General features: G+C 43.4%; 1 protein-coding gene across 3 annotated transcripts; it reads right to left on the minus strand.

Annotated features, from left to right (window-relative positions):
* Positions 1-53,608: 53,608 nt before the first annotated feature.
* DYNC2I1 (dynein 2 intermediate chain 1) lies at positions 53,609-119,195 on the minus strand. Of its 3 annotated transcripts, none has more exons than XM_074985050.1 (25): positions 118,975-119,195; positions 103,432-103,485; positions 101,622-102,069; positions 99,455-99,522; positions 98,581-98,913; positions 96,707-96,771; positions 92,924-92,984; positions 89,080-89,145; positions 85,430-85,474; positions 83,804-84,011; positions 81,158-81,260; positions 78,981-79,026; positions 78,152-78,263; positions 77,759-77,853; positions 77,320-77,449; positions 75,942-76,114; positions 75,278-75,440; positions 65,519-65,632; positions 63,766-63,827; positions 62,433-62,484; positions 59,631-59,691; positions 59,163-59,262; positions 58,780-58,911; positions 55,928-56,151; positions 53,609-54,835 (listed from the first exon to the last, which is right to left on the minus strand). In XM_074985050.1, the coding sequence occupies exons 1-25, from the start codon at positions 118,987-118,989 to the stop codon at positions 54,664-54,666; spliced, it is 3,102 nt and encodes a 1,033-aa protein (XP_074841151.1). In that variant the 5' UTR covers positions 118,990-119,195; the 3' UTR covers positions 53,609-54,663. The 3 variants fall into 3 exon arrangements, with proteins under 3 accessions (XP_074841151.1, XP_074841150.1, XP_074841152.1); XM_074985049.1 differs by having other exon boundaries at positions 53,610-54,835; positions 78,897-79,026; XM_074985051.1 differs by lacking the exons at positions 92,924-92,984; positions 96,707-96,771; positions 98,581-98,913; ... (2 more) ...; positions 103,432-103,485; positions 118,975-119,195 and adding an exon at positions 91,356-91,414 and having other exon boundaries at positions 53,614-54,835; positions 78,897-79,026.
* Positions 119,196-121,896: the final 2,701 nt, after the last annotated feature.

The raw sequence follows: 121,896 nt of genomic DNA on the forward strand, positions 1-121,896 counted from the left end.
CCATTTCAGCAAGATACTTAAATATGTGTCTAACTTTAACCATATGAATAGCCCCTTTTAGCTCATTATGACTTCTCACGTGTTTAAAGCTTGTGCTTAAGTATCTTGCTGTACTGGGACATGTAATATTACTCCCACATTTTTGCCATGGGAACACTTATGGGTCTACACCTATGAGTGGTGTTAGCTTTATTGATTTTGGATCCCATTCAGGGCCCAACATACACCAATAGCAGTGTAGTAATAGCTTTTATATAGCAGTGGGACATTTTCTGAAATGGACTAGAGCAGAGCAGTATGCCCAGTTACTAACGGATACTGTCAATTAACTGCTTGCAGAAGAAAGACTGAAGCTAAGTGTAAGAGATTTTTGGAGGCATGGTCACAAAAAATGGAGGATAGGCCCTAATTCAGCACAGCATTTAAACACATGCTGGACTTTGTGTTTACATCCATTCCTATTCATCAAGCTTGATTTCATTGGTACTTCAATGGATCGTAACCATGCGGTAAAATCAATCTCCCTCTTTAAGTGCTTTGCTCAGTCAGGGTCTTAAGAAGTAAGTCTCCTTGTGGAGGGTCAGAAGGCTGAAGAGAAATACTGCTTTCTTCCCCCACTGCCAGTGGAATTTGCATGAAAACATGCTTATGACATCCATTGAAAAGGCAGGTGAAACTGTTACCAGAAGTGCAGCATGGCCAATAGACACTGCAGGCCCCAGGACAAGCTTGGAGGGGGCCCTGGATCCACCCCTCTGGAAGGGGTGGGTCCAAGAGCACAAGGGCAAGGCCAAATTTATTAGGTGATGAGCTTTCCTGAGGCAGACCCGCTTCTTCAGATCTGAAAATCCTGATAAATTCTCTTTGTTTCAGTTAACAGAAAGATAGATAGGAAAAAAAGTGAAATAAAAACCGTCTATCTTTCTGTTAACTAAGACGAAGATAATTTATCATGTATTGGAATTTTTCAGATCTGGCGAAGTGGTTCTGTCCCACGAAAAGCTCATCAACTAATAAATGATATTGTTAGTCTTTCAAGTGCTACATGATTGCTTTTTTGTTTTGTGAAGATACAGACTAACATGGTTACCTCTCTCTTGTCCATGAAGGGCATGGAGGACTAACTAAATGCCATGAACTGCTCAGACAGTCAATATGGTGACTGGGCATCAGCAAGGACATAAAAACTAATGTATCTGCTTGTGAACATTGCAGAACTAACAGAGCAACACATGCACAAAACCTTTAATAATACATTTACCTTAAAAGAGACTGGCTGCAGATTCTTGTTAATTCAGAAGGCACCATTAACTGATATTAGTAGAATATTTTTCCAGGTGTATAGGAATAATATACTTGAAGGACACAGTGGCTGTGTCTACACGTGCACGCTACTTCGAAGTAGCGGCACTAACTTCGAAATAGCACCCGTCGCGGCTACACGCGTCGGGCGCTATTTCGAAGTTAACTTCGACGTTAGGCGGCGAGACGTCGAAGTCGCTAACCTCATGAGGGGATCGGAATAGCGCCCTACTTCGACGTTCAACGTCGAAGTAGGGACCGTGTAGACGATCCGCGTCCCGCAACGTCGAAATTGTGGGGTCCTCCATGGCAGCCATCAGCTGGGGGGTTGAGAGACGGTGTCTCTCCAGCCCGTGCGGGGCTCTGTGGTCACCGTGTGCAGCAGCCTTTAGCCCAGGGCTTCTGGCTGCTGCTGCTGCAGCGGGGGATTCATGCTGCAGGCACAGGGTCTGCAACTCGTTGTCGGCTCTGTGGATCTTGTGCTGTTTAGTGCAAGTGTGTCTGGGAGGGGCCCTTTAAGGGAGCGGCTTGCTGTTGAGTCCGCCCTGTGACCCTGTCTGCAGCTGTGCCTGGCACCCTTATTTCGATGTGTGCTACTGTGGCGTGTAGACGTTCCCTCGCAGCGCCTATTTCGATGTGGTGCTGCGCAACGTCGATGTTGAACATCGACGTTGCCAGCCCTGGAGGACGTGTAGATGTTATTCATCGAAATAGCCTATTTCGATGTCGCCACATCAAAATAGGCTACTTCGATGTAGGCTTCACGTGTAGACGTAGCCAGTATGTCACAGTGTTATCAAGAAAGTGAAGTACAGTTTTTGCATATGTCATTATTTCAAAATAATTAGTGACAGACAATGGACTACAGTTCATTGCAGACGAATTTAAGCAATTGCAAATGAAATATGATTTTGGTATCACTAGCCGCCTGCACTACCCACAACTGAAGGAATGTGCTGAGACAGTTGTACAGACACCCAAGAAAATCCTTCATCAGGAGGATCCAGTCCTTACTCTTCTGAGCTACAAATCAACACCAAAAGCTGTTTTGGATATAGTCCAGAACTACTCCTGATGGGAAAAAAAATCAGAACTACTGGTCCAAATTTGGAAAATTATCTGCAAAATGGCCAGATAGGAAGAGGGTAGCCAAACTGGATAAAAATAGCTTAACCCAGTTTTATAACTCAGAATTGCCATGTCTATGACCTGGAAACCATCTTTGTATCAAATTGGATGGAGGAAGATTAGAGAATCCAGCTGTCATTAAAAAAAATAATTCATTGCCCAGATGCATCTGATGAAGCGGGTCTTTGCCCATGAAAGCTGATGCTCCAATATATCTGTTAGTCTATAAGGTGCCACAGGATTTCTCCTTGTTTGTGCAGGTGCAGACTAACATGGCTATCCCTGCAATAATTGCCCAGGTCATAAATTATTGACACAAACAGAGGAGAGTTCAGCAAAAACCACAGATATCTTCAGTTTGTTCCTGACGGTAATTACAAAACGAGCACCGTTCAGAGATGTTTAACAGGCTGACTCATATTGAACTTTGAAAGATAACATAAATTTTGTAAATAGTAAAAATGTCAAACTTAGAGAAGTGGAATGAAATGCTCATACACGTTGAACCTCTCTAGTCTGGCGCTCTTGTGACCTGACTGGTGGTGAATAAGAGAAATTGCTGAATCGTGGGCAGTGAATATTGTCTAGTTCATTACCAACACTTCCATCGCTTACCGGGCTCTTAGAAGACATTTAAGGGTAAATTGGAGCTAAACAGCAGCACAGAACACTGAGAGCCAGGACTGGGTCGGGCTGTAAACAAATGTTATGGGATCATGGGAAACTAGGCCACAGCCATGTAAGTAGCAGCCATGGCAAGCTCAGTATAATCATGCTGGACTACAGATGTTGCAGGATGAGAGAGTGTGCCAGATTAGAGAGGTTCAACAAGCCAGTCGGTGGTGCCATGTGCGATTTACCTTATCTTGCCAATAAAAGCTAATATTTCATTCATCTTGTCTCTCTAATACCCCGGGACCAATAAGGCTAAAACACTGCTGCCTTCGAAAGTGCAGTATGCAAACAGTGTGTTACAATGTCTTGAATCATAGAATCATAGAATCGTAGAACACTGGGACTGGAAGGGACCTCGAGAGGCCATCGAGTCCAGCCCCCTTCCTGAATGGCAGGACCAAGTACTACCTAAACCATCCCTGATAGACATCTATCTAACCTGTCCTTAAATATCTCCAGCGATGGAGATTCCACAACCTCCCTTGGCAATTTATTCCACTGTTTGACCGCCCTGACAGTTAGGAACTTTTTCCTAATGTCCAACCTAAACCTCCCTTGCTGCAGTTTAAGTCCATTGCCTCTTGTTCTATCCTCAGAGGCCAAGAAGAACAAATTTTCTCCTTCCTCCCTATGACTCCCTTTTAGGTACCTGAAAACTGCCATCATGTCGCCCCTCAATCTTCTCTTTTCCAAACTAAACAAGCCCAATTCTTTCAACCTTTTTTCATAGGTCACATTCTCTAGACCTTTAATCATTCTTGTCAGTCTTTTCTGGACCCTCTCTAGTTTCTCCACATCTTTTTTTAACTGTGGTGCCCAGAACTGGACTCAATACTCCAGCTGAGGCCTAACCAGCGCAGAGTAGAGTGGAAGAATGACTTCACATGTCTTGTTCACAACATACGTGTTAATGCATCCCAGAATCATGTTTGCTTTTTTTGCAACAGCATCACACTGTTGACTCATATTTAGCTGGTGGTCCACTATAATCGCTAGATCCCTTTCTGCTGTTTTGCATCCATCCTCAAATATACAGGTAAAGTAAGTTTTTTTGTTAGTATATTTTCCTAATACCTGTATCAGATTAAATGTGTTGAATCAATAATTAGGTCTGACTGATATTCATCTACCCTCAATAACTATCCATTTATTTGCTAACTATATCAAGCCCTTAGTTTGTTGCAAGGATCAAGGGTCTTTTCAGTGACCAAGCCTCTGTAATATCTAACAGAAGGATCAGGAAGACATTCTCTATTTTGAGTAACTAATAAAACAGAAGTTTTGTCGTAGGATAAACACTTGTTCCTTATAACAGATCAGCGGCTTGTTATGGTTAGAGAATAAGAAGTCAGTTATACACTCTGTAACAAAGTATGATGAGGATTATGGTCATGACTGTACATCTCACACATTTAATGATACTGAACTCACTATTACATTTGCCATATCAGAAAGTTAGTTTAACACATGAACTTCTCTCTTGCTTCTAATCCTTAGCATTTTAGGAACATAATATTCATCACAAATTTAGGTTCCACAGGCATACTGAGAAACATTGCTTCAGCCTAGGCACACTACCTCAATACTCTCTCTTCCCCTGGCTACTGGCTGAGTTTAAAAAGGGTCTTCTGATGATCTTGTACATAAGCAACACAGTTGTGACTTCTAGAAAGCACTGTCTGATACAAGGTTGTTGATATTATAAGTTACAGCAATTTAAGGATTCAGAGAGAATCTCTCAGTGACATTAAATCCTTATTTGGGACTCATGAAGTAAAGACAGCCCATTGCTCCTAACAGGGGAAAAGGCAGGTGCATCCTGGAGGTGAATGCCTGTCTGCAGAAATGCTGTCACCAGCAGGGCTTTGGCTTCTTTGACCATGGGATACTATTTCAAGAAGAGGGACTGCTAGGTGCAGATGGACATGGACTGGCTAACCTAGCAAGGAGGGCTTTAAACTAGGTTCAATGGAGGAAAGTGTCCAAAGCCCACAGGTAAGTGAAAACCATGGAGAACTGAGAGATAAGTTAGAAATGGGGTGCACATGGGCTATAAAGGAGGGACAAGGAAGAACAGGAGGGAAAAATCAAATCAATATCTAAGTTGTCTGTATGCAAAATGCAAGAAGTACAGGGAGTAAGCAGGAAGAACGTGAAATGCTAGTAAATAAACACAAGTAGAGACAGTTCGTATCACAGAGACGTGGTGGGATAATACACAATTGGAATGTTGGTATAGAAGGGTACAGTTTGGTCAGGAAGGATAGGCAGAAAAAAAAAGAGAGGAGGTGCTGCCTTACATATTAAAAATGTGCATACGTTGACTGAGACTGAGATGGACACAAGAAACAGACTTGTTGAGAGTAAGGTTAAATAGGGTAAAAAGCAGGGGTGGTGTCATGGTAGGGTTAGACCACCTAACCAGAAAGAAAAAGTGGCTGAGGCTTTTTTTCAAAAGCTAATGAAACCATCCAAAGCACTGAACTTGGTGGTAATGGGGAACTTGAACTATCCTGAAGTGTTGGGAAAACAACATAGCAAGGCACAGATTTTCCTGCAAGTTCTTGAAGTGAACTGGAAACAATTATTTATTTCAGGAGGTGGAGAACACTACCCAGAGAGAAGCTGTTTTAGATTCGATTTTAACAAATAAAGAGATACTGGTTGAGAATTGGAAAATGGGAGGTGGCTTGGGTGAAACCATCAGGGGCTCATTCATCTGCACATCTACTACCATCATGTGTCAGCAATGCCCCTCTGCTGTAAACATTGGCCAAACTGGACAGTCTCTACGTAAAAGAACAAATGGGGACAAAAACAGATATCAGGAACTGTAACATACAAAAACCTATAGGTGAACACTTCAATCTCTCTGGGCACTAACTAAAAGATTTAAAAGCAGCCATCCTGCAATGAAAAAACTTCAAAACCAGACTTCAAAGAGGACCTGCTGATCTACAAGTCGCTTGCAAATCTGACACCATCAATTTAGGATTGAACAAAAACTGGGAATGGCTGGTAAACTACAAAAACAGTTTCTTCTCTCTTGGTGCTCACACCTCCACCTCAGCTGCTGGAAGTGGGCCACATCCCCCCTGACTGAATTGAGCTCATTAACTCTGTCATTCCTCTTGATTGGTGCCCCCTTCTTTTTATGTGCCTGTATATTTATACCTGACAATGGAATTTCCATTCCATGAATCTAATGAAGTGGGTCTTTGCCCACAAAAGCTCATGCTCCAATAAATCTGTTAGACTATAAGGTGCCACAAGACTTCTCGTTTTTTTCTTGAGTGAAAGTGATCATTAAATGATAGAAGTCATGAGTCCAAGGACTGGTAGAAGGAAGAACATCAAAATAAAGATAATGGATTTCAGGAAGGCAGATTTAGTAAACTCAGAGAGCTGGCAGGAAAGAACCACTGGAAAGCAAGGCAAGAAGAAAAAACAGCTGGCAATTTTTCAAAGGGACATTACTAAGGGTGCAAAAGCAAACCATTCCTCTGCATAGAAAAGATAGGAATTGTGGCAAAAGACCATCTTGGCTTAACACAGAGATCCTGAATGATCTAAAAATCAAAAAGGAATTGTATAAGAAGTGGAAACTAGGTCAAAGTACAAAGGAGGAATATAAACAAATACAAAAATGTAGGGAAAAATTGGAAAGGTGAAAGCACAAAACGAGATCAGTCTAGCTTGAGACATAAAGGGAAATAAGAAAACATTCTAAAAGTATATTAGAAGCCAAAGGAAGGAAGAGGAAAAAACAATAGCAGAAAACATGGAAATGGAGAGGTACTTAATGATTTATTTCAGTTTCCATCAAGCAGGTTGATGGAGATTGGATGCCTAACATAATGAATACTAGTGGAAATGGGATAGAGGTCAAGAAATTGAAATAGGGAAAGAAAAAGTTAAAAATTCTTAGAAAAAGTTAGATGTCTTCAAGTCACCAGGGCCTAATGAACTGAATCCTAGACTATTGAAGGAGCTAAGAGAGGAGACATCCAAGCCACTAGCTATCATCTTTGAAAACTCATGGAAGTCAGGAGAAATTCCAGAAGACTGGAAAATGGCACATACAGTGCCCATCTATAAAAAAGGGAAAAAAAGTAATAGTCAGCATGGATTTGTCAAGAACAAATCATGTCAAACCAACATGACAGTTTTCTTTGATAGGATAACAAGCCTTGTGGATAAAGCGGAAGCAGTGGACATGGTATACCTAGACTTTAATAAATGATCAGTAAGTTAGTATCACATGACATTATCAGTAAACTGGGGAAAGGAAACCCACATGGGGCTACTATCAGGCGAGCACATAATTGATTGGGTAACTGTTCACAGAGAGTAATTATTTATGGTTCACAGTCATGATGGAAGGGAAAAGAAAGTGGGGTTCCACCAGGGTCAGTTTGGGGGCCAGTTCTGTTCAATATGTTCATCAATGGTTTAGATAATGGCATACAGAGTATGCGTATCAAGTTTGCAGATGATAACACCAAGCTGGGAGGGGCTGCGAGTGTTTTGGAGGATAGGGTCAGAATTTCAAATGATCTGCACAAACTGGAGAAATGGGCTGAGGAAAATAGGATGAAGTTCAATAAAGACAAATGCGAAGTACTCCACTTCGGGAGGCACAATCAGTTTCACACATACAAAATGGGAAGTGACTTGCTAGGAAGAAATACTGCAGAGAGGGATCTAGGGGTCATAATGGACCACAAGCTGAGTATGAGTCCAAAAAAAAGCAAACGTGATTCTGGGATGCATTAACAGAACTGTTGCCAGCAACACATGAGAAGTAACTCTTCTGCTCTACTCTGCACTTATTAGGCCTCAATTGGAGTACTGCGTCCAGTTTTGGGCATCACATTTTAGGAAAGATGTGGAGAAATATCCTGCTTTTTAAACTCCCAGTTCATTTCTTAATGTCTAATAAACTAGTGAACTAATTAACTGAATTGGTTGAATAAACTGAAATGAAGAAAATATTTTCTCTGTCCCTGCAAAAGAGGATACTGCTATCAAAAATACTTCAGTAATCTGTGGTTACAGGTGAATAGTCTAAGAAGGGTCACTGTGTTAGTCTGTAGCTTAACAAGAAACAAGCTGTTCTGTGGCACCATAGAGACTAACAAATTTGTTAGGTCATGTGCTTTCATGGTAAAACCCTCTTTCTCTGTATTTCCACTCCACCCATTTGAGGAAGTGGATTTTACCCACAAAAGCTCATGACCCAATAAATTTGTTAGTCTCTAAGGTGAGACAAGACTGCTTGTTATCTGGTTATAGGTGTTTGATTCATGACTTCCACCAGTTCAGTGGTCTAACTTTCTTTAAAACTTGGCAGCAAACATGTACTACTTATTTTTTGTATTTTAAATATTTTAATATATAATACATTTTGGCATTAACATACATTATCAATTTCAAATTTAATTTAAAATGCTTTTTTAAACTGTTTTTAAACACAAAAATCCAATTTAAATTTAAAAAATCCATTTTTTAAAACATGAATATTTATCCACCCTTTGAGAGGCAGGTTACAAAATGGCATAGAAAGTTTATAATAGATTAGAATTTGAATTACACTTCCACAAAAAGGGTGAATCAGCTGAAGAGCTTTATGTCCTCAAGATTCCCTGTTATTTTATACCTAGAATGTCAGACACATAGATGTACTGATGCCACTGAATTAAAATCTGCAATTAAATGATAATGAGCTAAAAGTTTACCCAGCTCCTTCAATTATCTCAAAGAACTAAACTGAACTTCTGAAAGTTAGGGGCCTGGCTGAATAAGGCAGTAATTGAACAGAAGCCCTCTTGACTTTAACGTGTTATCATCTAGGTTGCGGAACAGTAGCAGTTCTGATAGGATAGTTTTATATTAACTTGGTATCAACTTTACAGAAATCACATGATCTCTATAAAAAGAACAAAGGAGAAACCAAAAAAAGTGGAACTATTTTTCTTGGTGGTCACTCAATAACAAATAGGACCTCTTCATGTAACCCTCCTATCTGTGAGTCCGTTGATGTGAGCCTGATTCTGAAGCCACCCGTCTCATCACAGAAAGGGCAGATTTTAGTAGCTGTTATTTTAGAGTTAATTTATTCACTTTTATTTTAAATAAAATCCTGTTGCACCATCAGGACCTCTCTTTCAGGTCCAGCAGTCTGGTAGGTGTTAGGCCACAGCAGCTCTCTAACTCCTCTTAGCCTGCTGAGCCCTGCTCTTCTGCAGTGCTTGCTCTACCTGAGAGCTGGTCCTGCACGTTCCCCATCTGGATCCTAACTGACCTTACTCTGCTGGAGCAGCTCCTTATATATAAGGTTGGTCCAGAAAGCTGCCCTATGATTGGATTCCCCCAGGAGCTCTTAACTTATTGGCTGGGGGAGCTGCACACGCTCCCTCTAACCAGCCTTAGCTCTTCTTTTGCGGTAGTGGGCACTTGCCCCACTTCAGGCTGTAAGATGGGCTCAAGACTGCCAGTAGAATTGCCAGATTCCTGGGCAAGTGAGGGGGTGAGAGTGGAAACCCAGCTGTGTGGTCACAGAAGGGGCAGGGCCTCAGGCAGAAGGGTTGGGGATGAACGCTAACCTCCCTCAGCCAGCCTTTCAGCACTGCCTGGCCCATGCCACCTATGGCTGTGCCAGGGATTTAAAGGGTCCTGGGCTCCAGCCACTGCCACTCTAGCAAAGGTACTTTGTGTAACAGAAGACGTGTTTATCCTTATGTCCTAATCAAACTTCATCTCAGTTCTTCCACCCAAATCTCCCTGCTCTTCTAATTAGATGCTTATTGGATTGATTTTTCATTCCCTGTCTGAAGCAATTAGCATATTTCACTCAGAGATGGCAGCATGTAAGTGGCTGTAAAAAAATCTGTGGATATTGGTCAGTTTAATGTATTTGGAAAGTGGTCTGGACTCTTCAGGATTAAAGACACATCACATAGAAGGCCAAATCCTCACTGTCTTTTGTTGGGGGGGGGTTGTTTTTTGTTGTTGTAGCCATTTGGGATTCAGGATACCAGAGAGATAAGGTGGGTGAGATAATATATTTATTGGACCAACTTCTGCTGCAGCGAGACAAATTTTGGAGTTTACACACTGCTCTTCTTCAGTTCCAGTTTCTTCTAGCAACAGAAGTCAGTCCAGTAAAAGGTATTACCTCAACCACCTTGATCCCACACTTGAACCACAATGATCCCACACTTTCACAGGCCTTGGGAGGCAGGCCTATCATTGCTCACAGACAACCCGCCAACCTAAAACAAATCCTAACAAGCAACTATACACCGCACCACAGTCACTCTATCTCAGGGACCCATCCATGCAACAAACCTCGTTGCCAGCTCTGCCCACATATACACACCAGCAACATCATTACAGGACCTAACCGGATCAGCCACACCATCGTGGGTTCATTCAGCTGCACATCTACCAATGTAATTTATGCCATCATGTGCCAGCAATGCCCGTCTGCCATATACATCGGACAAACTGGACAGTCTCTACGTAAAAGAATAAATGCACACAAATCAGACATCAGAAATGGCAATATACAAAAACCCATAGGAGAGCACTTCAATCTCCCATGACACACAGTAGCAGATTTAAAAGTAGCTATCCTGCAGCAAAGAAATTTCAAGACCAGACTCCAAAGAGAAATTGCTGAGCTACAATTCATCTGCAAATTCAATACCCTCAGCTCAGGATTAAACAAAGACTGTGAATGGCTGGCTAAATACAAAAGCAGCTTCCCCTCTCTTGGAGTTCACACCTCCAGATCTACTGATGACAATACAACTCAGCCTTCCTGACTGAGCTAACCTCGTTATCCCCAGCCTTGCTCTGGCCTATTTATACCTGGCCTTGCAGATTTCCAGGACCAGCATCTGAAGAAGTGAGTTAACTCACGAAAGCTCATGCTCTAAACTTTTCTGTTAGTCTGTAAGGTGCCACAGGACCCTTCGTTGCTGCTACTCAACCACCTTGTCTCTCTTGTGCCATTTTGGCATTTCTGCTTCCAATCCCAACCATAACCAGCACATGCAAAGGAGAAAAATATTTAAATTAACTTTTAAAAAGCTAACCAAACTTTCTTGATTTGGTTTGAGTTCTGAGCATAGATCAACACAGGTATTCATGTTAGCTGAACTGTTGTGCTCTAAGAACCAAATCATGTTGCCCTTGACATTAGTGGCATAACCTGCACTGCCATTAATGGAACCAAGATTTGTCTGTTGTAAACAGTCTTTGTTGTTTTGACATACTTTACTGATTCATGGGAAAGAAAGAGGATTGTGTTGTGCAACACACTACGAAGAAGTGAATATACTCCCTGGAGAGAAGAGGTCAGAACCCAGAAGTCTAGGCCTACATACATTCTTCACAGCTGTATTTTTAAAAGATAGGTATTTGTGGAACTAATAAAACAAGCCAGGCCTGCAGATTTATACTATGGATGTGAGTTTACTTAATTGTTCCACAAAACTTGTAACAAGGCTCTGGTAGAGACAACAGATTCCTTGCAAGCAACATTTGTCAAAAGGAAGGAGTCTTTCAAACCAAACGGTGCAAACAAAATCATGAAGCAGACATCCAGGCATCCCAAGCTACTGCCTTGCACCCTTCAGACCCATCTTTTACACAGCTGTAAATATGTCCTTTAGTGCAGGGATATGGTTGGAAAAAGTCAATGCTTAACATCATTATCATTATTCAGCTGCAATACACAGTAGCCTGGCCACAGTCCACTCGTCTCTTCTGGGAATTACACCTCGTAAGGACTGAAAACACAGCAGTCTTCCAAGTTACACCTGGCAATGCTCGCCAAAGCTCATTTATTTTTAGAAAGGGCCATGAATAATAAAGGTACATATTGTACCTCACTGTTAAGAAAACAAAACTGAAATAGTTCAAGTGGAATTATTCTTCCTGCACATTTTCAAAACTTTAATACTCATCTCAAAAGGTAGGCCCCAGCACTACCAATATTCTACATTATTGGTGAAAGGTGCCCTATTTCCCCTTAGTTATTTACCAGAAAAGCCTGTGTCTTGTGAATTACAAAAGAGACCGTGGGATGGTAGATTTTGCCAATACGAATGGCTCATGGGCAAATCAATTACCTACAGTTTAGCACGCTAGTGCTCATTTAAAACAATGGGGTACTGATTTTTATTACCAGTGTATCAGAACTACTTGCATGGTGCCCTACCTGGGGATTAATCATTGTCTTCAAAACTCAAACTACACCTCAAGCCACCACTCCTCTCCGTTGATCATCAAGCTTGAGGGGAAAAGGGAATCATGTTACTTGTAGAAATGGTAGGTAAGGGAGAACTACCACAACTCAGCTGCCATAAATGGTATCCATGAACAAACATTAGAATATTGTATCTTAGCTCTACTTACTCGAGCACTGATATAACCCTTTGCCTTACCACAATGCCTTATAAATGCTCATTAAATTACCTCTTTTCCACACTCCTGTGAAATAGGTAAGTTTTCTAAGGGGGTAGCCATATTGGTCTGCACCTTCACAGAAAGTCCTGTAGCTCTTTAAAGGCTAATAATTTTATTATTAGGTAATGAGCTTTCATGGGTAAGACCCACTTCATCAGATTTTCAGATTGGAGTAGTCAATAGAATGTGGGGTTAATATAGCCAGGCAGGGGAAAGGAAGGAGGGGAGAAAAGGGGGATCACCTGTCATGAATAGGACCCGTGGAAGAAAAAAATTAAGTGGGACTCCTGTGAATATCAGAGGTGAGGAAATTGCCCTTGTAACGCATAAGATACTTGATATCTCTATTATGCCTGAGCTTTTTGTGTCAAACTTGTAACTGAATTCCAATTCAGATGTCTCCCTCTGTAATCTCATGGTAAAATCTTTTTGTGGAAGAATGGCTACTTCCAAATCTTTTATTGAATATCCAGGCAAGTTAAAGTGTTCCCCTTTCCCTAGTGCGTGCATGCGTGTGTGTGGCTGGCCTGGGGCTCCTCTTCCCTGTGTGTGTGTGTGTGTGTGTGTGTTGTGCACCCATGAGTGACTAGGCTCCTCTCTCCCCCCTGAGTGTGTGTGCATATGTGGCTGGGCACCCTTCTTCCCTGTATGTGTATGTTTGTGGCTGGGCTCCACCCTGCCCTTTGGGAGGTGGGGTGTGGTGTTGGGTGGGGGCTCCCTCTTCCCACTGTGTGTGTGTATGTGTACAGGTTTGTGGCTGGGCTTTCCCTTCCCTTTAAGGTGTGTGTGCATGGCCAGGACTCCCCACTTCCCTCCATTTATGAGGCCTCCATTCCCAAGCATTTGAAAAAGACAATAAATATTAATTTGTAAGTACTGGCAAAAAAGTTTCCCCTCTCCTGCAACTCAAAATCAATTTGAATAATATTGTTACAATCACGGTAAAATAATTTAACCATATAAACATGTTCCATTAGCTCAGGAATTTAGATGTGGCTGGTTCAGCTCATTTAAATGCTTTCCATTATTCCAGTTATTCAAGCCACTGACATAATTTCGTGAAATAAAAGGTTTTCGGTTTTAGCTTATTAGGTAGGCAAGTGTGATCATAGAACAGCTGTCAGCATGAAAAATGAAGTATGAACACTGACCAGCTGTGTTTGACTAGCGCAAACACATAAACCACACATTGGAAATGCAGATGCTATCTATCATCATCATCAACAACAACAACAACCATAGGCTCAATGACCATTAGTGTCTGATGCCCCCCTCACTATTTCCTTCCATCTTTCCCTGTCCAGTGCAGAGTGACTTAGTTTCTGTAGACTAGCTCCACACAAATCTACTATATCATCTATTTATTCTCCATGGGATCTGCCTCTCCTATTCAAACCATCCATTACGCCAAACCAGGGTCTTGATTTTTCATTCATCACTCATTCTGCAAACATGCCTGAATAGCTGTAATGTGTGTTGTACTACCTTCTGCAGAAGGTTCTCTTTTGGCTGTATCTTCCTATATAATTCCTCATTGGTGACCTTCTGCATCCATCCTATTCTCAGGATCTTACTATGACAACTCCTCTTGAAAGCCAATATCCTTCTCTTTGAATCTTTCGTTATCACCCATGTCTCACATCCATACAACATGCTGCTGAATACGCACGTTTGCAAGACACTCAGCTTCATTCCTAAGCTAATCACTTTGCTTTTCCAGATCTTATCCATTGCCTTCAAACTTGCTCTTGCTTTCACTCTTCTGGTTGCTATCTCCTTACAGACTAGATCATACATTATATTGCTCCCCAAATACATGAACATCTCTGCATTCTTTAGTTCAATCCCATCTACACTGATCTTCCTTACTATTTCCTTATCTCCAAATACCATTGGTTTTGTTTTATCAATATCAGGGCATGAAAGATTTACTTGTGTTTCCTGCTTCCTGCCACCCTGCTTGATGTTTAGGGCTCTTGTTCTAGGAGGCTTCATGAAAGTGGAGCACTCTCCTGAACTATTTCTCAGCATGCTTTTTCCATTCCACAACCTCACCCACACTAGAAGAATGACAATATTGCTGACATGGGCACTGAGCATGATTCAGCTGTGAGTGCAACAATGACAAAGCAAGTCCATCATCATTTCTAAAACCGGAGGTTAAAAACAGGTCAGACCAGTTTTCACCAGACCTAAGGACAGGAGTGGGGAGTATGTGCAGTGCAACAGGCCATGCCATATGAGCCAACCCTTCCTCATCTACATGGAGGGGAACAGAAGATTCCATTGGCTCCCTCTCCCCCATATCCTCAGCCATGCAAAGGGGACATATAAGACTTAGTGCAGAATAAGAGAGGGTTGAGAGTTAAGAGAGAGAAGTTGATGGTGAGGCAGCTTCCTAAATTATGAGATAACTACAAGCCAAGGTTGAACAAAAGATATCCCTTCTTCCTTTCCAAGCAGCAACCCAGACTCATGCAAAGAGCCAGAGAATCCAAATGATAATGTGACATTAGTGGCCATTCTGCTTGAAGCTCCAGTACAGAAAATATCCCTGAGCTCTAAAAAGCAGATCCCACCAGTGAAAGTTTGCTCATGTGGTGTTGTTACCCATCAGAATTCAGTATCTGTTAGCCGCTATTTTGTCCTTTTTTTTTCAATCTGGTGTTTTTGGGTTTTTTTTTTCATCTGGTGTTTAAATGGAAACAGTATATCCAGGAAAAAATTGAAAGCTGACAGAAAAGATAGGGTGGGTTACACAGCAGGAAAGTTAGTGTAAGAAAACCCATGTTTTTTAACTCTTTTCCTAGAAAAGAAAAGGAATAATTCCCACATGCTTCCACCCTAATCAGTCCTCAGGCAAATTCTTAAGAGAATGGATGAGTCCTGAACTCTGCCCTATAGGTCAACAGATTAATATTCTAATGGATAAGCTGGGAGAAGTGAATTCCAGAGCTGAGGGCCCTCTGTGACACTTTCATGTGCTGTGATTCCTTAACATACTTTGGGAAGAACCTACTTACACAAGTATTCCTTTGAACTTCTTGAGCAACCGTTCACCAAGCAGAGTATGGAATTCACAAATCTGTCTTGCATGTTTGTATAGCCCCCACCTCCTGCAAAGGGCTGGCTGGAGATTCAAGGTGATACTGCAAGACAAATAAAAACAATTAATAGAAATTGAGCTTGATATCAAACTAGGTGACTTCTTTTCATATGAGATCTCTGCTGTTTCTTAGCTCCTTTTCGGCTGCAAAACTGAGATAGCAGCTTTTCCTGTGGTAAGGAGCCTTCATCCTTACTCAAATCCAGAAGGTGCAAAGGAGTTCAAAAGAAAAGTGAAAAATTATTTAAGTGAAAATTAACTGAATATATTTTGAATCTCAAAACAAAAACAACATTCACGTTTGGTTTACATTTCAGGTTGGTTCTAAACCCTCCAAGAGCAGCATAATGTTTTTTTGACTAAACATCTCCTAAGTGTCAAAAGCCACATGTCTGTCTCTTGGGATTTGGAACAAAAATTTAGCAAAGAGATTTCTTGGAAAGGTTCGTTTCAAGCTCATAGAGGTAATATGTTTCAAATCATGAAAGTAGCTGGTTCCAGCAGCTGGTAGCTGAAAACAAAGTATCCAAAATGTTGGCAAAAGATGAGCAGCAAAATGTACATTAGGCTCCTGGCTAAGCAATCCCAGGGTTGGAACATCCCGTGTGTATTCCTGGAAGTGTAATAAAAAAAATATCCTCCCACTTCCCATGCCAATCTCTCTGTTTTCTCATTCAGGACATTACACATGCGTTGCCTCCAAGTGTTGAGTTTTTTATTATGACTGCTTAGTTTGGTATAAACAACTGTCATTTTGATTAACACAATTTTTCCTTATCTTCATTACTTTTCCAGCTACTGCCAAATATCAACTGAATGTATCAAGAGGATTATTATAACATGGCCTTCATCATGTCAGAGCTCTCAGTAAAAGCTTCTGCATCCAAGAGTTTCTAACTGAGCCATTAAAAAAAAAAGCCACCACCTCCTTTTCAATTGTTCAAAAGCTGTGCATAAAAAAGTCTCGGCTGAGGATTTATATTTTAACGAATTTTTTTTAAAAAAAACACACTATTTATTTTAATTCACAGTTTAAGGTAATATCTGTTTATCTTTGTTTGCTACTAGATGTAATCAAGGGTGTTCATTTGTCTGTCACAGGCCTTGAATTGGAAACCACTATGGAATTTGTTCCATAGATGGGGTTAGAGGGCCTGTGCAGTTGATCAGCATTATACAGACTACAACAGCGTGTTTGCGGAGGAGAACGCTGCCCAGAACTGAGAACCAGACTGATTAAAGAAAGTGACTGGGCATTAAGACTCCATTAATCTGCTGCTGGCTGCGTCTCTCATTTTGTGACCCACAACCCACTACAGCCACAATCCGTGGTTACCAACTTTCTAATTGCACAAACTCGAACACCCTTGTCACACCTCCTGCTCCACCATTTCTCTGAGGCCACCCATCTCCCCATTCTTTCACTGAGGCTCCAATTTTGCTCACTCTGTTCGCCCCAAACATCACTCTCCTCCACCCTCACTCACTTTCATGGGCCTGGGGCAGAGGGATGGGATGTTGAAGGAGATGATGCCTCCAGCTAGGCACACTTACCTTGGGCAGCTCTTAGAACTGACCAAGAGGTCCAGTTACTGGAGTCAAGGGCAGCCAGGTGATTCTGCACACTGCCCCTGCCTGCAGGGATGACCCCCTACAGCTCCCATTCGCCATGGTCCCCAACAAATGGGAGTTGTGGAGTCCACACATAGGGTGGGAGCAGTGCACAGAGTTCCCATGGCCATCCCTGTTCCTCGCAACTGGACATGCCAGCTGCATCTGGGAGCTATGCAGGATCTGGACAGGTCGGGAGCCTACCTTAGCTCCACTGTGTCACCAACTAAGGTTTCAATGGCCTATTAAAATCTCCTGGACTGGTTTCAGTGGCCACCAGGAGATGGAGGCCAACTCCAGTAGACTTCCAACCAATCGAAAAGGGTTGGCAGAAAACCCTTGCACAAACCACAGGAAGCCTCACCTCAAGGGGTGTGAAAGAGCGAGCCTCTTGGCACCTGATTGACTCCCTGCCCTATATAAACTCAAGGGGCATTCCAGAAACTGCCCAGGCAACAATGTAGTTCATTGAGGTAACTGCCATGATCACCCTGCATTCTCTGTCCCTGATCTCCTGGTGCTGTCCTCATTTCTTCGACCTTGACTCCCCCTCCCTTTCTGGAATGCCCATATGAGCCCTGATAACCAGTATTGAGCCTGGCCCTGAGCCATGACTTGTCTTTGTCTTTGCACTACAACCTGTGCCTTGGTCTGACTGCCTCTTGATCCTGATACTGACTACAATCCTGGCAGTTGTTCCTGCCTGCCATGATGCTGCCACTAGTCCAATCTACCTTTGCCCAGAGTCCTGCGAAATGCCAGCCCTTGGTTGAAGCTGCGCTGTAATAGCAGTGAGACCTAGAGTTTGGGAAGTGCACCCAAAATGATGCTTTTCTATTTACAGAAAAGAAATGGACTGGCAGAGAACTCAGTTGGGTGCGCAATGAGTCACTTAATCATCGAGGAATTCAGCCTGCAAATGACAATCTCATTGGAAGGTCTTACTGTCAATTGTTGTTTGCTTTTGCCTTCAAAACTGTCTGAGTTAACAATGAAAGGTTCCTCTTGGAAACATATATAACATATTGCTTTCCTGCCACTGCCACAGACAGTGGCTCCATGTAGGGAGAGAGCACTCTGAAAATGAATTCACAGAGCAGCCCAGCTTAATGTACTGCTAAGAACCGTGGGACATCCCTCCAGAAACTGCTCCTAGCACCTGACCTAATACACCACCGTTGTGGGAGCAATTTTGTGCCTCTGGCATGGGTAGTGCTTTGCCGTGGGGATGTGTGACCTGAGCTAGACCAGCCACAGCGCTTCTGAATGTCTCATTTACTCTGAAATTCATCTTTAAGAACCTAAATCCCATTTTACAAACTGTTCTTTGTCTTGCAGTGCTTTAGTGCACTTATTTTTAAACCAATGTATTAAAATTAACACTTGCCTGCCTTGCAGATTAATAGAGATAATTAGTGGTTGTAAATCCATTCTTCAGCCCCCCGAATGGTAAATGTTGTGTTGTCTAAAAGGACAGCTTAATACAACAAAAATAGGGTAAAAAGGAAGTAAAAGAGAAGACCATGGCTCCATGTCATAATACTCTGAATAACCCAGTTACTCTTATCCTGGCCACTTTATTACCATGTGAGTATGATTATTGTTACTTATAATAAACTGAATCTGAAGACACAAAGATTCTATTTATTTTACATGACCTTCCACCTCACTGTCAGTACCTTGCAGACATTAAATTGTCCTTACAACACTTGTGCTGATCCATTTTATTGATTTTATAAATGGAAAAGAATAAATTCCTCTGAACTCTTCTCCCTTGTGAAACTCAGCATTGGGCCACAAGCCAGAGGATTTGATCTGAGAGAAAGGAAATTTTCCACATTTCTCTGAAAAATTAAAATGACAAATGTACATGGTGAGTCCCATTTCAGATCCAGAGGATTAGAGGAGGATTAAGTGATGGAGAATGAAAGATGGAAGACACAAGTTCACAGAAAGGTATGAAAAGCAGACAAAGCCAGATCTAGTGCTAATAGAAAAACCACTGCTGCAAGTAAGGCACAGCCATTATGAAAAAGACCGGGGTTCTATTTAAAAAGGAGGGTAACCATACCGACACAGTGGCCCATCCTGTGCCTTTTAATGCCACATCCAGCTGTTGAGCAGCTGGAGGGACCATTGGTCTCTCTGGAGTTACCATTCTGAAGGACGTCACCTATGCTAGTCCCAAAGTCACTTCTGTTCCACATAAAATCTACTTTCCCCCTTACTTATAGATTATCTACCTCAGACACACAGACTCATGAAGGTGAGGTTGTAGTGACAGTTACTTATGTCAAAGGAAGGCATCCCATCATATCTAAAGGTTTCTTCATGAACACGTTTTCCTCTCATTTTAGGCCTCTCACATGTTGCATCCTGTATGTGGGCCTTGGCAGACTGAAAGACAGAATGCCTTATGTATGCAGGCAACCGAGGCTATGTGACTGAAACAGTCAGATATTACATAAGGAAACGTTGAATGCGACATTTTATTATTACTGTTGCACCTAAGACTCCTGATCATGCAGAATGATGTGCGTGTGCTGTAGAAGAACAGAACAAAAAAATGAGCCAAGTCCCAAAAAGCTTACCTTTATGTATAAGCAACAGACAAGAAGATGGGCATAGTCAGGTGAGGACTAGGAAACAATAATATTGGCCGGCAGAATAGGCAGCACTCTCGCAGCCTGTCCTTGGTTAAGTTTTGTGTAGCAATCAGAGTAAAGGAAAGGATTGAGGAGGGATTTGAAGGTGGGTAAGGAGGTTGCTTTCCAGACGGTTATGGAAAGGCACAAGTGAGAAATTTGGTATAGAAGAAAGCATAAAGCACTTGTTTGAAAATGTAACAAGCAGACAACAGAGACTGGCAATCAAAGGTGGGAGCAAATATCACAACCGCAACAAATAAGAGATGACAGGCAGGGTGAGAATAGACCTTGAAGAGATTTGAAGAGAAAACAAGACACTTGTGTGCTACAGTATTTCAGGGGGCACCAAGAAAGGATCCAAAGAGAGAGATAGTATGGTCAAATTGGTGGGAAAGGAAAATTTGTCCTTATGACAACATTTTGGAAACAAACACCAGACTTTTGGATTTCTCAAGGCTAGAAAGAAGGCTATTGTAGTCATCGACACATCAGATGATGAGAGCTTAGCCTGTGGGTTGGCTAGGGAAGGCATCTTAAAGGCATTATTCAGGAAGAATCAACAAAAGTTAGGGACAGAACTGATGTGAGGACCTCGAGAGAGTTCAGAGTTGAAGATGACATTCAGGTTATGAAACTGATTGGCGTGCAAAATTATAATGATGTTAGGAGTGATCATAAACAGAGGCATAAGGAGAACAGTTTAAGACAGGGAGGACTCAGAATTCTGTTTTAGCCCTTTGAGTTTGAATTGACATCCAGAAATCAAAAAGACATCTGAGGAGATTTTAATTTGGACAGAAAGGAGACAGGTCTGGAATAGTGAGGTAGATCAGAGTATGAATCTCGAAAACTTCACTATCCCATTGAAGTACAACATTTTGACAAGCTAATAGGTACCAGTACAAAGAGTGTTTTGGAATTAGATACACAATTTACACAATAAATATAGCTTCTTTAGCTACTGGTGCAAAAATGCTTGAACTAAGTGCAATATCCTCACGGCAGTGTCTACACTTGCATTCCTCTTTTGAAAGAGGCATGCAAATGAGGGAAATTGAAAATGCAAATAAGGTGCAGATTTACATGTAACCCTTCTGCCGGAAGGCGTCAGCAGCAACCAAGGCTGGGTTCAATATCTAGGGGTTCTTTTTCATCCATCTCACACAGAATTGGCTCAAGCCCCTACCCAGTAGCCTGGGAAATTCACACATTCTTGGGTACCTTGGTGATGCAATGCTTCCCCCACTCACAAGCACAGTGTCTGAGTGTAGAAAGGAAACTTTTAATGAAAGAGGCAGAAAAGCCACATGGCGCAAGCTTGGGAAAATACCACATCCAGGCCGTGTCTACACTAGCCCAAAACTTCAAATTGGCCATGCAAATGGCCATTTCGAAGTTTACTAATAAAGTGCTGAAATACATATTCAGTGCCTCATTAGCATGTGGGTGGCCGCGGCACTTCGAAATTGATGCGGCTCGCCGCCGCGCGGCTTGTCCAGACAGGGCTCCTTTTCGACAGGACCCCAGCTACTTCGAAATCCCGTTATTCCCATCTGCTCATAGGAATAGGGGACTTTGAAGTAGCCAGGGTCCTTTCGAAAAGGAGCCCCATCTGGACGAGCCGTGCGGTAGCAAGCCACATCAATTTCGAAGTGCTGCAGCCGCCCACATGCTAATGAGGCACTGAATATGTATTTCAGCACTTCATTAGTAAACTTCAAAATGGCCATTTGCATGGCCATTTCAAAGTTTTTGGCTAGCGTAGACACAGCCTCACTGAACCTGGGGCAATGGCACCTTTGTGCTGGTCCAGCATTCCACGTGCTCCCTGCTAGCTGCCCTACTGGGCAGTTCTACCTTTAAGTCTACCTATGAACAGTCAGGGGGAAAACTAGGTAGCCATATAATCTTACAGCCATATAGCCAAAGGGCTTCCAGTCAGCTGGTTCAACCCTTATACCTCCCCACTTTCACCTTCCTAATGCTTTGAGGAAGGGGAGCCCTCTGCAATCCATATCTTACACAGTAGTGATGACTGCACTGTATCCCCACAAAACTTCAAACGTTGTTGAGACTCCACAATTCTTACAGTGGGTGATAGCATAAACTGTGACTTTAAAACAACATGTTGTTTACAATAGACAACAAGTCATTGCTTTGCCTGCTCCCATCAGGCTTTGTTTACGAGGTATTACATATGCACACCTTTGTATTTTCATGCAAATGATTTCTGCAGGACACATTCCCCAACTCCTTCAGCAGTATTGAGCTCCTGCTGGCACATTCCTTACATACAGATCTGATGCCTCATTTGCATATTCTTCTTTTGAAAGAAGAGAAGCAGTGTAGATGCAGCTTTTTCAAAAGTAAATCCCATCCTTGAAGGAATCCATCTTCCCATTTTTTATGGGAAGAAGATGGGGTTTACTTTTGAAAGAGATGCATATACACTGCTTTTCTTCTTTTGAAAGAAGCTCTTTCAAAAGAAGAATATGCAAATAAGTCAGCAGTTATGTAAATCTGCACCACATTTGCATTTTTGATTTCCCTAATTTGCATGCCTCTTTCAAAAGAGGAATGCAAGTGTACACACATCAGCTGAGAGGAACAAGGGGATTTTGAAATGTGCAGGGTTCTTTTGAAAAGGACCCCAAGTGTAGTCGTGCTGAGCCATGCGTGATCAAAAGCAGCACTTTCGAAGCGCCGCGGCTGGCAGTATGTGAATGCTAATGTGGCGCTGAATATATTCTTTGATTTGGCTGTTAGCATGGTCATTTCGAAGTTTTGGCCAAGTGCGGCCACAGCCCACATGTACAAGCCTTTGAAAAAGTCTCTTTCTGCCACCTGTGATTGTTTGGGTCACAGCGATCCCTGGAGATTGTCACGTGATGAGCTGACTATACCACTGAGCCCAATTACCAGCCCTTTGGGGTGTCCCACCACATTGCCCCACACTGCCAGAACCTCTGTTTACACCCCACTCCAGCAAAGACAAAAAGTTGGGGGTCACAGCTCACGGCAGAAAGAGACACGCTACTGAGAGCAGCTCAGTTCTGGGAAGACTCAGTCACAGGGATTTGACACAGCACTCAGATGCGCTGCCCCAATGCGACCAGAACCCTGGATAAATCCATCTGTGGAGACACAGACGTTAGCAGCATTTTACACCTACTTTGCACTTATTTTCCACAGGTATAGTAATTACACAGGCTGCAGAGAAGCAGGCCTGTGCAATTACTTTAACCCTGCAGTTAATTATTTCACAGGCTTGCAGTTGGAAAGCAGTTACGAAACAGACTGTCTCTTTACCTAGGGTATATGTTGGGCATCTCTCCCCATGGTATCTAAGCACCAAACACAGTAATTAAGAGTTGCAGAGACGCACACAATATGTGCCTTCTAAGAATGCTGTACAACCAGCTGGAACTGGCGTTCAAAAATGGTTCTTATTCAAATTATATATGAACATTTCAAGGCAGATAAACATATAAATTGTGCTAAACTAACCATAGATTTCATGCATAAGTCACCAGTGCAGTATTTAGTATGTCTGGTGGGTGTATTTTCTGCAAATACAAAATACTCTTATGATGTCCATTTTTTATTTCAGATACCCTCAGTTATCCTAAATGTGTTTTGCATAAACACCTTCTCTCTCTGTCTCTCATGGGTTTTATCCTATGTTTAAAAAACCAAACCATATGTATAAACTTATTTGCATTACAATTGCAAATCCATGCACATTCAGTAAACAACCAGCACATCGGACGAACACAGTATTTTTTACTACATTAAAACGAACTAGCTACCAAGAATGTAAGTAGGCCACTGAGCATGCCCCAAGGTTTTAAAATGCATTATTTAAATTATGCATATTAGATGTACTTATTGGAGTTATACTACAAATAGCTTGCTGATAGCTCAAGTATAACTCCTTGAGCGAGCAGTAAGATATTTATAGCATATGAATGATGAAATATGAATAATAATTAGAGATGAAAAATTAAAGTGTAAAGATGTAATCTAAATTAGGAAATAAAAATACACAGCAATTAAGAGTCTCTTAAGGATGTGGGCTGCTTTGTAGGCTGCAGTATTTCCCCATGTAAACCTTCTGGAGGAGATATAAACCCAGCTTTTAGAGACAGCAATATAAACACAGAATTATGTTCTGTGCTTAGCTAATGTGTCCCACTGGCAAAGTGTTAGTTAACAATAATTTGCACACAAACCTAAGGAAGTAATTTAAAATTATCAGATAGATATCTTACCCCAGGAAAAAAACAATTGGAATAAATCTATTTAACACACTATTAATGAGCTTATGTAGTGCTCACTTCCTCCCATAAGAAAGCGATGGGATCATGCACAGAGGTGGGGGGCTAGCATACCTCAATTGTAATCATACATCAGAAATAGATTCTGTAACCCTGCGCAAATTGCATAGACCTTGATCCAAAGCCCACTGAAGTCACTAGAAAGATTCTCATTATGTTTATAATCAGGCTCTAAACTGTTCCTTCTCTTTCCTATCTATCAACTGGCAGTAATAACACTTTGTTCTTGCCTGCACTAGAGAACTTTTGCTAAAATGCTTCAGTGTTGTTACCAATATTTCAGCAGCTAATATGCAGGGTACAGAGTACACAGCATTCAGGTGTTCTTGCCGATGATGCTCTTTATTCCTGCTTTCAGCAAGATTTAAAACAAAGCCTAGCATGCCAAGAGCTCTTTTAGTCTAGAGCTCTGTCACGCCTAGTGACAGCCTAGAGCTCTGTTAGCGATAATGCTTAGAAAGAATAGATACAAGGGAAGCTGTTACAAAAAAAAAAAAAAAGACAGAAACAGCATGAAGGAAAAAGAAAGAAGTTGGGAGTGTGGTTTGCATTTGAATAGCCCACAGTACACTTTGTCCACGACTAGAGCTCCTGAGTGCTACTGTAGCAAAAGCAATCAACCACAGTAATCATAATAATTCCCCTACGAACTTGAGTAAATAACATTCAGGTTGTAAATCAAGCACTCAAAAGTAAAGAGATGCCAGACTGAAGGCAACATAGCCTCCTTCTGCATATGAGTTATGATCCACCAGGCAGAGGTGCTGACAGAATAGCAGTAGTAAGCTGTTGGCTTCTGTGTAGGGCAGGCTAGCAAGAGACGAGACACACACCTTGCCAGGAAATTTCACAGATGTTTACTAAAGCAGAGGAATGGTGAGACTCAGGAATCTTGGGCTACACTGCAGGCCCTGAAGAGGAGTGTGCTTTAGTGGGCACAGACTCTCCTGCCTATTACACCCCTGCTCAGCCCATTCATAGAATCAAGCATCATAGAATCCTATGACTGGAAGGGACCTAAGAAGATCATTGAGTCCAGCCCCTGCTTCAAGCAGCAGCGACCCAACTAATTCATCCCAGCCCGAACATTCTGCTGCTTGCCATCCAATCTGTCCTTGTCATAACTGTGTCCCTGCCTAAGCCTCGGCTCCTTCTCCCAGCCCCATTCTCTTTGTGCACCCTGTGCTAGCCCCTCCTTTTGGGGCTTATTATATCACCTGACTTCTTGTCCAATCTGTTTTTCCTCCCGCTTATCAGTTCCTCATTTCTGTCAACAATCTGCCTTGGCCCAAGGTCTTCACCGCCACCTGTTACCCAGCCAATCCCAGTTCCCCAACACTGCCCCACTCCTTGTCCAATCTATTTTTCCTCTGTCTTATCAGTCCCAGTCTTCTCACTCTCCAGACCTTTGTGCAATCTCCAGGTCAGGACTGATGAGAGTCTTCACCAGGCTCTGAGCCATCCTGAAGGGGTAACGCCACCAGTGGAAGGGGCAGGGTTGGCAGCTAGCCTCCCCAAGCCAACCCTTCTGCACCACTGTGGCAGCAGGGAGTGTGCCACCAGGGCTCTGGTGGTGATTTGAAAGGCCCAAGGCTCCGGCTCCTTCTGTGGCTGAGGTAGCGGCAGGCCATGGCTGGGAGCTCCAGACCCTTTTAAATCATCAGGTCCCAAGGCATTTACCCCTTTGCCCTGCCCTTCCATTGGCAACCCTGCTCAGCGTTCCCTTCCTCCACTTCTCTGACTCCCAGGCCCTCCTGTGGCCCTTACTGGCTTCTTGTCCTAGTTCCAGACTCCCCACAATGGAGCTCTCAAGCTTCTTGCTCACCAGTCCCAGTCTCCATGTACCCTTCTCCACAGCACTCAGCTCTCTTGCCCAGCCAGTACCAATCCCAACAGTCTCCCCACCTGCAAGTCTGTTTCACAGCTGCTGTCCTCTAGCCTTCATTAGAATCTCACCAGCCTCCTTTCTCTCCCTCTCCCCACCCCTTGACTCCCTCTGGCAGTTGTAGGCTCTACATTCAAATTGGACAACTTCCTCCTCCCACCTGGCTGGGTGCCAGCAGGGACACAAGTGAGCTCACAGGGGCAGGCTCCCTGTTTTCGGTTCTGCTGCCTGTTCCCCCTGGAGCAGTAGTTACAGGGGAAATGTTCCTGAGTCCCATGCCCTGTCCTGGAGCTTACTCAATTTTCCTGTGGGGTGGGCACATATACCGTCTGGTCAGCACTAGTTGCTATGGGAAGGTCAAGTGCCCTAAACACAGATGGACCCTTCACTATTAAACCCTAACAAGACCCTATTGAACATGTGTAAACAGAGATTTTTGAGCAGGCTCATAGTTTGACCAAATTTGGGTAGATTCTCAAATATGACAACAGAGCACTCCAGGCCACCCTTTCCCAGCTGTGAATCCCTTTTGTAAGACATTGGGGAGGGGGGGCGCTAGAGCATTTTACATAAAAGAGCAAAAACTTTTTTTAACACAGGCCAAATATTATATATTTCCCTAGCTGCATTCTCAAAACCAGATTAACTGCTGGCCTTTAATTTTTCAGATAAATTCAGAAAGAGGCACACATACAGCATGGGAAATTTCAGCTCAAACAGTTCAAGTTTTACAAAGTTATAAGGGACTGAAAATACAGTATTAAAGTGTGATGTTTCAGACAGTCTTAATAATAGCTGGTTATCAATCCTGACTATTACAATAGCTATGTTGGTGTATTAATATAAGAAAGATTCCCACATAGGAGCTGTAATAAACACAGTTACAATTTAATTCTATGTTTTACTTTTTTCTTTATTATAATAAATGCAACTGCTGAGGATGGTGTGACCATGTGTCAGAATATGCTGAGGCCACTTAGACCTATTTCAAGTTAATTTGGTTCTTTTCTTTGCTGCTTCTCTCATAGTGGTGTAGAAAAAAAAACCCAAGTCATTAAACTGACAGATGTATTATCTTTTTGTTCCTATTTCTCTTTTCTCAGAGAGGGCTGAAGAACCCTTGTCTGCTTCGTCCACCAAGCAATGAAGCCAAAGTTTTGGAGAGATTTATGTGCCTTTCACAATGCAGGGCCTATGAGAAGTAGCACTAATAATAATCTTCTTCCACTCCTACATCTTGGAACATAGACCATTGATGACTATTTGCCAGTATCATCATCCTGTGCAAACATATTCAGTTCTGACAAGATGTATGCTGTCTTTTTAGTGTCTGCTTCTAGGTCTCTACACCAGGGCTCCATCTACACCACAGCAATTTTTCAAAAGAAGTTCTTCTGGAAGATCTCTTCCGAAAGAACTTTTGAAAGAGTGCCTCCGTACCCAAAAAAGTGAATCAAGAGAGTGATCTGTCCTTTTGAAAGAGAGTGTCCACACAGTCCCCTCTCTTTCAAAAGAATGGGCCAGGGATCAAAAAATCAGGTGCCATGAAAACTGCTCTCTCAAAAAAAAAACAGCCTGCAGAGTGTCTATGCACATTTTCTTTCAAAAGAAGGTGCTCTTCCTGGAACAGGAGTGGAAGAGCGCTTTTGAAAGGAGCACCTCATTCCTTTGATTTAATTTAAAAAGAATACGTTTTGTGCGTAGATGCTCTGCTAGATATTTTGAAAGGGCTCCTTTTTTTCAAAAAGGATATTTTGAAAGAACTTGCTAGTGTAGACACAGCCCAGGTGTTTCTTGGATGCCCTGTTTTTCCTTTTTCTTTGTAGGTTCCAACTTAAGGTTCGCCTTGTGATGGTGGTGGTTGATTTTCTGATGAAAGTGGAAAATTGAATGACTCCTGGCATTTGCCAAGAAGGCAGATGAGCCCCTTCCTTCAGTAAAATTTAAGAGGATTAATGTCTTGGGATATGGTTGCCACTTGTTCCACAAAGCATGATACAATAATGTTATGCACCTGTATGCCATTATTCTGTGTCTCATCTGGACCAGTCCTGCTATACCCTTTCTCTTATATTATATTAGTATAGTATAATATATTTTTGCAGTAAAGTTAGGAACAGGGAAGAAGACTTCAGGTCCATGCTAGCGTAACAGAAGCCATCAGACATTAATTGCTTCCCAGGAGAATGCATAGTAAGTCACGTTCAGTTTGTGTGCGATGTGAGATACAGTGATATCTCTTTTACATACAGAAAGCTTAACAGTAATGTCCACATCATTCATTGAAGAAAAGCCCCTATTGACTGCATTTATGTATTGTTCTGCTGAACTATAGCAGATACTTACTGGTTTACTTGTTAGTATTACATGTGATCTATGTACTATGGCATATATACAATGCATATGGGGTTGTTTTGTATCAAAGCCTGAATTCAGGATTGGTTGAATTGCTCAGTGGTAAAACCATGACTATGTTATGTAGCTCCTTCTAAATTATTCATGATAAATCCACACCATATCAGGATGGATATAACAAGTATGTTGCAGAAAATTATATTGGGAATTTTTAGAAATTTTAACATAATTTTACTGGCATTTTTATTATCCTAGTTGTGTAGCTGGATGTCTTATTTATCATCAGCCCAGATGAACAGAGCTCAGGGAAAGCCATAAAAATATCTAAAAATGCCATAAAAGTGCTTTTCTCTATATAAAATGTACCATAATTTTAAAGTCTATTCTTCTCTGAGTTCTAGGACTAGAAGTGAGTGCTGGATCCCATTACTGGCTTCCATTCCCATGCTCTATAGCTCTCATTTCTCACCTTGCAGTGGCTAAAAGTTCCCTCATGATATAAATATGTATGCTAAGCCTCTCTCTGGTACAGGCCTGACTCTCCTTGGTAAAGATGAGCTGGGAAGAAAATTTCACATTGTGGAAGAAAGTTGTAATATTTCTGTGGCAGGCGCTTATTTACGTTAGTGTTGTTTGCGGGGAGTAGGTCTGCTGAAATAAGTCACAGGGACAAAGTTATTGGAAGGAAGGCAGCTATAGGTGAATGATAAATATGTATACCACCCTGTAAGCTGGGTGCTTGGGCAGCCACCCAGGAAAGAGCGAGGTGTTACCCATCTGATTAGCAGAGTGCCCACAGCTGCTCACAGCCAGCAGCTGTGTTTCTATAGGTGGTGCACATGCACACATGCCTTGGTGCACACAACAAAATTTATTCTGCTCAGAGATGGAAAAAAAAGCGGGACCACTGATATCACATTGTACATACATGGTGTATTTTTGTATTTCATCTATACATGTATGTATATAAATCTGTGGAGGGACCTTTGTAAATCTTCATTCCTCTTTCACCTTTAATTGGGTTTAATAGTATGTTTGAAGGTATGGTTTTCAGATACCCTATATTTGCTTTACTTCTGGTCTCCTCTTTCAAGTTGAATGATGTCATTGTTTTCGTTAACCTGCAGTGCTTTAGTTTCAAATATTATAGTGCTGTTTAATAAATTATATTTGTTCTGCGTGCTGTTTTTCTATGGTCGTTTTGTCAGGCTAAAACTCAGTTCAAGATAATAACTTTTAACTGTGAAAACATTAAACTTTCTGTCACTTTGAGAATCTAATTTCCACCTGATAAGATTCAAAATGCTAATGCTGTAGATAACATAAATGTAATTTATATATCTAAAAGCTTATTCATTATTACAGTACGATTAAGTGAGTATGAACTACCAACTCATATAAAAAGAAATACAATATGTTTCTTTCTAAACAATCGTACTGTTTCCACTGTACCACATAGAGTATGTCAACAGCAAAGCTTTACTATGTCTCTTATAAGAAGCTAAATCTCAAGAGACCCCTTTGGTTTCATCTCTAACAAGGAGTGCATTTGTGAGGCCATTAGAAATATTTTAACCGTTGTTTTTAATTGAAAACTTGAAAACACATAATTGGGAGCTGTTTGTGCTTAAATAGTCATTCCTAATTAAAAGAAAAACACACACACGGCTCGTTCTTTCAGCTGTTAGTGCCTACTGTAGAGTCAATGAGATCACTCTGATGATCTTTAGATGAAGGATCAGGACCAATGTTTCCAACAATAACAGAAAGAAATCTTGTGGGATAGATTTTTAATGCAAAGCCTTCACAAATTCATGGACCTGTTATGCATATGCACTGCACAAAACAGCAGGCCTCAAATTAACTACCTTTTGAAACAGAGAAGAGGTGGTAGCTATGTGAAAAAGCACCATATTCACAATGATCCATAGCCTGCTTTCCTTACCTAGAAAATATGTACATTGAGGCAGAGTGAAGAATCAGGGTTGGACAAAAATGAAAGACGTGAGTCTTGCTCATATCACATAGTGGTGAGGCTTTCATGTCATAGAATCACAGAATCCTAGGGATGGAAGGGACCTTAGGAGGTCATCTAATCCAGCTCCCTGCCTAAAGCAGAATCAACCCTAGGTAAATCATCCCAGCCAGGACTTTGTCAGACCAGGCTTGAAAACCACTGGGGATGGAGATTCCGCCACCTCTCTGGGTAAAGCATTCCAGTGCTTTACCACCCTCCTTGTGAAATAGTTTTTTCCTAATATCCAACCTACCCTCTCCCGCTGTAACTTCAGGCCACTGTTTCTTGTTCTGCCATCCATCACTACTGACAACAGCTTCTCTCCATCCTCTTTAGAGACCCTCTTCAGGAAGCTTAAGGCTGCTATCAAATCGCCTTTACCCCCCACTCTTCTGCAAACTAAATAGCACCAAGTCCCTCAGCCTCTCCTCATAGGTCATGTGCTCCAGCCTCACCATAATTTTTGTTACCCTCTGCTTAAACCACTCCTATGCATCCACCTCCTTTCTATACAGAAGGACCCAGAACTGGACGCAATACTTCAGATGAGGCCTCACCAGTGCTGAGTAGAGGGGAAAAATAATGTCCCTAGATTTGCTGGAAATATTTCTCCTAATGCACCCCAATATGCCATTAGTCTTCTTGGCTACAAGGGCACGCTGTTGACTCATATTCAGCTTCTCACCCACTGAAATCCCCAGGTCCTTTTGTGTTGCACTGCTACTTAACCAATCAGTCCCCAGTCTGTAACAATGCTTGGGATTCATCTGTCCCAAGTTCAGAACTCTACACTTGTCCTTGTTGACCCCCATCAGATTTCTTTCGGCCCAATCCTCCAGTTTAGCTAAGTCACTCTGGACCCTGTCCCTACCCTCCAACATATCTACCTCTTCCCTTAGCTTAATGACATTCACAAATTTGCTGAGGGTGCAATCGATCCCCTCATGCAGTTCATTAATAAAGATGTTGAACAATACTGGCCTGAGAACCAGTCCTTGGGGCACTCCACTTGAAACTGACTGCCAATCAGACATTGAGCAATTGATCACTTTCTGTTGGGCCCAACCTTCTAGCCAGCTTTCTACCCATCTTACAGCCCATGTATCCAATCTATATTTCCTTAACTTACGGGCAAGAATTCTGTGGGAGACTGTATCAGAAGCTTTGCTAAAGTCAAGGTATATCACAGCCATTGAGTTCCCCATGTCCACAGAGCCAGTTACCTCCTCATAGAAGCTAATCAGATTGGTCAGGCATGAATTGCACTTGGTGAATACATGCTGACTTCTCTTGATCACTTCCCCCTCTCCCTAGTGCTTCAAAATGGATTCTTTGAGGATCCCCTCCATGATTTTTTTGGGTACTGAGGTAACGCTAACTGGTCTATAGTTCCCTGGATTGTCCTCCTTTCCTTTTGTAAAGGTGGGCACTCCATTTATCTTTTTTCCAGTCTTCTTGGACCTCTCCCGATCTCCACAAGTTTTCAAAGATAGTAGTCAAAGATGACATCTGCCAATTCCCTCATGCCCTTGGGTGCATTAAATCCAGACCCTTGGATTTGTGTGTTTCTAAGCTTCTCTATCAGCTCTTAACGTGTTCTTCCCCACCGAGGGCTGCCCAGCTGCTCCACAAGTTTTCAAAGATAATAGCCAAATGCTCTGCGGTAACATCTGCCAATTCTCCCAGTACCTTTGGATACATTAAATTGGGACCCATGGATTTGTGTGCATCTAGCTTTTCTAAATAGGTCTTAACTTGTTATTTCCCCACTGAGGGCTGCCCACTTCCTTCCCATGCTGCATTGCCTAGTGTCATAGTTAGGGAGCTGACCTTGTCCATGAAGACTGAGGCAAAAAAGCATTGAGTACTTTTGCCTTTCCCACGTGATCTGTCACCAGGTTACCTCCCTCATCCAGTAATGACCGCACACCCTCCCTGATAACCCCCTTATTGTTAACATGCCTGTAGACACCCTTCTTCTTGCACTTCACATTCCTTGCTAGCTGCACTTCCAATTGTGCTTTCGCTTTCCTGACCACCCCCTGGCATTCTCCAGCCGTATATTTATACTCCCCCTTACTCATCTGTTGAAGTTTCCACTTCTTATATACATCCTTTTTGAGTTTAAGTTCACCAAGGATTTCCCTTGTAAGCCAAGCTGGTTGCCTAACGTATTTGGTTTTCTTACTGCTCATCGGGATGGTTTATTCCTGTGCCTTCAGTAAGACTTCCTTAAATACTTCCAGTTTTCCTGAACTCCTTTCCCCTTCATATTAGCTTCCAGGAGATCCTGCCCATCAGCTCTCTCAGGGAGTCAAAGTCTGCTCTTCTGAAATCAAGGGTCTGTATTTTACTGCTCACCTTTCTTCCTTTGGTCAGAATACTGATATCTGCTACCTCATGATCACTGCAGCCCAGGTTGCCACCCATTTCCATTTCTCCTACTAGTTCTTCACTATTTGTAAGCAGCAGGTCAATCTGTGCATAGCTCCTAGTCGGTTCCTTCAGCACTTGTACCAGGAAGTTATCCCCAGCATTCTCCAAAAACTTCTTGGATTGTCTGTGTGCTGCTGTTTTGGTCTCCCAACAAATGTCTTGGTGATTAAAGTCTCTCATGAGAACTAGGGCCTGTGATTTGGAAGCTTCTCTTAGTTGTCTGCAGAAATCCTTGTTTACCTCATCTACCTGATCTGGTGTTCTATAGCAGACACTAACCACATCACTTCTGCTGCTTCCTCCTCAAAGCTTAACCCAGACACCCTCAAATGGCTTTGCTCCCTCCATACACCGGAGCACTGAGCAATCATACTGCTCTCTCACATACATCACAACTCCTCCATCTTTTCTTCCCTGCCTGTCCTTCCTGAACAGCTTATACCCTTCCATGGCAGTGCTCCAATTATACAAGTAATCCCACCAAGCCTCAGTTATTCCAGTCACCTCATACTTCTTTGACTATGCCAGGGCCTCTAATTCTTCTTGTTTGTTTCCCAGGCTTCTTGCGTTTGTATAGGAACACCTTAGATAATTAGCTGATTGTCTTACTTTCTCCTTTCCAACCAAGAAAAACCCTTGTTTTTCCTTCCTCCTTCCCCACTTACCTCAGGATTTGTCTCACCATCCAGCGGTGAGCTTGGTTTAAAGCCCTCCTCACTAGGTTTGCAAGCCTGCCTGCCTGCAAAGATGCTCTTTCCTCTCTTCATTAGGTGGATCCCATCTCATCCTAGCAATCTTTGTTCTCAGAACAGACATCTTCCATTGCAGATTCCAGCTGCTCCTTAGTGGCTTCCAGTTGTGGCCATCTCTTCTGCATTCTCCACTGCCACCACAGCCTTTCCTCTGCTTCACCCATCTTTCCATTCACCAGCATCTCACTGCAGTTGAACCAATAAATGACAATTGAAGTTAGCAAGGGTCAGAAGAGATTGCTGAGGATGGCAAAATAGCATCTTTAAAACTGTAGTGTTAGAATGGGTATGGATGACAGGGCTTAATCCTAGAAACCATCACAGGGGATGAGGTGGGAGAAGACCAGGAAAAACAAAGCTTGATTAATGACAGCAAGCCTGCATTCAGACAGAGGAGATTATGCCTAAGTGATTTGTTGGAGCCTTTAGAAGCTTTTCTGATAAATAGCTAAATGAAATACAGTGGATGGCATATACTTTGCCTATATGTTTTATTTTCCAAAAAGTGTCCAATAAAGTTCCATGCTACTGATTAATGATTAAGGTAAAAGCCACAAAACAGATGGCTAAACAAAGTGGGAGATAAGTTTACAAAATGGAGAACAAATATGAAAGCTCAGATTCTCAGCTCCATTGACTTAGGTGAAGCTAAAGCTGATATGTGTCATTTTTTTAAGTTGTAAAGAGGCTAAGCACAGACTATCTAACAGTCGTTTCTAGAAGCTTTCTTTTTCTTTTTTATTTCTTTTTTTTTTTCCAGTATGGTGTGGCAACCAACCTTACCTTAAGCCTAATTTAAATGCTTGGGGCTCAAAAAAATTTTTTTTTCAATTAAATCCCCATAACACCAGGCAAGTACTGCTTCCTGTGCTCTTAGAAGACCTTTGGGGTAAATTACAGCTAAATAACAGCACAGAACACTGAGACCCAAGCCTGGGGGCTGAAAACACACTTTATTGGACCACAGGAAACTCAGCCACACCCATGATAAGTGGTAATCCATCTAACTAAAATCATGCTAGATTATGGATGTTGCTGGATGAAAGAGTTCTGGATTAGAGATGTTCAACCCATACTTACGTCTTTTTACAAAATATCTATATGACAGTACATTTACCATGTATACAAGGTAGACCAAACTCATTCCTGATGTACATGGTAACATACCCACTGAAGCCAGTGGCTTTACACCATGGCTGACATTGGCCTAATGGGTGCACAAAGTGATTTGCCAAGCATGCTGAAATCAACAGACCAAATTCAGAGATGAGTTAAAGATAATCTGCTCTCACACAGAGTAGCTCTTTATCAACCTTCAGTAGCTAGGTTCTGGATTCAGTCACAAACAATAACCCATGCAGGAATATCACTTTTCATTACCAACAAGAAATCTTGTGGCACCTTATAGACTAACAGATATTTTGGAGCATAAGTTTTCGAGGGCAAAGACCCACTTCATCAGATGCATGAGTGGGCCCCCCCACACACTTATGCATCTGATGAAGTGGATCTTCGCCCATGAAAGCTTATGCTCCAAAATATCTGTTAGTCTACAAGGTGCCACAGGATTTCTTGTTGTTCTCAAAGATACAGACTAATACGGCTTCCTCTCCGATACTTTTCATTATGTGTAGAGCATACCTTCTTCCGGCCCAGAAACCAGCTTGAGGTTCCTAATAGTACAGCAAATATCTATTTTGTAATTTGGAGTATCCTAGCTAATCAGAAGCCTTTTATTTCAAAGGTGGTGCATATCAGAAAAGGATTTTGTGAGTATTTCAGTTCCATTTTATCTCTACCTTCAGTATACTTTGCTGATGTCAGTCAGTTTGCTTTTTGGTGATGCTGAGGTCAACCCTACAGGATGTAAGGAAAATTCCTACACTCACCCTTGTAAGGAAGCACACTGATTAGAGACCTATATCTTCTACTTTAACTGTGGTTTAGATTAAGTTGAATGAAATTACAGACCAGTCAGCTTACGTTCAGTGCCAGGAAACGTAATGGAGCAAATAATTGAGGAATCCATATGCAAACGTCTGGGACATAATAAGGTGATAGGTAACAGCCAGCATGGATTTTTCAGGAACAAACCATATCAACCTAAAAATTATAGCTTTTCTCATCGGAAAATAAATCTTGTGAATGAAGGGGAAGCGGTGAATGGTATACGCAGACTTTAGTAAAATATTTGATAGTTTACCTTCTTATCAGTAAAGTAGGGAAATGAAACTTAAATGGGGCTATTACCAGCTTTGTGCATAACTGGTTGGATAACCATTCACAGAGAAGAGTTATTAATGAATCACAGTCAGGCTTGAAGGCAATAACAAGTGGGGTTCCACAGCATTAAATTTTGGGACCAGTTCTGTTCAAAATCTTCAAAAATTATTTACGTAATGGCACAGAGGGTACACGTCCCAAGTTTGCAGATGATACCAAGTTGGAAGAGTTGCAAGTGCTTTGAAGGACAGGGTCAGAATTCAAAATGATCTGAGCAAACTGGAGAAATGGTCAGAGACAAAGGAGGGAATTTCAATAAGGACAAATGTAAAGTACTCCACTTAGGTGCTATGTCTACATTAGCATCCCCCTTTCGAAAGGGGGATGCTAATGAGACACTACAGGATATGCTAATGAGATGCTGCAATGACGATGCAGCACCTCATTAACATAATGGTGGCCACAGCACTTTGAAAGTGCCGCTTTCGATCGTGTGCAGCTCGTCTACACGGGGTCCTTTTCCAAATAACCAAATAGGAATAAAAAGCAGTCAAGTAGCACTTAAAAGACTAGCAAAATAGTTTATTAGGTGAGCTTTCATGGGACAGACCCACTTCTTCAGACCATATCCAGACCAGAACAGACTCAATATTTAAGACACGGAGAACCAAAAACAGTAAGCAAGGAGGACAAATTAGAAAAAGATAATCAAGGTGAGCAAATCAGAGAGTGGAGGGGTGGGGGGGAAGATCAAGAATTAGATTAAGCCAAGTATGCAGCCGAGCCCCTATAGGCTACGTCTACACGTGCACGCTACATCGAAATAGTCTATTTTGATGAATAACGTCTACACGTCCTCCAGGGCTGGAAACGTTGACGTTCAACTTTGACGTTGGGCAGCACCACATCAAAATAGGCGCTGCGAGGGAACATCTACATGCCAAAGTAGCACACATCAAAATACGGGTGCCAGGAACAGCTGCAGACAGGGTCACAGGGCAGACTCAACAGCAAGCCGCTCCCTTAAAGGGCCCCTCCCAGACACAGTTGCACTAAACAACACAAGATCCACGGAGCCGACAACTGGTTGCAGACCCTGTGCATGCAGCATGGATCCCCAGCTGCCGCAGCAGCAGCCAGAAGCCCTGGGCTAAGGGCTGCTGCACACAGTGACCATAGAGCCCCGCAGGGGCTTGAGAGAGAGCGTCTCTCAACCCCTCAGCTGATGGCCGCCATGGCGGACCCCGCTATTTTGATGTTGCGGGACGCGGATCGTCTACACGTGCCCTACTTCGACGTTCAACTTCGAAGTAGGGCGCTATTCCCATCCCCTCATGGGGTTAGCGACTTCGACGTCTCGCCGCCTAACGTCGATTTCAACTTCGAAATAGCGCCCAACACGTGTAGCCATGACGGGCGCTATTTCGAAGTTGGCGCCGCCACTTCGAAGTAGCGTGCAGATGTAGACGCAGCCATAGTGACTCAGAAAGTTCCCATCATGATTTAAACCATGTGTTAATGTGCCGAATTTGAATATAAATGTCAGCTCGTCCAAGAGAAGTGGACGAGCTGACATTTATATTCAAATTCGGCACATTAACACGTGGTTTAAATCGTGATGGGAACTTTCTGAGTCACTATAGGGGCTCGGCTGCATACTTGGCTCAATCTAATTCTTGATCTTCCCCCCCACCCCTCCACTCTCTGATTTGCTCACCTTGATTATCTTTTTCTGATTTGTCCTCCTTGCTTACTGTTTTTGGTTCTCTGTGTCTTAAATATTGAGTCTGTTCTGGTCTGGCTATGGTCTGAAGAAGTGGGTCTGTCCCACGAAAGCTCACCTAATAAACTATTTTGCTAGTCTTTAAATTGCTACTTGACTGCTTTTTGTTTTGATAGTGTATAGACTAGCACGGCTTACTCTCTGTTACAAATAGGAATAAGGGGATTTCGACGTGTGGGGTTCTTTCTAAAAGAACCCCGTGTGGACAAGCCGCGTGCAATCGAAAGCGGCACTTTTGAAGTGCCACGGCCACCGCTATGCTAATGAGGTGCTGCATATTTGTTGCAGTGCCTAATTAGCATATCCCAAAGTGTCTCATTAGCATCCCCCTTTCAAAAGGGGGGTGGCGAGTGTAGACCCAGTCAGGGAGGAACAATCAGTTTCATACATAGAAAATGGGCAGGGATTTCCTATGAAGGAGTACTGCAGTAAGGGACCTTGGAGTCATAGTGGACCATAAGCTGATTATGAGTCAACAGGGTGATGCTGTTGCAAAAAAGGCAAACGTGATTCTGGGGTACATTAACAGGAGGGTTGTGAGCAAGACATGAGAAGTCATTTTTCCGTTCTACTGATTAGGTCTTGATTGGAGTCCTGCATCCAGTTTTGGGCCCCACATTTTAGGAAAGATGTGGAGAAATTGGAAAGAGTCCAGAGAAGAACAACTAAAATGATTAAAGGTCTAGAAACCATGACCTATAACAGAAGATTTAAAGAACTGGGTTTGTTTAGCTTGGAAAAGACAAGGCTGCGAGGGGCCATATTAGCAGCTTTCAAAGGATGTTATGAGGGGGAAGGAGAAAAAATCTTCTCCTTTGCCTCTGAAAAATGGGACAAAAAGCAATGGGTTTAAACTGCAGCAAGGAAGGTTTAGATTGGTCATTAGGAAAAAATTCCTAACTGTCATGGTGGTTAAGTACTGGCATAAATTGCCTAGGGTGGTTATAGAATCTCCATCACTGGAGCTTTTTAAGAACAGGTCAGAAAAATATCTAACAGGGATGATACAGATGGTGCTTGGTCTTGCTGTGAGGACAGGAAACTGGACTCGATGACCTCTTGAGCTCCCTTCCAGTCCTAATATTTCTATGATTCTATGATTTTACCATACTAGAATGAAGAGGGGGTGGGGATAGCTCAGTAGTTTGGGCATTGGCCTGTTAAACCCAGCGTTGTCAGCTCAGTCCTCAAGGGAAACAGTTAGAGCTCTAGAGCAAATATATTTTTTAAAAAATGGATGGTGTTTGGTCCTACCTAAAAGGCATGGGACTGGACTTGATGACCTCCCAAGGTCCCTTCCATTTCTGTGAGATGTGTATCTCCATATATTATATTACATAAGATAACATAAAAAAAACCAAAATAAAATAGTGTGGCTGTCAGCTGATGAAGTAGAAACTTCTGGCTAAGATGAAAGACCTCTTAAAGTATTCTGTATCAGAGAGGTAGTCGTGTTAGTCTGTATCTTTGAAAACAACAAGAAGTCCTGTGGCACTTTATAGACTAACAGATATTTTAGAGCATCAGTTTTCATGGGCAAAGACCCACTTCATCTGATGAAGCGGGTCTTTGCCCACAAAAGGTTATGCTCCAAAATATCTGTTAGTCTATAAGGTGCCACAGGACTTCTTAAAGTACTCTGTGGCTATATCCATGCCTGACATGAATAAACTTCTAATACCACACTTTGCTGATACACATTTGGCATTAATAGATATGTTCCAGCAGTAGTTTATTATATTATATTATATTATATTATATTATATTATATTTTTGGTGGAAAGAAAGAACAGAAGTCAGCTCCAAGTATGTGTTTGGGGTCCACTGAAACTATTGTATATTAGACACCTAGAAGCATCAAAACAGTACAAAGAAAAGCTAGGTATCATGTGTTACACGATTGGTTGTCATTCCCAGCCTGGGAAAGCTTACGGAAAACTTGGGCAGACTAGTAACAGAGAGGGAGCCGTGCTAGTCTATACACTTGGTTTAATCTAATTCTTGACCTTTCCCCACCCCTCCACTCTCTGATTTGCTCACCTGGATCATTTTTTTCTGATCTGTCCTCCTTGATTACTGTTTTTGGTTCTCTGTGCCTTAAATATTGAGTCTGTTCTGGTATGCCTATGGTCTGAAGAAGTGGGTCTGTCCCACAAAAGCTCACATAATAAATTATTTCACTAAAGTGCTACTTGACTGCTTTTTGTTTTGGGCAGACTAGCATTCCTCCCACAGCCATAGCTCATCTGTATTTGCATATGAATACTCTGTCCTAATTTGTTAAACTAATAGATAATGTTGTGCATCTACTTGAGGAACATTTTATTGTTTTCATTACTTTTGTAGAAACTTGCCCACAGGCTCAGCTCTGAAAAGGTCATCAGAAGTACAATTTCCATAATTTATATGGTTGGTTTTTGCTTGACTGTGTTTACTGTCTCTCTTATGACTGTAAGTGACATCCTGCGGGATATTAGAGCATTATTATTCTATGGGAACAGCACAAGTTTGGTTTTAACTGCGTAAAGAATACCAAATAGTACAAACCATGTGACAATGCAGCATTAGGAACAATGCTGAACTTACAAACTACCTTTTCCCTTTGCCAAGAGGGAGCTGGTGACATTGTGAAGATGATCTCAGAGCCAATTTACAGTGGCAAGTGAAGATCCTGCTTCTTCTGCCTCAAAACAGAGTGGGCTATGTTCACCTTTCCTGCCTTGGGCAGCCTACGCTTTTCCTTCTCTAACTTCTGGGCTTATATTTAATAAGAGGACAAGTGTCAGAAAGAAAAACTGAAGCCAAGCTGAGAAGCACAGTGATCTCCAAGAACACTAAATAACCATAAACCATCATAACAAGATAAAGAAAAACAAACCATTAGAACTTTACATGCAGCTCAGTTTTCACTCAGGCTATGTCTACATGAGAGGGTTTTGTTGACAAAATCCACGGAATGTCTACACACAAAGGCCATTTCTACATGCGAAGCATCTGTCAACAGAAGTTACTGTCGACAGGGAAATCTCAACAGAACATCTGTCAACAGATTGCATCTACACACAACGTGCTCTGTCGATGGAGAAGCGCCAGACTGCACTGTCCTCTGGTGCCAGAAAGCAGAATGGCAGCTCTGCAAAGAGGGCTGCCAGGCAATAGGAAATGCCTCTCTGTCGACATAAGTACTTGTGTCAACAGTACTCTGCCGACAAATTGTTGTGCCTCAGATTTTTGAGGGATAATACTGTTGAGGCAAATGCAGAGTTCTGGTAAGAACCTATTGATAGAATGCTCTAAGTGTGCAGATGCTCCCGATGTTCTGTCGACAGACTGCCCCTTCTGTTGACAAAAGTCTCTGGCTGCGTCTACGCTGCAGCCCCCTTTTGAAAGGACGTCTTTCAAAAGAGAACATCAAAAGCCATCCTTTCGAAAGGGAGCCTCCACACAGACAAACTGGAACCGAAGGTGCAACCCACTCTTTTGAAAGTCCCTGAGTGCAATTTCAAAAATGAGTGTCCACGCTACGCAGGGCACTCTTTTGAAAGTACAGGGGCAGGAAGCCTCGCGGGCAGGGTTGCATGGTGGACAAGCCCTTCCAGGGCCATGGCCTGCCATCCACCTGTCCCCAGGCTCGCAGACCAAAGAGATCAGAGGAGGCACCCTGGGCCCCCATGGAACCCAAGCAGCACCCCCTCCCCATCGAGGCCATGGCTGGTGCACTGGCCATGATCCCGGGCACTGCGCAGCAACAGCTACAGGCAGCCAGACTACTAGCCACCCTCCTGGAAGCCATCCTGAGGGCTCGACATCCCCAGCCGGTCCCCCAGGTCATCCGCTGCCTGTAGAGCTTCCCCACAAGCAGTGACTGGTGGGACCAGCTGGTGCTGGAGGACTGGGGTGACAACCACTGGCTACAGAACTTCTGGATGACCAAGGGGACATTCCTAGAGCTTTGCCTCTGGCTCGTCCCAGCCCTCCAGCACCATGACACCTGCATGAGGCCGGCGCTCCTGCCCCAGAAAAGGGTGGCCATCGCCCTGTGGAAACTGGCCACCCCGGACAGTCACTGATCTGTCAGCCACCAGTTTGGAGTAGACAGGGCCACCACTGGGGCCATCCTCAATGAGGTAAGCCATGTGCATGCAGGGGTTGGGAGATAGGGGGCATCCCGGCATGCAGCACCATTGAGGACCATGGGGCAGCCCCCACCAGGGATGGGAGGGGGACCCCAGGGAGTCCCTCCCTGCAGGGGATGGGGACAGTTGGGAACACTACACCCCACTCCATGCTCATGAGTGCATCCTCCTCCCACTCCCTGCAGCTCTTCTGGGCCATCAACAGGAGCCTTCTGCAGCAGCTGGTCCATGTCAGGGACCTAGATGATGCCATCTGAGGCTTTGAGGAGTTGGGCTTCCCAAACTGCTTCGGAGCCCTGGATGGCACACGCATCACCATCCAAGCCCCAGAGCACAGCAGCAGGGCCTTCATAAACCACAAGGGCTACCACTCCGTGGTCCTGTAGACACTCATCAATGCCAACAGTTGGTTCCAGGACATCTGTGTGGGCTGGTCCAGCCGTGCCCATGATGCCAGGGTGTTCCGGAACTTGGGGCTGGGCCACCACATGGCCGAGGGAAGCTTCATCCCCAGGTGGGAGCTCCCCTTTGGGGACACCACAATGCTGCCCTGCATCGTGGTGGATGCAGCCTACCCGCTGCAGGCCTGGTTCATGAGGCCATATACAGGACACACACAGCCTAGCCAGGACGTTTTTAATGAGCAGCTGAACTGGGCCTGCAACATGGTGAAGCGGGCATGTGGCTGTTTGAAAGAGCACTTCAGATGCTACCTCACGAGGCTGGAGGTGGGGCTCCCCAGTGTTCCAGCAGTGGTTGGGGCCTGCTGTGAGCTGCACAACCTCGTGGAGGCAAAGCATGAGCCATTCATGCACAGGTGGACCCTTGGGGCGGGACATGGGTATCAGCAGGCCCCTGCCACCCCATGCCACCAGGCCCAGCAGGCCAGGGTGCGGGTACAGGAGGCTCTGCACCAGGCCTTTGAGCAGGAACCACAGTAACCACCCCCCTCCCCCACACACACACACCACCACCCCCACACATGCACAGGGGACTCAGGTGGAACCACGAAATAAACATTTTACTTAACACTGCTACTTCTGCTTTGCCTATGTACAGGGAGGGGTATCACAGAAAGGGGGGCTGGGGGGGAACTATATACAGGGGAGTTGCAGCCCCAGGCGGTCACCCTCTGGGCCCCAGGAGGGCCAAGGGTAAGGGCGGAAGGTCCTAATCATTTACAGGGGTCGAGGGCTGGGATCCTCGTCACCTGCGTCCACCCCTTCCCCCCCAGGTCCAGGTAGTCTGTCGCGGCTGGGCTGGGGCAGGCGGCACGGGTAGCTAGGGGCGCTGTTGGGGTGGGGCGCCTGTGGGCTCCCTGGTGTCAGCATGTGGGGAGTGGGGGGCGGGGAGGGGAAATGGCCTCATCCTGGCCAGCCCTGCCCAGCAACATATGGGCCAGCTGTACCAAGGATGCTGGGGGCAGGTGGGTTGGGACCAGGGCAGAGAGGTCGGGCTCGTGGGGTGGGGGGGTTGCTGCAGGGGGTTGGGTGGCGGGGAGACCCGGGGGGGGGCTATGGAGGTCAGAGGAGAGGAGGCTGACCAGCTGACTGGGAAGGCCAGGAGAGGTCGGGGGAGTGGAGGGTGAGAGGGGGACGAGAGGGCAGGGGGGTAGGCGGGGGGGGCGGCCAGGTGATGGGGGAATGAGGATGGTGGGGTAGAGGAAGGGGCGTGGGTGCAGGAGTGGCTTGTGATGGGGTGGCGGCCTGGGTCAGGGTGTCCACGTTCACCGCGATCCAGTCCCAGGCCTGCCACTCTATGGCAAGCTACTCCCGCAGCATGCCAGTAAGGTCCCGCAGTGCTGCGGTATGGGCAGCACCCCCCGCCTCCTCGTCGCTGCCCTGGTGGCACCAGTGGATGGACCGGCAGCAGCCTCGCATGGTCCCCGGTCAGGATCCGGGCTGCTCCCCCTCGCCTCCATGGTGGGGCTGGTCCAGCCGCTGGCTGCAGGAGCTGTGGAGACAGAAGGGGAAGGGGGAATGGGCCATTAGTCCCAGGTACAGGTCCCCATATCCCCACTCACCCCCATCCCAGGGTCCATGTTCCTGGGTGCCCTGCAGGGTACTGAGGGCAGTCCCCACCCCCGCTGTTCCCCGGTCCCTCCACAGCTGGCCAGCCCGTGGTGCTGTCCCATCCATGTGGTGCTGAGTGCCGCGCATTGTCCCCCTGAGACCAGGTAGCATAGCCATCTGGGGTCCACATGCACCACAGCTGGCGGCCGTGTGGGATGCCTGTGGCCATCCCGTGTGGGACCTGACACTCCCTCCTGGGGCACTAGGGGGGCTGGTGTGCAAGCCACCTATCTATGGGTTCCTCCAGGAAGGTGGGCGAGACACGGTCGGTTGGGGCCTGGCTGGACAGCCCAGATGGGATGTTGATGACGAGGGCCCCCTCACTTGAGCCCTCATCATTGCTGGTGGGGTCAAGTCGCTGTGCTGTCCACAGTTGCCTGGTGCTGGCTAACGGTCCCAGGTGCTCCTTGCCCTCCATCGCCACCTCCAGCTCAGTGTCAGCCACAGACGTGTCAAGGAGGATGGCAGGGGGTCCGGCCTCCTTTGGCCTCAGGAGGTGGTGGAGCTCCCTGTAGTAGGGGCAGCTTGTGGGGGCTGCTCCCAACCACCCAGCTGTGTCCCGGGCTCTGCAATACCCCTGCTGCAGTTCTTTGACCTTCAGCCAGACTTGGGTGGGGTGGCCGTGGCCGAGCAGACCCTTTGCTAGCCACTTGAAAGCCAGGGCATTGCGGCGACGGACCCCCATTTGTTGGAGGACCTCCTCATCCTCCGATAGGGAGAGGAGGTCCTGGATCTCGGCCTCTGTCCCCAAGAGGGCTTGGCACTTCGGGGCCTGGCCTGCCTCCTGGGACGACTCTCCGCTGTTCTTGGAGGACCCTTGGGCTTGGTGGGGGTCCAGGTGGCTGGCCATGGGTCCAGGTGGTGTGGAGGACTGCCTGGCCGTTGCAGTGGCTGGTGAGGTGGAGAGCAGCGTGGCCTGTCACTGCTGCCTGCACGCTCTCAGCTTCCTGCCTGAGGGCTTCTGGGAGCCTGTGTCCTTAAGCGCGGCCAGACTCTGGAGCCATAGAGCTCTGTCTGTGCTGTGAGCAGCGCTGCCGCTTGCCAGCTGATCACCACCATGGAGGACTCTCTCTTTCGAAAGAGCGGGCTGCAGAGCATCTACACTTGCTCTCTTTCAAAATTATCTTTCAAAGGAGGGCGCTCTTCCCATCCCGGGAACGGAGGACCGACTTCAAAAGATCGCGGGAGTTCTTTTGAAGTTACTTTCGAAAGAGCGCCATGTGTGCGTAGATGCTCTGCAGGTTCTTTCGAAAGAGCTCGGTCTTCCAATCTGCATTTCGGATGTACTTCCTAGCGTAGATGCAGCCTCTAGTGTAGACCCACACAAAAATTAGAGGCATAACAATCTGTCAACAGAGTGCAGAAGTCAACAGAAGTGCAGTGTAGGTACTTCTATCGACAGAGAGAGCTTCCCATTGCCTTCACTGCTACATAAGCTCTCCAACAGTATTTTAAACCTGTTTTACCCTTATCATGATAGTTATCATTACTAATTAGCACTTTAAAAGCTTAAAATCTATATATATATTTACAGAGAGAGAGAGAGAGAGAATATGTATAAATTCAAATAAAAATCCAGATTATAGGAGTATCAGCTAGTAAAAGAGAACCTATTACAACATATAAATGAGAAAACCATTCTTTTCTCGTTCTCTTAATCCTTCCTTCAAAAATAGTATGACAAATTGATAAAACTGTTTCCAAACAATTTTTAGAAACCTGTCATGAAGCATTCATAGATCTAGAAGAATTTAAGAGTTATTCTCCCTCAAGGAGTGTATTATTCCAACTTCTGAAAATTCTCTTTCATTTCCCCATCTCTAGGATAAGATTATGCAATGAAAATAATATCAGTGTTTATGTTATGGAGAAAAACCCATAAAGTGTTTTTTCTGCAAAAAAATAAATAAATAAAAGCAGAGAGGCCTTGCCCAAAAATGTAAATTGTGTCTCTTTTGCTGGCAATTTATCATATTTTTATTTTCAAGCCCTGCTGGCTCAGAGTTGCTGGTTTGAAAGCAGAATGTAACATTTTGAAAGTTTCACATGAATAAATATTGTTCAAACTTTGATATAATTTTAAATGATTGCTTTCTACTACATTAAGATGATTCAGTTCATTAATTTTAATCGCAGAGTATATTAATAGTATATAAACTAATACACAGAGGGTGCATCTATACGAGCAAGTACATTTGAAATTTGGATCGGAACCCAAGTTCTTTTGAAAGAAGCCACGGAGCATCTACACTGTCACGGCGCTCTTTCGAAATTAACTTTGAAAGAACTCCCCCGTTCTTTCAAAGCTGGTCCTCCGCTCCCGGGATGGGAAAAGCGCCCTACTTCGAAAGACAATTTTGAAAGAGTGCTAGTGTGGACGCTCTGCGGCCTCCTCTTTCGAAAAAGCGGGTCCTCTGTGGTCGCGATCAGCTGGCAGGCGGTGGCGCTGCTCACAGCACAAGTGAAGCTCTATGGCTCCAGTGTCCAGCCGCCTTTCAGCACGCAGGCTCCCAGAAGGCCTCAGGCAGGAAGCTGAGAGCATGCAGGCAGCAGGGAGCCCACGCTGCCACTCCAACCGCTCCCAGCCGCGACACCCCAGGGGAAGCCACAGCACCTCTGGCACCATGGCCAGCAGCCGGGACTCCCGCCCACCCCAGGGGCCATCCAGGGACTGGGGGGAGTCTTCCCAGGAGGGGAGCCAGCCCCCAAACATCAGGCCCCCTCCTGGACTGGGGCTAAGCTGCAGGACCTCCTTGCCCTGTGGGAAGACAAGGAGGTCCTGCAGCAGGTGGGGGTCTGGCACCGGAACACAATGGCGTTCAAGCACCTGGCCCAGGCCCTCACCAGCTGGAGTCACCCCACCCGGACCCAGGATCAGGTGAGGTCCAAGGTCAAGGAGCTCGGGACATGGATGGGTGATTGGGCCAGCGCCCACCAGCTGCCCCTACTTCCAAGAACTCGACCACCTCTTTGGGCCCAAAGAAGCAGGACCCCCAGCTGTGTACCTGGACACCGCCGACCCTCTGACTTAGGGAGGAGACAGGGATGGGAACCGAGGGGGAGGACCGGCCCAGACCACCAGCCACCCGCAGGCACCCCCAGCGGACCCAGGACACCAGCGATGACAAGGGCTCGAGTGAGGGGGCCCTCGTCAGCAACATCCCCTCAGGCACATCCAGCCTGGCCCCCTCCGACCGCGCCTCATCCAAGTTCCTGGAGGGACCCACAGGTATGTACTGTGCACACAGGTGACCGCGGGGCCAGGGGAGGGGGAGTGCAGTCCGGCCCAGGGTGGCCGCAGCCCTCCTACAGGTACATCAGCCCTGTGCCCCACTGCCCTGGCCTCAAAGGGCTGATGTGTGGCACCCAGCACCATGTGGGCTGGACAGTACCATGGGCTGCCAGGCTGCGGAGGGACCGGGGAGGCAGAGGAAAACCAGCGCTCCTGCAACCCAGACGGGAAACCCCAGATGCAGTCCTTGCAGGACCACCAGGATGGGGTGGGAGGGACGGAGGGGTGGGGTTCAGTGGGTCCCTCACAGAGACTAATGGCCCATTTTTCTCCCCTTTTGTCTCCACAGCTCCAGCAGCCAGCAGCCGGACCAGCCCCGTGACAGGCCAGGGAGCCCGACTACTGAGGGCAAGGTGGGGAGTGGGCCAGGCCTCAGTCTGGGACAGTGCGGGGCTGCCACCGGTCCCTCCACCAGTGCCACCAGGCTGGGGAGGAGGAGACAGGGAATACGGCCCACACAGCCGCCCTCAGGGAGCTGATGGGGGTCATGCGGGAATGGCTTGCCATGGAGCAGCAGGCATGGGACTGGGTGGCATCCAACTTGGATGCCCTCACCCAGGCCATGGTCAGCCACCTGGCCCCTGCCGCCGCTCCATCGCAGGTCACTCCCACAACCACACCCCCTGTCGCCCCCCCCACCATCCCCCACCCGTGCATCCCATCCCCTCCCTCCCAGAGGTCTCCCTTCGCCCCAATCCCACGTCTCCCTGCTTCCTCTACAACAGACCACCCCCAACAAAGGAAGCTGACCTGCAGGCCCTTCTCCCTCCCCACCTCCCCCTGGCCAGCCTCATCCGCCTGGCCCACACCCCGCTGGCCAAGGCTGGACAGATGGAGGCCGAGCCCCTGCCCGCCCCGTGCCGAGCCCGAGCCACACCCCTACCTCCCTGTGCCATCAGCCCCGGCCCGGCCCCGGCAGGGCCCCCAGACACAAGGAGGAAGGGGTGGGTGCGGGAGATGGGGTTTCCAAGCATCGAGCCCCCTGGAGGGGTGAGGCCTCCCCACCCCAGCTCCCCATTCGCCCTCCCCCCTCCCATGTAAATAGTTCTCCCCATTCACCCTCTCCCCACACATGTATATAGTTCCCCCTAGACAATGAGGGGCACATTTTTTCATTTAAACAGTGTATGTATATGGTTTACCCTGTGTCCCCCGTGCATGTGTGCTGGTGGGTGTGCTTGTGTGTGCAGGGTGCGGGTGGGTGGGGGAGTGTGTGTGTGCAGGGTGTGGGGGGAGGAGTGTGCAGGGTGGGGTGGTTACCATGGCTCTCGCTCAAAGGTCTGGCGCAGGGCCTCCCTTACATGCACCCTGTCCTGCTGGGCCTGGTGGCACGGGGCATCAGGGGGCTGTTCATACCCGTGCCCCGCCTTGGCGGCCCACCTCTGCATATAGGGCTCGTGTTTCACGTCAACCAGGTTATAGAGGGTGCAGCAGGTCCCAACCACCACTGGGATGTTGGGGAGGCCCACCTCCAACCTGGTGCAGAGGCATCTAAAATGCCCGCTCTACAGTGTTCCGGGCGTGGTTCAGCCACTCATTCAAAAGGTCCTGGCTCGGCTGGGTGTGCCCCGTGTATGGCCGCATCAGCCAGGCCTGCAGGAGGAAGGCTGCATCCGCCATGATGCAGGGCGGCATCCTTATGTCCCTGATGGGGAGCTCCTGCTGGGAGATGAAGGTCCTCTCAGCCATACAACGTCCCCAGGCCCGAGTTGCTGAAGACCCTCGTGTCGTGGGCACAGCTGGACCAGCCCACGTAGATGTCCTTAAACCAGCCGTTGGCGTCAACCAGGGCCTGCAGGACCGCCACCAAGTGGTAGACCTTGTGATTCACGTAGGCCCCACGGCTGTGCTCTGGGGCCTGGATGGCGATGTGGGTACCATCCAGGGCCCCAAAGCAGTTGGGGAAGCCCAGCTCCTGGAATCCCCAGATGGCAACGTTCAGGTCCCCAGCGCGAACTAGCCACCTCAGAAGCACCTTGTTGATAGCCCAAACGACCTGCAGGGCATAGCGGGGGGCACACTCCGCAGCAAGGGGTGGGGTGCGGCTTGCCTGCCTGTGCCCATCCACATCCCTGCCCCTGTCCCCAGGGTGCCTGCCTGTGCCCGTCCCCCTCACCACCCCTGTCTTCAGGGTGCTCAACCTTCTCCCGACGGTGCCTGTCTCCAGGCTATGCCCCATTCCCCTGCATGCAGTCTAGGTGTGAGCTGGGCACAGCTTATCTCAATGAGGACAGCCCTGACGGTGGCTTTGCCCACCCCGAACTGGTGGCCAATGGATCGGTAACTGTCCAGGATGGCCAGCTTCCATAGGGCAACAGCCACCCTTTTGAGCAGGGGGAGCGCCGGCCTCAGGTGTGTGTCCTGGTGCTGGAGGACTGGGGCGAGCCAGTGGCACAGCTCCAGGAGTGTCCCCTTGGTCATCCTGAAGTTCTGTAGCCACCGATTGTCACCCCAGTCCTCCAGCACCAGCCAGTCCCACTACTTGCTGCTTGTGGGGAAGCTCTACAGGCGGCAGATGACCTGGGGAACTGTCTGGGGACGTTGTGCCCCGAGGATGGCATCCAGGAGGGTGGCTATTGTGGTGGCCACCTGGAGCTGTTGCAGCATGGTGGTCAGGACCGCAGCCGAGGGGGGTGCTTCTCGGGGTCCATGGGAGCCCGAGATGCCACTTCCACTTCCTCTTTCGCTCTCTCTCTTGCTCTTGCTCTCGCGCTGGCTGGGGACTGGGTTTCTGGCCCTCAGAGTGTGCAGGCTGAGGTACGGGGGGAGAGCCCTTCAAGGGGACAGCGGGCAGTGGCCCCGGAAGGGCTTGTCCACCATGCAACCCTGCCTATGGTGCTTCCTGTCCCTGCTCTTTGGAAAATGCACCCTGGCATGTGTGGTGCTCTCTTTCGAAATTGTGCTGGGGGCCTTTCGAAAGAACAGACCAAACCTTCGGTCCCCGCTGGTGTGTGTGGACACTCTGTTTCAAAAGACCATCTTTCGATGTTCTCTTTCGAAAGACGTTCTTTCAAAACAGAACCGTAGTGTAGATGCAGCCAAATTGACCAAGTGTTAAATAAACAGCATATATCTTAGGCTGTTTTAACGATTGCAAAATAGCAATTTTTAGCTTTTTGAGTGAAGACTGCATATATACAAGACCAGGTAAAGGAACAAGTAAAAATAAGAAGAGAAATTAAATGTTTGATTAACGAATGAAAGGGGTACGATGGAGTCTTTCCCTCTAGATACAGCATTTCACAGTTGGTCGGTTGCAGTGATGTTCCTCTAAAACACCCTGGGTACACTCCTAGCTCCACTGAAGCCAATGACAAAATTCCTTTGACAATTAGTGGAATCAAGACAGTGAATCAGAAGGACCTCGGTTTGCGAGAGGCAGGTCCTTTAGCTTAGAACACCTTCTGTTAGGCTTACTGGGAGTCATCAGCTGATAACTAGGCAGAGGAACAGTGGAAATTGCTGACAGTGTTAATTTTCAGAATAATCAAATTGTGCATAACATGTTTTAGTAACTGTTATGCTCAGCCCATCCCCCTTCCCTTCTATTGTTAAACTTCTTATTTTCTTAAATTAAGGGCTGCACCTAGTGCCACTGAAAGCCAGTGACAGAACTTGCAGTTATTTCACTTTTGCAGGACTGAGGCCTTAGAATGAAACTCTTTGTACCACGGATCACACACTGCAACGTGTTTATTGTGCACACTGACCCTTGCTGTTGTGCTTGGGCACTACCACATGTGAAATAATGAACAATGTGACAAAATAGGGTTTTAAAAAACACAAAGTAAGGATATTTGTGAAATGTGGTAACATTTTTTCCCTTGCTTGATGTTGTAACAGTGGTGAGCAGTGTTACCAGTCATAAAACCCAGTTTCCTAACACGTATTATTCTGTTGACATATGGGGCGAAATAATCATGCAGTTCTGTAGAACCAGACCAATTTGTTTCACAGGTAAGATTAAATATAGCAATTTTGCAGTGGCCATGTGGTCTAAAATGTAAGACTGCAATGGGAAGTTACGGAGGGTGAAAGTGCTCAGCACTTCTAAAAATCAGGATGTTTCTATTTAGGTGCTTAAATATGAATTTTGGCATCTACATTTGAAAATTTTGGCCTTAGATGACTTCTTGCACCTTGACAGTCATGGTTTCACATCTCAACACATGGAACATGTACCATTATTTTGTCTTGCTTCCTGAAACTAGGGAAAGATGATGTTAAAAGATTTCAGTATTGCAATCACAGTTCTTAATGGCTACTTCATTTAAGCAGGACAGAAACATCTATCCTGCAGCAGATTGTCCAAAACATGGGATTTTGCAGGATCTCTCAGACTCTCAAGACTGCTTCCAAAAATTTCAGTACTTTCTAAGTGCCACAGGTGGAGATGTGTGCTTCACTCATGACAAGCTGATGAGGCGGCCATATGCGAAGAATCTAGTTCTTGGTCCTGACAACTATCTATGCTCAGGTATCAGGAATATCATTTTATCCTCCTTCTTCTCAGAAGAGCTATCATTAATGCAATATTGTTTTAAAATAGTACGTAGACAGACAGCCTAAAACATGGGGGAGACATGAAGAAATTCCGTGGGGGCACGAGAAGACCCAGCCTACACCTCCCATCATTCCCCCACCCCAAGAAAGAGCTGGCCTTTGCGTCTGGCTCTCAGCCCCTGCCATTTTACATGGACAACCCGCTGCAGTTGCTATAAAAAGCAAACAGCCAGCAAAGACACATGTGGAGCGAGCTGCCTCTCACCAATGTCAGTGAGTGTGGGCTGGAGATGAGGGGGAGGAGGAGTAGGATGGGGTTAGATGAGGGGTTGGGGGTACTTGGCTCAGGGGGAAAGGGATGGGGTAAGAGCAGGGGGCTAGTGGTGTCTGGATTTGGGGGCAGGGAGGGACTCAGATGGGCAGCTCGCAGGGCTTGGGCACATGGGTGGCTGGCTCGGGCACATGGGTGGCTGGCTCTGGCAGCTGGCATGGGGCTCAGGCAGCTGGGGCTCCACCAGGCACCCACAAGGAGCCAAGAAAAACTATTTGTGTTTATTTTTAATTTTAAATGACATTTTTATATCAAGTTTTTGTGTTTATTTTAAATTACAAATTGAATTTTTTGTTAAAAGAGGGGTGAATGATGGTAAAGAAGAGGTGGGGGGGGGCATGAGGGTTTCTCAGAAATCCAAAGGGAGATGTGATGCCAGAAAGTCTGGGAACCACTGGCCTAAAACTTTGTGCTTTCCAATTTCTCATTTGTGAACATATACAAGAACAGGTAATTGACCAGGGAACCATGACGGTATCAATGATTTCTCTGACAAGTGCGATACTCCAGCATTTCTTTGGTCTCCCTGGGTTCCAGCTACTGCTTCCAAGGAAAGTGAAAAGTTTAATTAAATCTACATGCCTCAAAATAAATCTGTTTTCATACCAGTGTGTAACCATTTTTACTGCTGAGAGTTTGGCTCCACCATGCGGCCAAATTGAGTTCACTCATTTGAAGCGACAAGATACTCAAACACTTATTTTTCTCCTGTGAACTGTAACAAATGACTAAATGTCACCCTTCCTGTGATGTTCATAATTATCTCAGGCAAGATATTTAACTTCCCCCAACCCTCACTCTCCTCCTTCAGTTCCATGTATTTGATTTGCCACTTTTTATCGCAATTTTTTTTTAACTTAAGTGCTATATAACTGAGTGTGGACTGGAAATGTTATAAATCCAAAGAAGTGTGTCTGTCCCATGAAAGCTCATCGCCTAATAAATTATTTTGTTAGTGCGACATGACTGCTGTTTTGTTTTGTAACAAATGAATTAGAAAACAAAAACTATTTTATATCCTGTTGGGAGGAGACACTAAAAACCTATACACTTGATTATTACTATTAGAGAGGAAGGATACAGTGGTTAGGGCACTAGTTTAGGACATGAGACACCAATGTTCAGGTCCCTTTACTGCCACAGGCAACCTGCACGGCGTGGGACAAGTCACTTTGCCTCTCTGCACTGCAGTTCTTCCTCTGTAAAAATGGATATAATAGCACTTCCCTACTTCACAGTGATCTCATAAGCATCGTACATCTAATGCTGTGAAGTACTTTGAGATCTACTGATGAAAAATATTACATAGGGGCTAGGTATTACTATTATTTTGAAAATAAGGACAGTCTGTTCTTGAGCAACCATAAGGTATAGTTTCCATCACAGCCTAATTTTCCCCAGGAGCATATAGCTTTTGCAAACGTATAATTTTTGAGTTGAAGCTTTCCACAGTGAGTCTCACCTCAAAGGTTTAGCAACTATAGCCCAAAAACAGACAAGGACAATAAAATTATGATTAAAAGACAAATCTATCCAGCCCTCTGTACAGAGAATTTGGTAATTATTTTACAATTATTTAAATGTAGCGATAAATAGGTAAATATCATTCAGTTTAGGTTGGTAAAGGTTGAATAGTCTATTGGTCCAAAGAGTGTTTTGGGTTTTGGTAAAGGGACTAAGATTATTTGCAAAGTTTGTGGGGAAAAAAAATAGAAAATGTAGTTAGCATGTCCTAAGCATGCCATTGTGGACCTACTTCAGACGAGCAATTACTTCTGCAAATCTTAGGACCAAAGTCACAAGAGATGGATGCGATAATTTAAATCAGAGTCATTTACTCTCAGGCTCCCTTGGACCTACTTATGACTACTTACCAATGTGTGAAGGGTTATAAATTGGTGTAAATAGACATGCAATCATAGAACCATAAGGTCAGAAGGGATCACAAGGGCCTGGAGTTTAACCTTCATGTCTCCATGGCTGCAGTCTCTGCATCTTCTGGCTTTCCAGAATGGGAGAATGCAGAGGACATTGAAGAAAGGTAACTCTTTGTTGTTTCTGGTCTGTATGCAAGTATTTTCACACTGTGGTATGCTCTAGCCTATGCATAAATGATGGCTGTGGAGAGGTTGAGAAATTTCTGAAGGTAACCTGAACAACATGGCAACAAACTTTTACGTGACAGAAAAGCATACATTTATGTTTATGTGGAAGACAGGAACTTGAAAATATCTACAATTTGTTTCAAAATTAATATTGAAAAGAGCATATCATATTTGACAGGAATATATTTTCATTACCGTATTGAAAAGTATTTATAAATATTCATAATGTGGAAGTGAAAACAATTATACTTCAATAGGTACAACATTACCAAGCTTTGTTCTGTCATTTTTATAATTAACAAAAATATTGCATCTTCTATTGAAATACTGCATTGACGTTCTTATAAAATACATACTATATTATACACATATGTACACACACAAATGCAAAAGCTCTTACATTATACATCTTTCATTACAGTCATCAAATAAAAAATCTAAATTGAGCTACTCATATTTGTACATGCAGAAAAGAACAATTTCTCTGTTTTATAAGGATTGTTGCAAGAGCAACTGTAGTTTCTCTGATTCTTCGGACTGAGGTAATGCCCACTTCTTCTTTACATACTGAATGTCTATTATGCCAGACTGTTTTGCCAATGCAATCCCCAACAGGCCATTTGTTTTTTCTGGTTCCCCCAGTACAACCATAGTCGTAACTCTGAAAGCAAAGAAGAGTGTTTTTCTAAACTGAGACAAAATTAACTAAAATGAAAATCCTTGAAACCTGTTTATTTATCAATCCTCAATATACACTGCTCACTTAAAAAGCTTTCTACAGGGAAATTATAATTAAGCATATTATCTGCCAAAAAAGGTAATATGCAACCATGGAAATGTAGAGGAACATATTATGCAATGACAAGCAATATGAAAATTACCAATCAGCTGCAATGATTCACATACATATATTTTAAGGGGAATTTTTTATTTTGGTGCACAGCCTCCATGTGATCAAGTGTCTAATCATGCTTAAACACTGGTTCAAGTACAACAGCTACTATTATATAACACTTTAAAAATAACTGTAGGAGCTTTTAAAAATATTTATTTTACACAGATTTTTCCCAAAATCTTACATTAGCCAGAGTCTTTTCAGGCTGAATTATGTTGTACAAAGTAATGTTTAAGACTAAGGGTAGCGGTATAAATGTTTCCTGTTCCCAGTCAGAACAAATGACCACAAATTATTTCTGTATCTATTTTAAATGTGTATAATATGCATGCAATTTAATAGTATCCCTCTCTTTCACTCGTTGCATTTTTCCTGTCATCTCTGATCCTATAAGACAATGTTTCCCAATTTTAAAACATTTACGAACCCCTTTCAGGACTTCAGCCTTATCAGCATATGCCCTCTCCCAGCATCGTCCCAGTGCTTATCTCCAGATTTTTAGTAATTTATTTTCTGCTGAGTACCCCTTGGAATCCTTTTGAGCAGCACCACACTTTGGGAAACACTGCTTTAAGATGCTGACTGTTGTGACCCTGAGTCATCAAGACATTTAAACATACACTTAATTTTAATCATATGAATAATCCAGTTGACTTAAATGGGATCAGATGTTGACCATCTGTAATGGCTTGATTTGGCAGCAGCTCTATGCACAGAATTCCAATGAAGAATTCCTATTAATGGAGGTTTAAAGTTAAGCAAAAAAAGCCCTTAAAACTTCAACAAAAAAGCAGATTTGATGCAAAGTTCCCATCTTATAACAGCAAGAAAAAATACATATCCAGTAAATTTACTTACTTATCTGACTGGATACTTTGTTTGGCTACAGGGCACAGGTCATTTTCCAGCAGATCCCAGATGTAAACTGTAGATGATGCATCCAGGACAAAAAACACAGCAGGTCTTGTGAGAGCCCACTGGAGAGCAATAACTGGCTGGCCATTTGTGCTGTCATTCCACTGTATGAGGGGATGCTCTGAAGTCATTTGGTGCAATCTAATACTTCCATCTGAACAGCCAACCTGCACAGCAACACAAAGAAAAATCTTATCTGGGAAAGAAACAAACTAATTAATACTGAAGTTACAATCCTATTTGTTGAAGGTCATTTATGTTACTCAAATATATTTTATTTGGCTATGATCTTTAAAATAAAAGTATAATTATCTGATTTGTGTAACTATTATACTGTGGTGTGTAGCTATCAGAAATTATCCAAATTTTAATTTTTGTACGGTTTCACATTTCAGTGCTAACCCCATATAGAGGATATTGCAATAATTCAAGGTGGATGTCACAAAGCCATAGGCTACATCTACACTAGAGAATTTTGTAGACAAAACTGGAGTTTTGTTGACAAAACTCATGGAGCATCTACACAAAATGTGTTTTGTCAATAGAAGCTGTTGACAAAAAAAGCTAAGGATGCTGCAGCAGGCCCTTCTGTCGATAGAGCAGGTCAAAAGATTGATCCGCTTTTATGTGTAGACATGATCCGTCAATGGAAGTTTTGTCAGCACATCTCTCCGACAGTAACTTCTGTAGACAGATGCTTCTAGTGTAGGCGTAGCCATACTGGGATGAAATCTGCATTAGTAGGAAAATGGAGTGGTACAGGTTGAACCTCTAATCTGGAACTCTCTTGTCTGTCAAACTCCATAATCCAGCATGATTTTAGTTATCCAGATGATCACTTATCATGGGTATGGCAAGTTTCCTGTGGTCCCATAAAAGTTTGTTTACTGCCATCAGTCCTGGTTTTCAGTGTTCTGTGCCATTATTTAGCTGTAATATACCCCTCAATGTCTTCTAAGAGTCCAGGAAGCACTGAAAGTGTTGGTAATGTGCTAGACAATATTGACCTCCAATTGTCCAGCAAATTCTCTCATCCAGCACTGGTCAGGTCCAGAGGATGCTGGACAAGAGAGAATAACCTGTAATTGTCCAGGCCAAGCAATGCTTTCTGAACAACCAATTAACTATGTTTATGGACTTTATATTAATATCTCCCAATAAAGGTCCCAATCCCGTTTTCTCTACATACCATCCAGTATACTGTTTTAACAGCCAAGCTTTCAGCCAACACGTTACAGGCTTAAGATCATATAATACTTCCAGTATCAAGGAAATTTCTGAGGCAGGCTATGGCATTCTGCTAAATATCCCCTATTCAGATCCTAAAGTCTGGAGTAGGCCTATAATCCTATAGTTCAGAAACACAGTTAGCATGAGCAGAAGGTTACCCCCACTTGCCCCTGCCCGCCATCTCACTCACAAGACCCAGGGAAGGTCCTCCCAACTTGGACAGGGGCTTGGAGTTTAGAGGGAGGGACAGTTGCCCCGGCAACCACGTTCCAAGAAGAGGCCATGCACGTGAGAAATAAGATATAGTACCATCCCATTTGCTATCCCAGGCTGGTACTCAAAACAAACATGTTATTGCTCTACGCTGTTACTGTCTCTTTTGTTTTAATCTTCTAGCACCCCAGATATGCCCATGTGAAGGTGCCATCACTATTCTTGGAGACGCACCATCCATCCAATTAGACACACAGATGTTATGACATGTCTGCTTTGTTTAAGTAATTTGTTAAGGAAAACCACTTGTAATTGAGATAAGGTATTCTGTAAGAAATGGGCTGGAACACCATGTAACCTTTTTAGATTATTTGTTTATTGTGCTTATTTCATCTTACTGCTAGAACCTGTCCAGGAGTGGATAAACACCCATACCATAGTTCCCCCCGACCCATCCATCAGCATCCTACATAATCAATTGTAACCAATTGTCTGGCAGTGCTCCACTGAGTCCTGATGGGCGAAGTAACATTCCACCAGCACTGTGTGTAATAAACCCTCCTGCTTGCTTCATACACGGTGTCCAGATTTTGTTCCAACATATCACAATAAGCTAAATTGGCTAAAATTAAAGCAGACTTTATTTTGCATTTGCTTTCATTCAAAATTCCTCTATATTTATGTATTTGGGCAGTACAGTCTGAACCTAACCAAACTTATGCCAGACATCGGTGGAAAATTTCAGTCAGCAAGTCAGTTCTGGGCAGAGGCAGTACAGAACATGTATGTTTATCGGCCAAACATCATCTTAATTTATAATCTGTGTAATCCCAGCTAAATTACACAGCTTGAGATACAGTCCTTAGACATTACCATGGATTATTTCAAATGTAAATATCTGGATAAATAGTTATTAAATCATACTGTAATAATTTTCAGTTAGCATCGAGTAAACTTTCACAAGAGAGACAAATAGTTTTTATGTGTATCCGTACTATCTACAAAGGAAGTCAACTGAGGTATGAGATAAGAGCGCACAAATAGGTTACCTAGTTCACAGTTCACCTATAAACCAAAGATGATGCTTGTCTTAATGAGAATAGGCAATGCATTCTCAGCATAATAAGATGTGCAGGTATTGCTATTTTGTTTCTGCAAGACAGGTGCTTCATTTCTCAGGATATGATTAATTCAGTCATTAATACACAATAATTGTTTGCCACCTGTTAAAAGGGTTCTGAGCTGGGAATGTAAATTAAGTGTTATTACATGTATTGACTTAGTAAATTTAGAAATTCTCTAATGCAAGTAATTTAAAATTAAATTATTGTTACATAAAAAGCTTTCCATACCAAAAATACTGGCTTTCCAAAAGGTGAGAAATCAACTGCATTAACACTTATCGATCTTGGTCCACCCTGCTGGGGTTTGAACAGCTTTGGAGATACTCTTAAATCATGCCTTGTGCCATGACTTACCATACCCTGTTAATAACACACACAAAAACATATTATCTATACGGCAGCATTAAATAAAACCATATGTATTGCAATTTACACAAGAGCTACTGCACTTACAGATCAGTACTAATTAGAAAAAAACTATTTTAACAATATCAAACTGTATATATTTACATAAGTAGTGCCTGTATAATTCCAAATAAAACAGAAACCTTTTATCATTAGAATAATAACAGAGGAAAGACTAACGTAATGGAATTTAAAATGTTACTCACAATGTCTGTTCCAACAATGAAATGATTAGGATTAGAAGGCAGAAACTTAATATTCAGTGTTTGAGGTGTCCTGAGGTATAGAATATCTTTTGGGAAAAGGCTGCGGAAATACAAAAGAAAAAGATAATATAAATAACTAGGAACTATTCTCCAAAAGTAACGCAAGTATATACTGCATCAAGTCACTGCTGCTGTTCTGAGGGTTAAATATTTGTTGGAATCACTGGGTCACATTCATCTCTCTATACATATTGAAAAGCAGAATATAAATATTTCAGACAGGAAGCTCTCCCATAATTGGACATTTTAATGGATATCTCCAGCAAAAGTGTATATTTCCAGCAGTAATGAACTATTGAATTTCCTAATCAATATGTATTGGAGAACAACAACATGCCCACTTCCAGGAGAAAATTAACTCAATGAGTTATAAATATACAATTTAATGGATAACCACTATTTTCTTACCTGCTATTTAACTGAACAGAAGAGCTATGTACTAACTTTACTTTACCCCCAGGAATTAAACCTGAAACAATAAATAATTATTCTTTTAGCCTAGGAACTCAAATTTCAATAAAATATCAAGAATCATGTACCATTGTTGAATTACATAGATTGTATTAAAATAAAAATGTTAAAATAGAATTAAGATCTCAATTAACAAACACAACAAAATTCACAGTTAAAGCATTGTCCTCAAAGATGAGACAAGCTGGAATGTGTTAATATAGAAAAATTATTGGCTCCAGAATTGAAATCCAAAAAAGCTGTAATTTTTGTTTGAAGTGGGAGAAAGAAGGGGAAACAGAGAAATGGTCATTTTAATTCTAAAATTATAATCTGTAGAATTTCGGCTGAATTACCATCTGTAGTAGGTCTACAGGTATTCTCTTTCCGATCATATGCAATATTATGACATTACTTTACAAAGATCAATAATGGAAATGACACATTTATATCATTAGGATCATCAAAATTAAAATGCACCTTACATGGTAAAGATAACATAGTAATGCTGTCAAGAATACCACTACTATACTGTACTAATTCTAACTGAGATGCACACCAGCAACTGAATTTTTCTTACTGTAAACGAACATTCCAAAGACGAAAAATAAAGGCTGGAGGCAGTATGCTGAGCTGACAACTATGTTGGATGCTGTGAGCCGATGTCCAGGTGCCAGCTAAAGGTCCGGTGGGGCAAAGGGGGTGATGCCGCACCAGCAGCTACGCTAAGCAGCCAGGGCAGGCTGGGTTCTTTGGTTTGCTTTTAGTTCGGGTACAGCAGCAAGAGGAAAATTACACTTATTAGAGGCTTTAACAATTACTTTTTATTTATACAAAGATAGAAACAAATTAACTAAGACAAATGATTAAAGTACCACAATTGAGAATTTTTGTTTATAACTTTAGTAGCAGTTAATAGGAAACTGCTGGCAGCGATTTTACAACAGAAGCGGCTGCCGCGAGTAAAAGGGGGTTTTAAACTGACCACCCAATTTTATGAACGAAACCAAGATGGCCGCCAAGTTTGAGTGACAGGATAATGATTTTTAGCAGTTTATAGCCAAAATCAGTCAGTACCCGCAGTTTTTAAAGGGGAAACAACACAATTTAACTTAAGAAAAGTTCTAGACAAACTAGCTAGCTTAAACTAATACAAGTAATGTGTACACAAGAAAGGCACGTTGCAGGTGTGATTTTCACCCCTGCCTCTTAGACCTGGTGGAACCAGAGTCTTTCCCTCAATTCCTATAGGAAAGAAGTGTAATACAGGTGTAATTCTTACCCCTGCCTCATAGATCCAGTGTGACCCAGAATCTTTCTCTCAATCCCTCGGGAAGAAGTAGATACGAACCAGGTGTCCCCAGTCTCGGGAGTCAATACTGGACCTGGCCAGCAGGTGTAGGTGATTGGAGCTCAAAGGGGGGTGGGCTGCCAAACCCCTCTTTACACCCCTTTGGTCATGTAGGCTTCTTCCTGGTCTTAAGTGGCCAATCGGGGAGGAATGTGTTTGAACCCCAGGTTTCCCAGGGAAGGTGCAAGGCTCAATTCGCATCTGTGAATTGTGGACAATTGGGCACCTTTGGAGGTGATGGGCAGAGGTTCCCCATTCTTCCTGGGGCAGTGATCAGGCATGTCAATTACCGATATCAGCCAGAAGGGCGGCTATGAGCTAGCCCATTCACTGGTTTCTGTGTATGGTAGAGAGTCTGGGTGAGACAGCACACCTGCGTTCCCAGGGCATCAAAGGCTGCCTGTCTCCCTCTCTGTCTCTCTCTCTGTCTCTCCCAGTGGGAGGGAGAAGAAGAAAAGGCCAAATGGGGGGTTCATGTCTGGCTACAGATGCAAACTCAATAACTTTAAAACTGCACTATGTATAGTTATACAAAATATCCAAATTCAGCAGAAAATGCAACTCTGTAGTTCTATCGATTAAAAACTGAAAACTTGATCAACATTTTTACTGCAGATATGTAGATACACAGTTTTATTATTATAAGGCTTAAAGATTTATATTTAAATATGGTATTTTAAACAGGTTTGGGTTGTTTATATTTTCAGGCATTCTAAATAGCTAGCACTTACTGAGTACAAGAGACACGAAGGAGGCAGTTTTAAAAATTCAGCCATAAAGTTATCCATAAACACAGGTCCTAATCTGTTCAAGGTGGAGAAAGGGTATTTTACCCATTTAGATAACTGAAAATAGCTGAAAGTAATTTGTTCAACATTGAGAGGAAAATGTGATCTGTGGTCTGACATCAAATTTGGTACATTTTGGCCTCAAACGAGAGTTTATGAGACAGTTATAAGAATACAAAGGGGGGTTGCTTTGGAAGTGAAATTGCAACTGTGATTAAAGCTAAAGAGTGTGTAAAAAAAACAAAACAGCTGTAGCACTTTAAAACTAACAAAATGGTATATTTGGTGATGAGCTTTTGTGGGACAGACCCACCTGAAAAGTTCTTCCAGTGATGATGAAGGAAGAACTGCCAGAGAACTTGAAAAAGGTGTAAGAAATGAAGTAGCCTTTAAGGGAAGAGTGGGCAGATTGGTAAGGTGGCTACTCTGATGGCAGTGAGAGAGCTCCCAAAACTCTAGCGATCCAAATTCAGATCCATGTTCTGCATAAACTAAAATGGCACTAACCCTACAAATTTCTGGAATGTTTCCTAATTGGCTATACAGCCCTCCCATTGACCTCTTTCTTCCTTCCATTTAAAAACAGATTGCTTTATTGTTCCTCTCATGTACCATACTTACCTAAATCATTTTGTGAACCAGCCAAATCCACTTTTTGTAATTCAACTGCTACCTAAAAAGGACAATGATTTAAAATGAGCAAACAGTGAGTATTAACAAATTCTGCATTGACATAGGTATTTCTAGAATATGTGAGTATACTTGAGGCTGGCTCATGTGAAAATCGCCACGTCTCAATTGAAAACTGTCAAATACATAGCTGGAATTAGTCTGGCTCACTTGTAAATTAGTGTAGGTATCAGAACTAGAAGAAGGTGTTTCGACTTTATTGATTGCTTGTGTATTGCTGCATGAATTCATCTCTCTTATAATGTCTGTATTCCATACTGAAAAGTAATAGTTGAGAGATCATATTGCGAGCCTCAGCGGCTTTATACATGACCAGACAAGGGAGAGACGTTAATTAATGTGAAACACTGCTCTTCAACAGATGGTGTGATATCATTCTCAACAAGAAAGATCCGCCAATACCAGACTATTGTGAGACATTAAAGAGGAAAAAAGACGTCTCTTGCTCTGCTCTCTCCCACCTGCTTAGTAAGATGATTTATGCAAGTTGATTTCACCCTACAAAGTTTGCAGCCCAGGGCACTTGGCAGGAGTAGGGGGGGATTAAAAATCCCAAACAAAAGAAATAAGTTATCGCTACGCTTTTTGGACGTGGGGGTGGATAAACTATTTCTAAGGATAAACAAGAGACCTCCAGCTGTTTAGCCTGGATTAGTTCTAGTGGATATACAGAGCTGTAAGAATTAGGCTTAAACATAGACATGAAAAAAGACTTCAGCACATTAATTAGAATGTAATATAAAGATAGATATTATCCACAAAGTGGAATTACTAAAATGCCTACAATATTTTCTGACCAGGTAATCAATACATCATTACTGCTTGGCTATTCTTCATGTGAAAAATATTTTCTGAAAGATTGAAGATGTCTCCAATACATGTTATGAGTGTGGCTTCCCACATCAGTTTCAGTCACATCCACAGCAATCTAAAGTGAAAGAAGTGGATAAGCCGATGTAGATCAATAGATATTTCCCAAGAAACAGATGAGTATGAGCAAGGTTCCCAACAGGCAGCACTGCTGATTGATTTGACCATATTGATCACAAACACCTATCAATATTTCTGCCTTATCGGAACAGTATTTACAGAGGCTGCTTATAGCCTTTCTAGGAAAATGCCAGTAAAATAGCTAATGTTGCCATATTTTTGAAAGAAACTCTTACCTGAAAGCTTGGAAATTTGAAGGATGTCTCACTTTTGTAGGACAAAGTGATTTCTTGAGTGCAATATTCTTGCTTTTCATGAGTATCTATTTACTCACCCAAAGATTGAGAGTTCCATTTTCATCCATTGACGCTATATGGAATGACAGGCCTGACATTTCTGTGTGGAAAAAGTATAATAGTACAGTACTAGTAACAACTTACATTTATAAAGTACCTTCACACTGAACAGTACCATATAATTTAAATATTTACCACAATGGTCTATTAACTATGGGCCCTATGTAGCTCTTCTGCATGCTGCATATGAGAAAGTGACCTAACGCCAAACTGGATATTCTCGCTGACCACCAAGTCCAAGGCTACCCTTCTGCACTTTTTACATGCCTAGATTTGTATAAATTTGGAGACAGAACAAGAAGTGGGAACTGGCAATATTAGATAACAGCTGGACTGTGTAGCATCCTCTTCTCTGGACCCTGTGGGTTTTAGAGTTTGGTGCAGCACCGCAAGTCGTGTATTTCCTGAGATAGCAATGTTTCTATGAGGAGATGGGTCGTCAGGCATCTTAGAGGCAGGGTACAGAAAGAGGTGCCAGGATTAGTGGCTCATTGTAGGTGATATCAGAAACAAACCTTTCCATAGATTCAGAGGGTCTCACCTCTTGACAGAGGGAGATTATTTGGTAGAAACGCCTAAAAGTTCACCTTACAGGGTTTCTTGGGCCATCTTTATCACGCTAGTGCATTTTACAAGAAGATACAATACTGCCATACATATAGCACTCCTGGTGGAATTCAGTGCCCTAGAATTCATACCTTCCACAGATTTCCTGGGTCCCCTGCAGAAAAGTAGGAGAGCAAAGAAATCAGTGGGGAACACACAAACCTTTTGCAGCAGCTTGGGCATGTCTGCTGGGAGCAGCTGACAGGAGACAGCAGATCACTGGTGGGGGGTGGGAGAGGATGCTAGGCATGTATGCCAATTTTCATGGACAGACATTAAGGGGGTGGGGCTGGGTGCCTCTTTGTATGCAAATAGATGAGAGAGAATCACTCTGTCCCTCTCCATGCTGCATTCCAGACTTGGAGGCATAGGGCTGTATGAAGCAGGCTGTCCCCCTGAGGCAGAGGAGAAACATGACTAAAAGGATAGGTTGCTAATGTTCATTAATTGTTCTCATCCTTTGTCAATTAAAACAAAAAGCAGTCAAGTAGCACTTTAAAGACTAGCAAAATAGTTTATTAGGTGAACTTTCGTGGGACAGACCCACTTCTTCAGAGGCTCCATTAGCTTGCCAGAGTAGTGTAAAGCAGCCTACTTTACAAAACATGAAACATCAAAATGAAAGTAATTTAAATGAAAATTCAGGATTATAACTGGAATGCAGGGTCTTGGTTACCAAGTACTTGTAACTTAACTTCCATGTATTAAGAAAATGCTGAACAGTTGTTGTGACTTTTTTTCCTGTATGGCAGTTTAAATAAATTACCAAAACAAATGAAATTGATAAAATTATATTGAATTATTCTGACAAATAAAATATGCAGAATTTTGGACTTTTTGGTGCAGAATTCCCTCAGGAGTAAGACAGATGCATGCTAGAAATGCAGCCATGGTTTTGGTAAAACAGTAAGCATTAACAGTGTGCAATAGTTTAGGGTAGAAAATGAAGAATAATGTTGTATCCAAATGGAAATACAGGGGACTTTAAGAAGGCAGAATGCAATTATGTATTGGAATTTGTCTAGGTCCAGGGATTAGAACCCTCATAAATTGTCTAGTATAATACATATTTTTACTTAAAGAAAGCATCACATTTATTGATCCTTTGGACTGCAGTTCAAATACCTTCTTGAAAAGATAGATGTGACAGCCCATAACTCTGTTCCTTGTAAACAGATGTTGAGACAGCTTCTATAGCCAGTACCGGATATGTGTGGTTTAACGAAGACAGAACACCATCTGTAGTTAAGGAATTAAAAATCAGTGTACTATTTTCCACAACAATAAAAACCATACATGTTTTCAGATTACTCTTTTCAGTTTTAATGTTTACTAATTAGGAATGACAAATAATAAACTTTATCAAAAATGAAAAAGATATCAAACACATCTCTGCAAAATATAGTTCTTAAGTCAACAAATTAGTAGTAAAATGTCTTCTATTATTTGTTTCTATTTTTCACAATATGAAACATTGCAGCACTGAAGAATGCACTGAACCATGCCCTCAGCTATTTCATTTAAAAAACCCAGTTTTTCAATACTTTCTTTAACTTGAAAGAATGTCACAAGATTTCATGGCACCACGCCAGATCCAGTCACTGGCATCAACTTGACTTGTACTTGTACGCAGGAAACATCTCAATGCCGTCAAATTTACAAGCATCTCCCACAGCACAGATCCGAACACTGATCACTCTTTAATCATCAGCAGAGTGAAAATTGGCCCAAAGACATTCTACATCACAAAGGAATGCAGTAAACTAAAGATCAGTACCCTCAATACCAGAGATGTGCTGAAATGCTCTGTCTTCACAGATGATCTCACTCGCAAAATGGAACACAAACCTAAGCAACAAACCATTGATGAAACATGGTCCAAGCTGAGAGATACAATATCAGAATGTGCCAAATCTGCCTTTGGAACCCATACATTCTCTAACAAAGACTGGATCGATGAAAATGCTGACATTCTTAGGCTTCTTCTTGAAGAAAAACACAAGGCACACCTGAGTAACACAAAGAACCCATCTCAAAGCACAAGAGATCAACTTCGACATGCAAGATCTGATCTTCTGAGAGAATCAAGGCGGTGTGCCAACAAGTATCAGGCCAATCTATGTTCTAATATTCAAAAGGGGTCTGCTTTGGGAGACCTGAAAACTACGTATGATGGACTGAAGAAAGCACTCGGACCAAACATTACCAAAGTCGCCCCACTAAAGCGTTTAAATGGACAGGTGATCACAGACACAAAGCTGCAGATGTCCAGATGAGTGGAACACTATACAAGTCTTTATTCCCATGAGTGTGCAATACAACTGAACTTGCAACCTTATCCCAACTTATCCAGAAATCTCTGAGCTAGATGCAGAGCCTACAGAGGAGGAACTTGCTCAAGCTCTTGATGCTCTCTCCAACGGAAAAGCACCAGGAAACAACAGATTCCCAGTTGAAGTCCTAAAGGCAAACAAGGCTGTGTTCGTTCCCTTCCCCTATAATTTGCTCCTTAAATGTTGGAGAGCAGGAGATGTCCCACACAACATGAAGGACGCAAACATCATCACTCTTTATAAAAACAAAGGCAACAAGGGTGACTGCAACAACTACAGAGGCATCTTGTTACTGAGCATCACAGGAAAAACATTTGTCCTTGTCATTCTCTAATGCCTGCAAAAACTCGCAGATCAAGTCTATCCAGAAACACACACAGCTTCAGGCCTGGCAAGTCAACAATGGACATGGTCTTCTCTCTTCGACAGCTACAGGAAAAATGCAGAGAACAAGGAAAGCCGTTATTCATAGCATTTGTGGACTTAACAAGGATGTTTGACAGTTAGTAGATCAGGACTACATATAATATTAACCAAGATTGGCTGCCCACCGACCCTTACTCAAGCTCATAACATCCTTTCATGACGATATGAAAGCAACAGTGCGATATGATGGATCTGCATTGGAACTGTTTGAAATGAACAGCGGAGTCAAACAAGGGTGTGTTCTTGCCCCTACCCTCTTCGGCATATTCTTCTCAGTTCTAATAAATTGCACATTTCAAAACTCACGCAGAGGTATATTTCTCCACACAGGATTAGATGGCTCTCTCTACAACCTGGCAAGAGTCAAGGCCAAAACTAAGATCCCGAAAGTCCTCATTAGGGAACTCCTCTTCTCAGATGATGTAGCTCTCGTTGCTCATAATGAAGACACACTAGAGTCACTGATGGAGTCTCTGGCCAGAGCCTGAAAGTTGTTTTCCCTTGACATAAGCAAGAAGAAAGCTCTTGTATGGCTGACTCAAGGACAGCGGCCCTGAAGGCTGCATCCTGTCTGGGCTGCTGCACAATAGCATAATGTGATGTAAAAGTGTGCACAGAGGACCATGTTGCAGCTCAACAGATTTTCTGGAGAGGCACATGAGCCAGGAAAGCAGTTGTAGAGGCCTAACAGGTGGCACGGTAACCTTAGCGACGTTGTAGCATGTTCATATGCAGGATATGATTGAGGAAGATATGCACTGCAATGAAACTGGAAGCACTTTCATATGATCAGCAACAGCCACAATGAGCTGCGAGATCTTGCGGAAGGGCTTAATCCAGTCAATGTAGAAGGCAGTCCCCTGCCCCATATTGAGAGAGTGCCATTGCTGCTCCCATGGGGAAATATGAGGCTTAGGATAGAACACAAGAAGGAAAATATCTGGGCCAGTATGAAAGCTGGAGACCACTTTTGGAAGGAAAGCTGGGTGAGGGTAAAGTTCAACCTTGTCCTTATGGAACAACGTGTAGGGGTGCTCCGACATGAGTTCCTTTTGGCAGAGGTGATAGGCACCAGGAAGGCCACTTTCCAGGAGAGAAAAAGGAGGGAGCATGTGGCGAGGTTTCAAAGGTGGTGGAGAGGGGGAGGTACAAGACCCAGAATACCAGCATAAGGTCCCAGGCTGGAACTGGGCAGCAGGTGAAAGCACTCCATGCCCTTGAGAAAGTGCCCCACCAGGGTTTGTTGAAAAGGAGTACTCGCCCTCTCCCAGATGGGAAGCCAAGATGGCTGCCAACTGAACCTTGAAAGACGAAAGGGCAAGACCATACTGCATCAGGGAAACAAGGCAGTCCAGCACCTGCGGCACACAGGTATATACAGGTATGAGGTTTTGCTGACAACACAAACTGGAGAAGCGTGTCCACTTAGCCAAGTATGAGTGCCGCATAGACACCTTACAGGTATTGAGGAGGACCTGCCTTTCTTGTTCCAAGCATGCCTGCTCAACAGTGTTTAACTATGAAGCTGCCCTGCTCTGAAGTGAAGGAAGCAAAGGTCTGGTGATGGGGATGGAAGTGGTTCTGCATAAAATGGAAATGATGTAAGAATGTTTAAATTTATTTTATGTAAGTTTGAATCAGAAAGGTATTCTTAAGAAATGCACCAGCTTTAAAGTTCTACAGTAAATGACACAAATAGAAATGAGCGCTGGAGGGGCAGTCATGATACAAATAACTAAAACTTATCTTTGCCTTCTGTGTTCTTGATGCCCAGCCCTACTGAACCTCATTCCATGTTTTGTTCTAAACTGTAGTGTGCTGATAATGGTTCACCAAACATGTTGTAACATTTATTTATTGTTTCTGAATCTGATCCAAAACAATGACTCTGAGCTCTGGGTGTGCTTGATAGAGGATCAAACTAGCCTTCAGAAGGGTTATGTAGAAGTGACATTATTTTTAATTACGCTACTGCTTTTATAAAGTTTCTAAAATGTAATTTCCACTTGGACTTAAAACTTTTAAAAATAAAACTTGAACTTCACAAAAACTTAGTAAAGCAAAAAATTTGACACATTGCTCCCTAGTTACCTCTGCAGAAGCACATAATACATACTGTTCCCAGAATAGTATCAGGCACACAAACTTCCACTTATTTTTTACACAGTGCTAACATTCTTAAAGCTACTGATACTCAAAGGAAAAAAAAACAACTAGCCATAATAATTGCAACCCTATCAGCATCAACAGAAGAGGAAATAAATCAGTGTTTTTAAATTAGGAAAAACAAAACCAGGAGAAAAATAATTCTTAAAAACATAAGAACATAAAGAACATAAGGCAGACTGTGAGGAACTTCAAAAAGATCTCATCAAACTGAGTGACTGGGCAACAAAATGGCAAATGAAATTTAATGTGTATAAGTGTAAGGTAATGCACATTCGAAAAATAACCCCAACTGTACTTACAATATGAAGGGGGCTAATTTAGCTGTAACTAATCAGGAGAGAGACCTTGGAGTTATTGTGGATAGTTCCTTGAAAACATCCACGCAATGTGCAGAGACAGTCAAAAAGGCAAATAGGATGTTAGGTATCATTAAAAAAGGGATAGAAAATAAGACAAGGAGTATCTTACTGCCCCTATATAAATCTATGATATAAACATATGATATACCCTCACCTAAAAAAATAAAAAAGACATCCTGGCACTGGAAAAGGTTCAGAAAAGGGCAACTAAAATGGTTAGGGGCTTGGAACAGGTGAGGCTAAAAAGATTGGGACTTTTCAGTTTAGAAAAGAGGAGACTGAGGGGGGACATAATAGAGGTATATAAAATTATGACAGGTGTGGAGAGAGTGAATAAGGAGAAGTTATTTACTTGTGCCCATAACACAAGAACTAGAGGACACCAAACAAAATTAATGGGTCGCAGGTTTAAAACTAATAACAGAAAGTTCTTCTTCACTTAGCGCATAGTTATAACCTGTGGAACTCTTTGCCAGAGGAGACTGTGAAGGCTAGGACTATAACAGAATTTAAGAGCTAGATAAATTCATGGAAGTTAGATCCATAAAAGGCTATTAGCCAAGGGTAGGAATGGTGTCCCTGGCCTCTGATTGTCAGAGGCTGGAGATGGATGGCAGGAAACAAATCGCTTGATCATTGTCTGCGGTCCACCCCCTCTGGGGCACCTGACACTGGCCACTGTCAGCAGACAGGCTCCTGGGCTAGAAGGACCTTTGGTCTGACCCAGTACGGCCATTCTTATGTTTTTAAATTAGGAAAAACAAAACTGGGAGAAAAATAATTCTTCTAGAGATGACAAGTTTATTTATGAAAAAGAAAGCAGTTACATAAAAGGAATACTCTAGAAAATACAGGTTGTACCTCAGAAATGAGGCAGTCTATGGTCTGGCAACATCTGTGGTCCAGCAGGATGGTGCAGTGGTCTAGCAGGACCACGGATGTTGCTGCACCAGAGAGTCTGGTGGCCTGGAGTTGGTGCTAGCTGGGAGTTGGGATGGACCCCCTGCTGGGTTGGTGACAGGGGGACTGGCCAAGGCTGGGGAGCCACAGCTGGGCCCAGAAGAAGCACCCTGGCAGTGGCCAGGAAATGTACAAGAAGCCATGGCTGGGAAGCAGCAGCCTGGGAGTGGTGGTCCAGCAGCAGTTGGGGAGCCCTGCCACAGCAGCCCCGGTTCCCAGCTCTGCTGCGCAAGCCTGGGCTCCCAACGCTGCCAACGAATGCCACTACTAGGCTGCAATCTGGGGCTGCAGCAAAGCTGTGAGCTGGGGCTGCCGCAGCAGGGCTGTGAGCTTATGCCATGGCAGCCACAACAGAGCTAGGAGCTGAGGCTGCGCCAGCAGGACAGGGACCAGAGCTACTGAAGTGTTGGGGGGAGGAAGGCAGAGTTGGGAGCTGGGGCTGAAGGCAGCCTGGCTGGGGTGGGGTTGGAAGTGGGGCCAGTAGCAGGCTGTGGGGTGGGCAGCAGGGGGAACCACCCCGGTCTGTTAAATTCCCTCATTTGGGACTGGTCTGGTTCTGAGGGTCTTGGACCAGGAAGGTCCAACCTGTACTTACCATTTCATACAATTTTAAAAGCAAATGATTATTTAGAGAAATCATCTCATTATGTACCCCTCTGTCAGTGACTATGATTATCAAAGATTTGCCACTGAAAATGCAACTGACTTAATTTAAAGTGAAAGAGATCTGGCTCCAATAAGTGTGCAATATAAAATCCTTATCTTAATATAAGCAATAAGCCACAACGGAACATATACACTCGGCTAGTGGTTAAAGATCGTCACTTAAAAATTCCATCAGTAACCAAATAATGTGTTCCCCAGCATGATTATTACTATTGGGAATGAAATGTTAACAATAATCTAATTTTTTCAAAATGAATAACTTTTTCAATATCATTCCTATATTTAAAAAAAGAATAGTACTAGAGATGTGGGACTCACTTTGGAATATGATGAAATACCCTACGTAGCTTATAGGCAGGCTGCTAAGTAGATAATAGGTGCACTCCCTTTCTGTATTGCAATGTAACTTTAGATAAGTGGGGCCAATTTCCATGGGAGGCTGAGGTAATCTAACAAGTCTAAATTCATAGAATACACACTTTGTTCTTGCTCCATCAACATACAAATATTCCAGTTTAAAATCACTCTAGGGATAGCTGCCTGCCTTATCCTGCAAATAAATCTGCATGAGTAAACTGTTCATTTGTGTGGCATCCCCCTGACTTCAGCTGAGCTTTAGATGAGTGTAAGTGGTTACCCCACTGATTCAACTGCTGATCCTTAGACCCACGCCTGCTTATCAATATGTTACTTACATGACTCATACAAAACTTTTATCATCTCTGAACCTGCTGTAATGCAGTTAAGGAGTCTAAGTTGGTTTAATCATGTGCCAAGGGGTTGGAAGAGGGGATACAGGAAGAAAATTCACTATAGAAGGTAATAAGGAGACGTAAGCAAAGTAGGTCACCTCCACACTCTTGAACTTACACCTTCCTCAGAATTCTCAGTTTGTAAGTATCACCACCTTTTACTCTATTACACATCAGCAAATGACTGCAAGAAAGGCCAAAGGAGTCTAATACTCTATCTTACACAGCATCTCTGGCTGTGGGCCTGTGTCTCCAAAAGCCATTTGTGTGGGAGTGATAGAACATTTGACCAACACACATTTTTTTCAACACTGTGATCCTTGCTGGGCATTTAGCTTGAATTGATGCCATCATAAAAAGGCCTGACCCATGTCAAAAGTCACACTCAAATTCTGAACAGTACTAAAGTCACAGACATGAAGGTGAGATGATGCAAAGAAGGTGTATGTGGAAGTATACTATGATTTACTATCACTTCCAAAGAATGTATATTGATTCAATGCCTGAGAGATATGTGGGCAATAAATGATCATGGCAAAGATAACCCCACCACAAATATTAGAGTAATCAGATAAAATTCTGAGGTGATATAAATTACACAGGTGAGATTTTTCAGACATATTAGAATTAGGAGTACAAATCTCACAAAGGATTAATGGGATTTAAGTTATGTAGGTGCTCCCGAAAGTCCCAGACTTCTCAATAAATGGGATTATAAATAGGTACAAGAGAAACATAAGTGTATACTAAAGTACAGAAAAGAGTTAAAGTGAGCATAAGGGAGGGTAAACTGATTTAGCAAATGACTTCAGCTGGGCCTTCATCATGCAACTTAAAGTAATAGGGGAGTAACCTATTTTAATTTACTCTCCCCCATACGGTATGCCTACGCTGTGGTTGGAGTGTGCACCACAGAGCATATAGACAGACAATCTATTTCCGTTTAAGCTATCGCACCAAAAATAGCACAGAGACTGGAAGTGTGGGATAGCCTCCCATGTACATATCCAGGTGGCTGGGTATTATTTTATTCAGGTGACACTGCCCATGCCACTGCCTATGCCAACACCACCACTGACGTTTTTAGTGTGCAAGCTAGAGCAGAGCTAGTGCATGGCTTTCTACCCCTGCTAGGAAGCACACTCCCAAGTTCAGCGTAGATACCTGCTCAATTGCTCAGCTGAAACAACTCTCTAGTCCGAGCCTTTGATGTATAAGTTACAGCAATTGACAGTCCTTTACACCCATTACTGACATGTAACTTTTACCAACTTATATATCACCTCTGAATTGTCCTAAGTAGCAAAAGCTAACATTTCTTATCATAATTTATGATACCTATAGTAGGAGGCATCCTTCAGTCTGCATAGACTATGGATCGCGCCCTTTATAGTTTCAATTGAGGACTTCATTTACAGCGTCTACTGTGACTATGAAGACCCAGATAAGAGTGACAGTCCTTGCTGTATCTCTTGCAGATGTGGTGGGTGTCTGGCAAGTCCTTAGTGTGCTTTCTGTGCGCTCGCTTCTCCTCTGCTAGCTGTCCGATCCTCATCTCGCCCTTCTGAAGGCCCTTGTGTAACCCCTGCCTCCATCTGCTGCGGTCGTCTGCTAGTTCTTCCCAGTTGTCCAGCTCAATGTCTACCTCTCTGAGGTCTCTCTTGCAGACATCTTTGTAGCACAACTGGGGGCATCTGGGAGGTCTTTTGCCAGAGGCTAGCTCACCGTACAGGATGTCTTTTGGAATCCTTCCATCATTCATCCTGTAGACATGGCCAAGCCAGCGGAGCCGAAGCTGCCTGAGGAGGGTGTGCATGGTTGGGATTCCAGCTTGCTCGAGGATGGCGGTGTTGGTCACTCTGTCCTTCCATGATATTCCAAGGATGCGCCTGAGGCAGCGCAAGTAGAAGACGTTCAGCCTCTTTTCCTGGTGGCCAGACAGGGTCCAAGTCTCGCTGCCATAAAGGAGGGTGCTGAGGATGCAGGCTCTGTAGACTTGCATTTTGGTGTGAGTGTACAGCTTGTTGTTATTCCACACTCTCTTGCTGAGTCTGGACGGAGTTGTGGCCGCTTTTCTGATCCTCCTATTTAGCTCAGTGTCCAACGACAGGGTGTCAGTGATGGTGGACCCGAGGTAAACGAACTCATGGACGACCTCTAATGTATAGTTGTCAATGCTGATTGATGGGGATTCAGAAACATCCTGATCGAGTACGTTTGTCTTCTTTAGGCTGATGGTAAGCCCAAAGTCCTTGCACGCCTTGGAGAACTGATCCAGCAGTTTTTGAAGCTGGTCTTCTGTGTGAGACACTACAGCAGCATCGTCTGCGAACAGCATGTCTCCGATGAGGACTTCTCGCACCTTAGACTTAGCTTTCAGCCTTGCAAGATTAAACAGTTTCCCATCAGATCTTGTGTGCAGCAAGATGCCCTCTGTTGAAGATCCAAAGGCGTGCTTCAGGAGGAGTGCAAAGAAGATCCCGAACAATGTCGGAGCAAGCACACATCCCTGTTTGACGCTGCTCCTGATTCTGAAAGCATCCGATAATGTGCCGTCATATTGGATGGTTCCTCTCATGTCTTCATGGAACGACTGGATCATCTTGAGTAACCGTGGAGGACAGCCTATCTTGTGGAGCAGTCTGAACAGACCATCCCTGCTGACCAAGTCAAAGGCCTTGGTCAGGTCGATGAAGGCTATGTAGAGTGGCTTCCTCTGCTCCCTGCACTTCTCCATGAACGTTGTGGTTGATGCAGCCCTTGATGCTGTCGAGCTCCTACCAGTAATGGACGAACTGGATCAGGAACCGACTGTGGATGAACTGAAGAGAGCCATCGACAGCATTGCAGCAGGAAAGGCCCCTGGCCAGGATGGTATACCACCAGAGGTAATCAAGTGTCCTGCGGACACACTCCTGGAACCCCTGTAGGGCTACTGTGCCTGTGCTGGAAAGAGGGTGAGGTTCCACAGGATATGCGCAACGCTAACATTGTAACGTTGTGTAAGAACAAAGGAGACAGAAGCGACTGCAACAACTACCGTGGAATCTCCCTCCTAAGCGTCACCGGTAAACTGTTCGCTCGCGTCATCCTTGGCAGACTCCAGATAATTGCTGAGAGGGTGTACTCCGAATCGCAGTGCGGATTCCGTGCAGAGAGGTCTACCATGATACCTATACTGAATATGAAATGATCATTCAAAACACACATCATACTAACCAGTAGAAAATGTTGGAGCTCTAAATATCCAGTCAGTTTCATTTAACTTCACACATTGATGCATCCTAGAGTTTTCTCGGAGATCCCACATTACCAATGAACCATCCTTTGTTCCAGCAAACACTAAAGTTGCTTTACTGGGACTAAAGCAGCAGCATGACACCTATAAGGCAGGAAAAAATACATTAGGCTTATAATTGAAAGGTAGCTAAAGGCTTGGTCCAGCTCACTATACTTATGTTCTTCCAACCTACACAAGTCCAGAAAAATTAGAGATGCTGGCTCCATGGCAGGCCAAGGCAGGCTGCAGGAAACCTCCTATCTCCTCTCCAAAGTACTGTCCGCACTTACAGCTGCAAAGCTGAAAGGTATAATTCCACTCCATACTAATGGCTGAGGAGACAGGTAGTTCCTGGTAACTTCTACCCCAGATCGAAAAAAAAACCCCAAACCCTGTAAAATGGAGTCAGGGTGAATGTAGACCCTCTCTAAGCTCTCTACATCAGATGTGGAGTTGCGTGGGGTGGGGTGGGACATTGTCTCAGTGAATTCAACTGTACAACATTTATAAAAAAGCATTTTATAAACTGTACGAAGAAAGTACAGCACAACATGCACCCAAAATTCATTCAATAGGCAATTGTGTAATAAGTAGGAATTGTACCTCTGCTTCAGAGACTAAAACTTTTTGAGGACTGGAAGGCTGCCAGACATTCCATACACATATGATATACTTCCTGTCCAATTGAACAGCACCTGGTTTTTCTGGTAACCCATGAACAGAAAGCAAAGCCTGCCTCTGAACCTGAGAGATGTGCAAGCAGGACACTTTTCGGCCTATGTCAAAATAAAAAAGGAAAACTTTTTAAACAAGAGAGTGAATAATTAGCTGCCAAGCCACAAATTAAGAAATTAATGAGCAATTGAAAAGACTATTTGAATACTACTGGCACTATGCCTTTGCTGCCAGAGCAGGAAGGAAGAAAAGGGAACTGGGAGAAGGAGAGAAAACTGTTCTATCCTCCCCCAAAACTGGCTTTAAATGAGGAAAGTGAACAGGAATGGAGAGAAAATGGAGGCAAAAAATCTGAAGAACTATTATTTTGGATACAGACAAGCCCTGGTGTTCTCAATAATAAATCTGAGATGACTATGGTACATGCTAGAAAACACACTAATGTCTCAACCAGGGAACAGGCAGTAGGGGAGAGGGTACATGGTGTAGAAATGTAGGCATTTATCAGAACAACAGATTCATTTTTTCTGGAACATCTTGGTAGAATATGCAACATTTCATGCTGAGGTAGGTCTTTCCTTCTAAGAATGACTGTTTTAGGTTTGGGGTTTTTTTTCTCATCTATAATTTTGTAGTTTGCTTGGAGAAAGTCATAGTTGTGTTCTAGACATATCAATCCATATTTCTGCAGTGCAGAATGGTTGCTTTGCTCCATGTTGCCAAAGTAAATTGAGCTCTAACCCTAACATAACCAAACTAGGAAGGATCCTTGCAGTGCAAGGGTAATCCTTCAGCCACACAGACCCAGGATACTGAAAAAAATGAAGGTGGGGCTACACTATTCCATATTTATGACATACTGACTCCTCGCTGCATTTTTGGCCTCTTGTGGTCATTTGTAGCTGGGGGTCCTCTAAATCAACATATGGGGAGCTGCCCTACATAGAATTACAACAGGATCAGAGGAATGCAAATGTGAGCTTTACCTCACTTTTACACCCTAACGTGCTCTCTATGGTTCAACCAAGCAAAAGAGGAGTTCACCTTGTCCATTAAAATAAGTGCAATAACAAAAAGTCTTGTGGCACCTTATAGACTAACAGATATTTGGAGCATAAGCTTTCGTGGGCAAAGACCCGCTTCATCAGATGCATGAGACCATGCATGATGAAGTGGGTCTTTGCCCACAAAAGCTTATGCTCCAAAATATCTGTTAGTCTATAAGGTGCCACAAGACTTTTTGTTGTTCTCAAAGCTACAGACTAACACAGCTACCTCTCTGATAAGTGCAATAACGTTCTCTTACCATGGAGGAAAGGTAGATTAGTATTTAGCTGGAAGCAGCTATCACTAATAGACAAACTGGTTTGTCGAGATCTCAGATTCCACCTGGGTTGCGTTGCAACTCGATCTTCTTCAAGCAAAACAGCAATCACCTTTTAAACATAATTAATCACATTTATAAAAATAAAAAGACTGTTCTTACATTCCAACTTCACTGTCAACAACTTTCCAATCTATTTTGATGAGTTTAATAGCTTTTGATAAACTCTCGGTAACTTTACCACCTTGAAAAACACAGTTTAAAAGGGACATATATTTTACACAGGCTTTTTTCTGTTCCTCTGAATAGGGCTGACTCTCACCCATAATGAATATTATTCACGCTTACTTATAAGGAACAGGCATTTTAAGTGATCCACGTCTCCCACATTTTATATATGCATACTCATGTAGGAATGCACCTGACAAGCAGACCGGAGGAAGTTTGTTAATCTCTGTGAATCAATCTTAGGAGTTACAGCTGTATCTACAGAAACATCATTGCTTCTTCTGGGGCCTGTAAAAAGACATGAGATTAAAACAAAATCAATTCCTAAAAGAAATTTCATTCTCTGTGCAACATTTGAGGAACAGAAGGCATGACAGCAGCCAATTTTTCTTCAGCAGCAACAATGCTGAGTTTGGAGAAGATGCAGGAGGCCTACTTTTCTTCCCAGCAGATGCAGGAATAAATAAATAAATAAACAAATAAATAAATCTAACAGCAGACTGTCTCATTTCAGAATCTAACAGCACTGAAAAAAGAAGTTTAAGTATTTAAGGACCTAAATAAACATGAACAAAGGGTTATTCACCTCCAGATACAAGGACACTGTCTCCTGGATGTTGTGTCCATTTTTCTAGTGTCTCTATTTCATCTGTCTGAATGTCTCTCTCAAGATTATCCTCATTGCACTGAACATATGCCTAAATGTGAAAATAAAATTATTAAAAACTCTGAGCACTTTCTTGCTGAAACCCAAAAGCTGAAACTTAACATAAATGGGTAGCTTTTAAAACTGTTACATTCAACATTACTGTCTTCTGTTTGTGAGTTTCCAAATACATGTGTACTGTTCTACATATTAAACTGAGAGTAAATGCATTTTCATTATTCATGTGTTCCAAAAATTTATTTTAAACATCTACCAACAAGACACACAAAAAAGTGTTTTACACTTTTGACACACTTACCTTAGGATAACTATCAGAAAGCTTGAATCGCTTACAAATCTTCTGAAGAATCTTGTGGTTTTGCAACTGCTCTTTATGTTAATGAGCATTAATAATCTAAAAATGCTTATTTTACACCTTGCTTCCTGTTCCCATTGTGCTATCTTTCCCAGCCATCCCACTGCATACACAAATTCCTCTAAAAATTAGAGAGCTACTAACTGTTTAGGGCCATTCCTGACTTGTTTTTTCTCTTGTCAAAACTAATTGAAGTTTTGATGATTACCACCCTCATAGCTAATATAACCAACAGAAGGAAAGTCATTTTCTAAGATAAAAATCTAAGCTTTCAGGATTCATATAGTCTAAAAAAAGTCAGGTACTTGCTTGCTTAGTGTTTGTTTTTCCAAAATTCCTGATGTACATGTCATATTCATTCACTGGAGGTAAATCCAATAAAGAAAAACTCACTGAGAAATCCAGATCAATTAGGCGAAGCAGTTCTGAACTCCGTTTCCTTTACAATGAATTACAAAAGAGAAAAATAATTATTATGTAAAATCTATATGAACTCATGTCAGTTTAAAGGAAAATAGCATTATTAGGGTGACCAGACATCCAATTTTTAAAGTAATTGTACTATAGTTAAGCCCTTCTGTAGGTGTCCAGACTTTTTCTTGGAAGTGGCCAAATTGTCTCATATTTTCTGCTGCCTGGCAGTACCAGTACCTGTAGCTGGGGGCAGGGAGGCCAGGAAGGGTTTTTATCAGTGGTCAGCCGCTGCCTGGAGGTGTTAGCTGCCTTTCAACACTGTGTAGCCAGGAAAGGAAAAGCTGTTCCCAACCACAGGGAGGATGGGAAAGAGAAAGGGATGAGCTCTGAAAAGACGTAGGTCTGGTTATCCCTTCACCTGCTACTCCTTTGTGGCTGCAAGCAGCTCCCATCCCTCCCCTGCCACACAATACCAAGAAGCTGATGCTGGCCATGTCCTGGTGTGAATCCTGGCAGGAAGTGGGGAGGTGGTCATATGATCTGACATGCTCCCACCCAATGCCTGTAGAAGATGTGGCACCAGAACTGGGGAGGCAGGCCCCTCACATGTCCCAGACAGGCATGAAAGCACCAGGAAGGAAAGGTCAGGTCAGTCAAAGTCTCCCACCCCACATCTTCTCTCCATGTATGTATCTGGGTTGAATGGATTAGGGTATATATTAACTTCTCCTTGTGTGACTCCTAAAGCCTTAAAGATAAGAGGAAATAAAAAGTATTCAGCATAATGGATGGTTCGAATAGGAGAGGCAGACCCCACAGAGAATGGATAGATGATGCAGTAGATTTGTGCAGAGCTAGTCTACAAAAACTAAGCCACTCTGCACTGGACAGGGAAAGATGGAAGTAAATAGTGAGAGAGGCATCAGACACCAACAGGCGCTGAGCCCACGGTTATTGATGATGATGATGATGATGATGATGATGAACTATGCAGTATTTGTTATTAACGGGAGCTAAGTAAACTTTATGTTTATTGGAATATTTATACTGCACACTTGTGATTGATTGCCACTGAACTCCCCTTCACCTTTCCCAGTTGTCCCATATCAGCATAAGGACACTTAATCACCCTATGCATTACACAATAACATATTACAGATCTAACAATCTATTCCCCTTCAAGCACACGCATGGAATTACATATCGATGTCCATTGATATTAAAATGTATTTGTAATGGTAATATTAGGAGTTCTAATTTATTGTGACATGAGGGTAAAGATTTTATTTGAAATCCAAGACCTGGCTGCAAATCAAGGGAAAGTTATACTACTAATTAACAGGTATACATCAACCTAAACTTTTAACAGCCTATGGAGTGTTATGTCACAGGCCTTACTGAAAGCCCATGAAAAATTACCCTTCCTGTGGTATGCATGAATGCACTTCAAGTTCCTCAAGTAGTTAGGATGGCAGGAATTACTCCTAAAGATGCATTAAAAATGTCTTTTTTATTAGCTCCCAATTTCTCCTATGTACATACAGTGTCATCTACACAGGTCGTGACAAGACTCCCAGCCGAGGTTGACAGACTTGGGCTCATGCTACCATGCAAAAATAGCTGTGCAGACAACACTATTAAGTTGCGGCTCGGACTAGAGCTTAGCTCTGAAGCCCACTTCCTCTGTATGTTTCAGAGCCTGAGTTCCAGCCTGGTCTGCAATGTCTAACATAGAACAAAACAGCAGTCACGTAGCACTTTAAAGACTGAAAAAATAATTTATTAGGTGATGAGCTTTCATAGGACAGACCCACTTCTTCAGATCCAATGAAAGCTCATCACCTAATAAATTATATATAACTATATTACATAGAGAGTCTATAGAACTATATAGAGTCTATAGAACAGAATTATTTTACTAGGTCCTTAATTTTGAACAAAGCATGCAAATAGGATACAATTCAAACCAAATCAGTGTAGCTGATTAAGCAATCCTTCATTTTATGTAACATCAAATATTATACAAAATTTTATACATATAAATATTTATATATAAATAATTACTACAAATATTTTAAACATTATGGAAAGAATTCACATATTAAATGGTGATCTGCCTAAATAGCTACATGCAGTTAATTTTTAATGTTGCTTACTTCTGTTTACTGGCCATATTTCGATTACTTTGCCGCTGGTTTGCTGTTTCAAAATCCATGAACATTCCACAGAAAGAGCCTCTGGCAGGAGAATCTTGCCTTTCTGTACGTTATTACAAAATTTTATGAACAAAATAAATAAAAGATTAAAATGTGAGATAACAAAAAGTATAGCAATCAACAAATGTGACGTGACGTGGAACTGCTAATGATTAATTATGCAGGTAATGATATATTTGCAGGCAAAGGATTGGTGCACTGGGCATCAAAACTTTATCAAAAATAAAACAACTTTTTTCCTTTACTCCGGGGTCCTTTACTGTTCAGATTTTTATTTCAGAAGTTACCATTAGTGCTGTAAATGTTTCTACTCTCTTAAAACTGTCCTTTCTTTTCACTATGAAGAATTCCCTAATATACATTAAGAGTTCAAGGACTGGTGACAACAGTCTGCTGTTAAGATGGCCCTCTTCAAATAGGGACTAGTAGCTCAGATTCACACAAGCTGGCACAAAGTGGTGTAAATTATACTGCTCAACAGCAAGTTGGCCTCTACAACTGAGGAGGAATCACTGATGGATAAGAGACACTGCAGCTCTTTGGAGATATAAGCCACAAGCTGGAAGCTGCTGCTTAAAGCCAATCTGGTCAATGAACCAACTGAAGTGCTAGAAGCCATAAACTCTTAAATTCTAGTTCCATCCCTGCCTGTGACTCACTAAGAAGACTTTGAAAAGTTAACTGACTTCAGTGTCTGATTCCCTATCAGAGTTGATAATATTTAAGCTACTTCAAAAGGAAGACTGCTAAGATCTGTTTGATAACGCCTATAAAGTGTTTTAAAATGTAAGACGCTACAGCAGTGCTAAATATCATTGCTACAGTGATTTGCAGTTAACTACATTAAATAAAAATGAATTGTCAATATACCCAGAGGTGTGGACAATTTACAGTAAACCAAAATTTGTGCAGCAGGTATTATATGGAAATTTCCAAATCTGATCTGTAGCAGAGTGCACACTAGAAGCCGAAGCAGGAATAGTGAGCTTCTGCAAGAATATAGGAAATCTCGAATGCAACAAACTGATTCTTATAAAGAAAGTACTTCCAAAACTCCCCTTCTTTAAAAATACATCTGCACTAAAAGTGAGAACCTATTGCCAAGTTTATTACCTTTCACTAATTTGATGAAATCTGCTCATATTGCAGGTAGGATGGTGATTTTTCTAACTTACAAATTACTACTAACTCAACCTGGAATCTGAAAGTCAAGCTGAGTTTTGACAAAGATTCTACGTTATATCATCTAGAGAAACTCCTAGTGACTCATCAATAGCTATACTGAACTTAAGTACAAAGAGAAGTGAAAAGTAGCAAAAGCTTTTCTAATATATATCAATCCAAAATTGTGCTAAGGTAAATCAGGGCTTCATAGTGATTGTAATCAATAAACTAAGTAGACCTGTAGAGGAAGAGATTGTCATTTTACACAGTAAGTTTTCACAGCAAAAATATACTTTAAAGATGAATTATAAACCACAAATAAAAAACAGTGGTTGCATTCGTAAATACTTTTGTATCTTCTTTCTTATTTTTAACATAAGAAGTAAGTGTCTGACTTCACTCTTTCTGTTGGAGGATATTGTTAAGATCTTTGACCATTTCTACACATAAACGGCCCGAAACATGCTAATGAGGCATGGATGTAAATTCCCCATGCCTCATTAGCATAATATCACATGTTTTGGAGTCCGGACGATTATCTTCTGGACTCCAAATCATGTGACATTATGCTAATGAGGTGTGGGAAATTTACATGCATGCCTCATTAGCATATTTCAGGCCGTTTATTAGCATGCCACTTTCAGAGAAAGTGGCACGTGTAGAAACGGCCTTTGAAAGACTCAGAGGGTGACACTTTATGAACCTAAAACAGAATCTCAGCTCTCCCAACCCTCCAAATGAGGGAACAGGGTTAAGTCTCAACCTGTACATTTTTATACTTCACATTGGAAATCATGAGTAAGATCTCTGAAGTTTCACTTAGCTATTTGAAAGTTACACTGCTTAACCAGAAACCTAAGGCTGGGTCTACATGTGCCCTTTCCTTTCGAAAGGGGCATGTTAATGAGGAGGTTCGAAAGATGCTAATGAGGCACTGCAATGAATATGCAGCACCTCATTAGCATAATGGCAGCCACGGCAATTCAAAAGTGCAGCTTTTCGAATCGTGCACCGCCTGTGGAGATGGGACCTTCCGAAAGGACCCCCCCCACCAGTTTTCGAAAGCCCTTCTTCCTATCTGGTGATTGGAAAAAGGGCTTTCGAAAACTGGGGGGGTCCTTTCGGAAGGTCCCGTCTCCACAGGCAGCGTGTGATTCGAAAAGCTGCACTTTCGAATTGCCGCAGCCGCCATTATGTTAATGAGGCACTACATAGTCAGTGTGCCTCATTAGCATAGTTCGAACCTGCTCATTAACATGCCCCTTTCGAAAGGAAGGGGCATGTGTAGACCCAGCCTAAGTGATTTACTTAGAATACTAGCTTTTTGCATTTAATGAAGATTTTTCAGGCAAGCTGAAGTATCTTGTTTGAACAAAAACTGCTATGTATTTAATTACAACACATAAAAAACTAAGCACATACCCATCTTTGGTTCCTTTTTGTGTTCTTTTTGGATTTGCTTTGGTAGTAAGGTATTGAGCCTCTCATTTTCTGCATTAATTGCTCTTTGAATTTCTTCTATTTCTGACTTCTTAGAACCAGGAATCTCTCTTAGTTTTTCTTCTGAGTCTCCATCCTCATTATTATTGTCATCTTCATTGTCATCATCATCAAAATCATCTTCGTAATCCTTTAAAATAACATTTATTTTAATAAATGTTAAACATAAATGAAATAACATAATTTAAATCATGTTATTGGAGCCTGTGTTAAAATACCATTTGTCTTATGTAAAGATGCTTTTAAAAAGTCCTATAATAATTCAACACATTTGTTCTCAGAAGCAATGATGCATAAAAACGGCCATATACCCTCTGATCAGGAGTCATTTTAAATATTATTTGATTTAAATAAGCTCTCTCTTATATGCTGGTGATAAACTTATCTGGAGAAGCTACAGTCAGGGTATTGGGACTGAAATATTACTTTTTTGGCTCTTCTAAAAACAGTCTAAAATAGCATTTCTGTAAAGTGTGTATCATATCATATCAATACATATGCTGGTGTGCAGTGGTGAAACTGTTTTATGGACATCTGTTTAAGCTGGTGTGAATAACTCTTCGTGGTTTTGCATTTGAGCAGCCATACTAAGCTTGCGCCAATAAAGCCTTTATTTCACCATACACTACTATGCATTCAATAGCAAAATGGCATAAAACTGTCATATTAATGATGGGCTCAATACCGCTCTTTTTGCAATTAATGAAAAATGCATCTTTCACCTCATCTTTTGCATCTTTCACCACATCTTCTCTTTTCCAATTGACCTATATATGCCAGGATTATAACAATCCAAATTTCATAAAAACTAAGAGTCATCATATAAAAACTTATCAAGATCCTAAACCTTTAAATATTTAGGCCCATATTTAACTACAAGCACAAGAATTATCCCACTGGAGTCAAAAGAGATATACCATATACATGTCATCTGAAACTGTAGTTTCATTGAAGTCAATGGGGCCAAGATTTCACACATAGGCCCGAGATGATCACTGTCCACACTATGGTTGCTCTTGGCTAGGAATAAATGTCCCTAAAGCACAATTTTTCACTTTACACAACTTTCTTGGCTAAAGACTTGTAAACAGAGCTGGTAACTCATTTTATTCTGATCAAATTGCAAGCTCGATAAAGAAATGAATACAATTTTTGTAAACTGATAGACTGAACACATTTTGGTGACTTACTGACATATTAGACATAATGTCAAATTTGACTTTTCCCACATTTACGAACCCACAACAAGTGATTAGGCTAAAATTCAAGACTTTTATTTAAAAAGTTGTTTGAATACCTGAAGTCTAGTAAGACAGAATAACGATCCTTTGAAGACTTCTTCTAATGGAAAATTTAAAGCTACCTACCTCTCCTACCCCTCAACAACACAGAAATTTATATATGTTACATGATGTCTTCTGATTAAGATAAAAGCCTACTAAGAAGTCTGAAAGGCCCCAATGTTACCAAAAAAGCAAAAAACATAAACCACAAATCAAACAAGTTATCACTTACAAATTATTACAAAAAGAAAAAAATAATACATACTTCAAAATCATCTTCATAATTTGTCAGACAGTTATCAATGACTTCCTAGATGGCAAAATACAACAGTAGAATAAATTAAACCTTCACAATACATTGATCTTTTATTTGCCAGAACATTAACAATGAAATAGCTTACTTTTTCATATTCTCTGATAACATTTTAAAATACATTTATAAAACTAACATATTACCAATTCATTTTATAACTGTAATTACAGAAGCATGTAGCAGCAGGTAGGGATGATGGACATAACAACAATTTAAGCACACAAAAAGTAGCCAACTGAATCACATTATATGAATACCCCTTCTTTTTTTAGGATTTTCTGAGGGAAATTAAATGTGCTAGTTGTATATGCTTTCATGAAAGCCTGACACAAAATTACAATATTTAAAAACAGCAATAAAACTGAGCATTTATGAAAAAATCCATTAATACAACACCAGTACTTTCGACCATTCACATCAGTAACCTGCAAATTTTGGGTAGGATCAAGTATTTTCAGTGCAACAAAAACCTAACTCAGTAAGGCAATGTCGACATATGGGAGTTATTTTGAAATAACTTTTGAACACTATCTAAATAATATATGCACTATTTCAAAATAACTTTGAAATAGCAGGCGCATTATTTTGAAACCAGTAAATTTAAAAGTTTTAGGATTAATGCTTATTTCAAAATAAGTGCCATTTAGATAGGGTCAAAAGATATTTCGAAATAGATAGCCTCCATAGATAGCATGGCTGACTGAGCACTCTGGCCCAGACCAGGAAGACCCTGTGGTCTCCCACCAGCTGGGGACCCTTGCTGGGAACGGAGCACTTCCAAGATGGCAGTGAGCCACAGCAGCCAGCAGGCTTCCACAGGCATGTGGTGCTCTGTGGGCTCACTTGACAACATGAACCAAGGCAATGCTGGAGAGCTGCTCCCTGCAGCTTCCCAAGAGGACACCCTAGCCTCTCAAGGCTCAGCACCAGGCAAGAAGAGATGGGAACTTTCCTGGGCGAGTGCAGAGATTGGGGACCTCATTGAGGTCTGCAGTGAGGAGGCCAACCTTGAGGATCTCAACACCCAAGACAAAAATGCCACCTTCTATGGCTGCATGTCCGCCAACCTGGCACAGTGTAGCCACATCCACACCCAAGAATAGGTGTGGATGAAGGTCAAGGAGGTCCGCCTGGCCTACACCCAGTCAGCTGCCCCTATTACAATGAGCTGCACCAGATCCTGCATGGCGGGGGCGTGCCATCGCCACCCCAAGTACTGGACTCCAGGCGCGCAGAGCTGGTAGTCGACTGCCCTGGGGCCACCAAGATGGAGAAGGGAGAGAAGTCCACGGCCACAGAGGTGGAGATGGAGGAGGCCAGTCAAGCCCCCCAGGAGCCATCCTCACCATTGTCTGACATGGGAAAGGAGCCCTATGGTGAGTGCCATTACCATCCCCCATGCAGGAATGGAGGGGCTGCCCATGTGTCACCTGATGGCCCACTGCGTGGAGAAGGACCTGAAGCTTCGCCGTCACCACTCCTGGTTGCAGCTTGTCCACAGGCAGGCCCTGGTGGAGACTGAGCAAGCGCTGGTTCGGGGCATGCTGGCCCCTGCCACTCCATCGCTCTGTCCCCACTCCCCTCTCCAAATCCCAGATACACGCAGCCCCCCGATGTGCCTGCCAGAGGGCAGAACAGTGTGGCTGCTCATAGGCTAGTCCCATGCACTCGGTATCCACCCTCTACACAGGCAGGAAGGCCTCCCGCTTCCTCTCACACAAGTTACGCAACACACAGCACATTATCACCACATATGGGATGTTGTGCTCCCGTAGGTCCAGACAGGTGGGAAGGTAACGGGATTGTCCCTTGAAGTGGCCGAAGATGATCTAGGCCATCATGAGGGCTTGGAACACCTGGGTGTTGACTGCGTCCTGGGAGGGTTTGAGATGACTGGTGTTGGGTTTCATCAGCCATGGCATGAGGGGATAGGCCATGCCCCCCACAAGGCACACCAACATGTCCACATCCCAGACCCTGATGGTATGGTCAGGTAAGAGGTCGTGGCGTGCGGCCTCTGGAACAGGCTAGAGTTCTTGAATAGGTGGATGTTGTGTGCCTTCCCCAACCACCCAATAAAGATGTCCTTGAATTGTCTCTAGTAGTCGGTCACAGCTTGCAGGACCATTGAGAAGTTTCCTTTATGGTTTACGTAGCTGGATGCCCCATGGTTCAGTGGATGGATGGGGATGTGTCCCCCATTGATGGCCCCCCCTGCAGTTGGAGAAGCCCAGGGTGCTGAACCCCTTGACGATGACGTCAACATATGCCATACATATGACCCTCCACAGCAGGATGCAGCTGATGGTCTTGACCACCTGCAAGGGTAGGGACAGAGCAGGACTCACCAAGGTGCCAGAGTGTCTTCTGGGTGCTGCTCCCCCAGCCCCTCAAGCTGGTTTGCCCTTGTCCCCCCTTCACAGACAGCAACTCCCTGCACTCATGCCCACCCCGGCTGGGCTTGCTGGAGTGGAACAGGTGGGACCCTTACAGGGAGGGGGCTTGCACCACCCCTAACCCCCATGTTTCCTACAGACACCCATCCTGTCCTCCCACCCTGTCCTGTCCCAGTGGCCGAAAGCCCCATATCTCCTTGAGCAGGACGCCGATGGTCAACCTCCCCATGCCAAACTGGTTCCTGATGGAGTGGTAGCTGTCTGGCATGGCAAGTTTCCACAGGACAATAGTGACCCACTTTTGCAGGGGAATGGCAGGCCTCATGTTTGTGTCCTGTTGCCACAGGGTGGGCACCAGCCACTCACAGAGCTCCAGGAAAGTGGCCCTCACAACGCAAAATTTCTAGAGCCATTGCTGGTCTCTCCATTGCTCCAGGACGACGTGGTCCCACCAGTCTGCACTGGTGTCCAGCCACCAGGTGCTACGGTGCACAGGGATCATTGTGCAGCCAGCAGGCTCCAGCTGCTGGCCCTGTTCCCCCAGATACCTGAGGAGAGTCCGCTAGACAGTCTTGGGGTTGGGTTCAGGGACTGGGAGTCAGCCTGCACAAAGTGCTGCATAACCTGCAGCAGGAGGGGATCCAGACAGCTGAGGGGCAGCTCTGGCTCCACAGCATAGAGTGTACTGGTGTCCTGAATCAGGGCAACCAGCATACATAGTGAGAATGCTTTGCTGTCCCTCAGAGCTAGGCAAGCAAGCCAGCAGAGAAACCTGAGACATGGCTGTCCAGGAGGTCCCTTTAAACACGAGCCTCAGATAGCCTCAAGCAGCAGCTGTGGGAAGCAACTGCTGCTCTCTTATTTGAGACAGAACCAAATTCCTATGGACGCTTTATTTCGAAATAGCTCATCTCTACTTTGATGTGCTTTTTGCATTTAGATGTATTATTTTGAAATACTGTAATATCTTATTTCAAAATAAGCCTGTCATGTAGACAGCCTAGCTGTTCAAATCATCTTAACAGCCCCCCACAATACAAGAGTGTGTGACAGTTTCTGTTAATTGCATACTAATTAAACTGCATGCAAATATTATGCAGAATGGCATGAAAAAAACAAATGGAATTTAACTCACAAGGAAAGCTATTTGCTACTTCCATGCTTTCAGGAAATCAAGAGAAAATAAAAAATACCAAATGTGCTTACAAGTTCTTCCTCGCTTTTTTGCCTCTGCATAGGTTTCCATGTTGACTCATGTTCACCCTGGTGTTGCTAATGATTCAAAATATAAAAGCAAGAAGAGAAAAGACATGAAATAAGCTAAGTAATAGAAAAATCTGATTGTAAATATGTTAGTATTGATAATTCTTAATACTGAGAATTATATCAGGCTAATCATCTTCAATGTACTGTATAGACATGAAGGCTGGTTGTGACAAACCTAATACAGCCATCCACCATAGTAAAGGGCAGTAACACTCCAACTCCACCTCCTTTATAGCTTTGTTAGAGCTATCTGGCTCTTGAGTGTGATACCAGGGGCAGCAGGAGGCAGTACTCCAGCTGCTTCTCCTGTGAGCAAACAGGTGTAGGAACACACTTACACTGCCCAGTGGTACTGGCTCAGAAAATGAAGGGAAGTAAGCTGCACCCATAAAAGAGCAACTACAAATTACTTTCCTTATAGAGTCACTCTTAGTTACAGCTAGTCTAGGGTAGCATTTCTGGTGAAGACTCTCTATACCAACAGGAGAGCTCTCCTATCGGCATAAAAAATTCACTTTCACAAGAAGTAGCAGCTATGTCCACTATCCATACTAGAGATTAAGTTGATGTAACTTATGTCACACAGAGACATATATTATTCATACCTCTGAGCAACATAAATTAAACTGAAGTAAAGTCCAGTGTAGAACAAGCCTAAGAAGAAATTGGGGGATCGTGATGTTAAGTAGAAAGTCTTAGTTCTACCCAAAACTATTCCTGGGACAGTATATGTTATGTACCTCTCATCCCACAGAGCTTTGTCTAAGGGTACAACCTAGCTTGGAGCAATTGCAAATAAAAATGCTTATGAAAACAAAGCCTGAAAGAAAATGGCAAAAGGCATATGATAAATTTAAAAACTATCATACTGCACTCACACCAAAGGGCAATGTTAAGCTAAAGCACCATAGCATTACTCTTTCACTGCTGAGTATTTCTGCATCTGACAAAGTGAGTTGTATCTCAAGAAAGCTTATGCCCTAACACCATAATAAATTTATAATAATAAATTTAAAGTGTCACCGGACTCTCTGATATTTTTGCTGAAATAGACGAACACGCCTTCGCCTCTGAAACCTGAGTATTTACTGTGGAGTCTTAACTTTACCCTAACACAATTTTTGTGTTTGCAATATCCTGCTTTTCCATGAGGCAAAATTAAATAATAAATTATCTACCCTACAGTAAGTACGGCTCTTCCAAATGTTGCAGTCAACCTGGATTTCAGTTTAGGGGCACATGCACCCTAATGTATGTGAGCGTGAAATCTTGTGAATGGCAGTGTCTGCTGCAGCCATGCACATGCCCTGGGCCTTGTCATGCTTTCACACGGTGAGATAAAGAGAGGGGTGGCCGCAACTTTCCTTCAGGTCACTCACAATTCAAAACTCCAAATTTCTGAGGACATGGAAGTGTGGGGATGAAAGACATGCTGTGGGATCCATATTGATTACAATATCTAGAAGAAACAGTTATTGTAGGGTAAATAATTGCTCATTCTCTGAGTACATCAGTATGCAGTCCACTAAAGGTGACTGCAAAGCAGTATTCACTCTGGAGGGTGGAGGGCATAATGTTTAACAAAAGTCAGAGAGTTGATCAATGTTTGTTTGGTTAATACCTGAACTGGCAAGTTTTTAAAGCAGACTAAAGAAACTGGCTGTCTCCTGGCTGAGTGTGCTTGATGTTTGGAGGGAAAGGCTCAGTAGTTCACTAGCAGCAGTTGAAGGTAAACTGTATAATCCACTGAAACTGTTGCATATATAATGTGTGTATGCGGAGAGCTGCATACACAGCACACAGTGGAAAAGAGGCTGAGAACCACTGCACTAGAGGCATGCTGCCAGCTGTGGGAACTCTGCTAATCAGCTGGGCAGCATTTGAATCTGCCATTCAAGCACACATCTTAAAGGTAACACTGATTCTGAGATCAGGAGATGGATGGAGACCAACCAGACATGTAGGTGGACAAATAGTCCTCAGCCAAAAGCAAGCTGTGAGGATTAGTGTGGCTTTGTGTTTTGTGACTCTGGATATCCCCAGGATAAGGGAAATCTAGGGAAAGAAGTTTAAGCTGTCTGGACTCCAATGTTGCAGAAAGGCATCTGGCTAGAAGTCCAGGCTCATATTCTTTCTGAAGCAGAAATGTTGGCATTTGACTGGTGTTGTTCTCAGTGGTAAACAGATCTATCATGGGATTTCTCCCTAGAAAATACCAGCTCTCTTCTGGGTAGTTACTGTAAATCTTCTTGAGAAGTCTGTAAAGTCGTTGCTGTTTCCTGGAAAGTAGAGAGCCAGTGCAGTTACTATGTGATGATGAAACCAAATCCACAGCTTGATGATTCCCTGGCAGAAAGGAGATGATCAAGTGCCTTCTTACTGGTTTATTTTGTACATTGTGGATATGTTGAATGTCAAGATCTGCACTGTGGCATTCCATAAAACCAGCAGGAATATTATGCACACCAACTGTATGCCCCTGAGTTCCAGGGTATTCATGTATAGTTTCAAATTGTCCTGGAACCAGGTCTCTTGCATCTACTCATGGTTTTGAAGCATCTGTCATGAGCATTCATATCAGCAACAGTGTGAGAGTTTTTGTAGGACTGGGTGGAAGGAGACCAGAGACCCTGCACCACATAGTTTGATTAGACCCAAGAGTCAAAACCAAGGTTTTGACAACAGTTTGTCCACACAGCACACATGTAGCATGCTCTAGTTCTACTTTTTATCAAGTATATCTCACAACATACTATGTAAGTGCCTAGTGAGAAAATTTACACTCCTGAAGGAACTTAAGTTTTTTTTCTACATTCATGTTTTATGACCTGACTTTATAAAAAAAAATGAGTAATGGTGTAATCTTAATGTTGAATTAAAAATGGTTTGCATTTAATATTCTATTAAAACCCACTCACCAAAATTATATAGGTTACTTAAAAATGGTGTTGGCTCATAAATGTATATTTTTATTTAGCTTACAATACATCTTTGACCATCATTCTTTACTTCTGGCCTGAACCAGATATGCTTTCGTCAATCAGAGTTTATCCACTGACTTCAATAGTAGTTGGAACCAGATCCACTTGCCATAATTCTACATATGTATCTGCCAGCACAATATTTCAAAACATACAGTAAGATTTTTTAGTTGCCTTTCCACTTATTCTTTAATTACTTATCTACAATGGAGTAGCTTCAACAGGAGAAAATGAGGGTATAACATCAGACTATCCAACATCTCAACGGCAAATCATCTTCTAAGAGCTGAGAGGTTCATGTTCAAATGCTTCCTCCTCCTGAAGAAGATGGAGGATTTGAACCTGGGCCATCACAGGTGAGTGCAAAACCACCGAGCTAAACATTCTAAGATAAATTCCACCTCCTCCCTCAACTGTTTTGTGTTAGGCACCTGTCTGACATGCTCATGAGAAACAACTTCATTGTCTAAACTGACAAACTTCAGAAAAAAAAAGTCCTGGTTGTGTATCACCAGCAGCGATAAAGACCTCCCAACAGCCTGCACTTAGGCACCTATCTCCATAAAAGGGGTACATTTATAAAGAATAAATCAATTTTCCTACACTTCCTTCTGAAACACCAAAGTTATTTATGAGAGCTTTAATATAAATACAAATTACCATATCTATTTTAATCTATTTGTGTAATCTATCTATTTGTGTAATTATAGTTTGTAGTTGCATTACACACAGTAACTACTATACTATGTTGTGAATTCTAATAAAATCCCTGCATAGTAATATTCCAAAACTAAGAGTTTTACCCTTTGTTTTGCATCTTCTTTTTTCTCCTTTTCAATGTTCTTTCCTTTATCTTCTGCAGTCCTAGAAATAAATGAAATATCATTGTAAATCTGCATTAAGTCAGAGGAAAATATTGTGTTGGAAGAAAACAGTTTTTTTATTTTAAAAAGTGCTGATGCACTCCAATAAACTTAAATACTTCAGCAACAAAACCTAACAGCCATTGTATTCTTTATTTTCTTTCTGCAGGTCATGATTGGAGCCAGCAGGCCAAGAGCCAAGTGATTAATCAGAAAAGAATTGTGCAAACACTGCCCTGATACACTTCCTGACATGTCCTATTGCTATCTTTGAGTGGTAATTATAGAAAAAGTTAAGAGGAAAGTGTTAGTCCTATGCATTTACTGAATATTACTGACTTCATTGTCAGCATGTCGAAACTGGGACAAGTGTGGCAATGTGCTTTTATGCTGGAGATCAGAGATTTACATTCAAACCTGGTCCTTCATTTTAGGTTTAGGAGAAGTAAGAAGGCACCACAGTCAGCCCTTGAAGAAGGAAAGAAAAGCAATGATTTGTGCTGTCCTTTAACTGTCCTGATTATTCTAGTGGCAAAGTTCATGGACTTCAAATGCAAAATGTCCAAGCTTCTTCAGCCAAAGTAACAGGACAGTTCTGAAGCACATTATGGAACAGCATTAAGTGTATGAAGAAACAAAACAGAGAACACTTAATGGATTCCAACATTTCCGAGGGAAGGAAAAAAAACCTTTAGTTATTTGGGCTCAAGAATTAAAAGTCAGAAAGAAAAATTACTTGCACCCCATATTCTTTATGCAAATATGCTTTTAGATATGAATATGCCTAAACTGAATATGCTTTATGCAAAATATTGTATGCAACATATTATGTTAAAAGTTATAATCTGCTGAATGTGTCTATTTTGTGTGTCTGCATGTATCATTCCTGTATTTGAAGTTAGAAATATTAATCATAAACCTGTTTATTGATCTAGACCTGCTAAGTGAGGCCATCAACGGTACATTTAGAATATAATGTCCCAGTATGTGAGACAATGAACTCTGAATAGTCTTATAAAACAAACCAGTAGTCATGTAGCACTTCTAAAAGCTAACAAGATAACGTATTAGGTGATGCGCTTTCGTGGGACAGACACACTTCTTCAGATGAATAGTCTTGTTTCTCCTGTGAGCCTGAACTACAGTTGATGCTACAAAGACATGTGACCAGGCCACTTGATGCTCGAAGCCATTTTGGACTCCCTGCTTTCTACCCAAGGTAAGAAATGTTTGAACAGAACGCAAAGAATTCCCTGTCTTGTGCAAAATCTATATAAAGGCATGAAACCAAACAATAGGTGTTGCTGACAGATGACTGCTGGAAACATCTACGATTGAATGGGGAAAGGATCAGGACCAAGCTAGGAGGCTGCCTAGCTTGTGAGAGGAGCTTAGGGTAAGAAATTCTATGTAGCAAGTTTCTTAGCGTATTAGGCTCACTCAGCGTGTTTTGCTTAGCAATTTACTTTGATCTGTTATCACTTACATATTGCTTCACCTTTGTTTATCAATAAGCCCAGTGTAAAAATTGTTTTCTTTCATAGATAAAGAAAGCAAACAATTTATGAGTTTGCTCTGTATAAACTTTATGCATAGTGAGATACATTTATCTGGGGGTTTGATCCCACCAGAGCTGTGCACCTGTGTACTGTGTCAAGTCCCTTTGACTTAGCCTTTCCAGATCTGAATGGATCCAATGTCTATTCTGCTATACCGTGGGTTGTAACCCCAATTGTACGCATTTGCTGGGGGAGACCAGAGGTGCTGGCTCAGTGGGACAGGGTGGCGGGGTACCCCAGAGAGCAAGTAGGATGGCTCAGTGGTATGATCAGCACATACAGGGTACATCTACACTAGCATTCTACTTTCGAAAGAGTCATGCAAATGAAGGAAATTGAAAACGCAAATGAGGCACAGATTTACATCTCTGGCCCCTCATTTGCATATTATTTTGAAATATCTTCTTTTGAAAGAAGAAAAGCAATGTAGATGCAGCTCTCTGAAAAGTAGTTCCCATCTTCGAAAGAACCCTTCTTCCTTAAAAAAAAATTAGAAAGAAGGGTTATTTCAAAGATGGGGATTACTTTCAAAAGAGCTGCATCTACACTGCTTTCCTTCTTTCCAAAGAAGCTATTTTGAAAGACGAATATGCAAATGAGATTCCAGATATCTAAATGCTGCCTCATTTGCATTTTTTATTTCCTTCCTTTGCATGCCTCTTTCGAGAGAGGAATGCTAGTATAGATGTAGCCACAGTGACAATCTCAAAGGGATCTCTGTGACTGAACTTGTCACATCAATAATTCTTCCTCTTTGCAGATAACATTGTGAGAGGTTTCTTTACTCTTGTGTCATAGCTCCATAGTGAAACGCTCATGAAATCCACCTCAGTTCTTAATGCAATTTTTTCTATAATAATAGGGGTGACAGAGCAGAAAACAAGCCAGGCTGTCCGCTGGCCATCCTATGCCACTGCAATAGATATAAATACTGCTCTCAAAACATTAGACATTAACTTTGATGTACAGGAGGCAAAACTCCCTGGATGATAAGCCAGCTAAGACGGAGAGGAACCGACTAGAATGTTGAGGCCACCACATTTATTCTGAGTAGGAATGTCAGGTGAAGGCTCATGTACTACCTCACTACCCTCAAAAGTCAGGAAATCTTGCCAGTCTTTCACAGAACATCTAAGTTAAAACCCAGCAATGAGAATTCTGTCTGACAATATGTCTAGAGTTACATTCCAGAAGGCTGTCTAGGGATTTGCATGGCTAAATCACTAAAGAATACAAAAACTATACTCCACCTTAAGTATGTATGTGTAAACTCCATGATCACTAGAGTAAATATTTATCCATGTCACCCAGATCTTTTATCCCTCCATGTCAGACTACATCTAGATTTTTTAACTTGGATATCTGTATGTATAGCCCTGCAGTGGTTATATAATTAATGATTTAAATAGCACATTACACTTGCAGCTAAGAATAACATCTACAATTCAAAGAATCCATAAAAGATGTACTTCACAATCAGAGGTGGAAAAAGTACCCAAAAAGTCACTTGAATAAAAGTGCAGCTGCTTTCACTTCTGGATACTTGAGTAATCTCAACATGTGATGTGATATGCGTGCACACGTGCGTGTACTTTTACTCAAGTAGTTTTGCCAAGGGGCACTGGTGACTTGCACTTACGTACGTTCCTCGCCACCCTCCAAAACAGCTGCACTATACTCAAGTAACTTTTTGGGTACTTCTTCCATGTCTGCTCACAATTTACCTGAGCCTTATCAAGTATTCACATAACTATGTGATAAATTGTCAGGTGACAGACAAACAGATGTCTGGCTTTGGAGTTTCCTGGATCATCTAACAATTCATATACAGTGCTAAAATTAACCTATATTTGCAAGTCTGCATCTAACTACTCTGAACCAAAAATTAAACTAATTCAACTGAAAGGAAAACCTGAATATGATTTAATAAATCACCAATTTCAGAGTATAATATGTAGGTTCTGTAGTAAATTTATCGTACAAAATGCCTCCCAAAAGATTGTGATGCACATTATAAATTATCTGTAGTCAAAACAGATTTATTACAGCATGAAAACAATATGCACAATTATGTTTGCGTAGTGAAGCTTACCTTTTCTGTTTGACTTTCATACATATAACACATATTATACAGTATATAACAATGTCATATATATGAGTTTACCTTTCATATAGATGGATGGTTTCTTCTTCTCTTGAGCCCTTCTGTTGTTTTTTGTGCTCTCTATCCTGTAAAAAATTGAAAGACTAGCACAATTCATAATATTCACATTGTCAGAAATCTTTTGCAAAATAATATATTTGAAGTTGCAATAAAGTATTAGCAGCAATATAAAAGGTTTCTGAGAGGCAGTTATATTCCTTTAACAAATCATGGGTCATCATGTGCTATCTATTTTTATGCTCCATTACTTGTAGGAATTTCTGCGTCTACAGTTGATGTCAGAATGAAGTTGATCAAAGAGAAAGTAATTGTGTTAAGCAAAGAAAATAGCTGAAGCATCAATTAAAGAAAGGCTTAAATGTACACTGTGAACTTGCCTTGAAAATAATGAACATTTGCAAGCAGCTGTTAAGACAACATCCTGCACTGTGCTATGTTTGTGCACAAAGGAGGGAGAGGGGATGTCAAAATCTTCCATTTCTGCAGCCAGCATGACTAGCTGAAGTCAATACTCAGGGAAACAAAGGGAATTCTGGCAGAGTTATTCAGGCTGCACATGAGCACATAGGTTGCTCCACCAGTACATACTTGATGGAAGCTTACAATGCTCCTGTTCAGAGATGCAGCAAAGTGCCCACTATAAGTGCCTTTGGCTCTTTCTGAAGAATTGTACCTTGAGCTGTATGGTCTAGACTCTGCCACTATCTCCGCTTCCCATGCTGCACCTGTCTCATAACATGTTAACAACAGATGGGATTCACAAAGACGCCTAAGGGAATTTAGGTGATCAACAACCAATGAACTTAAATGGGAGTTGGGCACCTAACTATCTTGACTTCTATTGGAAATCCAGCCCATTTGTTTTCTGGACTTCTAACTTAATCTCTCCTACAGCACTGCACTAAAAAATTCAGGGTCACAATGAAGAAACCTAGCATTCGTGAAGAAGACATTGAGAACACATGTACATATTTCAGGATATCAACATTTATTGTCCCTTGAGGCAAAGCTTCAATATTTACCTTCTGAGTGAATATCACTAGGGCTACGTCTACACTAGCACACTATGTCGAAGTAGCTTATTTCGACGTAAGAACATCGAAATAGGCTACTTCAACACGTATCATCTACACATCCTCCAGGACCGGTGCCATCAACGTTCAACGTCAAAGTAGCAACAGAGAACATCAAAAGGAGCTGCCCTGGAAGGAAATGTGGAGCATCCACACACACAAGCGCTCCCCATCGAAATAAGGGGCCAGCAAAGCCCCACGCCGCTCCTTTAAAGGGCCCCTCCTAGACACACTCGGCCCACACAGCACGAGATCCACAGAGCCGACAACCGGTTGCAGACCCCGTGCACGCAACATGGACCCCCAGCTGCAGGAGCAGCTGCAGCCAGAAGCCCTGGGCTAAGGGCTGCTGCACGCGGTGACCAGAGAGCCCCACAGGGGCTGGACAGAGCGTCTCTCAACCCCTCAGCTGATGGTCGCCATGGAGGATCCCGCTATTTCGATGTAGCAAGACACAGATCATCTACACACGCCCTACTTTGACGTTGAATGTCGAAGCAGGGCATTATTCCCATCTTCGGATCGGAATAGCGATTTCCATGTCTTGCCGCCTAACATCGATTTCAACGTCAAAATAGCGCACAGTGCATGTAGACGCGATGCGTACTATTTCGATGTTGTGCCAGCTACTTCGAAGTAGCCAGCTAGTGTAGACGCACCCTAGATGTTCATCTCTCCAAAAATCGATATTTGTTTGTTATGTTTTAACAAGACATTTTCAAAACAGACTGGGAGTTAGATGAAATAATAGGATATTCAACAGTATGTGAACAACAACTTTTAAATTTAACAAAAACTAACCTTAAGATCTCTTTTCTTTATTTCTTTTTCTCCCTTCTGTCTTTTTTCATTATCCTCACTCATTTGTCTTTCTTGGTCTTCAATGGAAAATCCTTCTTTAGGTCTCTTTGACACATATTTTTCTTCCCCATGAATTACAAACAATTCATGGCTTCCTTCTTTTGAAGATTTCTCATTTTTCCTACTAACTGAATGTTCATGTTCTCTTTTATCCCACCGACTCCTCTCTCTGTCTTTATTCAGTTCTTGATCTCTGTGTGACTTGTGTCTATGTCTACCTCCTTCATCTTTCACAGTTAAAAACTCACTGAGACTATTTTTCCTCTCACTTTTCTGGAAAAAGAAAAAATAATTCAGAAAAAGAGTTAAACTTCCTCTGGTAAACTGTACATCTCATTTTGACAGTAAATTGCCTTTTAGATTATGAATTCTTTAAGCAGAGATTTTTTCTCTCTGTTTTTAGCACATAATCAGTTTTAAAGCACCAGCTACACTGACAATGCTAAATAAATATATCAGTAATAAATATGTTAATAAATAATAGGTTAAGCATTTTGCAACACAGTTGTTTGAAAGATGCTGTACAAAAATAAATGATAGCTGCCTGTTTAAACAAGAACAACATGTCTCTTCGAAGATTATTAATGGAAATGTTAAAATAAATAAAATTTGAATGTTTTCATGTTGGAAGTCAGAGGACGTTTCCCATTTAATAACTATAAATAATTATGTTCAAATATTGTTTGGTTTTTTAAACTACTTAGATGTAAGCCTGCTACAAATGCATTTCTTGAATTACTCAGGCATGGGAATTTTATCTAATTTATTCATTACATTTCACCTTATCTTATGCTGTTATGAAACATTTGCTTACTTTTCCTTCCTTTGTTTTTTTTTCTGTGTGTCTTCTCTCTCTCGCTTCATCCCTTATGTTTGCTTGCTCTAAAAAATTATATACATAAAACTATTAAAAACACTTTTCCTTATTACACAAAATGTCTCCTAGTGTCATACAGTAAACCCTTGATTTACATGGGAGTTGCATTCCTGCAACTCCTGCATAACTTGAATTTTCATCCAAGTCAAGGAGATGGTTCCCGGCTCCCCTGGACTTGCAGAAGCTGGGAAACTGAACAGAGCAGCAGGACTGGTCTAGTTCTTGGCTCCCAGAGTGGCAAGAAGCTGGAAACCAGGGGACAGCCCGGTTCCCATCTCCTCGCCGCTTGTGGGACCCAGGAAACTGACCAACTGACTGGGTCCCCCAAGTGCGGGTGGAGCTGGGAATCAGGCAGCAGCCTGGCTCCTGGCTCCCTTCCACTTGCAGAACAGGGAGACTGAGCAGGGCAGCAGCCTTGTTCAGTTTCCTGGCTCCAGCCAGTGAAGGGGAGCCAGGAACCTATGGCAGCCTGGCTCCCAGTTCCCCTCTGCTCCTCGGAGCCAGGAAACTTAATAGGGCTGCTGCCCTGCTCTGCAAGTGGAGGGGAGCCGGGAGCCATGGTGCCGCCTGGTTCCCAGCTCCCTACCACTCCGGAGACTGGGAAACCGCTCCTGTCAGAGAAGGCAGCCTGACTTGCAGCTGTCCCCCTCATACCTCCCACACACAGGAAACCGCTGCTGTCAGAGGTGGCAGATGCGAGCAAGGCTGCCATGCCTGACAGGAGTGGTTTTTCCGCACTACTGTCAGGGACAGCAGCCTGACTTGGAGGCTGCCACCCCTGACAGGAGCAGGAAACTGCTCCTGACAGGAGCTGCAAGAGTCAGGCTGCTGCCACTGACAGTAGCGTTTTCCCCACTACCATCAGGGATGGCAGCCTAACTCGCAGATATCACCCCTGACAGGAGCAGTTTCCCACTTCCATCATGGGCGGGAGTCACATGAACCCAAGACGTGCAATTGGATTGCATGTATCTTGATAGTTTACTGTACATGACACATTACATCTGTAATATGTATCATATAGTACACATTTCAGTCACAGACACCCTGAATCCAGCAATGTTAATACAACTAGACAGAGTGGCCATCCTTCTCTCAATATATGCGTCCTGTCTAAAATTCAAACCTACCACCTTTTGGAGGGCTGGTTTCATTGGTAACAAAAAATAAAACAACATAAACTTGAGACTAAATTTCCTCCAAAAATTGGTTGTTTTTGGGTTTTTCACTAATGAGGGGCCCCGGAAAGAGACTACATTCCCTCTTGTACCATGGTAGGAACTACGATATCTCCCACTATGGCTCATCAATAATTACTGTGCACTTCATGCAGAGTTCAGGCGCCTGACAGTAAAATTACCCAGTTCAGACCAGGACCTGTAAGTTTACCCACAGTGTTAATGTTAGAGTTAATCAATCACCCAAAACTACGAAAGTCATTCACTCATTGGGAAGGAAAAGAGGCAGCTGAGAACCTGGGAGCTTTGAAAATTAAACTGTTTTAATGAGTCAGATATTCAAAGGCACATATGGCATCTAGGCACCAATGACGTTAAACACCCTGCACAGACATGGGTTTGGTTTCAGTCTATTTCTATCATATAGGGTGCATCTACACTTGCCATCCTCTTTTGAAATGCAAATGGTGCATAAATTTGTATATTTGGTGCCCCATTTGCATATTCTAATTTCAAAATAGCTTTCAAAAGAAGAAAGTCAGTGTAGACGCTGCTCTTTTGAAAGTAAACCCATCTTCGAAAGAATCCTTCTTCCCTACTTTCGAAAGAGCAGCATCTATACTGGCTTTCATCTCTCAAAAGAAGCTCTTTTTAAATTAGAATATGCAAATGAGGTGCCAATATGCAAATTTATGCCCCATTTGCATTTCAAAAGAGGACTGCAAGTGGAGATGCACCCTATATGATAGAAATAGACTGAAACCATGTCTGTGCAGGGCGTTTAATGTCATTGGTGCCTAGATGCCATATATGCCTCATTTGCATTTCCGATTTGCCTCATTTGCATGCCTCTTTCGAAAGAGGAATGCAAGTGTAGACACACCCATAACGTTTCAAAACGTAACAAACAAAGCAAGCTTGCCTACCCAACTGATCCTTGCTTTCTCTTCTTCTGTGTTGTTCTTTATCTTTTTCTCTGTGTGTTCTCAAGTTATTCTGTATGAGGATTTGCTTCCGATCATCCCTCCTATATTTTCTGTCTCCTTCTTTATCACTTTCCTTCTCTTTATCTTTTGTTTTAATGTGTTTTTCCTTCTCTGCATCTTTTTCTTGGATCTTCTCCTTTAATTTCTCTCTCTCTGGTTCTCTGTGATGGTCTTTTCCCCTTTCTCTCTCTCTTATCCTATCCCTGTCCCTTTCACTAGATTTATATCTCTCTTGTCCTCCTGTCCTTTCTTTTGTCTTTCCTCTCTCCTTGTCTTGATCCTTGTGCATGTATCCTTTGTAATCAACCATGTCATGAGTTTCTCTCTCTCGTTGCAGTTTCTTTTCCTTCTGTTTCTTATCTTCAGACCAACTATCTGACTGTGATACCTAAAGAGATTAAAAATAAAATTATGAACAATTAAAATTCACTAACTTATATTTATATATTATTTTATCCCAAAAATCCATATGTAATTTTCAAATAATGAACCAAGTTTCCAGAAATTTGTAAAAATGCCCACAGGTAGGCATGCTTGGCTTGTATGGACAATTACTACAATTAAGCTTGCAGTTGGTATAAATCGCTATGTAACTGGCAATTCAGATGTGTGACTGGTCATTTCCATATACTTAACAAAACTGCTTGCAGAACGTAGTATTCATGTGTACAAATTACATGTGCAAATATGCACACTTTTCGTGCTAGTCTACAAACTTAGCACTTTATTCTTTACATTGTGAACTCACTTGGGCAGGCATCACCCATTCTCTGGCTAGAAAATGCCTCATACATCACCAGAAATTAATAATACATAACACCACCATATATATTGGCATCATGCAGCCACCTCAGTCATCTATATGGCAGAAGACTGGTAGTGAGCTGAGAACAGGCATAGCCCATATTATATAATGGCTGTGAACGAAAAAATTTGGCCAAGAATCTTGGGGAAAACCCATATTTCTATTTTTAATAAGTCACAAGGAATGAAATCATGGTCCCACTGATGCCAACAGCAAAACTCCCATTGTCATCAGTGGGGCTGGGATCTCAGCCTAGACTTTCGTGCTAATGCAGGGCCAACAACAACTTCTTTTTAAGTTGAATTCATACAGGAAAGTGAATAAAATGTAATATATCTACCTAACATGGATATGGAAATACACATCTCAGCACTGGAAGAGACCTTGGGAGGTCATCAAGTCCAGTCCCGTCTTCTTGGCAGGACCAAGCTCCATCTTTTTTTTTTTTTAAATCTATTTGCCCCAGATGCCTAAATGGCCCTCTCTAGGGTTGAACTCACAACCCTGGATTTAGTAGGCCAATGCGCAAAACAGGATAAACAGCTCAGTCACTCCTGATGACATCAAAATGTTTCTAATCTAGTATATAGACCACTAAGCCATTCCTCACTGCAGGACTATCATTCACTTCCATCAGTTTAAAAGATGCAGGCTCTCAACAGAAAAAGCAGTTATCAACGATCAGGCCTACGTATTGTACATGTGGCCTCCAGCATTGTTTCTGTATCACTAAATAAAATATACATTAACTGTTTCCAAAGTATTAGATAATTACTTTTCTTAAACACAATGTTGAAATTTTCCCACAAATCCAACTAAAGCTGAGCTGAAAGGACTAGGTTGTCTTTACATACCAATATACAATATCAGTCATATTAATTTTACTAAAGGAAGTAGTTCAGAAAATGGCTACATTGAGTTTAATAAATTAACAAAAGATTTTACCCTAAGATGTTTCTTAAGTTCTTCTGATGTCCAAGTATCTTCTTTGGTTCTTTTCTAAAAAAGGAATGACAAAAATATGCTAAAGATGGAATATTTGAGTTCATGTGCAAAATGGAGCGATTTACACACACACACACACACACACACACACACACACAACCATTACATTTTACTTACATCACCATCAACTTACTCAAGTGTGCCTAGATGTTTCAAAATAGCTCAAGTCCACTATTTTCACCACCAGAAGGGAAAGATGATTTTGCACAGTGGTGAGTCCTTTTTGCTTTATTTCTGAGCACTGGTGTACAACCAATAAAAATTAAAATACTTCATCCTCCAACTGAATTGAATTGGAAGAAATCTTCTTGAATAATTATGAATAATTATATTCCTTAAAACAATAACAACATCCTCCTACATACGACCACTTTTTAAGGTATAATGAGAATTCATATTCTATATGTCATTTGACTGTTACATGAAATATTGGCATTTAGCACTTAAGTGAAACAGTAGTACAGGTTGGACCTCTATAATTTGGACTTCCCTCAGCTGGCAACATCCATGGTGTGGCAGCATCCCCGGGGGTGCTCCCAGGCTTGAGCCAGGAGCGTAGCTCTCAGCAACACCTCCCCTTGCCCTTCCAGGGTGCCTCAAATACCTGGTTTATGGCATTCAAGATTGGGGGTAAGGAAGGAGCTGGGGGACACTAGGGAAACAGCCAGAGTGGATTCAGAGCCCCATGGCCAGGCACCAGGAACATATTCGCACAGGTGCAACTGGAAGCGCACCCCAGAGGCTGCAGGGCTTGCTGAGCTCCTGTCTGACATCGCTCCTGGTCGCATCCGTGAGGCTTTGCAGCTACTCTGTGTCTTCCTATGAGCACCATCCCCTTTCAGTCAGTGCTGGCTCCTCTGCTGCTGCCAGAGTGGAGCCCTGAAGTTGGCAGCGTCAGAGGGGCCCTGCACTGACCTCCCTGGTCCAACAAATACCTGTTTTAGGATCAGTCAGGTTCTGAGGATTGTAAAACCTGTATGACAGTGAAGACTCTCACACTATAAAATCAAGCTTCCACCAGTCTCCTTCCTCAGCAGGATACTAACATTCCTTTTATCAGAGCTCTCAAAGTTACTTTCCTTAATTGGAAATCTGCACACAAATTATATCTTAGTCACTGGCATCTCTTATTACATGGCACTACAGAATATAAGGAAGTTTATCCTATTAAGCATTTTCTCAATTTAAAAAGGAGGCCATTTTCATTCAAAGGGACATGGTCAGGACTAATCTGATCCAAATTTGAGTTTCATAAAAGTTACAAACTCTAAGACCAACAGAAATGTTTTCATTCATATATTTTCAGTCACTCATACAGGAGAAAATATGAGGTACAAAGAAGCCTTGAAAGAGTTATTATTTTAAAAAAATGTTTTTCTCCTTTTTTTCCCATTAGGATTTCAGCTTTAACTATCCTTTATGTATGTTTGACCTGCAGGATTTCACATGTGCCAAGGAAGTTGAACACTTTTTTAAGACTTTGGCTTTTCTTTGATTTAGTTCCATCAACTAATGTCAACTAAAAGGCCATTTTGTTATAATTCAACACACCAAGACCTCAAAAATATTCTGAGAAACATCCCTATCTACTTCTGTGGAACCAGTGTTCCCTGTAAGGTGTATTCTTGTGCAACCACTCAAGAGAGATTTCAATGCTGCTCACCTGACTAGCAAAGTACCCATAAGCTACTTTTGTGTTTCTCTTGGTGATGCACATTCACACATGCCTTGATGTATATAACAAAATGTATTCCACATACGGTTGGAAAAATGTCCACAAGTGGATGGAAAACACCAGAGGGAACATTGCTGTGAACCCACCTAACAAGACTGCTAGCAGAAAAAGGGACAACATGAATTGAAATTCTGGATATTTCTATAAAGTTACAAAAGGCAGAAAAAAAAAGAAAACAAAAGCTATAACTTTCAGGCAAAAGAAAGAGAGCGAGCAAAGGGCATACCTGCACTGAAGCTAAATGGTGTAATTTGCAGCTCAACTAAACATGCCTATGTTAGCTTCGATCAAATATGTTAAAAAGAGAAATGAAGCCATGGCAGGTAAGTGGCAGAACAGACTAGCTGCCTGAGTACCTATATAACATCTCAGAAGGGATAGCACTTGGGGTGGCTAACCTGTTCCACTGCTCATGGCACCACAGCTATATTTTTAGCACACTAGCTCACAATTAGAGCTAAAAGAGGTATACCTACTTGTGTTGGAAATTACTCTTCCAGTTTGGGTATGCCAACAACCCTAATAGTTCCTTAATATTAACTGGCAAAGGGCTCTTCATACCATAACTCCTATCAGGTCTGACACACGGACAGCTCCGAGTGTCCTGAACAGAACTCACAATATCAAAAAACAGAAAAATCTTGTTATTTTCCATTTGCAGACTGTCCCCTTTAAACTGTCAATGAAAATATAAACTAAACTAAACCAAACCAACCTGAAATGCTTCAAGCTCGAACAGTGCAGTACTATGTTATTGCATAAGAATTAAAATTGAAATTAAAGTAAGTAACAGAATAAAGGTGATACTGATCAGTTTACTTTTACTGTATATTCTAGGGAAATTTGTGTAAGTAAATAAATAGCATAAAGAGTGAAAGTATATTAGATTTTTTAAAATAATTCACTTCAAACAATACCAATTGTTCAAGTAAAATAGGTAAAGAATTCTAAAAATATTTTAATCTTATTTTAGGTGTTTTATTTATCCTGATCCTGTATAATGTTTATATTTTTCTTGGGCATGGTTATTAATATTATCTTTGCCACTATTGTCTAATGGAAAATAATAATTGTATTAATTGAAATAATAATATAGTTTATTCCTGCACACAATTGCTCTCTCACTATTACATATATTTTAGTATATACTTGAATTTTGTGATTATAACCACAACAGCATGAATATTACTTTAGTGATAAATAAAACAAAAAATTCAAAATTGTGTCAAAAACATATGTTAAAATATGACTGTGACAGCAATTGTTTGTAACTGTGCTATACCTATAGGAGGATTCCTAATGATGGTACTCATAAATGCAATCTAACAGACAGATACCACATTCAGACTTCCGACAAGGTCCTTTCCCAAAGTCCAAAATGAGCAAAACAGAGTGAAAATTTTGAAAATACACTCTGGCTGCCTCTACACTAGGCATGTTCTTTCGAAATATTTTTCAAAAGGAGAGGCTCTTTAGAAATATCCCGCGGAATGTCGACACACAAAATGGATTCTTTCAAAAGTACTTTCAAAAGAATGCGGTGCACCTTTCGAAATCACTCTTTCATTCCTGTTTCAGGAAGAGCCCCCCTTCTCAAAAGACTCTTTTGAAAGGAAACGTGAGTAGACACTATGCAAGATATTCTTTCAAAAGAGCAGTCCTCTGCGGCGCTGGCCAGCTAGCGTGCCGCGTTGCACCATAAGCACCATCAGGGTGCTATGATCTCTGTGTCCAGCTGTCTTTAAAACTGCAGGGACCCAGAAACCCTGTGGCGGGAAGCTGAGTGTGTGCTAGCAGCACCACAGCTGTGAGCCTCTGGCAGCATGACTTCAGCCCACCCACGAGCCACCCTATGCACCTGGATGCCCCTATGGCCAGCGCCCAGGAGCCCCATGCCCCCCAAGAGCCCTCCTCCAAGGTGGCAGAGGGCACTCAGGAGTCCAGCCAGGGTCTATAAAGAGGATTCCCTCATGGACTGAGGCTGAAGTCAAAGACCTCCTGGGACTGCTGGGGGATGAGGAGGTCCTCTTCCACCTCAGTGGCCAGCACGGGAACGCTGTGGCTTTCAACAGGCTGTCTATTGCCCAGAGCGCCCAGGGGCACTGCAGCTGAACACCGCACCAAGTGTGGTTGAAACTCAAAGAACTGTGGCAGGACTACTGCCGCACCCGGGATGCAATCAGCTGCTTGGGAGCAGCACCCATCAGCTGCCCCCACTTCAAGGAGATGGACCGCTTCCTGGGGCCAAAGGAGGAAGCCCCCCTGCTAGAAGTGCTGGACACCATGGGGCCAGAGCCCGAGATCAAACTAGAAGCTGAGGACTAGATAGGACCCTTGAGCAGTACTCCTGCCAATCAGGAGCCAGAGCCTACATCAGAGGAGGAGGAGAAGGGTCCTTGGTCATCTCCAATGCTCCAGGTCCTCCAGCCAGGCCGCCTCCCCCTGGGCCTCCTCTGAATTCCTTGAGGTACCCTCCAGTGGTACCTGGAGCTTCGGACACCCTGGGATGGAGGGAAGACGAACCCCAGACAGCTGCACCCCCCAGACTGTGGAGAGGGCCACGTGAAGGCAGTCAGTACCCACTCCCATGGACAGCACTACAAGCTGCACACCCACAGAGGGTGGACCGTACCCGATACATGTCCCACCCAATGCAGGGACCCTCAATGCCTGGGATCCTCAAGAATTTGAAGGGTGAGTGGAGGGCACCCTTCACATCCTGCCCCGGCTATGACCACATGCCTGTCCCAGGCCCCCACCTCTTCTCCACCCACTCTTGCAGCCCCTGCCCTCACCGCACTGCTGCTGCCCGACCTCCCCCACAGCTACCCGGCTGGAACTCGGCTGGTGGCTCAAGGCCAGTGCAGGCCTTGGCAAGCCAGTGCCCCCTTCTCTCCTGCTGAGGCTGAGGTCACTGCACACACACACCCATGATCCTACCTCCACATAGTCCCAGCCTCATCCCAAGACTGACAGGAACCCTGGACCCAGGGCAGTAGGAGCTCATGCAACCAGTGCAGCTCACGGCTCCCCATTACCACTGAGGACAAAGGCTCCTCACTGCCACCTCTGGCCCCCTCCAACTTCAGGTGCCCCCAGCCCCACCCCAGAACCCCACCTTGTATACAGTTCCTCCCCAGTCTCCCCTGTAAACGGTTCCTGTTTCATCTTTTTGTTATGACACAGTTCTCATATTTAGTTAATGTATTTATTGCTCACCACCCCGGTGTCCCTTGTGCATGGTCGGGGAGTGGTGAGAGGTGGGTATGGGAGGAGGACTCGTGGTGGGGGAGCGGTGCGTGGTGTTTAGATATATGGGGGGGGGATTGTGGTGGGGGTATCTGTGGGAGGGTCATTGGGACCCCTTGCAAAGGCCTCCCAGAGGGCCTCCCTAACCCGCAACCTGTTCCAGTGCACCTGACAACAAAGGGCAGCAGCCAGCTTCTTGTAGCCACAGCCAGCCTCAGCAGCCCACCCATGCACAAAGGACTCATGCTGACTCTCCATGATATTGTGGAGAGCGCAGCATGCCCCCTCCATGGCAGGCACATTTTGGAGGCCAACCTCCAACTTCATTAGGCTAATTCTGCCCCCCCCAGTAACTTTGAAGTTCGACACTTTGAAGTTGCCTGGGAGGGCGGCGGGGGGCAGGGGGAAGAGAATTAGCCTAACTAAGTGCTGCATATTCACTGCAGTATTTCATTAGTAATCTCCTGTTGCACGGATTAACATGCCCCCTTCAAAGTTGGGGGCAAGTGTAGACCCAGACTAAGAATATTAATAGTCTGATGAAAAGACTTGTATACCACGGTCCTTTAGGGCACTTGGTTTCTTTCTCCAATTCCTACCAAACACAAATTATCTTTATAAAAGATTTCAGGTGGTGTACAGGGTGTCAGAAATGGGCCAAGAAGCCCATTATTTTTCTAAAGGAATACGGAGGCTTCCAAGTGAAAGTTGATTAACATTTGTGCTACGCTGGGGTCTGCAAACGGTGGCTCCCAAGCTGCATGCCACAATTTAAGGACTTCTTTGTGGCTCCTGACGTTATCATTGCAAAGTAAATTAAAAAAAAAAACAACTTCCTGATGATTTTGAATAAGCAATGAACTTCTAAAAGCCCAAAAATGAATACCCTATAAATATATAGCAAACAATATATGATCTCCAAATGCTGAATATCTCCCCCCTTTAATATTTGCAGTGCACTATATTTCCCCTTTTCGTCTTGAGAGATGGTGGTTAGCAGCGGCGGTGAGAGTCTATGGGAACGGTTGGATCTGCAGCTTCTCTCATGGCTTATCCATCCAATACTGGATTTGCACGGTCGATTTTAATAACTGTATGTCAGTCTATTTCCGAATTCTTGAGTCTGAGAGTTTTTCCCTTCTAAGACAAAGTTATTTTGCGTGGCTTGCACATGTAATATTGAAGGATGTTGTGCTCTGTGGTAGCAATTGTCACCAAGAATTTTGATCTGTTGATATTGATTCCCAGGATTTTGGACCGATGTTGAATTTTTTCATGGCATTTTTGCATGTATCCTTGAATCTTAACTTTGGTCTTCCTCTAGTTCTCAACCCACATGACTTAGTTCACTGAAGAGGATTTCTCTGGGAAGACATTCGTCATCCATTCTTCTCACATGACCAAACCCTCATAGTCTTCTGCTACTGAGGATCATTATGAGGCTGAGTATGCCAGATCTTGACAGGACATCTGCATCTGAAACTTTACATTGCCAGTTGATATTCATAATTTTGCTGAGGCAGCAAAAATGGAAGCCATTCAATTTTATCTCCTGGATCAAGTAGGTGGTCCATGCCTCAGAACCATATAGCAGGATACTCAATACACACTCCTGACAGATTTGTATCTTTGTTTTCACTGTCAACTTAGGATTGTTCCATGCTCATTTTGTAAGTCTGCCAAAAACAATAGCTGCCTTCCCAATTCTGATGTTCTATTCTTCATCCATGGATAGGTTTGTGGTGACAGTAGATCCAAGATCACAGAATTGTTGTACCACATCTAATGGGCTGTTATCCAGAATGACATTGGGTCGCTGAGGTATACCTTGAGTGAATACAAGAGCTTTCTTCTTGCTTATGTCAAGGGAAAACAACTTGCAGGCTCTGGACAGAGACTCCATCAGTGACTCTAGTGTGTCTTCATTATGAGCAACGAGAGCTGCATCTTCTGAGAAGAGGAGTTCCCTAATGAGGACTTTCTGGATCTTAGTTTTGGCCTTGAGTCTTGCCAGGTTGTAGAGAGAGCCATCTAATCCTGTGTGGAGAAATATATCTCTGCATGAGTTTTTAAATGTGTAATTTATTAGAACTGAGAAGAATATGCCAAAGAGGATAGGCGCAAGAACACACCCTTGTTTGACTCTGCTGTTCATTGCAAATGGTTCCAATGTAGATCCAGCATATTGCACTGTTGCTTTCATATTTCCACGAAAGGATGTTATGAGCTTGAGTAGGGTTGGTGGGCAACGAATCTTGGTTAATACTCTGTGTAGTCCTCATCTACTGTGTCAAACACCTTTGTTAAGTCCACAAATGCTACAAATAATGGCTTTCCTTATTCTTCGCATTTTTCCTATACTTGTCAAAGAGAGAAAATCGTGTCCATTGTTGACTTGTCATCCCTAAAGCCACATTGTGTTTCTGGATAGACTCAATCTGCGAGTCTTTGCAGGCATTTGAGAATGACACGGGCAAATGCTTTTCGTATGATATTCAGTAATGAGATGCCTCTGTAGTTGTTGCAGTCACCCTCGTTGCCTTTGTTTTTATAAAGAGTGATGATGTTTGCATTCTTCATGTTGTGTGGGACATCTGCTCTCCAACATTTAAGGACTAAATTATAGAGGAAAGGGAAGAGCACAGCCTTGTTTGCCTTTAGGACTTCAGCTGCGAATCTGTCACTTCCTGGTGCTTTTCCGTTGGAGAGAGCATCAAGAGCTTGAAAAAGTTCCTCCTCTGTAGGCTTTGCATCTAGCTCAGACATTTCTGGAAGAGTTGTGATAAGGTTGTCAAGTTCAGCTTGTATTGCACACTCGTGGGAATAAAGACTTGTGTAGTGTACCACCCATCTGGACACCTGCAGCTTTTTGTTTGTGATCACCTGTCCATTTAAATGCTTCAGTGGGACATGCGTGTAAATTTGATAGCATTGAGATGTTTCCTGCATACCAGTACCAGGTCAAGCTGATTCCTGTAATTGGATCTGGGGTGGCCTTGTGACACTCTTTCAAGTTAAAGTATTAGTGATGCAGAGCTGATTCTGAAAGCTGAATTTGAGAAGGCTTTGACCATTTTCATTAATTTTCCCAGTACCATGATGACCAAGGCAGACAGGCCAGGACTGATGGTCACATCCAACTCTAACACTGAAGTCGCCAAGGATGTATAGTTGTTCGCCAGTTGGAAAGGAGTCGTTAACTTTCTGAAGGTTATCATAAAAGCAGTCCTTGTCTTTGGCACAATGCAAATGTGGGTGCATAAGCACTGATGATGTTGACGTATCCTGACTTGGTGCAGAGCTTCAGGGATATAATACATTCTGATTCAGCTGTGGGCCTACTGATAGATTTCAGCAGATTGTTCAAAACAGCAAATCCAACTCCATAGAGGCAGTGTTCCTCTGACCTCAAGTCCTTCCAGAAGAATGTGTAGTAGATTTTTTTCACTGACTCAGCATCTGCCAGCCTGGTTTCCTGGAGAGCATCGATGTTGACATTCCCTTTGTGTAGCTGTTGATCTATGACTGCTGTTTTGTATATGGAGTCAGTGTTCGTAAGGTCATGGGCAGATTCAAGTCCCAGACACATGGTTCACACGTTCCAGCTACCGAGCCAGAGGCAAGTTCATTTATTATTTCGTTTCTTGGTGGGTACATCTTTTACAACTACTTTTTGATTTTTGGTCTACCCCAAGCACCTAATGAGGAAGGCAGATGTGGCTGATCAGTACCTTATTGACTGGGGGCTGCCCGCCTTGAGGCAGGCAATAGCTGACCAGTGGAGGGCAATGACTCCTCCCACTGATGAAAGTGACCCATGGTGTCTTCCTTTTCACCAGTTGAGGAGGGCTTATAACTCGTAACTGCCACTTCCCGTGTTGTTTCCACGCTATCAGCAAGGATAGAGTTTCCTCTCCATTTGGCACCCTCTTACACACTGCACTGCCTGAGTTTGTATTTGGAGCAAATGCGTTGCCCAAGCAGCATTATCCTCCTCTTGGTCGCCCCAGTTGAATCCGAAGGAAAGACCACAGTGCACTGTGGAATATGATATTGTATCTGTGTTTTGACTGCGTTGCTAAAAAAGTCTTATTCACATGCACTGTGGCTCTTGAAAGATTGAGATTTTTACCAAATCGGAAAAAAATGCCTCTTCCTGCTATTTTGGTTGTCAAACTAAATCTTGGAGTTTCTGGAAGCAGGTACTCAGCTGGTGTAAAATGCCTACGTCAACTGAAACTGATGGAGGTACGATAATGTACTTTATCTAAAATGCAGCCCCATAAAGTATGGCAAAGGAAGACAGCTGAATTGCATGATAAATCAGCTTGACCAAGTGAACTTGTTATCTTGTGGTCTTTAACATAAAAGCATAAAAAAGGCTTCTTTGGTCTCAACAGCGAAACTAAAAGGAAACAAAGACATGACTAGAAAAACTACTGAACTGAATCAAGGGGCCACAGGGAAGTGCTTTGTACTAGATGTCTCAACTTCTATTTAAAAAATACTGTTTGGCGTTTTTGAGCGCTTCAAATAAAAAAACAAAGACTATGATATCTTTGACGTATTGCAATGAAAAAGGCAGCAGGAAGCTTTCTTTAAGTACAAACTAGGGTATCTTCAGCACACATGGCTGATTCCAAACCTTTGACAACTGGAGTCCCATGAGATCCCTGTATCAGAGGAATAGCTGGGTTAGTCTTTATCCGCAAAAACGAGAAGTGTGGCTCTTTATAGAATAAGGCCACAGTTACACTAGTGAGTTTTATTGTCAAAACTGGTGGAACTTTCACACACAAAATGCGTTGTGTCGACAGTCTGTTGACAAAACTCAGCACTTCCACTGTCAGCATTCTGCCTCTCAGCCAGGAGGCATTACGCTGCTGTTGACAGATTCAGTCTACAAAAAAGCTACGTGGATACTCTGGGGGAGCCTTCTCTCGGCAGACAGGGCATCCAGAACAATGGGCCAGGCAGTCCGGCCACTATGTTGACAGAGCAGAGCATGCTCTTCCAACTGGCTTTTGTGTATGGCCACACTGTCGACAGAAGTGTTGTCAGGAAATCTCTTCTGACAGTGACTTCTGTCGCCAGATCACTGTAGTGTCACTATAGTCTAATAGATTTACTGGAGCACAAGCTTTCATCAGATGAAGTGGTCTTTGCCTATGAAAGCTTATGCACCAATAAATGTTAGTCTATAAGGTACCACAAGACTTCTCATTGTTTTGACATCCCTGTGTACCTCTATAAAGTTACTGAACCACAGAAACCAACTTCATGGTGCCCCAAATTAGCGGCTACTTAGTACTCACGAGCAACCTACTCCCCAACTCCACCTGCCTGTGCTTCTTGCCCACCAGCCACTCAGCTGATCAGCTCCTCCTCCTGCTTCTCTCAATTGTTCTGTAGCATGCGAGAAACACTTGGAGGGAGAAGGAAAAGTGGTGATGAAGCGCGCTTGAGGGAGGGAGTGGAACTTGTCAGGAGGAAATGCAGCAGATCTGTAAAGGAAGCACGAAGAGGCAAGGCAGGGCCTTGGGAGAAGGGGTAAGGAGTGGGCAGGGTCTGCGGTGGAGCAGAGCTGAGCATGGGGAGGCTACTCCCAACCCTGATGCAGCACAAGTGCTGGGCCTGTCCCAGAAACACCCCTGAGACCTGTGCCATTGCAACAGATTCAGTAGGTAAGGGGAATCAGATTCAACTTGGTAGAATACATGTGTGGAGGAGCTAAGTGTGGGGTGAGATGGTTATGTGAGAGGCCATCTGGTTACAGGTGATGCGGCAGAGGGCATGAGGGGAAAGGGGAAAGGTCTGGATGCACAGGGGCTTGTTGGCATATTCTAGGTGCAGGGGCAATGGGATTCTGGAGGGACATCAAGGTGAAGGCGGATGAGGCTCAGCAGGGAGATCTGGTTCTGAGAGTGCTGCATGGGAGACCAGGTGCTGTGGGAACAGAATTTAGTGAGATGGAGGCCCAGATGCAGCTGGTTGTAGCTAAGTGAGGTGTTGGTATGGGTGTGACACCTCTGTGGGATCTCCGTGCAAGGGGCTCAGCAGGTGGGTAAGGGGAGCTGGGTGCAGGGGGACTCTGAATGCAGGGGTTGAAGCTTGGCAAGCTGGGCTTTCTGGTGTAGAGGATTTGTTTGGGTTTTTGGGTTCAGAGAAATAGTAACGGAGAGGTAGTCATGTTAGTCTGTACTCCAACAAAACAAAGCAGCAGAAATGTAGCACTTTAAAGACTAACAAAATGATTTATTCGGTGATGAGTTTTCGTGGGACACACCTACTTCTTCATATCAATTTCATTTCCAATACAGACTGACATTTATAAGTACAAAGGACCAAAAAAAAAAAAAAACCACAATAAAAACTGACAAATCAAATAGGATGGAAGAAAGGAGGTAAGAGGTGGGGGCATGTTAATTGTCCTGTCTGAGATATGCATGAGCATCAAAGGAAGGGAAGCAGTCCTTGTAATTTGTAAGGTAGTTGATGTGTCTGTTCATACCACGTGTTAATGGGTTGAATTTGAATATGTACTTTAACTCAGAAATCTCACGCTCTGATCCGTTGTTAAATTCTCTCAGTTGCAGGACACAAATTCTCAGGTCTTTAATAGAATGGCCCACTCCACTGAAGTGCTAACTGACCCGCTTATGCGTACTGAGTTTCTTGATATCTGCTCTGTGTCCATTTATTCTTTGGCGAAGGTTTTGCCCAGTCTATGCACCAGAAGGTTCTAGGTGACACGCCTGTCCTTCCCTATAGACAACTTCCTACCCTGAGAAAGATTCTTACCAGCAATCAGAGGTTACACCACAGTAACACGAATCCTGGAACTTTTCCTTGCAACAAACCCTGCTGCCAACTTAGTCCACATATTTATTCTGGGTATACCATCACCTAACCACGTTAGTTACAAGATCAAAGGCACATTCTCGTGCACTTCCAGCAACATTATATGTGCTATTATGTGACAACAATGCCCTGACATTATGTACATTGGACAGACTGGGCCATTCCATTAAAGACCTGAGAATTTTTTTTCTTTTTGGTCCTCTGTACTTACAAATTACAATCTGTATTGGAAATGAAATTGATCTACAGAACTGGGTCTGTCCCACAAAAGCTTATCACCGAATAAATCATTTTGTTAGTGTTTAAAGTGCTACATTTCTGCTGCTTTGTTTTGTTGGGTTCAGGGAAGTTAGTTTCAACAGGGGGACGACTGGGTACGGGGAGGTTCAGGTTTGGCAGATGGGGGAGCAGGTCCTTGTTAGGCCTGTTGATGGGGAGAACACAAGAGGCAACTGCCGCAGAGCCTGGCCTTTCAAAGGGGCCCTGAGCACCAACCACTGCCACTGCTACTTTGGCAGCAGTGTCTGGAGTTCTGGGCTCCTTTAAGCTGTTGCACAAGTGCTGCTCTGGCGCTTTGTGTGGCTGAGAGGGCAGGAAGACAGCACCATGGTCTGGGTGGTACTAAGGACTGACTGCTCTAGGCCGGCCCCTTCCGCTCTTGGCCCCACCTCTTCCATAGGCACAGAGTCAGGCCTTCCTCCCCTCTTGCCCTGGGCCCATGGTAGCTGTCAGCACCGCTGCTCCTTGTGCAGACATTCTTCCCACTCACCGAGCTAAGGAGCAATGAAGGGCAAAAAGCAGGGAGGAGGGATGCAGTACTTTCTGCAGTCAGCGGAGTTTTCTGGGGGTAGGGCTGATCTGGACCCAGCTGCTCCTTTCCTGGGATGAGTGACTCTGGTCTGCTCCTGCTGTCAGCCTCGCTGGAAATAGCAGATGAGCCGGATGCAGAGTAGAAGGCACTGGCTTGAGCATCCCCCTCCCACCCCTGCAGTGATTTACTTGTCTGCTGACTGCTCTGGGCACCCAAAACAATGTGTGTGCTGGTGGGGAATGGGTGTATTACTGTCTTTGTAGTTTCCTTTTGCCCATCCACTTGGGAAGGAACAATCAGCTTCACACATACAGAATGGGGAGTGACTATCTAGAAATGACTACAGCAGAAAAGGATCTAGGGGTTGTAGTGGACCACAAGCTAAATATGAGTCAACAGATGCTGTTGCAAAAAAAGCAAACATGATTCTGGGATGCATTAACAGGTGTGTTGTGAACAAGACACATGAAGTCATTCTTCCACTCTACTCTGCGCTGGTTAGACCTCAGCTGGAGTATTGAGTCCAGTTCTGGGCACCGCAGTTCAAAAAAGATGTGGAGAAATTAGAGAGGGTCCAGAAAAGAGCGACAAGAATGATTAAAGGGCTAGAGAATGTGACCTATGAAGAAAGGCTGAAAGAACTGGACTTGTTTAGTTTGGAAAAAGAGAAGATTGAGGGGTGACATGATAGTGGTTTTCAGGTATCTAAAAGGGTGTCATAAGGAGGAGGGAGAAAACTTGTTCTTTTTGGCCTCTGAGGATAGAACAAGAAGCAATGGACTTAAACTACAGCAAGGGAGGTTTAGGTTGGACATTACAAAAAAGTTCCTAACTGTCAGGGTGGTCAAACAGTGGAATAAATTGCTAAGGGAGGTTGTGGAATCTCCATCACTGTAGATATTTAAGAACAGGTTAGATAGATGTCTATCAGGGATGGTTTGGACAGTACTTGGTCCTGCCATGAGAGCAGGGGGCTGGACTCGATGGCTTCTCGAGGTCCCTTCCAGTCCTAGAATTCTATGATTCTATGACTTTTCTATGGGGAAACAAAGAAATATGCGGGGGATGTGAAGTTCACATGCATGCAGTGGCATAGAATTCTCCTAGGACTAATAGGATTGCCAAGCCTTGCCATTGTATAGTAAAATTCCTTTAATCCAGCACATCCGGGACCAGACAGTGCCGATTACCCAAATTTTCTGTACTGTTGGAAGTCACCATCCCGCGCTCTTGCAGCTTCACCACCCCCACCCAAAGCTGCAGCTCACCACCCCTGCACACCCCCAGCTTCTTCACCACCCCACGCTCCTCCAGCTTCTTCACCACCCCACGCTCCTCCCACTTCATGGGGTGACCAACCATCCCATATTGGGCAGCATGGTCCTGTATTTGGGACGCCAAAAAGGCATCCCTACTTATTTTTAAAAGGGACAAATTGTCCCATATTTAGGCCCTCAAGGTCTGGGGTGCAGTTAGAAGCGCCCACAGCTGCTGCTTCCCTGAGGCTTGGGGCACAGAGTGCCTGCTGCCACCACTTCCCCAGGGCTCGGGGCCAGGAGCACCCATGGCTGCCATTTCCCTGAGGCTTGGGGCCAGGAGCACCTGCTGTTGCCACTCCTTGGCCCCCTGCCACCCTAACCCACCCCAGACTTGACTCCCCTGCCGCCCTCCCAAGGCCCCAACCCATCACCCAAGCTCCTCGACTTACACGAATTTCGAGGCACCCGTATCTCGGGGGACTTCAGTATGCCAGACCACCAAATTTTGCTGGATTGTCTCCATAAACAGGACTATTTTTTGCAAGATACCGGACCATCAGAGGGTGGATTAAAGGAATTTTACTGTACATGCTATTTAAAGCAACCTATCTATAGTTAATCAAATTTACTGAAAGACCTAGATTCACAAAGTATTATTTATACAAATTAAGGAAAAATGACTTGATGCTTTTGGTACACTAAGAAGATGTAGTAATGGGGGCTTTTCATAGCAGACACCAATAAGCATTTCCATTCTGGTCATTTATTAAATAGCTCTACTTCATATTAACCACAGAATAGACAATGAAAAGTCTCCCAGAGAAGTATAAACAGTAACTAGTATTTGTGAAATTGAAAATATTAACTATACACTATTCCAGCTATAAAGAGAGAAAAACATTATAGTATAATTAATATACCATAACACTTCTTTCTCCACGAAACTGTATATTGTATATACCCTTAGTCTTCCAATAAAGGAGCACCAACTAAAGAATCATTTCCCCCCATAATTAAGTTGGAATAGGCACCCCCTGGTGTGAAGCAAAGAGCCGAAGTGAAAAGTGAAAAATATTTCACCAGGAACGGACCCTAGGCTTGGAAGATGTATTATCTGCTTATGCTAAACAATTTTCTCCGCCTTGTATTTAGCTCTGCCATTGTGGGGGCTTATGTACACTTAAAACGCTGCAGCCCCACAGCTGCTGCACTTCAGGGTAGGGAGCCCAGCAGCGAGGGGGGCGGGAGGAAACAGAACACGCCAGTGAGGGCTGTGGGGCGACAAGGTTACGGCAGAGGGAGGCACTCCCCGGCGACTGGGCACGGTGAGCCGTTTCACAGCAGTTGAGGGTACTCGGGAGCAGGAGTCGCAGCCGTACGGGGTAGTCAGGCGCTAAGACAGCAGTGGAGGAGTACTAAGAGGATGGGGCCAATGGCCGCAACCGCTCGCCAGGCCCCTCCCCTCACCTGCCTGTGGGTTCAGCGCGCGTAACCGTGCAGCGGCGGCGTCCCCCACGGGTGGTGCTCTGCACCACGGCGCAGCCCGCCTCTCCCCGCCCCCACCTCACCTTCTCGGTCTCCATGCCGGAGGCGGGGCGGCAGTGGGGTGCGCCGAGGCCCCTCCAGTCTCCGACCTCGGGCGAAGGGCAGGGCCGCGGGGTCGCGCGGAAGAACACGACCCCCACGCAGTTGCGTCGCTCTCCGCCTAGCAACGGGCAGCGAAGGGAGAGCAGCCGATCGGCCGCACTATCGATCGCTCCCAGCGCCGAGGCTCTGCCTGCGGGCGGGGCAGCGGGCGAAGAGACCACGTGGGCGTTGGGGGGCGAGCGTGGGGCCGTGGGCTTGGGAGACTGGAGCGTTCTCGGGATTCCGCCTCTGTGCGGTCACTGGCTGTGCCTGGGGCTGTCTCAGGAGGGCCGGCGGCGAACTGACTGCTGCAGGATTGTCCCTTACTCAAAATGGCCGCCGTCTACCCCGACTGGCCAAGGGCTGAAGCTGGCGTGGGGCCCACCTTTTGTCTCCAGTCTGGCGGTCGCCGGCCGGTGTCGGGGGGGGCTCCGCGAGGCTGGTTTCAGGGAGACCGAAGCCGTGTCTGGCAGCGGAGCGCGCTTTGAAAGGGTGCCGGGGGCGGGATGGCCTTGGGCGCAGCAGGGATCCATGTGGGGTGGGCGGTCTGACGGGAGTGCGGACAGTAGTGATTTTGGCTGGTCCGGTTGGGCACCAGCATCTAGGGATGCCAGTTCCCTGTACCCCTTCGGCTGGGCGGGGTGTTAGCTGCTGAAAATGCTTTCCACCCCGGTGGCAACATGGGTTGGGCTGCCCCCAGCGAGGGGAGACAGGTGGAGGGGTTAGAATGACAAGTCCCCTCCTGGAAGTGGTGGTGGGGAAGGGAAGCCTTATAGCCAAGAGCGGCTCAGGCTGTGCAGTGAGGAGCCAGAGAAACTGCAGCTGGATCCGAGGACCCTGTTATTTTCCCGCCTCTAGTTGGCTTGCAGCTTCCTTGGTTGGGATCTGGGCAGAGGAGACTCATAGATAGTGAAAGGAACACCAAGAGGTCAACTCCAGTCCCCTCCATAAGTGGGGGATTGCTTCTCCTATTGAAAACAACAAGACGTCCTGTGGCACCTTATAGACTAACAGATATTTTGGAGCATAAGTTTTCTTCGGCAAAGATCCACTTCATTGGATGCATCTAATGAAGTGGGTCTTTGCCCATGAAAGCTTATGCTCCAAAATGTTAGTCTGTAAGGTGCCACAGGACTTCTTGTTGCTTTTGAAGATACGGACTAACTCAGCTACGCCTCTGATACTTGCATCCTGCTGTTGAGGGAACTTTCATGACTTCTGTGCTGTCCTGGTGAAATGGGCCCGCAAAAGCACATGAGTCCCCGCTCCTACCTCTTTTACCCGGAGGCCTTCCCTTCCATTTTCCTGTTTGGCAGAGTCCTCATAACCCAAACATTGCCGACCCCAGCATTCCTGGGGGTGAGCACCCTAACTTTGTTGTCATGAATGGCAGGGGCTAGGATGTCTCTGCTCTGGGGTGCCTTCTTCACACTGAACACTTTCTTGATCCCTTGATGGTTACATAGTGTTCCAAGCAAATACAATTTATTAAACAATTAACTTTTGAAAAGAACAAGAAAAAATGGAAAAAGTTAATGGAAAATACTTCACTCTGCTCTATGGTGTCTGGAATGTAAGGACAGTTGAAAGTCTGTTTCTTGTAGGTCCCAGGTCTCTTTCTCAGGTCCTGACTGAGCTGCAGGTCAGACACTTGCTCTGGTTGGTAGGACCCCACCCCCATTCTGACTTGCAAGGCTTCTTGACTGGCTCAGTCTCCTTGTGTTGGGCTTCTATCCAGGGTCCCCCACTATCACTCTCCCTTGCTTCTCACCACACCTATCTCCAGCATGCTCCAGGGCCAGTTGCACTCTGCTTCTGTGCCTCTAGCTCCCAGGTGGCTTCTCTGGCTTTGTGGCTGTAGCCCTGCTCCCAGCATGGTTCTGCTTTTGGGCTGTATCTCAGGCTCTGCTCTCTAAAACTCTCCTCCCAATCTGGATCTGCTTCTGGGCTGTGTCTCAGGATCTCAGGTGATAGCTCTTACCAGCTGGATCTGCTTCTGGGCTGTGTCTGGCACACTGTGGCTGGCATGACTCTCTGGCTGAGCTCAGCTCAGGGTCCTGTTCTCTCCTTACTTTGGCCCCCCTCTGTCTGACCCAGACAAATCTAGCTTGCAAAGCCCCAGCTGGAATGATTTAATTGAGTTTGTCCTGCTTTGAGAAGAAGGTTGGGCTAGATCTAGATGACCTCATGAGGTCTCGTCCAACCCTAATCTTCTATGATTTTCTGAGAAATAAACATTTGTGCTAATGCTCAATAATAGTGAACACATTGTTCATTATCAAAGAAATGACCAATAAAAGAGAGTGATGGTTATAGTGCAGGGAGTTGTCACATTCAGTTCTGTATGTATCTGTGCTCAGTGAAGTCATTGGGGCTACATCTACACTAACCCAAATCTTCGAAATAGGCATGCAAATGGCCATTTCAAAGATTACTAATGAGGTGCTGAAATGCATATTCAGCACCTCGTTAGCATGCTGCCAGCTGCAGCTCTTTGAAATTGCCGCTTTTCACTGCCACACAGCTTGTCCAGACAGGGGTCCTTTTCAAAAGGACCCTGCCAACTTTGAAATCCCCTTATTCCTATCAAAGATACACTCTCATTTATTGCCGCAACGAAGGGTCCTGTTGCACCTTATAGACTAACAGAAAAGTTTAGAGCATGAGCTTTCGTGAGTTAACTCACTTCTTCAGATGCTGGCAGCATCAGACCAGCATCTGAAGAAGTGAGTTAACTCACGAAAGCTCATGCTCTAAACTTTTCTGTTTAGTCTATAAGGTGCCACAGGACCCTTCGTTGCTGCTACAGATCCAGACTAACACGGCTACCCCTCTGATACTATCTCATTTATTGGTCAGCAGAT

The sequence above is a fragment of the Carettochelys insculpta genome, chromosome 2 (genome assembly GCF_033958435.1).
Source record: "Carettochelys insculpta isolate YL-2023 chromosome 2, ASM3395843v1, whole genome shotgun sequence".
NCBI classification, from domain to species: domain Eukaryota; kingdom Metazoa; phylum Chordata; order Testudines; family Carettochelyidae; genus Carettochelys; species Carettochelys insculpta.

Bases quoted from the DNA above. Each gene is read 5' to 3' on its own strand.
- DYNC2I1 (XM_074985049.1), bottom strand. The intron at 75,441-75,941 runs GTACAATTCCTA...CCTGCCTTATAG, and splicing joins TTTTAGTCTCTGAAGCAGAG to GTGTCATGCTGCTGCTTTAG. The intron at 59,692-62,432 runs GTAAGTATGGTA...TTATTGTTTCAG, and splicing joins TGGTTCACAAAATGATTTAG to GTTTAATTCCTGGGGGTAAA.